This window comes from Epargyreus clarus, unplaced genomic scaffold (assembly GCF_041222505.1).
Source record: "Epargyreus clarus isolate Ecla_fem2 unplaced genomic scaffold, WU_Ecla_fem_2.2 ptg000009l, whole genome shotgun sequence".
Lineage (NCBI taxonomy): Eukaryota > Metazoa > Arthropoda > Insecta > Lepidoptera > Hesperiidae > Epargyreus > Epargyreus clarus.
Window position 1 is genome coordinate 5,734,184 of NW_027332217.1, and position 144,179 is coordinate 5,878,362.

General features: G+C 34.4%; 10 protein-coding genes and 1 pseudogene across 13 annotated transcripts; 5 read left to right on the plus strand and 6 right to left on the minus strand.

The window, feature by feature from the left end:
* LOC140745138 (acyl-CoA Delta(11) desaturase-like) overlaps positions 1–149 on the plus strand; it is an 895-nt pseudogene extending 746 nt beyond the window's left edge.
* Positions 150–5,875: 5,726 nt separating this feature from the next.
* LOC140745140 (acyl-CoA Delta(11) desaturase-like) lies at positions 5,876–11,219 on the minus strand. Its single transcript, XM_073076910.1, has 3 exons — positions 11,065–11,219; positions 8,913–9,249; positions 5,876–6,323 (listed from the first exon to the last, which is right to left on the minus strand). The coding sequence occupies exons 1-3, from the start codon at positions 11,081–11,083 to the stop codon at positions 5,876–5,878; spliced, it is 804 nt and encodes a 267-aa protein (XP_072933011.1). The 5' UTR covers positions 11,084–11,219.
* A 9,051-nt stretch (positions 11,220–20,270) lies between these two features.
* Positions 20,271–27,805, plus strand: LOC140744827 (acyl-CoA Delta(11) desaturase-like). 2 transcript variants are annotated; one of them, XM_073076515.1, is made up of 4 exons: positions 20,271–20,374; positions 25,321–25,542; positions 25,961–26,297; positions 26,610–27,805. In XM_073076515.1, exons 2-4 carry the CDS (start codon positions 25,353–25,355, stop codon positions 27,058–27,060), a joined length of 978 nt encoding a protein of 325 aa, XP_072932616.1. In that variant the 5' UTR covers positions 20,271–20,374; positions 25,321–25,352; the 3' UTR covers positions 27,061–27,805. The 2 variants fall into 2 exon arrangements, with proteins under 2 accessions (XP_072932616.1, XP_072932617.1); XM_073076516.1 differs by having other exon boundaries at positions 25,985–26,297.
* Positions 27,806–30,849: 3,044 nt separating this feature from the next.
* LOC140745141 (acyl-CoA Delta(11) desaturase-like) lies at positions 30,850–34,995 on the minus strand. Its single transcript, XM_073076911.1, has 4 exons — positions 34,979–34,995; positions 32,836–33,077; positions 32,138–32,474; positions 30,850–31,370 (listed from the first exon to the last, which is right to left on the minus strand). Exons 1-4 carry the CDS (start codon positions 34,993–34,995, stop codon positions 30,938–30,940), a joined length of 1,029 nt encoding a protein of 342 aa, XP_072933012.1. The 3' UTR covers positions 30,850–30,937.
* A 3,214-nt stretch (positions 34,996–38,209) lies between these two features.
* LOC140744828 (uncharacterized) lies at positions 38,210–47,732 on the plus strand. The gene is made up of 3 exons (XM_073076517.1): positions 38,210–38,370; positions 44,614–46,293; positions 46,633–47,732. Exons 1-3 carry the CDS (start codon positions 38,331–38,333, stop codon positions 46,785–46,787), a joined length of 1,875 nt encoding a protein of 624 aa, XP_072932618.1. The 5' UTR covers positions 38,210–38,330; the 3' UTR covers positions 46,788–47,732.
* Positions 47,733–48,497: 765 nt separating this feature from the next.
* On the minus strand, positions 48,498–56,049 carry Cdk8 (cyclin-dependent kinase 8). Of its 2 annotated transcripts, none has more exons than XM_073076519.1 (9): positions 55,951–56,049; positions 55,434–55,773; positions 54,168–54,419; positions 53,199–53,388; positions 52,509–52,722; positions 51,837–52,005; positions 50,421–50,537; positions 49,750–49,822; positions 48,498–48,689 (listed from the first exon to the last, which is right to left on the minus strand). In XM_073076519.1, the coding sequence occupies exons 2-9, from the start codon at positions 55,680–55,682 to the stop codon at positions 48,559–48,561; spliced, it is 1,395 nt and encodes a 464-aa protein (XP_072932620.1). In that variant the 5' UTR covers positions 55,683–55,773; positions 55,951–56,049; the 3' UTR covers positions 48,498–48,558. The 2 variants fall into 2 exon arrangements, with proteins under 2 accessions (XP_072932620.1, XP_072932621.1); XM_073076520.1 differs by having other exon boundaries at positions 55,434–55,786; positions 55,951–56,027.
* A 1,894-nt stretch (positions 56,050–57,943) lies between these two features.
* LOC140744831 (NEDD4-binding protein 2) lies at positions 57,944–79,389 on the plus strand. 2 transcript variants are annotated; one of them, XM_073076522.1, is made up of 8 exons: positions 57,944–58,225; positions 61,747–64,543; positions 64,946–65,204; positions 65,946–66,062; positions 66,478–66,584; positions 68,912–69,044; positions 69,357–69,589; positions 77,689–79,389. In XM_073076522.1, the coding sequence occupies exons 1-8, from the start codon at positions 58,105–58,107 to the stop codon at positions 77,723–77,725; spliced, it is 3,804 nt and encodes a 1,267-aa protein (XP_072932623.1). In that variant the 5' UTR covers positions 57,944–58,104; the 3' UTR covers positions 77,726–79,389. The 2 variants fall into 2 exon arrangements, with proteins under 2 accessions (XP_072932623.1, XP_072932622.1); XM_073076521.1 differs by lacking the exon at positions 77,689–79,389 and adding an exon at positions 70,199–73,736.
* Positions 79,390–87,496: 8,107 nt separating this feature from the next.
* CPFL4 (cuticular protein CPFL family 4) lies at positions 87,497–93,640 on the plus strand. The gene is made up of 4 exons (XM_073076912.1): positions 87,497–87,652; positions 87,734–88,558; positions 92,175–92,198; positions 93,002–93,640. The coding sequence occupies exons 1-4, from the start codon at positions 87,641–87,643 to the stop codon at positions 93,623–93,625; spliced, it is 1,485 nt and encodes a 494-aa protein (XP_072933013.1). The 5' UTR covers positions 87,497–87,640; the 3' UTR covers positions 93,626–93,640.
* Positions 93,641–96,589: 2,949 nt separating this feature from the next.
* LOC140745143 (uncharacterized) lies at positions 96,590–101,073 on the minus strand. The gene is made up of 4 exons (XM_073076914.1): positions 100,980–101,073; positions 100,189–100,787; positions 97,402–97,486; positions 96,590–97,136 (listed from the first exon to the last, which is right to left on the minus strand). Exons 1-4 carry the CDS (start codon positions 100,989–100,991, stop codon positions 96,648–96,650), a joined length of 1,185 nt encoding a protein of 394 aa, XP_072933015.1. The 5' UTR covers positions 100,992–101,073; the 3' UTR covers positions 96,590–96,647.
* Positions 101,074–102,676: 1,603 nt separating this feature from the next.
* Positions 102,677–103,949, minus strand: CPG22 (cuticular protein glycine-rich 22). Its single transcript, XM_073076525.1, has 2 exons — positions 103,938–103,949; positions 102,677–103,179 (listed from the first exon to the last, which is right to left on the minus strand). Exons 1-2 carry the CDS (start codon positions 103,947–103,949, stop codon positions 102,757–102,759), a joined length of 435 nt encoding a protein of 144 aa, XP_072932626.1. The 3' UTR covers positions 102,677–102,756.
* Positions 103,950–108,191: 4,242 nt separating this feature from the next.
* Positions 108,192–109,471, minus strand: CPFL3 (cuticular protein CPFL family 3). Its single transcript, XM_073076524.1, has 2 exons — positions 109,324–109,471; positions 108,192–108,929 (listed from the first exon to the last, which is right to left on the minus strand). The coding sequence occupies exons 1-2, from the start codon at positions 109,333–109,335 to the stop codon at positions 108,285–108,287; spliced, it is 657 nt and encodes a 218-aa protein (XP_072932625.1). The 5' UTR covers positions 109,336–109,471; the 3' UTR covers positions 108,192–108,284.
* Positions 109,472–144,179: the final 34,708 nt, after the last annotated feature.

A 144,179-nucleotide genomic window follows, 5' to 3' on the forward strand; every position in this document is an offset into this window, starting at 1 on the left:
TCTATTTCAATGAGTCCACTTTATTCCTAGACTTGTGTGCTTGGTTAGGTTTAGCGTCTGATTTCAAAACAGCCAGTAGAGAAATAGTTGTTAAAAAATCTCAAGCCATGGGAGATGGCACACGTTCTATGCACGTAAAACCACGTTAGTTCGAATGTTTAAATATTTTGTCATAAAATTAATAATGACGGGAATCTACCAACAAAAATGACAAAGTTTTTAAACGATCTTTGTATATGCGTTGTAAAATTAAATAAAAAGGAACATTTGTATTTTATTTTAATATTTTTGACTTATTTATAGTCGTAGTAGAATATGTGGGCGCGCCAGTAGGTAGATCTATATACAATGGTATTTCGATTCAACTAATTTAACCAATATTTATAAAAATATAGTTAAAATAATTAAATGAATAAGCGTTAATGCCACCATAGTTACAATAACACCCAAGCAAAATACCACACAGTTCAGAGCACCACCGTGCCGTGCCCACGGTTGTCCGTGGTTCTTCTGATCTCTTGACAGTTTTTTTTTTTTTTTGGTGCCCAGATGATAGGTGGAAAAAGGGCTGACCCTCAACGGAGAGGGAGGAGTAAAAATGCGTCCAAGCACATACAGGCCGCGACGGCCGGTGCCTGCGTCGAGTGGGGCTTGTGAAAGGACCTCCTGAAGGGAGGGCCATACCCACTAAAAAGTCTCCTTTAAAGGCTTCGTCCTAGGGGACCGTACAGCCGACATCGGATAGCGACCTCTCGTTGAGGAACTAGAGGTGCTAGCGGCGCTCCCTAGAGAGCGACCGCTGGATAGCTGACACAGAAGGTGTCAGCGTATCATGAATACGACTAAAATCGTCGGGAAGACGATTATCAATGGAAAGTTGTTCGCCCCTGTGGGCGGCCAGAAGATTCTCCACGTCCGTGGAGAGTTTGTTAGGAGCGTCGGTCAAGATATTTCTTGGCCGACGGCAATTATGACGTGTGGGAAGAGGGGCAGCGTAGTCTGCTGCACCCTTGATAAGGGGGTTAGGATGATTTTCTGAGCGGGTGAAGAACGCTTCAGAGAATTGTTTAAGGACTTGTTGCATTGGAGCGAGCTCCAGGTCGCGGTGAAGGTCGGCGTTCCTGACGTACCAGGGGGCATTAAGAGCCCGACGACAAAAGAGATTTTGTATAACCTGGAGTTTGTCTAGGATGGAGGGATTCGCGTGAGCGAAGACTGGAGAGGCGTAAGTTAACACCGGTCGAATGCAAACCTTATACAGCATTCGCTTATTCCTGGCTGACAACTTGCTGTGTCTACCAATCATGGAGTTGAGGCGGCTCATGTAAGAGCGGGCGGTATGGGTGACCTTAGTGACGTGGGGTCTAAAGGTGAGGCACGGGTCTAGGGTAACTCCTAGGTATTTTACTGTGGGCCTCCATGGAATGGGGGCCCCTAGTAATTTGACGGAAGGCAGGTCGAGTATGCGCCTGCGTTTGTGATCGAAGCGCATTGCAGAGCTTTTCTCCGCATTGACTTCGATGCGCCATTTCCTAAACCAATCTCCTAACTCGTTGACCGAGCGTTGGAGTTTGGCGAGGATAGATGACTCCTTTTGCCCTTGGATGTAAAGAGCGGTGTCATCGGCGAAGAGTGAAAGCTGCACACCATTTTTGGGGATGGGAATATCGTTGGAGTACGATATGAATAAAGTAGGAGCGAGCACTGAGCCTTGAGGGACTCCGGCTGTTATGGGACGTGGTGATGAGAGGACACCTTCGTGCCTGAAGCGGAAGGTTCTGTCCTGAAGGTAGGAAGCCACGATGCGGACTAGGCGATCAGGAAGACCAGATTGGTAAAGCTTGTATACCAGTCCTCCATGCCAGACTTTATCAAAAGCCTTGGCGACGTCGAAGAAGACTGCTAATGTCTTATTACGTCTTGGATAAAACCCGCTTGTGATGTACTCGACAATGCGGTGGACTTGTTGGGGGCACGAGTGCTGGTGCCGAAAGCCGAATTGGTGAGGAATGATAAGCGGGGGAGCATCTGTTGGAAAGAGGTGCCCTCTTATATGAACGAGGATCACCCGTTCGAAAACCTTGCCCATTGCATTGAGGAGGCTAATGGGGCGGTGGTTGGAGGGAATATGGCTCGGTTTCCCAGGTTTGGGAATACCGATGACTGTTGCTGTCTTCCAGGCTGTTGGAAAGAAGCTGAGATCGAGGCAGGCATTGAATATAATGACCAGAAGGGTCAATACCTGCTCAGGGAAGTGTTTAAGCGCCAGGTTGGAGATACGATCCGCACCTGGGGCTTTACGAGGTTATCTTGACAGTTGCGCGACCCTTTTTTATACCATGATACAGGTAGCCAATTGTTAATACGGAGCGGTAGTTCGAAATTAATATCATGTGATTTTAGAAACGGAATATTTATATATTAAATGAAGCATTCTCCCACAAATAAACGACGTAGAAGTGATTCTACGTAACTTATTATTTAATACCTTTGTAATATCTATAAAAAATCAATAAATTATGGTCAATTAAGGTATATGGATATAAGCACAGGTACTTAATGCATTATGAGCATTTAAATAGTCTATAAATTCAGGTTCTAGTATGGGGACCCTGTTTTTCAAACTGTTTTTTATTTTTAGTATTTGTTATAACGGCATTACCTCTATATTTCAAGAGAATGAACCTTATAACAGAAGGAATATAATAAAATAACGGAGAAGACACAGTCATAGGGTACCATTTTTTTAACTTATAAATACGGAACCTTAAAAAAACAACACAATATATATATAAAATAAGCACAGTAATATTAATTAGATAACATCATGAAACATTTATTACGTCTATAATTACATGTTTAGATATTATTTTACCTTATACTAGGAACCCTCCCAGGTTTCACGCGTTTAAAACAACTAACATTGCATGTAGATTATCTAAGGCTATTCCTACGTTACCTACATGCAATATGTATGTAATAAGCTGTCGTAGTCCATCAATAAATCAATATGCTATTCAATGTTTTGCCTACCTTTGACAATTACATCAAAATAGAAATTTATAAATTTCGATCTTTTTATAACAGGCAGTGAACTGATATCTATATGATACCAGCATGTTGCGTCGAGCTTGTAGATTACTATTAATCAATTATTAATCATCAATCATCGTCATACTTGGGCCAATTTACAAAAGGTCATAATAATTAATAACACATCTAAACCATCCTTATAAAATACTCCGTCCATTGGTTAAAATGCATGAATATTCTTCAGAATTTCTCTCATAGCCTCACAGTAGTATTCCCTATATCGTGGGTGCCATAGACACACACAAAGACGAGTACACACACCCAGATCCAGAACAGAAATCTAAATTCCTCATTTAGGTATCTGCCTGGTCGGGTATCGAACCCGGAACCCTCTGCGCATCGGACCGGTATGATGATCGCTCCGCTACGCTAGTTAATCTTTATAAAGTTTATCTTATATATAAAATTCTCGTGTCACAATGTTAGTTACCGTACTCCTCCGAAACGGCTTTACCAATTTTCACCAAATTTTACATGCATATTCAGTAGGTCTGAGAATCGGTTACTATCTATTTTTCATACCCCTAAGCGATAAGGGTTGTTCACCCTTAACATTTTTTTATTTATATGGCAACACAACGTTTTGCTGGGTCAGCTAGTACAAACATATGATAGTGACACAGTTGCAGAATCTCATAACGCATCATTTAGACTTTAGAGGATATTTTGTTCCACTTCAACTGGACTTCCATATAATTTAAATATTATACGTATCTGCAGACCAATAATATAACGTATAATATTTATAATAATATATTAATTTACTTGTTTTTCTTTCTTAATTAATTAGTTTTGTTCTGTAAGTCCGATTTTTGTTTTTATAGTAATACTTTTAGCGTTTCGTACCCAAAGGGTAAAAACGGAACCCTATTACTAAGACTTCGCTGGAACCGTAATAGATACCACTTGATTTTTTTACAGAAGATGCAAGGTGGCCGGTAAGTAAGTAATTTATTTATGTAAGCTCGTATCGTTTGGACTTTTACTTTTTAGGAGTGATGCTAAAAACATATAAGTACCTAGATTTCAAATCTTTTCGGTACCTGTTGGAATATCTGTTTTAGGACCTTTGCGATGGGAAGGTTAGTAAAAAAGAAAACACATTCCTACATATTATTTGTATTTAGACACGAACTTATCTTTAAACAGATGAGCATTAGGAATAACAGTAAGCACTTCCTTATTTAAACTAGTAGTCCATTGAAATGTCATATTTGGGTTGCATTTGTCAGAGGACGCATTTTTATTTATGTTTTATGTCGAGGGGGTTAGTGTGAAGCTAAATCCAGGTTTGTGGGGTCACAACTCTTGTCCGGCCGCCATCTTGAAAAAGGGGCGCCAATTTTTTCATGCTCTATCAGGCAAAGTATTCATCGCACAGAAAAAGCGTCAGGCTAACCCCCGTTGACATCTTAAAATAAAAATTGCGCCCCTGACTTTTGCACGCTCAGGACCAAAATGTGTCACACTGACTATAGATTATTAATACAATATTTCTAGTGCAATATTAAAAAAAATTAACAAAAAATACAATACATATTTCTGAAGTCGGCGCTCATATTAGACACGCTGTTTACATCGTTATCCAACTAAATATATTGAGCGCCGACTTCACAAATATGTACTAAACCAACATTTATTTCAATTATTTTTTACTTTGTAGTGACATAGAAGTCGGTTGTATTTTTTGTTAAAAGTTTTTTTTTTCACCCTTTTTAGTGATGACATACTAACATTTATATTAATACAATATAAAATTGCAAAAACGTGATCATGAATGAAGGTAAGGTCTGCATTTACATTGATTGGAACCGCCCGCTCAAAGGGCGCTGCCGCGCCCTGCTCGCTTAGTTTTTTATTATCTTATATGTTCCAACCTAACCTAACTAAATAGTCAATGATGAACTGACTTTGCAATTCCAATCGAACCTACACCAAATATCTTCAAACACAACTCAATTATTCCCATCGGTTGAGGAGTTACATATTTTGTCTCCGAGCCACATTATCAGACCCTTAAATAGTCAATGATGAACTAGCTTCGCAATTTCATTAGAACCTACACCAAATACCTTCAAACACAACTCAATTACTCCCATCGGTTGAGGAGTTACATATTTTGTCTCCGAGCCACATTATCAGACCCTTAAATAGTCAATGATGAACTGGCTTTGCAATTTCATTAGAACCTACACCAAATATCTTCAAACACAACTCAATTATTCCCATCGGTTGAGGAGTTACATATTTTGACTCCGAGCCACATTATCAGACCCTTAAATAGTTAATGATAAACTGGTTTTGCAATTTTATTAGAACCTACACCAAATATCGTCAAACAAAACTCAATTATACCCATCGGTTGAGGAATTACATATTTTGTCTCCAGAACCCACTCTGATCCTCATCATATTTAAATGGGACCAACTTGTAGCAATTGTCCACACACAAAATTAAAGGCATTAAAATAGGTTCATAAACGGCGAAGTTATGGCTGTTATATTTACATGGGTGGAGGAGTTCCCCTCATTTTCTCCAGAACCCATCGATGGATTCTAACCATATTTAAATGGGATGGAACCAATTTCCAGCTCGTCCCTACACAATAAAGAATTATTAAAATCGGTCCACTAACGGCGGAGTAATTCGTGTACATACATAAAAAAAAAAAAGATACCGGCCGAATTGATAACCACCTCCTTTTTGAAGTCGGTTAAAAATCGAAATATTAATTGCTATATAAAATTTACACCTACCGACTTATAAAATATCAACATTTCCCTTATATATTTTTATTCTTTTCAATGACTTTTGTAACATCTCCTGATGTTTTCGCCTTAGATATTATCATCTCTGGATTTGCCGTCTTCATGTCGTACACCCAACCAAATTTTGCAAATAAATCCAACACCACTGTAGTAAAATTAAGATTATTATTTCCTAATTCAGCAGCCCTGTAATCCCACGGAAAACTGTGGTGATAGTTGTGAAAACCTTCCCCGCCGGAAACAGTAGATACAAAGTAGTTCTCAGTCGGCATAATATTTTCATCGTATGGCTTGTATCCGTATAAGTGCGCAAAACTATTCACTGTCAACGATCCATGGAAAGTGAGCACGTATCGAAGCAAATTCAAATGCCAGGCGGTGTTTAGTGATTCTCCCCAACACAGGACCGGTATCACAGTAGGCATTACAAAACAGGCGAAACCAAACAGAAAGAACGCGTATCTGTAAATTGAATTAATATATTAAGTAAATTTAAAACTACGGTTTATTATAATTGTAATCGAATTTAATTATTGTGATTTTTTGTTCTATCTTCATCTTTGTTACTTCTTATTTGTTAGGATAATTATGATACGGATACACCATAGTCGTCACAATTTAATAGGCCCATTTTGACACATGCCATCGCTAGGTTCTAAGCATGTTGTTCCTGTAGTTCCGACTGTAGGAGGCGACTAAAAGGGGGCATCCGGGGTTGCGGGCGGCAAGAGTGGGAGCTCAAACCGTCCAGCAAGCGACCTCGGGAAGGACAGCGGTTTGTGTGGTCGCATATCGCTATAATGACCAAGGGATGTGAGAGGAGCGTAAATTGCTCCCCCCAGAGCAGAGCCCGATAGAAGGGCAACGCGTTAGGAGGACTCCGGTTGTGTTCCGTTGGAGATCCCGGAGTTCTCCACCAAACGCTGAGGACGGCCACCGGGGGGGTTTTAGTGCGGTAAAAATCCCACATAACCCGACGTCACTCCCATGGCGTCGGGTACCTTAAAGGTTTCCCCCTCGTCAACAAAAAAAAAAGGCTCTAAGCATGTGACATACAAATCGATAACCAAAGAAACCGATTTTTACGGCAAATCGATTACAACCCCACATCATATCGTATAGATTACTTAATATTTTGTGAACAGAATATTTATTTAATATTTTTCTAAATCATCTAAATATTTAATAAAGAAGTGTGTGTGTGTCAGCTACGACGCACGATTGGAGTTTACTCCTTACGAATGATAATTATGATATATATCGAATAGAAAAAAGGGTAGGTAAATGAACGCATCTGCTAAAATGATAAGAGAAACAAACATATATCTGTAATTATTCGGATTATTTATATTACTTCAATAATGCGTATTACATAAAGTATGTTACAAAATAATATAAAATAGCGCCATCTAGTGGCAAGTTTTATAAATTGTAAGTTTGCAAGTTTATCAATCTATGTATTTTGGTTCCAAATATTATAATGGTAACTTAATATAATTGTTTATATTAAAGTAAATTTTAATATAATATAATTATTTATATTTAAAACAATGTTAAACGTTTTATAACTTAAAACTTAATAATTATAATTTCTTTGCCATCTATAAAATATCCTTGTTGCAATTTACGGATGAAATTTATATGAGACTCAATAAACATGTTATTATATGTAATTTGGATTGTTTCTGAATGTTTTATAATTCTAGAATTCATTTAAAACGTATTGCTAATTTTATATAACTTATTTTGAACATAATTCATTAGCAATAATACTGTAATAAATATTAAATAATACTGTTTTGATTTTGCCCGTTTATCGTTGATAGATGGTGCTGATCAATAATGCATCCATTTTTATAAGTTAAATTAATATATCAGTAACTTACAAAAGCCTCTTTATGTTAAAAACTTATTTTGCTAATATTATATCTTATTCAATTGCTTACTGATTTTATATGTTACTCTTCTTTAAAAACGTTCATAAAAGATTGTTAATCATATTATGGCGCCAATGTTCATATTTTTCACAGTGTTTATAAATGATCAAACCTATAACTTAATTTATGCAAAAATGTAAACAAATTAGTTAATGACGTTTTAATGTTTTATATATTGCTAATTATTTTTATTGTAATAATTACTTTCATATGGGATTTGAACTTACTGTATTTTAAATTAATAAAAGCACTCTTGATTCATATTTTGGTTTCCGTTACGCCTCAACTTTTCGTGTTACACTTGATTTTACTCCTCATAAAATTTCCGTACCGGGCCTTATAACTCAAATCGTTTCTTAAGGAGTAAACTCCAAAAAGGAGAAAACAAAATAAATTCTAGTGTAAGAAATAAAGTCTTGATTATTTTATTGTTGTTATGATGAAAAAGGGATAAATAATTATTGGTAATTCTAAGTTTCGATTACTTGAAAGTTAACCGATTATGGTTTCTTCCGAATGCTTTGAAGCCGCAAGCTCTAGCCGTCACGTGGTCGTAAACTGCCTACTAAAAAGTTAGTTTAAGACATTAATGACATTAGGATGGCATGTGTCAAAATGGGCCTATTAAATTGATAACTACAATAATTTATGTCTCTTAACGTAATCACTTGTAGGTAATGCTTTACATGGTCACTATACTGAGAATACTCTAATTAATCGAACTACTCGTAGAACTAATTGGACACTATCAAAAGGGAGCCAGTTCCTCGGCGCGCGCGAGTCAACTTTACTCCCAAGTCACTCAGTATGCATTCGCCCCATACGACCGCCGCACCGAGACTGTCGAAGCTCCACCAAGTGCTTTAGGTGTAGCTTGTATTCTGAAGTACCCATTTGATGACGTCACAGGTGACCACTCCGACATACATGTAATATATTATGAGTAATGATATAAACTATTATGTTCATAAATATAAATTCATACAAGGACGCTACTACTGCTATATCTCTTTATGTTTATCTTTCCTGACCCATAACAAGCGGCTTAAATCTTAGCAATAATAAAAGACAACTTGTATAACTTATGGAGTAATTTGATCGATATAAATCTTACTTTTTTTGGAATTGTAGGACAGGATTATTCTCAATATCCGAGAGATCTAAGGTTTTTCCCCGTTCCTTTACAAGGTCGCTCTTTTTTACACATAGCCAGCCGATGTGTGAATAGAACAATCCTCTCCTAGCGTTGTGCGGGTCTGCATCTGTGTCGCTGTACTTGTGATGTAATCTGTGATCTCGAACCCAATTGACTACTGTTTGTTGAAACGCAATACAATTAAGAAACATCATAAAATATTCGAATGGCTTCTTCACTTTGTACGTCCTGTGTGTCCATAATCTATGCGCACCTCCTGTGATACTAAATCCACCCACAATGTGCATTAATAGATCTGTAACAAAACCATTCATTACATTCACAGTTATCTTGAAAGAAAAATAAAATAAAAATCGTTTTTAAATTTACATCTGTTTCTTGGTGAAACAGTCATGGATTAATTTAATATATTATAATATATACAGAGTGAAATGTTAAAATCGAAGGAAACATTCAAACTCATGATAATTCGTACTCGCAGGTCATTAAATAAAAAATTACGCCAAAAATATGATAGGTACCGAAAAAATCGTGAATAATCCATTAACATGTTACATTTGGATTGCAATCGTCAGAGGACGCAATTTTATTATTTGGATATCAAAGGGAGGTTACTGTAAATATAAATCGTAGTTTGTTGAAGAAATGAAAGAAAAATAGATAGGAATAATAAATTTAAATGAAAATTTGTTCCCAATTTTTTATTTATTTTCGTTGTTAACTTAAAGACATGATTTGTGTCCCACAAATTACGACTCAGGTTTGTTCTAAACCTCTCGCCCCGCCCCCCCCCCCCCCTTGGTATTAAAAAAAAATTGCGTTATCTGACATTTTCGTGATTAGGACAAAAAATTGTAACATTTAAATTAACTAAAAATGTCCTCCAGGAAAGGACAATATTATAAAGGGCGGCAATTTTTTCAGTGAGATTCACTTTACTTTTTTTTTCTATATAATTATAAAGGCTAAGGACTAAATAAAATATCTGTTGTATTTGATAAGAATACGCATGAAACGGTACATGCCATTATAAGTCAAGTTAAGACCATACACTTATTTTTTTTTTTCCGCTACGCATCTATGGTTAAGACAAATAAAACAAATAAGATTTCAGAAACGCTTTACAAAAATGTTATAATAAGTATAATAAGTTCAAAAATGTTATAGTTAGAAGAAGGTGGTGAAGAACCCTTTGTGGTTCGACTCCGGCGGCACCACCGCCACACCTATTTCTACCTAATAGCAGCAGTGTTAGGCGCTGCTGTGTTTCGTTTTGAAGGGTTCGGTAAGGGAAACATACTTTTCCGAGGCGTTCCAGCTTAGTCCTCAGGAGTAGCGGCGCATCTGTGGCCGACCTCAGGTAGGAATATGTAATCCTATCTGGGGTTGATTACACATTAATGTCAATGGGCGACAGTAGCCACTTACCGTCAGGTAAACTGCATGCTCGTCTGCTACTTCTATATTATAAAAAAAGAAGTTAAAAAACATTCTTAAATTCATGCTTTGAATTAAATAAGTGTAATAAAAATAATAAAAAGTCTAATAAAAAGTTGAAGTCCCAAAAATAAAATGAAACAAATTAGTACTCAGTACCTTAACCTTACACTATCCGGTATTTACTCCTACAAATGCCCCTTTTTTTAACAGACAATGACGGTTACTCAGAAATACTTATTGTTACACATTATGACGCATGTTTTTCGACTCATAATGTGCAAATTAGTCCTCCTACTTAGAGGCCCAGGCATATTGGGCACTTTATCATGTTTACTTATTATATATATATATATATATATATATATATATATATATATATATATATATATATATATATATATATATATATATATATATATATATATATAAACCTTCCGGTCAAAAAGTAATGCTCGCCACATATTTAATTGGCTGTAACGCTGTATTCGTGATTTAAAAAAATAACAAAAGGGGATTATGGCGGGAAACGGCAGATTTGACGATGTTCTTGGAGGTCTTGGAATTAATTAAAAATAACTAGCTGGATTCAAGTCTTTCATTGGAGATACCCCCAACAAATATAATATTTGTACAAGAATATATAGGTAAATAAATTATAAACAATACGTACCGAATATAATCGTTGCCATTTTAGCTGCGGTAAACAAATGGTACACCCCATATAGTGCGGAGCAGTGAAAATATAGTAATGTCAAAATGCTCCTGTATTTTAGTTCATGTTTCCTCTTCGCTACTAGTGTTACGCCAGTTTTTTTACAGTAACCATTTGCGTTTTTCGCAATGGAACTATATTCTGTAGTTTGTGTTTCACTTTCTTTAACTACATCTGAAGACATATTGTGTGTAGAGCCAATTGCCATTTTGCTGCAACATGTTATTTAAAATATACAATTAGTTAAAACTACTTTCCAATTATCCTGAGTATTCAGTATATGTGATTTTCCTTATCTGAAATGATGTATAGGCCATTTCCTATCAATTTATATATTTTCAACACCATTTCGTTGCTTAAATCCAAAACTACCATTATCAGAATTACACTTTACTAATGAAAACTAATCAAACTTTTTTTATCTAATTTCATTTTTTTTTAACGAAATATGTCATTTTACTTCTTTAGAAAGCTAGGAATATGTAAAATCGTCTGCAGAATAACTATTTTCTTTTAAAATGCCAGGAACTTGGATACTAAAAAAATCTAATTTCAAGTAGTTATTCAGCATCCACTTTACAGTGTTAGTTGCAGATGTGTCGATTTTTTTTATCATAATCGTTATAAGTACAGCAAAAGAATAGCAACTAGGAGCTCAGAATTAAAAAATAATAAATATCAAATTAGTAAAAAAAAATTAAAAAATAATTAAAAATGAAAAGTCACCTATTTAAACAACAGTAAGCTTTGGATACCACATTAGAGGGTTAAATCCGTCAGTAACGACCTGTAACCCTGTACATGTATGAGGTAAAATAGATTACTTACGTACAATATATAAAAATACACTACAATATAAAAATATAGAACGATTCTTTTGGTGATGTCATGAAAGTGATAAAAAATAAGCGTGTAAGTCGTTTGCTAAAGCTGTATTCTAAATACCTCTATATTTGGTGTCAATTTCAGAATCTCGGATTTCGAATTTGCTTTCCTTCTTGGCTGTCTCATTGAAACTGTTATTCTGTTTTGTAATATGCCGTGTATATATACCTGAATAATTAAGCTGTTCAGTATTTACATTTAATGGTGAATGGTTCTGTACTGGATAAATTATTTTATTAGTTTCATTACACATATAATTTAATTTAATTTTAACTATCTACTACTAAATTAAGCTTAGTGGTTTGAAGTCCTTTAAAGGTGGTACACTGCCACACTTATTTCTGCCTATTAACAGTAGTGTTAAGCGCTGCTGTGTTCGGGTTAGACGGGTGTAGTAAGGGAAACTTACGTTTCCGAGGTGTTCCAGCGTAATCCTCAGGAATACCGGCGGCTATAAAAAAGAACGTTTATACAATTCCATTATTTTAATATTTTATAGGCTATAGCTTGGTCTCAAAATGCGTGTGGTAGACCGATATGGTCAGTTTTATAATATGTATAATGAATGGGCATTTTATTATGTAATGCACAGTATTCTAGCTGTTGTGTCTGTACATTACAACATGTATGCTGAAAATCAGTATTTTAGGTGTTTTAGTTGAGGTTGTTTGGAAAATAATCGAAGTTCATGTCTTACAAATTGCTACGTGTATCTCATTAGAATTAAGAGATCGTGATTCGTCGCACCGGGATTTGATACGGTACGACGAGACATGTCCCAATCCGCACATTATTATGAGGCTATTCCCAAATACTAAAATTTTATAAAAGACCAATATGTCTTATGAATTGCAACTGAATATATGTCTTATAAGCCTACTTATTATTGGATGGGATAATAATAATAAATACCGATATATATGGCTTATCACTGCTTATTTGTAGATTGGCGGTCTGCAAAGGCTCAGCCGGCTCTTACGGCAAGGGAACCACACGGGAAGAGAGGGGGAAGCCCTTTTCTACCAAGCTGGGGCCTCACGGTGGGCTGCGCGGAAGCTTAAACGCTAGTGGGATAGTGGTCTTAGGGGCGTTTGAAGTCTAAAAATTCTGACGAGACTAGCTTGATCTAGTTCTTTCTAACTTTAGAACTGAAATGAGTTGGTAAATTAATTCCTACGAAAGTATGTACTTAATTTTCGTAATATTCATAGACATAATAAACATATTTTTTACATAATATTGTTTCCTACGACGTCAAATGTCAAATCATTTTACCTTCGACTCAACTTTCATGTGTAACAGATGTCATTTTTACCGCCATTTCCTAACACAATTGCATTTTTTATTGGTAGTTGTTGTGAAGTGGAAATAATTAAAAAATGCCTCTAAAAGGTTTAACTGATGAAAAAATCATCTTGCTTACAATATTATAACCATTCTTACTAATTTCAAGGAAAATTTATTCAAGTAATAATGCTATTTAGTAAGCCAGTTACCAGCCAATAATAAAAACGCGGACCATTAGTGTTTTATTATTCCTAATTCACTGCTTATACCTACGTCCGCAAAATATTATAAAAGTAACTCTTACGCCTACAAAATCCCATTTAAAAATAATAATTATAGTTTAAAAACTAAAAACCACGCTAACATCGCGCAAGGAAAATGGTTAATCCTAATTCCTGACGATCCTGATGAGGAGAATGAGATAAAATTATTAAAACCGTGTATTGTCATCGGTTCTCGATAATTGTTCAAAATTTTAAATTAATCGGCCCGTTGAAGAAGGGTTAATATCGAGTTTAAAGATTCCTTTACATATATATAGATACAACCCAAACTAATAAAAGCGTGGTAAATATAGGTCCACGCATTTAATGTAATGCACGGACGTCACAGCTGGACCTAAAATGCATTATAAATATATAATGCACGGACCCTTACCATGAGTTTTAGGTTTTGAAAAATATGTTTTGGTATTTGTTTACGTATTTGCCCATACAAATTCCAGTCAGCGCCCCTAGCGGATTGTATTAGTTCTGATAGTGTCAGTAACGTAACATTAAATGTCTAAATTGACCAAATGGCCCTTAATGTTTTGTCTCTCTTTTTTGCAAACATGTGAGGCAGACATAAAGACTTGAGCACCTACTTATCGTTACGTTTTCTCAGTCTACTGAAGCAAACGGAACAGAATAATGGATTGAGTAAACGTAACGTAAGATTGTGGAATATTTTGAAAACTCATGGTAAGGTTACAGGCAACGTGTTTGTCATAGGACTGTATCCAATTCTGACCGCAACGTAAACGTCGTGCACATGCTGCGATTTGAGGCGTATATTCAGACACGAAATGGATTCTGACGACAAAATATCACAGTTGGCTTTACTATTTCGAGGAATTACGTAAAGAAAAATAAGTCAAAAGTCAAATGATTGTACCTACTGATAAAAAAACGCAACGTTAACATTTATTTAAATTTATTTATGCACATAATAAAAGCGTGTTAAAAAATCTTAATAAATTGGAGAACTTGCAACAACATTTAGGTTTGCAGATACCTTTTTTCATTCTATATTGTATGATAATTTATAAGACTGTTGGAGGCAATAGCAAGAACTTAGGGTCAGTGGCGTATTGTAGGTTGGAGTCGCCCGGGGTGTAAGTAGAATTGGCTACTTGACACTTTTTGGGAAACTGTTTTAATGAATTCATATACGTATTATATATGCCTTTCATTGATAATTTTTTCGAAAAAAGGGCTATTTATTAATAAAAAAACATATTTTTATTACGGTAAACGGAACGTTACGCCAAAACAGGCGGTCAAGTGTCATTTCGTAGCCTGACGTCAACACATTGAAAATATAGAAATAAACTTCGACGCTACACATACTTCAGAGAATTCTATTTTAAGGGCCCATTCTGTAATTAATAGGACACAATTAAAATATTTCATGACTGTGTTATTATTGCTTGTGCATGTGCACTGATTAACTTACAGGACTGTATAATTAAAAATACATGATTTGCTAATATTAGCCTTTTATTTCTTTATTTGGTTTATATGGTTCTATTGAGTACACACAGTAGAACTTTTGTATATATTTATCGTCATATGTTACAGTTACAATAATTACTACAGATCACCTCAAAGCATTCACACCTAAGCTGAATTTGTGTGCTACTTGCGTTAATGCTTTTCTTAATTCCTAAAATTATTTTCTGTAACAACTGAATATATTTTTTTATCACTGTCATTTTCATAATTAAATCTGTAGTCCAATAACAGCAACTGTATGGTAGTTTTCCTTACTTCATCTTTTTGAGTAGTTTATGCCAGTAAAGAACTACTGTTTACACACTTTCGAAACTTTTGGTTCCTCACTTCTTCTTCAACTCCACATTAAAAATGCTACTGCATGTTTGTAGCATCCTTGGGAGGCAGGACAGTAATCCCATTAAATACTTTCCTTTTCATATACAATCATAGACACTGTGCATGACATTTGATGTACCTTGTGTTCAGGACAACTTTTACTTTTCATGAAACACAAGCTTGCCTTCTTCTTAAACTGCACATACCCTATAGCGTCGTCACTATAATGCTGTCGCGAGGATCTGAAATTATAAATATAACCAATAAATAACCTTAAAGCAGTTCACATAACAATATAAGTATAGTTTAAAAAAGCTTGATAATCTCTTAAACATAACCTTTCTTCTATCGGAAGTCGGCTAAGAAATGTTTTAACTGTCCGAAATGATTAAATGTAAAGAATATTTTACTTACGTTGTTTATTTGTGATTTCCATAGGTTATTTCGCGGAAGGTTTTGTATTAATTTTTATTTATTGCATTGTATATCTTCTTTAAGCAGATACACGCTATCAACTTTAATATAGTGTGGATTTATATCGGTTCACAACATAAATTCAACCAACTCTAACAGCAAACGATATAATTATTATTTGTCTTCTTTATTATGCGTGTGGTGACGTCACATGGCATTTCAAGCAGCACCGTCCCCGTTTTGGAATTTACAACCCACAGATAAAAAATCGAAAATTTATTTTTAGAAATAAAAATACTAATAGTGTATTAAAAATTAAACTAAATATTGCATAATTTATGTTTACTTATAAGCTATCATATCGATCATATTTCATATTTTATTGTTATTAGTGTCAAGTACCCAATTTGCCGTCTTCTCGTTGAAAAGGGTTGGCAAAAAAAAACGGTCCACCTTTAAAATAATATTTACTAGTCTCAGAAATTACTAGCCCAAGAGGGTCCTATAATTTAATTACTCCCTAACAATGCCACTTGTGATGAGTTTGAGAACTGAAAAGATTTTGGCGCCACCAGACAAGTGCCACCCAGGGCGGGCCCTCGACACCGCAACGCTATGCCTGTACTGGTTAATCATTCGCAATAACTAGCCAATATAGTGACAAAGTTTGGTAACCACGCAGGCTAGTATCCTTTTTTAGCATGTCTGCCCATTTGATTCGCGAGAAGCTTGGTAAGGCTACTGTAAATCCCAACATTCTTCTTGACTTCTATACACAATATTATTTGTTGGTCATAAAACTCTTTCATCATTCAGCTTCGGAGACAGTCCCGCCAAGGGTATTTCTAGCTTATAACAGCAGTTTAAAGCGCTCCTGTGTTCTAGTTTGTAAAGTATGACAAAGAAGAGAAACTTCTTCGTGGCGTTTCAACTAAGTGTTCAATGGTAGCAACGCTTCTGTAGTTCGCTGCAGGTGAAACTCCAATCTCCTTTGAGATTAGTAATAGATATTTAAGGTCAGTGACGACTACTCACTATCAAGATGCCGGCTGCTTCATCTTCATAATGAAAAAAATATGTAATCCGAACTTTATTCTTGAAAATTTAGCCCTAATTTTTCGAGTTTTATTTATATCTCAGAGAATCCTAAAACGAATTAAGAATTAAGGAAAGTAATATGATTAATTTCTATATAATACGTTTAGTTTATTTTCTACATCTATTTAATTTGCATGAAACAATTATTGAGACTTCACTTCGAAAAATAAACGTAGATTTTCATAGCAGCTTTATTAACAATTTCAATGGATTTTAAATTATCATACAATTTTATATATCTATTACATAAGAGTATATTTATAATCAAGTAGCTTCGGACAGTTAATTTGGTATAAATATGTATTTGTTTGTTGTGCTGAATTATTATATTTATATCAGCCCGTTGTATCAGGTTTATACATTGTATTAATCAACAATTATCGTGATACTTAGGTAAGCCAAATATTTACTTACTTTCCTGACGTAAACCTACCTCATGATTCAATCGCCTTTTTTTTAAAAGGGGAAAACTTCAAAAGGTTATTTTAGTCACTTCTTACGACAGGATGGGAATACCGTAGCGTTGTTGTGCGTCAAACCAACAAGCCCGAGGAGGCGCGCGCGGCGTTCCCACGCGCACTTCAAAGATGATGGATGGCGCAGATCCAGCTCCATCCCGCAACGACACGGGCCCAGACGCGGGAAAACGCCTTTGGGACCACGGACGAGTACTATTAGCGTACCCATAGTACCGACACAGGGCGTACAGAGGAACACCGTGGGATTTTAGCCGGTAGGAGTCCGGCATATTCTCTGCGCTGTCCCGTAGCTGAGAGGAACCCATAACGGGTTTCCTTACGATAAAAAAGGGGATACCATAGCCCTATTCTGATCCTAAGCATACCTACCTAAGTATACCTAATACTATGTTTAAATCAAAAGAACCATATTTCAAAACTGGTTGAAAGGTGTGAAGGTGATACAACCCTTTGTGGGTTGATTCCGGCGGCACCGACGCACCTGTTTCTTACTAATAACAGCTGTTTTAAACGATGTTGTGTTCAGGTTTGAAAGGTGTGGTAAGTGACACATACTTTTCCGAGGCGTTCCAGGTTAGTCCTCAGGTGTAGCGACACATCTGTAGCTGAACTCAAATAAGAATCTAATCTACAGAGGTTCAGTACAGATGCCCATGGGTGGCAGAAGCCACTGACTATCAGATCAACTACATGCTCTTCTATCTTCTTAATAATAAAAAAGTAACATTATCGTTCACCGATTCCAAAAAGGAGCTTCTGTATTCGACCATTATATACGTGTGTATGTCTATTAATGTGTCAGCGATCGGGTCATCTCGTAGGTCCAAATTAATTAAATTTATATTAATTACATGTCAACATAAAATTAATAACATCTATAATATTAATATACCTATTAGTAAATCTTATACTAGCAATTTGCCCCGGCTTCAAACGGGTAGCATACAGATATCATAGTAAAGAAAGACTTTCTTTACTATGCATGTATGCTCGTATAATACATTTTGCACATTATCTTTCTGTCCTAGTAAACTGATATCATCTTCATATTTAAGCTATTTATACATAACCTTTAAGAACCGTATCTTTTTGTTGACGAGGGGCAAACCTTTAAAAGGTACCCAGTCAAGGTGATCGATCTCGACGCTGCGATGAGGACTCCGGGATCTCCAAAAGAACGCAACTGGAGTCCTCTAAGCGTATTGCCCCGTCAGGTTCCACCCTAGTGAGCATAAAACACGCTTTCCAGTCGGTTCGAGCTTTTACCACCCCGTTTTAGTCGCCTCTTACGATAGGCAGGGGATACCGTAGCCCTATTTTGGTCCCGGAAAATCTTAGAGAACCGTACCTACACCATAACCTTCACCTTGGTGAAAAATCGTAACAATCTGTTCAGTACATTTTGGTCAACATCGTTCAAACAGACAGAAAGAGGCCGCGGAGGACTACGTTTTATAATATTACTAGCTTTTATTGAACTTGCTTTGAACAGAAAATTTGTATAAACGTTCGGTATGGATAACAATGCATAATTACTAATTAGTCAAACTCACGCGTGTGCATAAAAGTAATTAGTCAATTACTTTTATAGCAAAGTTACGACAGTAAGTTAATTACGACGTTACTGAAGAGCTTGTTTAAAATATCAATATTTTATTTATAAATTACCTAATTCCACTTTTGGTACGCTTGGTGGTGGGTCAGACTGATAGGTATTCAATATTAATTATAAAGGCATCCTTAAATACAGATATGCATCTTTGTAAAGAAACCAATTTGAATCTTGTGGACACAAACACACGGAAACTACATTTTTAAAATATATTATAAAGTATAATTATGTTTGTCTTCTATGCATTGATTGTATGATAATAGCTATAATCGTTTTAAATTAATAATACGCTGGAACCTTGCCACATTATCGCTAAAGTGACGTCACGCGAAACAATAGAGTATAGTGACCAAAAACGTCATTCAATTTAATATATTATTTATTTCTAAATTATTGATTTGTTCATAAAGTTATGTTAAAAATATAAATACTATTATAATAAGATTATAATATTAACAGTTCACGAATTCTGAATTCGTGAACTGTTTAGATAAGGATCCATATCAGCATGAATTCTCCTATTATTATCTCATAGGTTTATTGATACATACAAACTACGAGAAATCTTTTTGAAATGCTCACAATTTCAGACTTATGTCGGTCAATCATCTCAGTTGCAGGTTACATTATTTAACTACTAAAATTAATGATGTGCCGAGTCGGCCTTTTTTGTATTCGAGTACTTTAGTACTCATATAAAAAAGAATCGTGTCAATACTCGAGTCCAGAGTATTCACAGTGTACTCGAGTTAGCATGAAGTATTCGAGTACTTCGTAACACACAGTCCAATAGCACGAAGAGCAAAAAAAAGCCCACTCACTTAACAAAATTAAACAAGTTGTTACTTGTACAATTCCTGCTGTATTCACTCGTTTGACTATATAAGGTACATAACACTGGAGCCAGTGTAGGATTAGCGTCAGTATTCGTGTATCACTAGTACTAGTATTACTTATTAGTACTCGAATATGCGAGTTTACGTAAGTACTCGAGTACTGACTCGAGTCTACCTGCCTCGGCATATCTCTAACTGAAATAGCAAGTAATGATCAAGCAAAAAAACTTGTCAACAACAATACATATATCAAAACAACTGTAATAACAATAACAAAGTACGTCATTTCACAAATCAAATCTCAATATTTTATGTTTACTCGTCAGCCTATGGTGCTAACGGTACATGTGAAAATATGACGTCACCAAAGTGCCGGTGTTATAGGTACTGTGCAGATAGTGGGAAATCAGCTACGTTTTGTATTTTCGAAGCAAAGTACCTATCTACTCTACGTGTTACATAGTATACATATTACATAGTTACATGCAAATTAAAAAGACACACATAAATTTGGATTCATGAAGATATAAATGAAACCCTAACAATTAGGGGTAATTTTTACAGGTATGTTGCCTTATAATCGTAAATGTAATATTCAAAGTTGATTTATAATTGGTGTATTTTTTTAATATGGAAGTAGAAAACGAGCATGCAGTCCCTTGGTGGTAAGTCATAACTGCCACTCATGAACATAATTCTTAAAGTAACCCCAGGTGGCATTTGGTTTTGGAATATAGACGTGGAAACAAAACACCAAACTATTTTGATACAAAACTATTTATAAATTAATTGTTACTTTTATAAATATTTTTTATATAAAAAGTTTATCTTTTTTATTAAAAGTTTATATAGAATATTATTCCTTGAAAATCTCACTATCACTGAAAAAGTATTTAAATAAAATAAAAATAAAATCTTTTAAAATTGTAGTAAACATATTATAGTCAAAATTATTCCTGAATTCCCTGTATTAAATGTAATTTACCTGGAAAATAACTAGAAAACAGTTTTGAAAGAAAACCTGTACCCAAAATTTGGATAGCTACCTTTTTTTTCTCGAAGGGCAACCTTTAAAAGGTACCCGGTGCCGTGGGAGCGACACGGGATTATGTAGGACTTTTACCGCACTAACACCCCCCCGGTGGCCGTCCTCGGCGCTGCGTAGAGGACTCCGGGATCTCCAAAGGACTTTCTTATTAACTTTAATTATTTTATTACAACAAAAAGTTATAGACCAAATGTTATAGATAATTTATATTAATATAATATTAATTCCTACAAATTTTCCGTGCGACGAATAGTTTGCCTACAAGAGCGTGAAAACGATAGCACCCCTTTCTCAAGATGGCGGCCGAGGAGCAAGAGTTGCGCCACCCTTAATATCCAATGAGTAAAATTGCTTCCTCTGACTAAAACTAACCAGTGTATTTTTATTGTTATGGGGCACTTTTTCGTCGACGTATTAGTTTAAGGAGCAGCAAATTCTACTTCCGCCCAAAGCTACTCCACGGCGCCCCACTGACCATGAGTTCTTTTTATAGTGTACTTGATAATAGTAAACAAGAAAGAAATAAATACTTTTTTAAGGATTTAATGTACGGAACTTAATAGTAGAAACACGGATACACATATTGAACAAAACTACTTAGAATATTTATATGTGCCATAAGTAAAGCCAAATAAGTCAAAGTACGAGTCGATAAATTTAAATTAGAATTAGAACTTAATTTGTATCAACGTATCCTGAGTGTAAGTATTAATTATCTGCTTTTGTTTTATTAATTAAAGTGGATCGCCTGGGGGTTTACAATGTGAATTACACCAACATTGAATGAATTTAAACTGTTGATGCGGTATATAATTTTTAAGGCTATAAATTACGAGTATAATATTTACTCAAAAAAAATTGTGCTTTCATTTTTTTATTGCTTAAACACATAAAATAAAATGTCATATAATGGGCTTTAGTTTTTCGTTAGTAAATCAAAAAACTATTAAAATTTAAGTTATTTAAAAAAAAGATCCTGAAAGAAGGGGAAGTCTACAGTAAAATGTCTCTGATTTCCGTCTTCTGTCTAATATTTCTTTTATAGTGTTTATTGTCAATTTGCCAGTTACCTGTGTTCATTCAAACTTTAAAATGTTGATTAAGTTTTAAAAATAAATAATGATTTAAGTTTTAAAATAAATTACTTGACTATACTAACTATAGAATCTATACAAATAAATAAAATTTAAGTGTATGTTTGTAATGTCAAAATAACAACATTTTACTTATAGCATATAACATAAAAGGAAAATATAAAATATGGGAAAATATAAAATATTAGCTGACCCGGCAAACTTTGTACCGGCTCAAAATCTATTTATCAAATATATTTTATACAAAATATATTATAGCCTATGTTACTCGATAATGTAGCTTTCGAATGGTGAAAGAATTTTTAAAATTGGTCCAATAGTTTTTATAATATTAGTGTAGAAAAAGATATACGGTACTATTTATTATTTATATTTTAATTTGTTCCGGCTAATCTTCAAGATGGCTGTACTCATTTTGACGGGACTTTCACTGGCAATTAGCTGATGTTATAGACAGTAACATAGGCTACATTAATTTTGGAAAAAGAATTAGGGATAAGCGCAAAAAGTTAAATCCCATGAAAACTTCAGAGTATTTACACTTTTAATGCGGGTGAATCCGCGGGGCACAGCTCGTAAGTAATAAATATGTTCATTTGAGGTTTCAAAATAAATGTTGATTTGAAGTTTAATTGCTTTATATTATTAAATGTGCCACAGGATTTCTTTTGTGAAGTTTTGTGTTTTAGTTAAGTACCGTGTCGTGTATACACGAAAATAAACATACCTACTCGAACCGAACATATTCGGTACCAAAACCGAATAATTCGGCCGAATACAAATAGCAAAAAACATACCGAATACGCCGAATACCGAATACCAAACGAATATTCGGCGCATCCCTAATTACTATTATTTATAACTTAAATTTACCACCGAACATACTCGTAAATCTCCGCACACCCGTTAAGGCATCGTCGCGTCACTACTACACCGCATGCAATAGTTTGTTTTAAGTAATAAATATAAATTTAGAAAATGATAAAATTATTCTATCATCTGAACACTTGAAGGAATAAAGTCCTATTGATATATAAACTCTTAATAGATTTTGATTTATTAACGAAACACTTCAAAAAATGGGTAAACATTGTAAATTATAGGCAAAAAATGAAATCCCGCATCGACTATTGAAATTCTTTTGGTGAAGTTCGCAGTTTTAACGTTTTTAACGCTCTAAGAACTGGACTACTATGATTTAACGATAAAATAGTTCTCTTAAAATATATAACTTGCTTTTTAGAAGAAGATAGAATTATTTATGGTTGGACTCAGGAGGCATCACCGCCACACCTTTTCTTGCCAAATAACAGCAGTGTTTAGAACTATGGTAGTAGTATAGCTAATAGTTAGTAGTGATATACAGGGTGTCCCGTAAGTACCGCGATAAACTTGGGGAGAACATATCTCTCCTCTTCATCTTCTTTCATTAACACGCAGTTAGATCAGATCAGTTCCAAGATACCAAATTATGGAATTGTCATTCAAATTACATACAAATATGAAGTTTCCCTTCAACACGACAGTTAAAAGTAGGTAAAGTTGACTTGAAAAATTGTATTACTTTGTCTGCTACTTAGTTACTTAGTTTGATTTTTTTACAACTGAAGAAGGATATTTTTAAGTGTTTTAAAGTCAATGATATAATTTTGTACTATTTAACACGTTTTGAGTTGGTAGCAAGCGTAATTTAAATTAAAACTCTATCATTACGTTTTAGTTCCTTTCAGTCCCTCAAAGTCATGTAGCTCGTTCCAGTCATGCAAAAACAGCCTTAACTTTTTTCTTCAACTTTAAATAGTAAGTGTGGTACCTATTTGAAATGTGTATTAACTAGACAATTTTTTTTGGGCAATGTGCACTTCACATGTGTGTTCAGTACATTTTTTTTTCACGACGAATAGTCAAAGTTGAGGAAAAAATAGTAAAAAGTTCAAAATCTAAAAATAACCCAAATTTTTTCAAGGTTCCTTTACATCTTTTAACCAATTTACATTTAAAATAAGGTAGACCAACTATCTGATAGTATTTAACAAAAAAAGTAAACACTGCATCATCATATTTCTACACGCAGTTAACGAAAGAAGATGAAGAGGGCTGATTTTTTCAATAAATATAAAACAATCGATAGTGCAAAAACGGTGACACTTTTATTAAGGTTATTTTTTTTCTTAGAGAGGTCAGACCGTCACCTATGGTCTCCCCAAGTTTGTCATGGTACTTACGGAACACCCTGTATATTGATAATATTATTGATTATTAAATATTGACATTGACGTTCTTAAATGTGGACGTAGAATGTATTTCTCTTTTAAATGTAGACTTCTTGTATTACAATTATCTCGATAAATACAATTCGTTTTAAAAGATTCATGAGTTAAAGAAGGAAATACTTTCTTGAGGATTTAATTAACGGAACTTAACAGCGCTATCGTAGAAACACGCATAACCATATTGATAAAAACTATTTATATCAATATGTCAAAGTATGGGTCAATGAATTTAAATTCGTATTTGAACTTCACGTGTATTAACATGTCCTGCATGTAAGTATTGTGGGGAATACCTATTAAAAGAAATGATTCTTAATTAAAGAGTAAGGTCACTGTTTAACTAACGGTCTATTAGTATTCACCTATTGTACTTCTAATTTCATAATAATAATTAAATTCAGAAAAGGTGTCATGTTTTGTCATAATTAGCAATAATTTTACGGAGATTAATCTTATATCATAATGAATATTAGACGTTTCAATGTCGTAATGTATTTACAGGAAAAAAAGTAATATACACACAATACAATAAAAGTAACTAATTTACACACCCTAACTTTTTATTATTCGTACTTGTAAAATAAATGGACTGAACTGCTTCGAGAAGAGCATGGTCCAGCCGTGCCGCTTTTTTCCTCGACTTGGCGGGGGCACTGCCGTGCCTGCAGATGATTACAAAAGCAAATACCGACTGCTTAAATGTAATTAACTGAAAAGGAGAAAACAAATACCTTTTAAATAACTAAATTAGTAATATAAATAAAAATAGACATATACATTTAAGATTATAATGTGAGCGGGATATAGCAGATACGAGGTGTATTAACTTAATTCCTTAAGGCAAAACTAAGTCGCACACCTATGATAGCTCTCACGTAGGACTCTATTCATATTTCGTCTAGGTTACTGGTGCATGTTACCTTAACATCAGATGACCCTCCAAATACACCTGTTATCCTAGACAATGCCGAAAGTAAGCAGGTGCTGAAAATCGATTCCTTCGACACAAAGCTGCTGCTTATATGCATACATTACACGTTCAATGTTGCATCTTTGCAACAATGAAAGGCTTAATATCGAAATATATTTTTACAGAATAAAGTCAAGTCATCTTCTACCGAAACACAATGTCGCCTAAATCAGACGAGACTCTGCTGGAAAAAATTGATGAAATAGATAAATATCCTACAAAAGCTGCTGCTTGGAATTATCGAATTTCTTACAAAGGCGTTCTTGCCATGGGTTATTTTCATTTAGCTGCAATATACGGCCTGTACCTTTCTATCACATCTGCGAAGAGTGCGACTATTTTGTTTAGTAAGTATTAGTGGTACGAGTAAGTATTTATATTATTATTTTTGTATTCACTGCCATCTTCTGCACCACAGTTTGACATAAATTATACCTTATAAATGGAGCTTTCCCCGAGCTGCTAAACCAAAAACAATGTTAAGGTACTAAAGACCTAAACTGCTCTACGAAACACGGTAATGCGTATGAAATCTAATGCGGCCCGCTTCGACTTACGATCCGGACCGCGGCACTACAAAAGACTGAGAAAGACTGGAAGATATTTTTTAGTTGACCTATTTTCTGGTCGGCAATTCGATCGGTCGACTTTTTTCGTTGTTCTATTTACCGAGGGCAACTTGACCTCAACTTTCAACCTTCAACAACGGAGCCATACAAGTAAATACGACCTATCAAATAAATTACTAAGACTTTTTTTTTTCAGATATGATTACATTCATAGCTTCAGGTCTAGGCGTGACTGCAGGAGCACATAGACTGTGGTCGCACAGATCATACAAGGCGACTTTGCCTTTGCAAATCATACTGATGCTATTCCAGAGCATGTGCCTACAATACACAGTCATTAACTGGGTGAGGCAGCACAGACTGCACCACAAATACAGCGACACAGATGCAGATCCTCATAACGCATCCAGAGGATTCTTTTTCTCCCATTTGGGCTGGACGCTTGTTGAAGAACATGATGAAGTAACAAAGCGTATAACGCAAATAGATGTATCTGATGCTACAAGCAACCCTGTTCTACGGTTTCAGAAAGAGTAAGCAGAATGACTTACCTTTGCTAAAATACAACGAATTATGTGTTGTATTATGAATGTTTCCCTAAGATTCGACAAAATCATTCCTAAGTCTGTTTGTTTTTAACATAGTATTGAGGGATCTGATTATAGTATTATTGTTAGAAATAGTTTCCATTAAAATTAACAAAAGTATTAATAACTTAAGTAACGTGTTAAGTTAGTTCACGAAACATAAAAATAATACTAATACTTATATTTCATTTTTAATTTTAACATCACGACAGGCTACAAAATATAAGGTTACGATCTTGACTTTTCCAACATTTACAGGTACGCATATCCCGTCATCGGTATGATGTGTTTTGTTCTACCAACTGTAATACCTGTGATCTTTTGGGGTGAAACCATTAATGTCGCCTGGCATGTCAACATGCTTCGCTACGCTTTAACTCTACACGGGACATTTCTAATAAACAGTGCAGCGCACATTTATGGAAACAGGCCTTACGATACAAATATATCACCTACACAAAACACATTAGTTTCCTTAGCTATATGTGGAGAAGGCTTTCACAATTACCATCACACCTTTCCTTGGGATTACCGAGCAGCTGAATTAGGAAATACATTGTTGAATTTAAGCACTATGTTTATTAATCTCTGCGCGTGGTTCGGTTGGGCTTATGATTTGAAAACGGTAACTGATGATATGATTAAAGCCAGAGCACGAAAAACAGGAGACGGAACTCATATGACCACGTACATGGAAGTAAATAAATAAAAGAAGATTTAATATTGAAACAATTTATCTTACGAACTATAAAATCCAAGATGGTTAAACATTTTAAGGAAAAGGAAGCCAAACGGAGACAATTAATGGACCATAATTGAGATAAAAACGAAAGAAGTATTTAGTATGTGTATATTTTCATACATGGTTTTACTGTAGTTAAGGTGAAGGACAAAAAACTTATGTCTATCCTGGAATAGAAGCCCTAATCAAATGCCATAGACGGCGCTACAGCTTTATTATGTGTAATATTTAATGAAACCAGTGGCGTAGGCAGTATTTGTAGAGCGAAAATTAAATTTGCCGCTCCTTATGAGAAAGGGCCGGCGAAAGAAAAATGGTCATAAAGTAGATATATATAAACTTTGGCGATACGAACATAGGTCCTCCTATTTACAATTATATTATTTTTCGCATGAGTGACCCTATTCATGTTTATATATACAAATTAAAAATCATAAGTTTGTGCAGGCGATAACTAATAGATAACAATTGCAGAAAAAACTACCAAAACTACAACACATTTATCATCGCTTATAATATTTAATTTGTATATTAATATATTATTTTTTATATCCATGCTTATAAATTATAATAATTGTTAAATTATCATAAAAACAAAAATTATAGGTATTTTAATTATGGTAAAATTGTTATCATGTGGACCGCTATTCAAAACGTTAGTAACATTTAATTATTTGTTTTTCCCTTATCAGTTAAATAAATTAATTATTTATAACCAGCTATTTATTATTTCTTTTTTTTTTGTAGTGTGACATGTGTGTAACGTGTCACAGATGTTAAATCTGTGACACGTGTGACATTAAGTTCGTCTTGTGATCTTTTTGTAGTGTATTAGTAAGTATTCCTTCCCTAACTTGAAACACACTTCCCACTTTCCTCACTATCCTCCTTACCTTTTCCATGCATAGGTTGCCTGGAAGAGATCGGTGCTTAGCGATAAGGCCGCCTATTGCATACAATTAACCTATATAATTGTGTATTATTGTTATGTTCTATTGAAGTGTGCAATAAAGAATATCTATCTATCTACGCTTATAATTAGACACTAAACATAGATACAAGTACCTACTAGTACGAGTACTGGTATGGCGTGCGGTATTGGTACGCATCTGGCGACATCGTGTTAGCTGTCAGTTGATCTGGTACGTCACTCTTAGTGTGGACGCCGTGCGGGTAGGACAGTAGTGGATAGATTTGCATTATGTTTGTGCTAACCGAATCAGTACACTTTTCCTTTTTTATTCTAATTTTCATTTTTATAAAAATTTTGGATCTCTATAAAATAAAAAATGATAAATCTCACTTTGGTAGACAAAACTGGCTAAGATTTATTGTTGAGCGCAAGTAAAAAAAAGTTTTATTGATAATCAGTAAGATAAATGTTCAAAACTTTATGAAATAATCTATTGTATACTTAAATCATCATCATCAATCCATTACTATCCCACTGCTAGACACAGATTTATTTTAAAAATGAGAGACCCTCGGACCTCGGAGAGTTTCTTAACCATTAACATATCACTATGATACCTAAAAACAGGAAGTAAATTCTTGTCTTTAACCATACATTAGTATAGATATTTCACCGCCTTGTAATTGAAGGAAGCCACAAATGGCAAAATGGCTGACTGTTTGTCAGCTATTTTGCCATTAATTTACTCGGAACAATGCCGACATGTGCAGTAAAGTGGTGCAAAAACAACACGAAATCAAACAATAAGTGCGGAGAAATGTTTCATTCGTAAATGCTCTAAAAACTACATTTTTTAATATTTATCAAACACGAAAATAGCTGACACTGACAATTGTCAAAACTGCTTTCATTTTCTTGTTAGGAGCTCGGAACAATAACCTAAGCATTGTTCTTAGGTTAGGAGTGAGTAATCTTTACTAATCTTAAGTCTCTAACAATACCCTGATATTATTTTGAGATAATTGCAAACTTTTTTTATATGCACAATAATATGGCGGTGAAAATGGTATAACGCTCTGTGGTACGAATCCGGCGGGACCCTGGCCATAGATAACTATTTCTGCCTAATAACAGCCGTATTAAACGATACGGTGTTCTGTACCCTTACCATGAGTTTTCAAAACATCCTACAATTTTACGTTACATTTACTTAATCCAATATTCTGTTCCGTTTGAATGAATGAATGAATGAATGAATGAATGAATTTATTTATTTGTAAAAGCATGCGTTTATAAAGTAGTTCATACATAGTAATTGCGTTCGGCATACTCTACCGGTTGATCCGGTGTACAAATCTTTGTTTTATTCTTATAAATAAACATTAATTTACATACTTAGTTGTTCATTACAATTTACATATAAAATTTAAAATGTTATAAATATTTATTACAATATTACAATATTACAATATTACAATTGCTTCAGTACACTGAGTATTCGTAGCAATAAGCAAGTGCTCAAGTATTATTGTCTGCCTCACATGTTCGCAAAAGAGAGAGACAAAACATAAAGCGCCATTTTGTCAATTTAGACGTGTAATGTTACGTTACTGACACCATAGTTCTGATACAATCCGCTAGGGGCGCTGATTGGAAATTGTATGGGAAAATACGTAAAAAATGTCTAAAACAGTCATATTTGTCAAAACGAAAAAACTCATGGTAAGGGTACTGATTTGAAAGGGAGACATACTTTTCCGAGGCATTCTAGCTTAATCCTCATTGTAACCGTCGTTTGCTGTTTGAAAAAGAGATTAGAACGTTCATGATATAAATGTTATAAAATAAAATTGCATAGTTGATAGGTAGGTACATATTTGTATATTTAGACAAAAAGATAAGGTAAATGTAATATAATATTTGCTTGATTTAATAACATTTGCTTGACTTAGCCAAAAATATTGGAGAAAACTTGTTAGTTACTAGCTGCGCCCCGCGGTGTCACTCGCGGAAAAACAGGGGCAATGCTATTTCTATATATATATATATTAATTATTTTATAGAAAATTTTATTTATATTTTATATAAAATAATTAAAATATATATATATATAAAGTCCCGTCAAAATCGGTCCAGCCATTTTAGAGATTAGCCAAAACAAAAAAAATGCCATTTTGGTGTATGTACCCTATATATATTCATATGCATGTAGTAAAAAGTGGTTATTTCAATATTAAAAACAGACACTCCAATTTTATTTATATGTATACTCGTAGATCATAGATTAGTAAAGATTACTCACTCCTAACAAGAAAATGTACCCAGTTTTGAGAATTGAAATAGTTGCGTAAAAAAGTTTTGCCACGTCTCTGTGCTAAAATGTCCTTAAAATATTTGAAATAATTATTTATTTATTACGTAAATTACTTAATTATTACGTAAATTAGTTATTTATTCGTAAATTTTCTCTAAAGATGTTTTTATTTGTCAAGGATTCAAAAAAAGAACTTACTAAAATAAGCCGTTTGTGGCTTCATTCAATTTCAAGGCGGCAAAGTATCTTTACTAATCTATGGTATAGATGTATAGATTACCAATAACAATAAGTAATCAGTTGTGGAAAACCTTACCTCCCTAAATCTAGTCTGTCGCTAATATGAAGTTGAATATCAAACAATAAGCCTGGCAGGAATAACTTTAAATTTGTTGTAATCGATTACAATAATTACTTTATTATCATTACAATCAATATCCAATTATACAATATTGGAACATCAACATCATAAATAATTAAAGTAGTAATTAAATTAATGAAACAAATATTGTAATTTAACTCCATAGTAATCGCCGAATCAACAACGTTTCCGAAACCGTAATTCTAAATTTCATCTAATTGTATGTCGTTTCTCTTTTCGCGTAAGTCATTTCTTGTTATCCGACAAGCTTTGTAACATCTCCCGAAGCTTGCGCCTTAGCTATAATCATCTCTGGTTTTGCCGTCTTCATGTCATACACCCAACCAAACTTTGCAAAGAAGTCCAAAACCCTCGTAGTCACATTCAGAAAGTTGTTTCCTAATTCGGCAGTCCTATAATCCCATGGAAAACTGTGGTGATAGTTGTGAAAACCTTCCCCGCCAGAAAAAACGGATACAATGCGGTTCTCAGTCGGCAATATGTTTTTATCGTACGGCCTATACCCGAACATGTGCGTGAAACTATTCACTGATAACGATGCATGGAGATTAATCATGTATCGGAGCATATTCAAGTAATAGGCGTTGCTTAGCGTTTCTCCCCAACACAAGACCGGTATCAAAGTAGGCAATACGAAGCAGGCTAAGCCAAACAGAAAGAACGCGTATCTGCAAATAAAATTAATGCTCGAGTTAGTAAGAATTGGAATCAATATCAAATAACAAAGAAAGAATAAGTCTTGACTAAACAACAAACAAATCTTGACTACTTAAACAAAAACTAAGCCGACTTATGAATCAAAGGTAAATAATAATCATAACATAACATGAGAAATTCATAATTTAAAATTTTCCGTAATTAAACAAATGGAAAAATCAAATACATGTTTGATAAAAGAACAACTAACTCTATGTTATTAGTATATAATATAAATATAATATTCATTATGTATTTTTATTCGTGATCTGCTAACTTAGAAGCAGCAACGCAGTGTATGTGGATGTGTATGTGCTTGACACCTAGACTCTAGTCCCGATCGGGTGCATGAACCATTTAACATCACATGGACCGCATGTTCGTTTCATGCATCTCTAACATATATACAACTAGCTGTGCCCCGCGGTTATATCCGCGTTAAAAAGTAATTCCATGCGGGTGAAACTATAAGTAGCCTAAGTTACTCCTTATTACATCAGCTACCTGCCAATATAAGTCCCCTCAAAATCAGTCCAGCCATTTCAGAGATTAGCCGGAACAAACAGACAGACAGACAAATTTAAAAAATAATGTTATTTTGGTGTATGTAAATTCATAGGCATGTAGTAAAAAGCGGTTATATATAGCGGTAGATATAGATAATACTCGTACATTTAATTCGAGCAGTTACGAGAATTAACTAGTAGTAACTAATAATAATTACTCAAGGAAATCTTACTTTTTCTGAAATTGTAGGACAGGATTATTCTCAATATCCGAGAGGTCGATAGTTTTTCCCCGTTCCTTTACAATGTCGCTTTTCTTTACACATAGCCAGCCGATGTGTGAATAGAAAAACCCTCTCCTAGCGTTGTGCGGGTCTGCATCTGTGTCGCTGTACTTGTGATGTAATCTGTGATCCCTAACCCAATAGATGACTGCTTGTTGAAACCCAATACAATTACAAAGCATTAATAAATATTCAAATGGCCGCTTAACTTTGTAAGTCCTGTGTGTCCATAATCTGTGCGCACCTCCTGTGATACCAAATCCACCCAAATAGACCAATATTATATCTGAAACAAATGCTTGCAATAGATGAACACTTGAATTTTTTACAGAGTTGTATAAGGATGGCCACTAAAACAAAAATTACTAAAAAGAAAAAAAAAATGAAAAAAATGTTGGTAGTACGGAACCCACCGTGTGCAAGTTCGGCTACACTTGGCCATTTTTTTTCACCATTTATTTATATATGTTAAAGTTAAATGCCTGCAACAGGCATTTAACGCCTACAACGGGGTATTATCGCCTGCTTTGATAAACACTGAGCTGGTTGAGAAACTTAACTTTTAAAAATAAAATTCATATAAGCATTGATTATGAGCCATATGTACCAAAAATTAAAACAATTACTTAATTATGAACAATATGTACCAAAAATAATCGTTGCTATTTTCGCTGAGGTAAAGAATCGGCACAGTCCATTAAAAGCTGCGTAGTGGAAGTATAGCAATACCACTATGCTCGAGTATTTGAGTTCGTATTTCCTCGGCGCCGCTAGTGTAACACCAGTTTTATCACAGATACCGCTTGTGTTATCCGAAACGAAACCATACTCTTTACTCTTTGTTTCACTATCGTCTATTGTGTCTGAGGATCCTGTCATACTGTGTACCCTGAAAAACAGATACTAATGTCAATTGTTATTTTGATGCAATACGTAATCTGATCCGGTAATAGTATTTTTTATTGTATCCTACAGGAAACGTATATTTAATTTTCATTATAGTACATTTCATAGGAAGCCTGACAAATTTAGGCATACAGTAACGAACAAAATTATAAAAAAAACATATTCAGAAATCTATGTTAATACATAATATAATTTATGTATTTTATAAATACTAAAAGTTAAAAATAATGAAAGTTACAAAATGTTTTAAAGACAAGCTTTTATTTGTAAATAAAAATAATAAAATCATGGAATTAATAATGAACGAATAAATATTTGTATTGAGGTATAATATCCTCTTACAATAAATTATTTTAAAAGCTAGCGCGCAATCTACCAAATATAGTGAAAAACTTTACAGTTATCATTTGCACTGTGATACATATTGGCTCGTTTTTTGTAATTTATAGATTAGAGATCTACCTAAGTTACAGAGTTCATATACTCGTTCTGGTATTTTTTGTCATAAACATACTATATAAAAGTAAAGTACATTCAAGTGATTATCGTAATTAGCCAATAGAGTATTGCATTTTTAGAATGTTTTAATAGATGTTTCCTAATAACTTAATTGGAAATACCACTATACCTAACTTATAAGATATAAATAGATCTAAAATCTCGTGATGAATTCAGAGACAATTCATTAATCTGTTTACTTATAAGTAATTCATTTAAATTGCTACACACTTACAGGGTTCCATGCCACTGTATCAAAATTTGTAACACCTTTATATGTGATCACTGCATGATGCAATAAAGATTATGATTATTAAGAATGTGTATATCTTCTTTATTAAGAATGAAATGTCAGATTCTTATTTATTAAGAAGTGTATCTTGAACAGATACTTCTTAAACTACTTATATAAATAATAGCATTTTAGTAACGTAATTATGGTTTTCGTGTTTTTTTTAGGAAACCCTTTCATTTGACACCCATACAGATCTGTATTAAAACATTGGTTCGTCATCTTGAGGCGTAAGTTATATTTGGTTATGAATGACGTCACTACACCTATAGTGCATATTGCATAGTCATTCATACCAAACGTTCCATTTCAGCCCAGACGGTTGAGGTTAACTTATTTAAAATTCAGTTGCAAGATTTGACTCTCACATACTGTGCACATATAAATCAAATCAAAACATTTCATTCTTAACAAATTATCACTTTGTCTGAATTAAGTAAATATTATATATTATACCTATATACTTAATTACTTTCAATGTAACACATACACAAACTAAAGAATCAAGTTAAAAAAAATCTTGGTATAAAGCAATTGGAAGTAACACAAGACTTCTTTAAAATGGGTAGCACATTTCAAGAAAATGTCTAGTGATTACTAGAGAACAACTACTAGAGTATATTTTTTTCTTATAATGTAAAAATATATAATAATAATAGGATAAATAATTGATCATCTCTAATATGAAAAATCTTTAGATTATTTTGAAATCCTTATTAAAATATCAATAATCCTAACTTCACTTTTTCACATTGACGCTGCAAGTTAAAATAAAAGTTTGTAAAAAGGACATGAAAAATGTAAGGCTTGCAACTGACTTATTTCTTTGTATGACTAAATCAAATTCTTTAATCTTTAATATATTAATACTAGCTTTTATCCGCGGCTTCGCTCGCGATCATAGTTTTTATCTATCCCTCAGGACCGAACAATCATACTATTTTCACAATAATCTCTTCTGAAAATTCAATGATAATCTCTTATGTGGTTAAGGCGTGAAAGTGTTAAAAACAAAGAAAGAAATAAACTCACATTCTCATTTATAACATTAGTTAAATGATTATATTGATGTTAAAAATATTTCTAACACTTACCGATTTGTTACCGTCATTTTATAGACCATTAACAAGTAGACTATCAAAATTGTAATGGTCAAAAGTAGTTAGATTTTAACTTAATATAAGCGACCATTAAATATTTTTAAAAGTCAATAAAATTAGAGCGTCAATAAGTTGGTTCCGTATCATTTTATTAGCGCACAAAACTACAGTCCCTAATTATTCTATGCTATGTCTCAACACAATATGATGTATAATTTACATAATATAAATAAAAAATCTGTAATCAACCCCATATAAGATTATCGTCCTACCTTAGATAGCTCACGAATGCCGTCCCTTGAAAATTAATATGGAACGCGTCAGATCTTCAACACAGAACACGACAGCGCTTTTCAGTATTATTACGAGTATGTTAGGCAGTAAAAGATGCCTCCAACATTAAACCATAAAAAAAATCAATAAAAAATGGTGGAGTTAATATAATTAGACCAGGAAAATACAGTCGCCACGCACATTTATAGCGTGATGCATATCTGCATTTTGATGGATGGATATGGATGCTGGCTAACTTACTTATGAAATAGAAGGCGAGTATATAAGTCTCAGAAGTGGCAAGGATAGTAGTTCTATAAATAGAATTGGTTACAAATATCCATGGGCAGCACCCGATGATGCATGATACCTTTTTTTTCATGGAGAAACCCTGCATGGGTTCCGCAGCTAAGAAACTGCGGGAGCAGCGGAGAGGCATATCCTCTCCGCTGCTCCCGCAGTCTCTGCGGACTCCTACCGACTAAAACTTTGAAGGTGGTAGAACCCTTTGTGGTTCGACTCCGGCGGCACCACCGCCACACCTATTTCTACCTAATAACAGCAGTGTTAGGCGCAGCTGTGTTCCGGTTTGAAGGGTGTGGTAAGGGAGATAGACTTTTCCGAGGCGTTCCAGCTTAGTCCTCAGGGGTAGCGGCGCATCTGTGGCCGACCTCAGGTAGGAATATCTGGGGTTGATTACAGATGTCCATGGGCGGCAGTAGTCACTTACCATCAGGTGGACTGCATGCTCGTCTGCTACTCTCATATTATAAAAAAAAAAAAAAAAAATACTCCACGGTGTTCCTCTGGACTCGGTTCGAGATAGAGCTGGGGCTACTCCATCCGCTCGTCTTTGAGGTGCGCGCCGGAACACCGCGATCATGTTCTATCAGAACATGATGCATATCTGACGCGACGAAACCGAAACCAAAGTCGAAACTTGGTCGGTCACTAATAAGAATAAAATCAACTTATCGCCACGTCCCTACTTGTTCACATAGTTTGATATGCTTTTCTTTAACCCTAAAAACTAATAAGAAAAGAATTATAACAAATTTAAATACAATGCACATTGGCTTTGTAAGCCTATAATAACTAAAATATATTATGTTTTATTTTAATATTAATTAGTTCTTAATTACCATACCTACAGTATTCCTACAATTAACATAACAGTAAACGTGAGATTTTTATTGTTTATAGTAAAAACTATGGACTTTCTAATAATTTTTGATACGGTTTTTTAATTTGCCAGGCACGGTGAAAATAAAACTACACGAATTCCTATACGAAACCATGGTAAACCTACCATGGGCAAATAGGGCCCAAAACAGTGGCGTTGCGTAGGTTCGCGCTGCTAGTTGATTTTTTAGCGATTTACTAATTTACAAATCAACACGTTTTAGTATTCATCAAAAAAATAAAATAAAAACTTACTCATAATGTCATAATCTATAATTATTAACTTTTATTTTTATTTTTATCTTACAGGAAGAAAAACCTACATAAGTGCAATTACCTATACCATAGGAAGCCATAGGAATAAATCTCACCAAAAATATTTGCTTGTTACATTCTTTAGGCGTTCGAGTTTCAATGCAATTTGTATCACTTGGCTTCCAAAATTCGCACCTTTTTCATGTCCCAATCTAAATCGTACCAAACTTTTATTTCAAAAGCTTAGTAGTCAGTCAAAAAATGCATCGGGTTTTTCAAAATGAAAATATCGTGGTATATTAATAAATCTTTTATTTTTACACCTAGTTAATAACAAAGGATATCTATAAAACTGTCTTAATTAACTACACTACACATTAGTGTATACTTTTAGCTAAGTGTAGTATAGATTTTGGAGGAACCACTACCATAATATCAATTCTCCCTTAGCCAGCCCATTGGACTTTGGTCTTAACCTTAAAAACTGTCGCGGGCAATCATATTTCGATGATGATATAAGCACTCAGTCGATGCTAGTTATAGCGTAAATAACTTTACGCTGTCGTACCGAGTACCAACTAAATAGCATATATGCATTGGCGACTCCTCTGTTGTTGCAAATGTCCATAGGCGACGGTGACTGCTTTCCATCAGGTAGCCCGTCTGCCTTATCGATAGGTTAAATATAAAAAAAAATATCGCTTGTTTGAGGTTACTCTATATTATGTCTGTTTACTATCTATAGATACAACAAGTTATGTTACGAAAGGCACTCTAGGTAGAGTTTAGGCAAGTAGAGTAAAGAAATTGAGATGAGGTCATCTCAATTTCCTAAAGCACAGTGCTAGTTGGAAAATAGCGTATTAAATAAAAGGCCAACAATATAATATAGTCTACAAAATGGTCCTATAGCTTTTCTAACATCCCATCTCATTATATCAGTAAGTAGGTACCCTACTTACTGATATAATGAGAACACAAACAATTTGGAATTTGTCGCAAATCCGCTCATCTCTCGATCGATCTCTACCTTATGTACTAACTGTAATGCTCTCTAGTATTATTTTTTATTACACATTACGTAATTATTATTAATAATAAATTTATTTTGTGATAGATATAGGAGACTGTCTGTTCGTTCAAGTGATTTTGAACGGTCACTGCCGTGGTGATCTTTAACCAATGTACGATTCTCTATACAAAGCTAGAATAAATCAGGAATGCACACGGTCCCACAATACGGATTGACGAAAGAAGATTAGTTGTCAACCTAAGTCCGATATTTTCAAACCGCTGATAGTGCCTTCAAGCTTTAACCGCTACTCAATGATGACAACCGGGACCGACGCCTCGTTTCATTTAGTACTTACACATTACCGCTGCGAGTTTTCTTGCTGCCTTCTGGTTCATGCCCAATAAATTACGCGCCCGCACCGTCATAAGTATATTACAAATACTATCATATCCAATGCTTGGTGACACCAAGCTGTTACATGGCGCTCGCTTGTCCACGCGTGATGGAAGCGCTGCAAACGTCAAATCGAATGTTAGTCAGGGTTTCGTAATGTGGTCCGAGTAGCGAGAATTGCCTCCAGCTTACACAGTCTGTGGCGCAAACCGTTCGCGACCAGCCGGCATGGAGCACGCACCAATTCTCACGCTCGTTGTTATAACACGTAAGTTGTATTGTATTTTTAATATCCTACATGCCATGTGCCATGTCATTTGTCCACTCAACCGAATCATTTGACCCGTTTCAGATTTAGTTGCGTGAGATTAATTGTGTAGTACTTTCACGTTAAGTCCGGATTGTTGATGCTATGTAGGTTCTGGTGCCAACGGAAATCATTATTTACCTTTCTTGGGTACTTTTATGGCTTGTTTACATTTTAAGTATTAACGTTACTTGTTAGTTTTATAAAAGTTGAACTTCATTAGACTGTACAATGTACATTGCCAAGTCTTTATAAGATTAGTTAGTAAATACTATACCTACTAAGAACGGAAAAGTGTACAAAACGTCCCAACGTTGATCGAAGATATAAAAAATACAATTAAGTACAAAAGTAATGTTCTAAAATGTAACTAAGTATTTTGCAATATTAGTATGTTAAAGTCAATTCAATGCTAATTAAGCGGTACCTATTGTTTTTTTTATTTTGAATTATAAACATTTTCTAAAGTTACTAGCTGACCCGGCAAACGTTGTGTCGCGATATGATTAAAAAAATGTTAAGTATTAACTATTAAGTTATTTTCCTTTGGTACCTTTAGTTATACTAAAACCACTGAAAGATAAATGTTCTAAAATGTCATAATAAACTTATTAATTTAGTTTAAATACTTCAGTTACTTGTCTTATTTTCTTGTTGGATATTCGTTGTTTGAATTTTAAATTGACTTTCATTTCGTGATAATAATGCAATCAACAGCTGTTACCTATCTATCTGTGTACAGGGGGGTTACTACCATCTCTTAAAACAATATTATTTTAATCATACATTGAAATTTCGTACCAAGACCTTGTTAAAGATTGTCAGTCGAAATTATTCACTCTTTGTTTGCAGGAAGTTTAACTTTATAAGCAAAATATGACAATTGCAGTTGGTTATATACAATGGATAAGCAAAAAATGAATAAGGGTTTAAGTTTGTTCAACTGCGTATGACGGAATATTTTACTGCTTTAAGGTACGAAACAAAATAATGTTGATGCAACATTCAAATAAAACTCTCCTGAACTATGATCGTTTTTAAAAGATGGTAATATATTGGCCAAATGGGAGTCGAACTCACGCATGGAAGGTTCCGTACCACTAATTTTTTTTATTTTTTTTTTATTTTTAGTATTTGATATTATAGCAGCAATAGAAGTACAAACTAAATGCATTGTGATAATTTCAATCTACATTACCGTTCACTAGAAAAAGAGAAAAAAACGAAAGATTGTGATTTCTGTAATGCGAATCCTTATTATTTTCAAACTATTTTTAGTATTTGTTGTTATAGCAACCAACGTTATACTCTGTAATAATATGAAGTGTCTATCGATTACAATACAAAACATAGATCTATGTGACGGACAGATAGCGAAGACTTAGTGCCTAATAGGGTTAAGTTACATTTTTTATTAAACCAAAAAAAACCCGTCCATAGCTACCTATAAAAAAATGATAGTTGACAATCAAAAGACAAAAATGTTTCGCTATTTTTCTATTTATCTGGATATCCATAGATTAGATCAAACGAATAGTTTGTATGAATAGTTCACATGAAACATCCAGATACATACCTAGTTTAGAAAGACCAAACCAGTCATAGGATAATTGAATTGAAATGAAACACTAATGATAGCCAAGTTTTTATCGCTGAGCATGTCCATTCGGAATGATGATGTTACACTCCAACTCTCTTCGTATAACGATTATACAACTCAGAGAAAACTGGGGAAAACTGCGTGTAATCAATTATATCAGTAGTGTTGGTATTAAGGAAATTGTATAATTAAGTATTAGCCAGAAATGATTTAATCCATAGTAAAAGTTTTTTAGCCGTGTTTCCAGCAAGTATCGGTAATAGATAAAATAAAAAAAATCTTATCATTCGCAATCTATGGATTGACCAATAAAAATATAATAAGTTATAATGAATTACAGGCTTATTGAAAATTGTAGGCCTGTAATTGTTGTATGTATAAATAATAATAAAATACATTGCATTATATTATTAGGAACTCATGTACAAATTGCATGCTTCCATTCGTAGGTAGGTACTGTTTTATGCAATACGTTGTCTGTCAGTCAGTAACTATACCTATTACCGATATGTAAATATTAACTTCTATTTCTTACTTCAATGTAAGAACCAAGACTTACCTACGTGGATTAGAATGATTAGATATGTTAATTTGGCTAGCGATTTGATCAAGGTATGTAATGAATGCCATTGTCTAAGCTCTATGGTTTGTATAAACATTCTTATGCGCAAGTCTGCGCGGAGACACGTTAGTGATTCATTTGATAGATATGCTTACAATTGCAGTTATAGACATGTTAATCTATCTATTTATACCTGCAAAGTTTTAATGGATATTAAAATTTGGTCTTTGAACATTAGTAGGTACTAAATTTAATATGAATCTATAGGCGCGGTAGAGAAGCGTAAGCAGCGCAACTGTACAGTCTGTGTCATAAAAAGAAGAAAGAAGTGCTGTCCAGGGCCACAAGATTATATTACGATAACGCAGTTACACAAAAATAAAAAGGGATTTTATTCATTTTATTTTCATTTTATTTTCATTTTATTTTATTTTCATACCGAAATAGCAAAATAAAAAGGGATTTTATTTTGTGACAGTAATTTGTAGTTTTTACGCCCCCAAAAAATGCTGCCCAGAGCGTCCCTCCGCTCCCAGCACATTGTCTCTCTAGATAAACCGTAGATAGTTGTTCACTTCGATTGTTACCATTAAACAGTAATTAATAAGGTTTTTAGAGACCTTATGGGCGCTTTGAAAACATACGGTTTACCCACGGACACGAACTTTGTTCCACCAACCTACATTGGAGCAGCATAATGAAATGTTCTAGACATGCCCCAGTAAGACATAAAAGGGATAAAAATTGCACAGCCCAAAATGAAATCCTGGTTTTTATTGTAGTAGGTACTATTCTGATGTGTTATTTAAATGTCTATAAACATCGCAATCAAACGACAACATGGATTCAGACACCTAGTACCTATATTTCCGAGTCTCACTTTGAAATAGATCACTAACCTTGTTTATTTAACAAAACCTGCGATTTCATGGATTTAATGTCAGTGAATTCAGTCCATTTAGCGGAAGCCAGTTACACATATTTAATCAGATTTGCATATCAATCAACACAACCTTTGATACTTGTTTTCTTTGTTTCTATTAAGTTTTGCCAGTCCATCAATTACAGATTTCCGCGGAGTTGCGGATATGTGGCAAAATGTACCTATTTGTTAACACATACAAGTGTTGTACCAGTATATAAATGAAGAACTTATATGAAATAGACAAATACTTTCATTACTTTATTGTTAAGTGTTGACTGTCGAAGCACTAAGAAGGTAGGACATAGAAGCATACCTAACTATTTTCATAGACCTATGATCCGCAGATCTACCTAAGTAAAGTCGCAACTCTCAATACACAAAATTAAATGTCTTTCATATCTGCTACTTGTATTGAGAATAGGTAATATTAATAATAAAATGAATAAAGTAATATTATAAAATGACCACTTCATATTAAATATAATTAAAAATGCAGTTTGTTAGCAAAAATTAATCGGTTTCGGCAAAGACACGCCTCTGTTGCGTACCACGAATCGTATAGAAAGCAATTAGGATGGTCAATACTAGTTTACAAATATAATAAAATAGCATGAGCTAACCTAGGGACATGTTAGGGGTTTGATGGTGGTAGAAACCTTTGTGGTTCGACTCCGGCGGCACCACCGCCACACCTATTTCTACCTAATAACAGCAGTGTTAGGCGCTGTTGTGTTCCGTTTTGAAGGATGTGGTAAGGGAGACATACTTTTCCGAGGCATTCCAGCTTAGTCCTCAGGAGTAGCAGGTGGACTACATGCTCGTCTGCTACTCCTAAATTATATATAAAAAAAGCTAATATTAAATGTTGACATTATAATTAACAACAGATGAGAAGTTTTAATCCGTTACTTATCCACGCCATTCACATCTCATCACATCATCCGTGCAGAAGATAATACGAACGTAAACATAACGTTATTTTATAGTCATATCGTAGACATAAAACTTTTTTAAATTAAAATGGACACTGCCTTGATGTAGCTAAGTAAGTAGGACCACGAGTTAAAACGCCTAGTATCTACTATCTACCTATAAATCGCAAGTACCTACTGCTGCAGTAAAACAGGTGCGGCCGTTATGCCGCGGCAGCTAACTGTACCTAATTAATACTCATTACAGACTTTACAAGTATACGTATATTTATAGGTCAACACCGACCCCAAAACCTTGTTATGAACTTGACAACCTACGCTTACTTCATCTATTACCTATCATTAACTACGGGTATATAAGATAGGTAGGTATTTCATCTATCACCTATCGTTAACATACGAGTATTTTCTTTTTAAAAATAAAATTATTTAACCAATACTCTACTTTTCCAGCGTTATACCCATTGGTAGATCCGACACTATTGAGTTAACGTTACAGATAACTTTCATATGTAAGTTTTCCTTAAAACGTTCTCCTTCGCCTAATTTAAAAATTTAAAAATCAGGGAACTAATATCCAGTTCGAATTGATGAATGATAAAATTATTACTTTGTGGTTACCACAAAAGGCAAATTTACTAATGAGATAATAATAAATATGTATATTGGTTATTATGCAGTTTTATTGTAGCAAATATAATTCTATAATGTGTGTCCGTGTATTGTGATGTTGTCTGACAGTTATTTATTAATAAGTACGTACAAGAAAATTGTCACAAAAGTAGGTATATCATTATTCATCTAATTTTGTTAAAACACTTCTCCAACACATAAGTAAACAATAAACAACAACGTTGAAATAAAGTACTAGAAAATCTGTTGCGTTATCATAAACTTGGATTTGTGGAAATCAAACCAAAACTTGGTTACGTTGCGATAAGGTTGAAGACCACCGATTCTTAATTACGTAGGAAGTTGCGTTCGCTGTCTTTCACACCTATATTTTTTACATGTGCCTGTACTGCCTGCCTATCTATAGATGGTTGCGTCAGTTTCGTATCCACCTAACTACTACATACTTATTAGAATATAGACGGAATGCATAAAAAATACGACGAAAAAACTACGTAGGTACGATACACCATGATTTCATCCAAAAACTATGTTATGCTTCTTGTTAATGTGGTTGTTTTCACTACTGAAGGTCGTGTCCTTGAAAGCCCTTTACAACTTCATGTGTTAGCTTCTTCCTATGTGTTCGGTTGTGAGCTATTCTCAAGGCAGTCGCAATAGGGAGTCCGATGAGCGTAGCTATTTGTTTACACCATTGGATAGGAGATAGGCTGCGAGGTCTCTTCCCTTCCAGCTTACCTAACACAAGTAATTTGTGAGATCAACTGACTGATCTGATTGTCTACGATGTAATTAAACCAGTGGAGGAATCTCTGATAGCAGGTGGTCTGATAGCTTGTGTAAGTGATTTTAAATTAAACGCCATGTTAGTTTTCTTGATTGTTTCCACTGTGAGCTTTTTGTATGATGTCAAATTAGTTAATAAGTGCGTTATTTGTGTACAGGGACAACGCAAATCAGAATTGGACTTGCTTCAATTTTTTTTCGAGATGTCATCTTCTTTTTTGGTCTGAGGGCTTATGTATTATCTCTGTCACTACCCGAGGGAGTTGACCTTACGAGGAAGACCGATCGCAAAAAAGTAAGCCTTGAAAACCAGTTTGAGTCTGCGAGATGTGACGCTCCCGCAAATAAGAATAAACAACAACATCCGTGGGATTCTTAAAGCCATAACATGTTTCTCAAAATGGCGACTCTGGACTGTTTAATTTGGATTTTTATATAAATGTAAAGACATCCATGTTATCCCTTTTATTAGTTGTACTCCATACTTAAATCTGTGATTCTGTCTTGCAATAACAGTGTCTACAGCAGCTGCCGATGTTTTTGTCTGTTGAGGGTGTGGTATAAGTAGCAGAACAAAAGTTAGCAGCGCACCCGTGGCCAGTTAGCAAACAGTAGATGAATCTTATTTGGAGTTAATTACAGATGTTCATGGCATGATGCCGTTCAGCCAGATGGAGTGCATGTCGTTTTCTTACTCCAATTCAGTAGAAATAAAACCGTAAGGCATAAACAACGCTAGTTAATAGGTACCGTTTTCTTTTTACAGTGTTACAACTATGTCGAGCGCAATCATCTAGTTCAACGCCAGAGTGGTACGCGGCCAATGATATAAATGACACAAACTTTTCTCCAAAACCAATAACGGAGTTGTTTTCAACGGAAACATCGTTTTCACCAGAGAATCCAATTGTTGTGTTGCCGCCGACATCGCCAACAATATTAAACCGGGGGGTGGTTTCGTCACCCACACCGATCACGCAGTACAGCGACCCGCCTAATGTGATCCCATTATCAACAGAGCTGCCATCGTCTCCACCATTATTAAGTTATTCGAGACCAACGTCAAGAGAAACACAATCACCGTCAACGCAAAGCACTACAACTGAAATAACTTCAACAACATCACAACCTACAGTCACGGAGTCGACGTTAACATCTAGAAACACACAAGCGCAACCACTACCAAACCAAACACCAAGCCAAATTCCAAATGTAGTCCCTCAAAATGTACAGCAAAATAATCAACCTCAGCTTGTACAAAACCGAATTGGACCACAACTGCCACCACAAAACATTCAGTTCTTGTTGCCTGCTCAAGTAGGTAATAGAAATTTCATCCCAGGACAGCAAATACCTCCCAACATGGGCCAACCAAATTTTATCGTGCTTTATCAACCAGCTCCTCAAAATATCCAAAATATGACCCCAGTTAATCCTCAAGTACCTCAACAATTTCCAGCATCCTCAATAACATCACGACCTGTACAAAGAATTGTTACACGACCTCCTATTAATAATATGGTTGGAAACATGGCTGTTATGCAACGGGCACAAATCCCCACGCAGATCTTTCCACAACCAGCTAACACTTTCCCCCCGACCCAATCAAATAATCAACAACTAAATAACCAGCCTACAATCAATCAATTACCAAACAACCCTCCTGCTAACAACCAACAGGTAAATAACCAACTAAATAATCAGACACCAATTAACCAACAACCAAATAATCAGCAACCAAACAACAGATACCAAACCAACCCAGCCCTCAACAGTTTAACACCAAATAACCAATACTCAGTCACTCAACCTCCTAATAATCTACCCCCAAACAACCAATACCTAACCGGCCAGACTCTCAATAATCTACCTCCAAATAACCAATACTCAATTAACCAACCACCAAACAATCTGCAACCAAATAACCGATTCCCAATAAACCAACCACCCAATAATGTACAGCCAAATAACCAAATTCCAAATAACGTTATGACATTTTCACCATATATGCCCACTAGTTTAAGTACACGTCCACCTCGTCAAAGAAACCGCGTGAACAATGGAAGACTGAATAATCGTGGACCGAATCGTACGCAGGCACAAAATATGTTCCCATGCCAAGGAGCGAACAGTACTGTAGTGCAACCGCCCGCTACAGTTACAAACGCTCAAAATCCTGTCATCACAATTAGACTTACGCCATCACAAGGACCACGAGGTGTACCCCAAAATAAGCCTACTCCAACTGTAAAGCCTACAACACTAAGACCAAAACAGAATTCTCAAGTGAACATCAGAAACTACGAAAGATGTCTGAATTCCTGCAGGGATAAAAAGGACCGGATTTGTGCAAGTCCACAAAGAGACATTCAAATTAATCCGGAAACCTTAAAAGGTTTTCCATCCATGTGCCACATGGCATGTCACAACACATTTAGAGCAAATCGTAAGTATTTTACCCTAATCAAAACTCTGCTAGTGTTTCAGGTCAATTTACGTAATTTTAATTCAAAGTATAGTCCCCGCCAAACTGCTAGTCCGCTCTGAAGTTGTTGCGAGTAGGTATAGTCATACAATTCTCTATGGCGACGCGATTCATTTCTATATTCAGAGCGGACTAGTAGTTTTACCTGGACTATACATGTCTAATAATTTATTATCTGGATCGTGTTACAAAACAGACATTAAACGAATCTTTAATCTTTACGGACGAGTATGTATTTAATAAAATTATATTAAACCATCTTATTTTTTACATTAATAATCAGAAACGTGCTAATTTCAGCAATTTATGGAAAGATCGCAAATGGCCGCTGTGGGAAGCTGCGCACGCGCATTCAAACAATTGACAAAACTAAAATAAGGAGGGATGAACTAAAAAAATCTCAGTACACAATCATAAGCAACGTTCCAGGTACAGTTGTTGAACTAGCGCAGTAGGACACTGTATTGATTGTTAATTAAGAATAATCTAGGGTTTAAGGGCGCTCGCTCACTAGCCTGTAAGTTATAGTTCAAATTCGAGCGTTACATCCATGAGTGAACAGAACATTACAGTACGCAACCTATAAACATGCATTGCAGTAATAAAAGAATCCGATGCATTCAGTAATTGAGTCGGTTAGCTCGTCAATATCGTAACTTAATACTCAAAATCAAATCGTAGATTGTTTTTGCAGGCGCATGTGAGGGAGGGCCCTATTGAATAAGTTATACTATTGTATACGTTACGTAATATTTTTTACTATTGCTGCGAAACTAGTCGGTCACGGTTGAAAATATTTTACGAGCATGAGGTAACGATCGAACAAAAGTATGTATCTACACTATTCTGTAAATAGATCATTTATTACGTTAATTGAGACAGGCGTTGTTTCACAATAGCGTTATTGTATATTGCTAATGATTTTGTTAAATTCACCTGTATCATAGAATAAACACAATTCATTAAATATAAAAAAATAAATTTAGTAAATTGTAAGCCAGTTTGTAATTTTTCTGTTTTGCAAATATGTATCCTTACAACACATATTTTGTATTATAATATTAATGTCTGATTTATATAACATATATTTTGTCGTTTTTTTTTTTTAATGTATTTTTAACATATATCAGAGTTCGAAATTCTATCTTGCTTGACGGAAATCATAATAAAATTATAAATAAAGGTTAGGCTAATCAATAAAGTTTAAAGTTTAATGATAGTTCTATATATATTTAATGTAAATAGTGTATAAGAAATGTATGAAATTGAATGTTTTGTAGCCATTAATAAACTTATTCCGTCCCTACTTTAAATTATTACACGCAGTATTTCACTACTTTACATTTTAATTTCTTACTTTTGTAAAACAAGAGCTTTAAATTAAAGAACATATTTTGTTACTTTTCTTTATTTTCCTACAAATCATATTTACAATAACTTTATTACTTAGATATCTATTATTATTTCAGTCTGAATGTTAATACGACTTTTTATTAATAATAATCATCATCATAAATGTATTCTACCCATCGATGATTCTAGTACGCCTGATGACGTCATAAAAATAGTAGTGGTCGCTCTGTTTATTAAATAAAATGTCTTAATTATTTACTGCCATATAAATGAAAATCACATATTAAAGAATAAAATACAGCGGCATTAATCTGTCTTTAACATTATCAACTATTATAATTTAAAAAAAACAGACTTCTTAGAAATATAGCCGACGTCTCTCACAATTTCGTTAGGCCGTTTGTACTGTAGGACATGTAAAAGTGGTGGCCTAATTGTTTAAAAGTCGTCCTCTCAATGGGAGGATCAAGGTTCGAATCCCAGGCACGCCTCTCTGTAAGGTGTAAGTACACATGGAGAGGTGACGTATACGCCGCAGTTTCGAAAAAAAGGGTTCTCAAGGGCAGGTAAAGTGTGTGTCTGCCAAAGCGCACTTGGCCATAACTTATTATGGGCAAATAAATACCAGTGCCGGTTATTTAATATCAAAATAACAAAAGGGAAAGTTACAGTCTGTCATCGAAAACAAAGTTTACTCTCTTAAGAATTGAAATATGGAGAACTTAATATCTTCTCAGAATCTTATATTTCACCATTCAAGAAAATGAAAGCTCTTATATACAAATAACTTCAACGAAATAAAGAGAGCGACATAACCAAAGGTCATCCAATATATTACAGAACTCGAATCAGATCAAAATAACAATATGTTTATTAGAATCTTTGTTGGAAATTCCCCTGTTGTTGATTACCGCCACCCTGTTGTTGCCCACCGAACATCATTTGTTGTTGTTGATGAAACTCTTGTTGACCTCCACCTGTCGCATTGTTCCCTTGCGTTGGGCCTGAAACACAAATTTTACATATTATGCATTACTAGCTGACCCGTTTATAAATGTTAAGGGTGAACAACCCTTATCACTTAGGGGTATGAAAAATAGATAGTAGCCGATTCTCAGACCTACTGAATATGCATATAAAATTTGGTGAAAATCGGTAAAGCCGTTTCGGAGGAGTACGGTTACTAACATTGTGACACGAGAATTTTATATATAAGATATTCATAAGGAGTATATTACTAGCAAACTTTATCGAGACGATTTTAGATGTCAGTTATAAAAAAAGACTTAAGATTCTTCTCAACGCACCGAAAGAATCTTATTACTTCAAAAAGGTAGCATTTACATTGCCTCCTCACTCGGTCTGTCTGTATAGTGTGTGCAAAAACCGCCAATCTGAATGACATTCTCTTGTAACATGTTATACATACAGTTCAATCCTTGTCAACATTAGGTGAATACTTTTGAAGGTTTCCCCTTCGGTAAAAAAAAAATGAAAAGGTGGGTAGATGTAAATATTCCACCAGTTGTCTTAACAATGTCACTTCGTGCGACCAGTAGTCGTCTCGCGCTCGTCGAGAACACAGACGTATGTCGTGCCCTCTTGCTCCTGTTTTCCACGTGGACTATCAATGCTACCGCGTGTGCATTTTGAAGTGCACAGAAACTACTCCTCAGGCAGATCAGGCCGTGCTTACTTCCTTGAACCCCATGACCGACAGAAAAGATTCGAGCCCACCCCCACAGATCGAGTTGGAGGGCAAGGTGGTCTTATTTACTCATCTACTGGGACGAGGATTGGCTCATACCTCTTACAATCATACACCATACAGTTCATATATTGTTAGGAACTCATGGCTGTGCCCTCAAACCTACAATTTTTGTGAGCCTGTCGAGCCGGACCGTACACATTCATCCACTGTATCAGCACTTATTCATTATCACTGTAATCTACAAATAATTGTAAGCAACTTTAAATTTAACAAGTGCCCTACAGAAGTGTTACCCCTAAAGGTTGAAACGGGTCAAATAATATATTTGTTTAAAAAATTTAAATGTTATTTACCTGGCATCCTCATTCTTTTAGCGTTGTTCCCACCATGATCGTGACTGTTAGCTTGAACTTGATTTTGTTGAGTCTGAAAGTAATATTAAATTTATCTAATGATATTACTGTTCTTTCCTTAGGATTTACTAACTGAGCCCTGGATTTTCTATATTTTAAAAGGAATTGAAACAGTATGACACAAAAAAATTGTTTATATCCTTCCCTCTATATGTCTGTCTTATATCTATATTTTAAACCCAGAAACATGCAGATTAAAATACTATATTTTTGTGATAGCATTTTTTATTATAATATTGAAGTTACAAACAACTTATGGCCAGCTAAGGGTATGTGGTCACAAACACCCATAAAAATCTGTAAAAAACTTTATATAGAAATGGGGTCCCAGAATTCAATCACAGATGCTTTGTGACTCATGATGACTGGACCAGATTCTTTCCCGAGGTCGGTAACAGATGCGCCGCTACCCCTGAGGACTAAGCTGGAACACCTCGGAAAAGTATGTCTCCCTTACCACACCCTTCAAACCAAACACAGCAGCACTTGACATTGCTGTTATTAGGCAAAAATGGGTGTGGCGGTGGTGCCGCCGGAGTCGAACCACAGAGAGTATACCTTCATATGTTATTTAATATTAAATAAACAATGTAATTGTAAGAAATCCTTACATTAGGCTGTTGTTGCTGTTGATTTTGACGTGCCTTCGAGTCACTTTTGTCCTCCTGATCATCATCTGTCAAGAATTCTCTCTTCGGATAAGGTATGGGGCAGCCAGCAAACACATCCTATAAAAATAATGTGCGGATTTTAAAATAGACAAATTATTATATACTAAAGAAAATATACACCAGTAATACAGAACCAAGTAATATAGAAAATTTAAGCAGTGAAGCAGTATGTTTAAATGTAAAATCTAAATCCATGTGCACTACGCTTTTCAAACCATAATAAGTAGCCTAAATACTGCTATTATTATGTTGTACAGTAATGTACATTATGACAATTATGAAACCAAAGTAAACAAGAATGGGTATGTGGTTTTCAATGAAAGCTCACACTTTTTGGAGCTTCCCTTTATGTTTATAAGATTAAAAATTAAAATAATTTTTAATCTTATAAACAACATACTGGTGGTAATGTAACCAGCTAGAAATGTCAATCGCAATATACAAATCAAATCAATTTTTTGTATCCAAAAAAGGTTCTTTACAGAGCACTTTTTGAATGTCAATACAACTACCAACACTTCACAAGGTGTTTCGTATTGGAGAAGAAGCGGCGAAAGGAATTATAACACACATCTTTTAAAAAAAAATGTTTTATATCACGGCGTGCGTAAATTGACGTTTTACGCACGCTTCGCGTGCGCAAAACCCCCATTTCCGACCCCGTAATATAAAATTTTATACAACACGCGGACGAAAAATGTTTTTCTGACTCGTGTGATTGCAGTCCTCGCCTGCGGCTCGGCCTGCAAACTCACACTTGTCAGAAAAAAATTTTTCGTCCTCGTATTGTAATGTACTATTATATCACGGCGTGCGTAAATTGACGTTTTACGCACGCTTCGCGTGCGCAAAACCCCCATTTCCGACCCCGTAATATAAAATTTTATACAACACGCGGACGAAAAATGTTTTTCTGACTCGTGTGATTGCAGTCCTCGCCTGCGGCTCGGCCTGCAAACTCACACTTGTCAGAAAAAAATTTTTCGTCCTCGTATTGTAATGTACTATTTTACGATGTCAAACTTAACCTAATGGTACATGTGGAGCTGGAACTGCTTCAGACCACACTGTTTTGTCAATTAAATAATCACTTAGTTTATAGTACGCTATTTTACATAGCGTTTGTTCAACAACATGTTTGATTTTTATCTGTGAGATTCAAAATGAGGCCTAGTATTTTATTGTAGTAGCGAATACAGTTACCCATGAAAGATCTAGCCACCTTATATATCTATGTTTCTAATTGCTAATTTATTTCTATTTCTAGTATTAAAGTTATGGTGGTTACTATTTTTTTTCAAACATACCAGTGTGTTTTCTAATATACATAATATTTTCAAAGAAAGATAGTAATACCTGTGTTGGCAAAGGATCTTCTGAGAAATAAGGATCTTGCATGGCTTGCTCCGATGTTATTCTTCTATTTGGATCCATTAATAAGAGCCTTTGTAGGAGACTAAACGCCTTGCTGTCTGGTTTTATCTTATGTCTATCCATATACTTGCTTAATGAGCAGTTTTGATAGCTGAAATGATCACAAAATGCATTTAATTAATTGACTTGTATATATCACACAAAAGTAACTAATGTTACAAGTATAAAATTCATACTAATCTCATTCAGAGATATGTGACAGTAATGCAGTCTGCGATCATATTTTTATAAACTGATTTAGCAAAGTACCAGATAATCCACCTGTTATTAGACTGCTTCCTTTGAATATTAATAATCAACCCTAAACCGGGATAGGGTCACACTTGCGATTGGGCACAAATGAATAACTATCTGTTGACAACTAAATAGAAACACATAATAATTGCCATACTGTTTTAATTTTCAGTGGTTAATGCTGCTTTGTTCCAGTTTACACTAGTTAAGACTGCTGTGTGCTACTTCATACTGGATAACACTGCTCTTATACATCAGAAACAGATGTGATTCTGCAGCAGTCGAACCATGATAGGTTCTACCACATTTTCACACATTTCTTGTCAATATCTCAGTTAATTATGATTTGTAAAAACTTACTTTGATCTCTTAAAATCTTTTACTAATGTTGCATGTTCTGGCATTTTTCTAATGTCTTCCCAATCTTTCTCCTGAGGGAAGCCCATGACATTGAATATCCTGTCCAGCTGATCATGGTGATATGGATTACTGGTTTTTATATCTTCTTGACGACAATGGAATATTGGCTCTGATGTTAATAATTCAGCAAATATACAACCTATAGCCCAGATATCTGAAACATACAAGAAAAACTTGCATACGTTACATGATGACACAGTTCAATAATAAACAAAATATCTTTATTTTTGCTTTAGATTAGAGCAAAAATTTAGATGAATATGTAGCTAGATTAAAATAGCCATATTGTTTTAAGTTGCTATAAGGTAATATATGACCATTTATATTGGAGAATCACATACCTTATCTTATAAAGGTTGTTACGAGTACAGCAAAGGAATATTAAATTATGACTAACTAGCTGACCCCGCAAACTTTGTTTTGTCAGCTAGTTATAAAATATAGCCTATGTTACTCGTGGATAATGTAGTTTCGAATGGTAAAAGAATTTTTAAAATCGGTGTGGTAGTTTTGGAGCCTATTCATTACAACCAAACAAACAAACAAAGTTTTCCTCTTTATAATATTAGTGTAGACAAACATTTATTTATATCGTATCATTAAAATGTGGAAGGAATCAGCAAAAATTACCTATAGCTTTAGTATAATGCCTTGCACCAAGCAGTAACTCTGGAGCTCTGTACCAAAATGTAACTACCACTGGGTCCAAATCTGCTAGTGGCTTTAGGGGTGCATTGAACAGTCTGGCAAACCCCATGTCTGCAATCTTTACCCTACCCCTTTCTGGTCCCTCACCCATCACTAGAATGTTGGCTGGTTTCTGAAACGTTCCCAATGCTGTAATATGATGTAAATGTTTACTTAGCAATCATAAGCAAACACTATAAAACAATCACTGAACCTGAGAATTCTGGTAGGGATAATGAGACTATTTAAATTATTGCATTGTTATCGGTCTTTGATAAGTATGCAAAGTTACAAATTATTCCAAAGTATTAAAAGATGACAATTACAGGTCCAATTTTAGGTTACATACAAATATACACACACACAAATCTAATAAAAGTGTGTTAAAATAGATATATAAGTTCTCATTTGGTATTACAGAAATATTGTTCTCTATTCCATCAAAATCAGTAATAATGAAATCAGTACTGTAATTTTTGAGGTTACCTCTGATATTTTATATAAACAATGTTAATATCGCAATATTAGCATAAGAGTATGTTAAAGCTTTGATCATTCTGCAGCGTCTGCTTTCAATTGATTACCTACCATAACACTATTACATTAAATAGAATACAAGGGATACAATTCATGTTGGACTATTTTATAAAAAATATTGTTGTTGTCTTTATTGCTGAACATTTTCATGTGAAAATGATGGTTTTCAAACCATCACTTAGATCTTCTAGGCTAGTCTCGTTGGATACCCTTGAATAAGTATGTCTTGTTCCCACACACTTCAAAGAAGAATACAGCAGCGCTTTATACTGCTGTAATTAGGCAGAAATAGGTGTGACCACTGCCACCATGTTCGAACCACAGGGTCTTTGGTGATAAACTATTAGAATATAGGACTCTCAACTAAACACATACCAGATCTCTATGTAGCACCCAATTTGAATGCAAGTAGTGTATCCCATCTAAGATCTGATACAACAGACTCTTCACCATGCCTTTGGGAACCATCACTGATTTTTTGTTTGCTTTAGCTGCCCTGTGGAACTTGATGATGTGCCAGAGATCATGTTCTGCATAGTCAAATAGTAGCCACACTTTACGATCAGTATGAGACAGGAACACTCTGATCAAATTGATGACATTTGGGTGCTTAAGTTCTCGAAGCAGCTGAAATAAAATTACAAGGATGCATTAGTCCTTGCATATATCTACCTGTTTCTTACCAGTAACTGTAAAATGTAAGACTTTAAAATGTGGTGGCAAAAAGATTAGCAATCTGAGATATACAGATGACGCCATACTATTTGCAGTATCAGAGGATGAGATGGCAAATTTGTTTCGGAGAGTGGAGATAGAGAGCAAGCTGGTGGGGCTGTCAATTAACAAAGACCAAAGTCACGTTGGTCGATAGAGCTGAGCAGCTTTCACAGACTGGCAACAGAATTTGTTTATCTTGGATCCACAATTAGCCACCAGGTAGGATGCGAAAAGGAGATATGCCGACGTTCATCGAAGCAGAAACATATCCAGTGCCACCAAAATGAGGATAGCACAGACTTTGATCTTCTCGATGTTATAGTACACATCTGAGTCCTGGACGATCTAAGCTGTAGACAGCCAAATAGCACAAAGACACCCAAACAACCTTAAAAGGCTGGTTGTGGTGGGCAAGGTAGGGAAGAAGACCTAGAGGCCGATCACCTAGCATCGGCTAGGTGATCGGCCGACTCCATAAAATAAATTATGGGACTTCCAGTAACAACTGAAGACATATCACCCACAGCTTACCCGAACAAGCACGATTAAAATTTGACTGGAATGTGAAGTTTTACTGGCGGAAATCTTAAGGAAAGTCATAGAAAATATGATAAAACGGACGCAAATTTGTATCAACGCTGGTGAAAGATACTTGACAGATATCGTATTTTAATTAGCAAAAAAAAAGTTATAGGTCCTGATAAAGATTTCTCAAACTCACTTTTTTTTATTGAGTACAAAAGTTATTCAAAAGCAAAATAGGATGATTAATTTTGTGCCACCCTATACATGTATGCCAGCCTAAGATCGAATTGACAGCATGTCCTGATATGGTGAAACTGCACCACATGTATAAATAATTATAACGTAAATACTATTAGGTACGCGTCGCAACGTGATGTTTTATGTTCGAGGGGTACTCACCGCAATTTCTCGACAAGCTGACATCGATAGACCAGTACCTTCTATCTGTTTCAGTGCGTAGTCTTTAGTATCCGATCCATCTTTCCTTCTGGCTTTATACACATGACCGTACGTACCCCGGCCAACTTTACAACCCTCGTAGTCAAACAAATCTTCCACTTTTGAGCGTTCATTTTGTGTTTTGATCTTAAAATCGTAGTCCATCATAACCGGTGCCATTGTTTTGTTATTTTGAAAATTGTCAGCCATTGCGTTTTAAATTCTTATATATTCCAGTACTAAATTATTTATTTAACACTTTCCAATTTCTTTCTCTAAGCTGCTGGTGAAAACTTAACGCCTAAAGTGTAAAACTGTAAATATAATTATTATTCATTTAATGCAACGCTTTTAAAGTTTTAGTGCCTTATAATAATTAAAATAGTATCGAATGCTAAAAATAGTAGTAAATGCTATAGGTGATGACAAATAATAATTAAATACAATAAAATTATAATGAATTAAAGTATGTAATTACTGCAGAATGCAGATCTTGTAGCTAAATTATTATCTTTATCTGAAACTGAAACTTTTTTGACATATTGATTCAAATACAAATTCAAAGATTAAAAAGATTACAGAATTGACAGCATTAAACAGACAGTGTGACCACTTTAAAATCCTATGATCTACCTACTAAAAAAGTTGCCAAAACCTACCAAAATCTACTAAGCCCTGTATTAAGTTCTACTAAAATCCGACTACTAACCCTTTATTCATAAATTTTCAATAGTGCTTTATGCCTTTGTCAGGTAAAATATTGTATAGTTTTTGTTATTTATTATTATATCAATGGCGGGAATTATTTTCTTGACAAGAACGAGCAAAACCATGTATATTTTTAGCTGAAGGTGGTAAAAACCATAGTGGTACGACTCCGGCGGCACCACCAGTTTCTGCCTAATAACAGCAGTATTATGCGCTGCTGTATTCCGAATTTGAAGGGTGGGGTAAGTGGTGTGGTGTATCTGTGGCCGACTTCAGAGGCTCAAGTAAGAATATAATCCTATCTGAGGTTAATTGCAGTTGTCCATAGGCGGCAGTAGCCACTTACCATCAGGTGGACTGCATGATCGTCTGCTACACCTATATTAAAAAATATCTGATAAGTAATAGTTTCTTTTTTTTATTTTGTATTTTACACACTTTCCTACGTTTTATTTTTTATCACGCTCAGTTCTCAAATAATCGCACGTGGGTAGTATTTAGAACAAGGTTTGTATGCATTTTAATCTTATCAAATAAAATTCCTTTTTGCGCAGATTACCGGTGAATTACCAGACATCGTCCAAAGACCGAAACATATAAACAGTGTAAGAAATTTAGATCCTATTCATAGAGATATGGAGGATAAGCAAGGAGAATCATAATTACCGGTGAATTACCTGACATCGTCCAAATACCGAAATATATAAAAGTATTTAGATCCTATCCATAGAAATAAAGAGGGTAAGCAAAGAGAACCTCTTATAAGGGATTTCTGAAAAAAAATCATTTAAAAGCAGTAAATAACAGCTCTAACACCTTCGAAAATTATCCCAGTAATGTAGAAAGCGTGAGGCGTATGTAATGAACCAGAGTAACTTAAAATACATAATGTATAAAATACGTAATGCGAGGAAACTCACAAAATAGTAACAAAATAGTGCTTTTCGAAAATTTATAAAGCACCCCACGCTTTTTTCACAATTATACTATTTACTGTTCCTTAATTAATTCCTAGATTGAAAATTATTTTCTACTTTTTAGTTGATTTTAGCATAAAAGCGTGTTTTTTAGTTTTTTGAATTATATTTATTATCATATTGTTCCAATAGCTCAGTCCCTTATATAATATTTGTCTATATAGTAATATGTATGTAAAATGAAAAATGAGCATGTGTGTCAACGCACGCGGTTCACTCACTTTTTTGTTTTGTTTAGTGGGCAGGTAACTATCTATAATTTTAATATATCATTGGTTTGCGGCACATCCCAAACCATAGATAAATACTAATATAATAGAGATGTCAAACGTTGGGACAACATTATACTCATGGTAGGTTTTAAGGGACGTGCTGCCAACTTAGAGGATTTCTCCCACAATTTATGGGTAAAACATAACAAAATTATAAATGTCGGTAACAAGTTGTTATTTACTTTATAGTTATACAATATTTTTATTTGTTTAGATGATGTTTCTTAACATATTTTAACTACATCGCGTTATAAGACTATGTCAGCAACTTAGAGTAATTAATAATAATTCATCTGAGGACAGTGTTTAATTTTAATAATAACATATAATATTTATGAAACTTTTGTATATTTCATGTAGATGAAAATTGCTTTAGTCTTAATTTCCTCGCACTATTTCACATTAATTGAGCTGTTTAACTGGCGCATTTATTAAGTTACTTACGTCTCAATTTCATTTATAAATTGATTGAGTAGTGGCAACATTTTTGTCTGATTGTCAATTTCTATCATTTCATTTCGCAGTCAGCTCGCAGTAATGGATTTCGTAATCAACATCAAAACAATCAGTGTGTTTAAAATTGTGTTTAGTTTAGTTTATACGAGAATAATGCTAAAAAAATTCTCGTGAACTATTTTATAATATAAGTTACACCGTTTTGTTTACTTTTTGATCATGGCGTGCTGTAAAGAAGAGATGGAATACAACGATGCTACGGAAACATTGGCTAACACATTCGGTTCACTTTTAAGTCGCGATGTGATTTATACAATCGTGGAGAGCTGTTCAGGAGATCGTAAGTATATTGATTACTTTATGTTAAGGCACAATTTCACTGCAGAATACATTTATTGTGGTAAAGTGTATAAGTATAGGATATGCGACTGCGCCATGTTTATTGATTGATTGTGCATCCATAACTTGCAATATTGCGCCGTAACTTACAAGCATGTAGGTCTACAATGCGTCGATGCGATGTTTATAGCTAGCTGTGTTTGTATTTTTACTCTATTCAATAATTTGTTGGGGGAAGGGGTGCTTGGGAGCGTCCTTTGATGTTAAAATAGCATTGTGTTTGATTTCATAGAAAGGGTCCATTTTCCATTGTGATTGATCCTCATTGTTAGTTTTTCAATGCCGTCAATATTAACGTAATGTGATACTGTTTAAAGTAATTGATAATTACTTTTTTAGATGTATGTTTGAGTTTTGTAAATATGTTCTTTGTTATTTTTAGGATGTTTTTTGTATGTTAATTGTATTGACAAAACTTTCAGATCAAATGTAATCTTAAATTCCTTTTGCATTGCACTTAAAATATAAATTAATAGTGAGATTGCAAACTTTGTACCCATGGCAAGAGGGGCAGTTAGAGAGGTGCCCCAAGGGATTCATAAATCATTTTACATGTTAGGTTTTTAATTTGGAATGCTTAAGGAGGCAACACCAAGAAATGCAAAAAGCAGTCCTCCAAACATCACCTGCCTCCTGTGTGTTATCGTTGTTATTGGTGATGCCCTTGACAATAAGTCGAGTGAATGGGAAACTGTTTATTGGGCTTTCTATTATAGATACATGTCACTGCATAACAAAAAGTAAAACTAACTTATTAAAAACTCATAATTATTATTATTGGTTAAAATAAAATGCCTTTATTTTTAGTGAAAAGAGAGGAAGTGTATAAAATATATACTACTATATAATAATAACGAATAGTAACTCTAATGATTGGTGTACACAAAAATAATGAAAATAGAAGCTGACGTGTCCAACACGGCTTTTTGTACTCAAGGTCAAATAGACAAAAAAATTCTGCTTGTCAAATGTCTCAGAACCACCACACAAACCCAAAACCCAGACATCTGTTTGGGTTGAATCAAAAGGGCCAGTCAAAATCAAAACTACATTTTAGAGCAAAACTGAAACCTTGGTCAGGGACTCATATAGCTAATTCATCTTCATCTGCCCTCACTCATATTATCTGCCTCAATCATATTATAAGACACCATTGTTTGGGTTCTATACTCGTCGAATGATAAAAATGGAATCCTGTTACTTAACCTCCATAGTCTATCCGCTCATCACAAGGCTCTACATTCTGAACCGTAATAGATAGACACTTCAAATTTTTACAGAGTATGTATAACGGTGGCCAGCTATAATGATAAATACGACAAAAAAAAGTTGAAATTATTTCGATATTTTCATTTTAACTATTGAACCGGGTAATGGGTAGACAGTTCAAATTATCACAATACATGTACTTCAAATACTAAAAATAAAAATAAATAAGTTTTGGTGGTACGGAATCACCTGGGTGCAAGTTTGTCTTTCACTTGGTGCTTGCACTTAGCGCTTAGAACTTTCATTTCTTTGAAAGTGTGGCCTGTGTAATCTTACAAGAATTATAGTGAACATTAGTTAAATAATCACATTATTACTTGTTTATTTTGTTAATTATATGCCAAAAAAATCTTGTATAAAAAAGTTCTATAAACTTCTTTGTTGGATGTACTTTTAATATCTTATCAATATTAGTGAACATTAGTTAATGGGGAAAATTAAGTGAGTAAGCACTTAACAACTATCTTTAACAAACAATCATGCAATGACAAGAATTAATCAACTTAATCAAATTAAGTGGTCTTTGTGCAGATGACTGCTTGAGAAATATCACTGTATTTTAATTCATATTAAACTTGATTTCTTTAGCATTTTGACTTGATTTTATGTCAAGCTTTAGTAAGTAATTGTAATAGGGTTGTTTAAAGTATAACATATTACTGAAAACCCTCTTCATTAAATTATATAGACAAATTTCATGATGGGTGGTAAACTGGTGTTGTAGTTTTATGATTTTATATGTATGTCACAGCTAGCTACTTTAATAAGGGGTTACTGCCATATTTCCAAAAAAATGGATTAATAACATTTAACTGCTTGCCCTAGTAATTTAAATTTAGCATTGGATAACAACAATATACAGTGTAAACTCCATGTAACGTCACTCGATTTAACGACAAACTCTCTAAAGCGTTGAAAACAATTGGCTTAGTTGGTTTAGCTTGTATTCCATACTATGATACACTCTACATAGCATTACACCCACTCTCAATAACGACCACAATTGAGTAATAAAAAGTGAGAAAAACTGAGGATCAAGAACAAGGAGATGAAGAAGATGAGACGGATGAGCTTGAGTCTCCACAAAGCATTAAAAAAACTCTGAAAGCAGCAAAATTATTGGAAAATTACTTCCTTTGTCACCAAGATGCCTCAATATCAGAAGATATGAATAGAATAATTAAAAAATACAACAAAATTACTGGTGCAGCAAAAGACGTCAGACAAAAATAACAGACTACACGCAATGTTATCGCCATCACCCAGGGTCGACTGACAGAGAATGCCATTAGGCATTAAGTTTACCCTTTGTAACCCTTAGTTTAAGGTGTACAAAAATAAATAAATAAATAAAATAAATAAATAGCATTCAAATAAGATTATTTTTTATGTACATAACTACTACCACTAGACTGAAATAAACTTTTTCTTTTTCTAATTCTGATTTTTCTTCTCTCCATTTAATGACCACTCTCTATAACGCTATAAAATGCACAGTCCCTTCAGTGCCGTTATATAGAGTTTACACTGTATTATGTTAGTAGTATCAACAATACATTGCATAAATACAGACTTAAACCTACAAATGAGCCTAAACACATGATTAAAGTTATGCTATTATTAATTAAAAAAAATAATTGTTGATTATTAATGTGACCTGAATAAGAAATTAGAATAATTGTTAAAAATAATAAATATTTGACCCAAGATTTACTTACTTGTGTCCCATTGTTATTGTAGTCATATTTATACACACTTTGTAAGAATTTCAGGTCTATCTATTAGGATTAAGACAGGGAAAAGTTGACTGTTTTTATTCTTACATGCCTATTTGTCATTTTTCTTAAAATGTGGTAGAACTTTTTGTGGTTAGATTCCAGGGGCACTCCATTTCTACTTTATAACAGCAGTATTTTTTTACATTTACTGCACCCTTCGGTCTCCACTTAGGAGTAGCTAACTTCTGTGGCCAACTTTATGTAGGACTCTAATTCTATCAGGGCTCATGTCATGTGTGTCCCATGGGCGGCGATTTTTTTAATAAATAAATGTTTATTATTTTGTCAAAAGTAATCGAAAGGATTTGATGCTTGTGCTAGCGAATTTGATTTTTTTTTAACTTTCAAAATAATTGGATATGGGTTTTTGTGTTTTAAGTGTATCTATATTTAATCATGTACACTTTTTTTTCAGTAAATCATGCAGCAAATGCCATTATGTCAATAACAAGTGAAGAAAATGCAGGACGATCTCCAGTTCAACATTCACCCACACAAACACACCACAAACAGAGTTCGAGAAGTCATGGTCGGCCAGTTACCAAAAAATCGCCTAAAAGTAATAAGCAGTCACAATCAACATCAAAAGGAAATAATGCATCTACCAGTAATGCAAATCAAACAAATTCAAACCTGTACTCATCATACGCTAATGCCTCATCATCAAATAATAAGGGTGCAATTCCAAAGCAAACACACAAATACCCTCAAATTCTGCCTAAAAGAGCCCCCAATGGTTTTAATCTCTGGACTGACCAAGTAAGGCGAATTGTAACATATCATAATCAAGGTACAAGGACACTGATCATCATGAGGGGAGCTCCGGGTAGCGGAAAGTCATATTTGGCCCGACAAATTTTGGAAATAACAATAGGTTCAAAAGTTGAACAACAACATATATTCAGTACAGATGATTATTTTATGATGGGGGGAAATTACAGATATGATAAAACTAGGCTACAAGATGCTCATATATGGAATCAAAGAAAGGTTTTTGATGCATTAGACAAGGGTATTAGTCCTGTAATAATAGATAATACAAATGTTGAATATTGGGAAATTGAGCCATATGCAAGAACTGGAGTTTATAATGGCTATTTGTTAGAAGTAGTAGAACCTAACACCACTTGGGCAAGAAATTTGTACCAACTCGCATCCAGAAATTTACACGGAGTTCCGGCCCCTAATATTAAAAGAATGTTAGATAACATATCTACAATTCCTATATCATCTGCTACCTTAATAAGTAACTTAAAGTTAGCTTATCCTGAAAATATGAAACCACCTGTTTTAAGATGTTTACCCAAATTTCAGTCCACTGACAAGGATAGTAATCCGAGTCAAGTAAAAGAAGTACTGAAAAGTGAATCAACCGAACAATTTCCACAGGTACAGAAAACAAATATTCCTAATGAAAAATCTGAGACTAATACACAGGTGAATTTGAAAGATCAGAAAAAAGATCCCAGTGTAGTAATGGACACAACTACTCAATCCCTCAATGTAGAAAAGGAGGACAATGTTTTTATTCAAGCCATTAAGAATAATAAATCGAATGAATTGAAAAGTACTGACCTAGGAGAAAAAAATATGAAGATGAATGAGGAAAAACTTCTTACGAAAAAAGTAGAAAATCTGGCCATAGATAGGGAAGAAAATATAAACCACTATGGTGAAGTTAAAGTAAGTACTGTAAAAATTCCACAAAGCAATAGTGCAAACTCCATTGACAACAGTAATAGTCTCTTCCAACAATCTAAATCTACAGAGAATGTTGATGATGCAGTGCTTTTGAAGGAAAGTACTAACTTCCAAACAACAAAAAGTATCGATTTAAAGGGAGAAGAAGTAAAATTTAGGAACCAGTTGGAGGAATTTGAAAAAGTTGAAAATGCATGGGATAACGGCGAGGCTTGGGAAGAAGATAGTAAAGCAGTATCTACGGCAACTGAACCTAAAATTAGTTATGATGCCAAACCACCTCGGAAGAGGAAACCTTTGGACAAAGACAATTCCTTATCAAGTTTCACTAGTGAGAATGATTGGAAAAAATTAAGCATGTATATGCCGTCGTGGTCTGATAATAATACACTGTGTTTAGAACCTTCTAAACACGTTGTTGAGACTAAATCAATAGGAACATGTGTGGAAGTTGGAGATACTGAAATTTCAAGGAATCAATACAAAATTATTTCTACTATAGCAAGAGATATAAACATTAACTATATACCTTATTATAATGAAAAAATACCTGAAAACCGTATGCTTGATAAAAGTAGCATGACTAATGAACCCACATCTATAGTAGGGGCTTACAGATGTAAAAATGAAGAAAAACATTTTATTCGCTTTAGGAATATGTTTAAAAATTTGAATAAGGAAGACCTTAAAGATATTTTCGACAAATGTTGTGGTGATGTCAATTGGGCAGTAAGCATTGTTTTAGATGACATGGCGAATAAGGAAATTAAAAGCATTTCAGTAGATGAACGTTCAGATACCGAAGACGAAACTGATGAACCGTGCGAATGCACAGCACATTATGATATTATTCCAGATAACACACCATCCATTACATCAGGAACACAGGATGAACAAGTTTTAGATAGTATGCCTAGTACTTCTAGTGGTAATGATTCATTTAATTTAATCAGAAAACAAAAGAAAGAGTTCCCATTATCTGATACGTCGCTAGCCCTGAAACGCCAAATAGAACAAAACATTGTTATATCTGATCAATTTTATTCCCAAGAATGTTTAAAAGTAAGAAAAATGCGCCGTGGAGAATTAGATGGTGATGTCAGTACTAGCCAAATAACATATACAGCAAATGACATGCAAAACATAAACTACTCGGATAATACAGAACTAATTCCTATCAACAGATTAAATAGTGATATTGCTGATAAGGACAGTGCTCTAAGTACATTAGACTTACCTGACACTGAATATGAAAGCGATGAAGACTTATGTTTGAATGAAGTAGAAAAAACTGTAAACATTAATTTAGGACGGGAATTCTTAAATCAGTTGGACACACTGTTTGGAAGGGGAGATATGGTTTATTCCGATAATATAGAACCAAGAGTCAATATGCCACTTTCTATACTGAATGAAATAAATGCTTTGTGGATGGAGTCATTAATGCACCAATTGGAGGCTGAATCAAAGTGCCACGAGGAGATGATTAAACAGGATGAACAATTGGCAAGGTCAGTGGTATTTCTAAAATTTATATTTTTTATTATTTAATACAATATTATACCAAATATTGTAAATACATATAATAAATACATTTTGAAGTTGGTAGAACCCATTGTGGTTCGACTCCGGCGGCACCACCGCTACACCTATTACTGCCTTGCGCTGCTGTGTTCCGTTTTGAAGGGTGTGGTAAGGGAGACATACTTTTCCGAGGCGTTCCAGCTTAGTCCTGAGGGGTAGCGGCGCATCTGTGGCCGACCTCAGGTAGGAATATCTAATCCTATCTGGGGGTAGTAGCCACTTACCATCAGGTGGACTGCATGCTCGTCTGCTACCTATATTTAAAAAAAACATGTATATTTGTAAAAGGTGATTAATGATAATATTCTGTTCTTGTTTCTGGATAACAGGGAAATTGCAATGAAACAAGCAGAGGTAAGTCAAATGGGAAAAGAACCGGAGGTTCCTGATTTTAAAGAAATTATGGATATGGAATTTGCATTATCATTATATCACAAGGATTGTAATGAATGGAAAAACGAAAAACCAAAGGACTTAGCTACAATGCTATCTACACAGAAGTTACATAATCTGTTTCCTGAAATACCCCCAGCTGATTTAGATGAAATACATAATGCACATAATTATGACTTTCAGAAAACTGTGAAGGTAAATAGAATTTTACGTACTTTCTATAGTCTTACGTCAATCACATACACACGTTACGGCGTCGAACCATGACAATTTTTGACGTCGTTTTGCTATGCGATGCCTAGTCGTGAAAATCTACGACGTAAAAAAACGACACGACTACCGAACTTGTCATGTATAGCTGCCGTATCGTGTATGTCTTAGCCCTTACGATGGCTGCCTATTGGTTACATAGGTTTAACTTGCATTTCTAATACTGAAGGATAGAAAAGAAGTCATGCCCTTATATGTCCAAAGCTGGGCAGATTTAATTTTATTATAATTATTTTTCATATAGTATTTGCTTAATCGTGTCACTCATAATAAAGAGAATCTTAGTATTCTTAGTATCTTACCGGTCTAGCCATGCCCTTACAAAAATCAATACTTGGAGCTCATCTACTAGTTAATTTAAATGGAATATCAACTACGCCATAACCTAGTTTCTGGGTATAAATTTGTTCAGTCTGTTGCAAGAAGGAAATCATTGTGCATTAAAGATATCGTACGTTAGTTACTTGGAACTATTTTTGGGTGAAAATTTTCCCAAAAAAAACTAGACAGAATTTCAAAGAGCATTTTTATTTTTTCTCTATTAGATACATAAGCGTTTAAGCTTGGAAATATCAGTTACTTTTTTCGGTTTTGCCTTTCGTTGCCATAATTATAGAGGCAAGATGGCAAATGAGTAATAGTTGGACATACCACAATTATTTTCAGGTCGTGTTGAGAGCAACTAATAGGAATGATATAGTCGAGGAAGAAAATGGCGTTAATAAGTTTGTGATGTCAGAAGAATTAAGACGACAAGAGAAATTTTTGGCAGAAGAAAAGGAAGTATGTTAATTATGATGATTTTTTACTTATATAATAATTAGTTTAATAGACCATATACTATTATTACAAAAAATAAATAAAGATAATACAATAAAGATTTATATATCCATATCATTATATTTTACGTTGGATGTTGGATACCCGCTGTGGCAACATTTTATGTGCTTCCATGCTTTAGAAGGCATTTTAAGCCTTAGGATGGGGTTTTTATTGTAGTATAGTAATTAGCAAACCTCGCCTGCCTTTATATTTTGAAAACATTTGGCTCGGATAACCCACTAACTGCCCTCCAACAATATAAAAAAAATCATTTCTTTTCCAGGCGTCCTCTTGGGGGAGAGATCTGCACCCACCATACCATAAAAACCTGACATCAGTATGATTAACATTGTTTTAATACACATTTATTTTGCAGAAACTTAGTGACATGATGAAATGGCCAGCGTTACCGAGTAAAATATCATTGGATATAGTGGGAAAATATCGTCAAATAGCAACAGCACATTTCGAAAAGCGACTTATGTAAGTAATGTATAACTGTATAATTATGTCGGCGTGTATAGTCCGCGCCAAACTGCTAGTCCGCTAGAAACGAGTCGCATCGCAACAGCAAATTGTAGATATTAGCGGGACGAAGACAGCGCGGGCCCCCCTCCTCGGAACCCATCGTTGCCTGATATCGCCTGCGGGAACATAGCGTAGTTAGTCTGCCCTTACGTTACGGAGTATATGCTTACTAAACCTGCGCAACAACTTCAGAGCGGACTAGAAGTTTGGCGCGAACTATACTGCAGTTTTCATCATATTATCAAAATATGTCAAAATACGATAGAACTTGTTTATCATGATGCCATACAAGTATGAGTAAGGGGCATGGAAAACTTGTATAGATCTCTCTGCCTAGCTTTTCAAAATGCATGTTGAATTGTAAATTTCACTTTTTGACTTTGAACGTATTTTAAAAATATTATTTATATGAGTTACCTAGACTATAAACTTCATGTTTATTGTACATTTACAAAAAATACATTTTCGATATGATATGATACTATCTTGACATGTTTTTTAGAACGAGAATTCTTTTTAATTGTACTTTTAATAATCTGATTTAAATAGCTACAATACATTACTTTTATGTATATTTTTATGTTCTCCAAATAAAAGGAAATAAGAGTAATATTATTTTTGAATGGATTTTCTTGTTGAGCACTTAAGTATTGTATAGTTTTCAAGTAGTCTGCAATATTAGCAAATATTTGCTCATAATACTTTGAGCATTTTATATTACTTTTTAAGGCATATTAAATTCACGTAAGTCATAAGGTATATGTTACATAATAAATGTGAAATAAATGTCGCATTATGCACGTGGGACTGAAACACATGTGCAATACCGCATAATAATGCGGTAGGATATAATGATGTCTTGAATAAATAATATATTTCGATCATGATACTGAGTCATGTGGCTACCATGCATTTAATGGGTTTAGCATTGACCTTACCTTACCATGCTTCTTTGCCATAAATAAATAATCTACCCTTTACGGACTTGGCTGTATATCTTCGATTATTCTTCGTCGTGTTCACAAATGTGTGAGAAGTCTTCTTGTATAAAGCCTACTTAGTGTTTTTAAAATCAAATATTATGTTTGTTATATTTTAGAGTTTGCGTTCTTTACATTTTTATATTCTTCCTCAAAAGGTATGCAAAATTGTGTCATTTTGTAAAATTCATTTAATTCGTTCGACACAAATAGCGCCAGAGGTTTTTTCAATATACTTTTCAACAAATTCCAGGGTCTGCTTATTGAAAACTTTTCACTGGGTATTTCATTGATTTTATTGGGCAAGCTTATTGAAAACTTTTGCATTGAGGCACTAATGTGTTGATAATAATACGACTATGAGATTTAAAGACTATAGAGCCAGTAATGGGGGAACACCTGGGGAAATTCCGCCGCTTCAGCTATTTCTAGCGGGAAGAGATTTGCGTGAAAAGGAAGGGTGTGGACGCCGACTGACGGTTTCGTTCTCAGGAGTAGCACTTGTTAACTGTTATGGCTCATTTTCATTGGTCGATAACTCGGTCGATAAACATGCGGGGCGTCCCCGAATACGGTATAACAACTAGTGAAAGTGCGTCGTCAATATATAGTCGATATACAGCATGCGGGTGCTCCCCGCAAGCGGCCTCAACAACCAATGAAATTCGTCGGTTGTGCGGTGAGGAATATCAAACATCCCGCATGCGGGCGTCATCGACTAATGAAAACGGTTACCGCATGCGTAACATATGGCATGCTTAAACAGAAATCTCCCGTACCCCGAACGCGGGCTCTAACGACCAATGAAAATGAGCCATTACAGTCGTGAGTTTTGCACAATGAAACGCAGAGATGATTTTTACACACACCGTATATTGCACGGGCAGCGTAACGTCCTACACCGTCTCTCAAATGTCCTTTAATAATCCTCTACCCTATTTATATAATTTTATCATTGAGAGTCAAATATCGACTAATTACATTTAAAATTACTAAAAAATAAATAAGAATGCTAATTACAATTACAAAATAAAAAAAGAATGCTAATTAATAATTATAGTAATAATCACAATGTAAATATGTAATAATGTAAAAATCGAGTATAATAAGCCTTATCCGTTGTAGGTCTATTGAGTAGTTGGTAACAAACTCGTTGGTAACAGACTGCAGATAGAACTCCTATATGGGTTGATTACAGAAGTTCATGAGCGGCAGTAACCAGTAACCATCAGTTGGACTGCATACTCGTTTGCAATCGTGTAAAAACACCAAATATTCACATCACCATTCAATGTTTTACAGAAGTTACGTGAAGGCTGCCGACTTCTTGAACCAGGGCATGCTGACAGTTGCCAATTACTACTCCGATATCGCTACTTTCCACACAATGAAGTACGAGCAAGCCCAGAGTGTTGCCGCTGCCACACTTATGCAAGTAAGTTGAAATTATATCACATATTACAAATATTACATAACTGCAACAAATCTATTAACCTGAATGATGCTGATATGAATTCGATCCTGTAGTTGCTACTTATGATATACACAGGATACAATGTTTCTATTTATACTATCACCGATGTTTAAAAACAATGTTGAGGGCATTTAATATGGATTTTGTTGAACCCTGGAGGATACATAATATGTTTAAGTTAACCAAAAAAACTAGCTTTGCAATTTATAAATGGTTGTTTTTTTGTGCCAATTTAATTTTAATGTGTGATTTGTATCTGAAACTATTTTACAGTTCCATGCTTCAAAATGCGTGAATGCTTCCACCTTGGATCTGCATTACCTTCGAGTGAACGAGGCCAAAGAAGCTCTCGATATGTTCCTGGACTCCCATATACAAAATCTCAGAGAGAAAAACATAAGGAAGAAGCTTGCATTGTTTTTCATTACCGGGAGAGGCCTACACAGCCAAGGAGGTCCTAAAATCAAACCGGCTGTGAGGAAGCGACTTATGGAGCGCGGCTTGATGTACGTATACAAGGAAAATATTGTTATGTATTTCTGAAATTAATAGTCCCCTAGAAACATTTTTTTAGATTAACAAAAGACAGTTTTCAACTTATTCCTCACAACTTAGTGCTATAGTTCTGGAGTAAATTTTCTTATGCGAAACCACCGGGATTGGGATTTTAAACATTCATAGTTCTGTAGATACATCCTAGTCATTACAAGATCACAGTTTTCAATTCATTTCAAATTTAGTACTAGATAGTATGACATTCTTGAAATTAAATTGTATAATACTAATGCCTTATCACACATAAACATTACTATCGATACATTGGCACTACAAGTATATTTGACCCGCTAATTATCATGTTGCAAATGTCATGTAACTGCTAATCGCATTTTTGGTATTAAATTGGCACCGTTTAATTTTTGTTAAAGAATTGTGATGTGAAATGTTATACTTAAAAGAATACATTTTTTAATATTAATTCTATCGTTTAAAGTGGCAAATCTGAATGTAAATAATCTAGAAGGACGTTGAGTGGTGTCATTTTAATTTCAAAGGTGCGTTTACTCTGTATAATCTTACATTTTACTGCTTTTACATTAGCTTTTCATTATTTACAGCTGTAGCGAACGCAATCCAGGGCTGCTTACTGCTAAAGTTTGTGCTGGGGACGTATTGTCGTACCAGATTGCCTAGCATCAGCTTCCAGGGGCAACCCTGGCGTCAGTGCAAACTTGCGTAGTTTCCGGCTCCTTCCGCCGACAACCGCGCAATGCGTTAGATTATTATAATACGCTCCAAAGGACAATATTTCGTGTAGCTGATACATTCGTAACTGTAACCAAGTATACAGTTATGCTCCATTATGCTAATGGTGTTCCCGTTTACGTCGACGCTGTGCATCTCCTCACGAGAGATCTGAGCACCAACAGTGTACGTGTGTACAAATTTTTCGTTGACTCGTCTCATATGGAGTAGTTCGGTGTTTAGTGTTAAGATGTAAATAGTGAAGATCGGTGTTTTAAGATTATCTATACGGTTACGTTGAATGCTGGATAATTTTATTTTTTTACTTTGCGATAATAAACCACTTTAGATTTTATAATGTAAATAACAACTCGCCTAATATTGTACGTTTGGGTCCAAAAAACTCACTTATGTGTTTTACCTGATACCTATACAATTGTTTTATACATTTGGCACCTGTACACACGTACACTATTTTAAATATTCACGTATATTCCCGTAATAATTACATTTAAGTGAGCTTTTTACCCCTTAGCGTGATGCCGCAAATGAGATCGTCATTGAAATGTTGGTAACGTCTGATTGGAACATAAACTGTTTATAATAACAATTAACGAATAATTCGCCTTATAGGTATATGACCTTTTTATTATAACTTATAACGAAGAACAATACCCCTAATACATTTTTCGGAGATTTACTTTTTAATATGAAAACGACTAAAGGTTCAAATTTGCACTTTTTAATACAATTATTAACATCGACGAGACTTGTCTTGTGATATATGATAAATGGCATTTATGAGACTGATAAGTATCTTTGTAAGATGACGATGCGGTATGCGAACCGGTGAAGATTCACTGAGTGATATCTAATATGCTTTTGTACTGTTTGGTATGTTTGTATGAAAATCACTACTCTCTATTTTTACTTCACGCGATTCCTTCTGTAAAATAAGATTCCTACCAATTTTAGAGCTGTCTATACTTTCTAAGTATTCTACGTCTTCATTTTATGTACATGGAGTCCCAATGTCTACATTTAAGTACTTGTAATAAATGTTTAATTTTAAGAAATATCAGTACAATGTTTTAATTTAGTACAATCAACATCAAAAGCCTTAATGATTACTTTGGTGCATTATTTAAGCAATTATACCCTGTAATAAGTATTTTATTTGTATTTATAAATTAATACGTATTTTATACAAATATACGAATGGGTTACAATGTTGAATAGTTTGAGGAATATCTCGATTTCATCGTGGGAGGGTCGATAAAAATAACCAGTAGTATTTTCATATGTAAGAAGAATGATTCTTAGTACAATCATTACTAACGCAGTGTTTTGACACAGTGAATACCGTTTAGTCTTTTCCACTAAAATTATCCATGTTACGGATTCAGCGATATATAGAAATGACGATGGTATATTTGAGGCGTGAGTGCTGGTTTTTAGCACTGAAATTAAATGAACACAAAAAAATCTGACACTAATACTTTCCCCGTAATTTCCAACCTTTTAATTTAATTTAGGAGAACAATCTAAAAGATTGAATTCATTGATATTTTCGAGATGTGCGCGTCATAAGTAAGTTGATAACACTGGGGTTTTTGTATATTGGAATTGGTTCATTTTGCCGAATTCCGCTCATAGTAGAAAACCTCTGGCGTCATGCAAATGTAATTGTAAAATTTACTCTTGATATTGTATAAAAATATTTACCACCATGCTGTCAAGTTCGAATTTAATGTTGACGACATATGAAAAAGAAAGTAAATATTGATAAGAAAAGTTTATCATCCACTTTTAATGTTGACTGTACATACATGTCTATGTTGCTCAAAGTTTTAGTTGCTCAAGACAATAAATACAAAAGTAGTTATAACTTTGTGTTATTTTTGTTAACAATAATATAATTTTAATTTAATATAATTCCGACACATACCACCTCGCTTTTTTATATCTAAATAATAGCTTTTTAAGGTCGATCCATATGTAACTGATTTTTAGTGTGATATTTCTGCGCAATAATATATACTACGATATAAATGTTATTGTATCAATCAGAAACTTGCAGTATTATTATAAGAACATTATTTTTTAATTCAATGCAGTTACGTTCCTAATCAATGAACTGTCATTGTTTATATTTTAACTTTACTATGACTAAAGGTTTTGATTGATACATTTGGAACTCGGAATATGAAGCGACCTTTGTAAATATGTACATATTGAAGTAGATTTAGACTAAGTTCGGTGTCTGTGATTATAAAATGGTATTATTTGTACCCAAAAATGAGAAAAAAATATATGTTTAATGTAAGCTCTAGAAATATATTCTTATCAACTTTTATTGTTCTATTATAATTATAACAAATTTAGTAGTGCTAAATTATTTCAAATGATATTGATATACTTTTGGAGGATAAAAGTGTATAATTAACCATGTGTGGTTCACTCAGTGACACAAATGTGATCGCCCGGGTCTGCGGTAATGGTGCTATATCTATATAGCAGGGGTAATTGAAGGATAAAAGTGATTGGAATTAACGTGTGTGATAATGAATGTGTCTAACAACGATAAATTGGATATTGAACGATAAACTGATTAATAGGCGTTCACAGTGTGTGCATTAAAAGATTCGAGCTTTGGAATCGAATTTTACCAAATACTTACTGATCGGGTAAAACTCGATAGCTACTGAATAAGCTTACATCACCCTTATAAGTAAGACGACTTGCCAAATACGTGAAAAAGGGTCCAAATGCAAGGCTTGGACTTTATTCAGGGACCCTGAAATGGTTTCCAATCTTTTCTCTAGTCGCCAATAATTCAAGTAAAGGGCTCCTTCACACTAGCGTTTTTTCAGTATAGACGTTTAATGGACGTCTGCGGAACGCCATGTACAATGTCGCGTATACGCGGCATTAGCGTAGGGTCATGTAAATTCGAGTCCAAACACGAGACGTATAACCGCACCCGCTAATAAGTTCAGTAGCATAAATCACTTCATTTCATTTCATTTCAATATCGATTTTGTACATCGAAAAGAAAAATAATTTTGATTTCTTCTTTGTTGTGTACCTGTATCCACGGAACGCTTACACTGAAGAAACGCCAGCGTGATAATAAGAAATGAAGGATTCTCTTTGCTACTAAATGCTATGAATATTAGACAAGAATACATTATTCGTTATATTTTAATAACGATACACGATAATACGGCTTAAACGCCTTTGACGAATCAACTCGAGTCAAATTATATTTTACTAAATGTCTATGCCTACTATGGATACTAGAGCGGAGCGTGTGATTTCTATATCCGTCTGCTGCTTTATTAAAATACAACATCGGCTATAGATAATGTTTAAAAGGGGAGTGAGTAGTGAAAATATATTAATAAAAAATATATATTAAGTAATATTATAAGTCGATTGCGTTCAAAATTAATGAAAGTGGATATAAAATAAAATGAAAATTATATTATAACAACTGAAAATAAATTAATTCTCAACATGTTACTTGATACACTATAAAAATATATAAAAAACTCAAAACAATGAATCATATGTTGGTAATATGGCATAACTGGATTATCTATAAAAATGCATATTGATAAAAAACAGATGTACATAGAAATCATGCAGTAAGATGTTAGATTTTAATTATTATATCTATTCTATATATTTACGAATTCCTAAGCTGATATTTTTCGATGTCTTAAATTATTCGGTAGAAATATTTCATGTGCTTTATATGTCAGTTACTCCGTTATTACTAATTTATCTTATTCGTCATAAGACGGCAACAGCTAAGTTTAGGGTTAAGTCTTAATACCCTTACGTGAAGGGCTTTTTTGTTGAGTAGTTTTACCCTTATTTGGGATAACTAGTTGTAATGTCGAGCATTTTGCCGATTTGTAAAACAATGATGGAACAGCGCATACGCAAATCAAATTATTGCTGTCTTAACAACAGCTCAAGAAAATAACATTAGTATATTATAAAAATTCATAAACTTTTATGGATCTTTATATTAATATAATATTGTTAATATACATACCATATAAAAATCCATACACATTTATGGATTTTTATATGATAAGTCTATGAAAATCTGTAGATTATTATGATTCGAGAAAACCATATAAGATACAGATTTAGTTTTATGTCTGCATATGGAATTAAATTTTATGTATGTTATTTTGTGTATTATCAAAATTATTTATCGTTGATTTTGTCAGAATTCGAACTTATTCGGACTACGTATTGTGTTTGTTATTAAATGTAAAAAAAAAACTATTTGTTATTTAATTTTATGTTCAAGAAATTATGTCTTGTTTTTTATTTCAATGATAAACTAGTTATAACTTGTCGTACAATTGTTTCAGTAACTTTAGATAAGATTAATCGTTTCGTTAGAGATTGGGTGTGTGTGGGTATTGTTTAGTCGAGAGCAATGGTATTTATATTTTTTAAGAGGGGAATTTCCGACAATCTATCATAAGCAATGTATTAAGTACAGATGTATACATTGGCATAGCGTGGTTATCGTGACGGAAAATACTCTATTTTAGGAATACACCCTTGTCCATTCGTGGAATATAAGTAAAAAAGGTTGTAGCTAAATCAACCATGAGGGCCATATAATATTCAATTAAGTTAACATTTATCTTTATGAATATATTAACTTAACAATAAATTTATTGGGGTTGATTATGATTGGCAGCCACGGATTCCTATTTTCCAACATTTTCAACTTACTGAGTTTGTTACCTCCTGTGGTCGTTTTGCATGTAGCGAGGCACATATCACCCGAGCAATGGCTGTTTTATTACCAAGCCGTAGAAATATTTGCATATCTTCAAACCATACTGATCTTTTTAATATGAAACGTGTTATCTTATTAATTCCACTATAAATCACTATCCAGTCTCTAAAGAAACGATTTGCTGTAGTGGTATCTTTAATCATAGTCTTAAGATGTAGTTTTTGTGTCTAATTGATGTTTATAAATGTTCCATACGAATAAATGTACACCCAACAAGCTTTATATAATACGTACAATACGAAAAAACGTCATTAGTTATACGCTTGTTGTCAACAGCACAATTTACAAAATTATATGTTAGCAATAAATTTAACAATAATTCAGAACAAATATTGTTAATTTAGGTGTATACATACATATCTTTGCGACAACTTTTTTCTTATGTTTACGGAAACTTCACTACAAATACTGCCTAAATTTTAAATTATCAATTATTAAAGTACAACACAAGTTCCGAACTATAGAATATTAATGGGCCACGATGTAAAAATACAGTGTGTACTGAAACTTACTCTTATACACTTATTGATTTCTTTTCGATAAAAAATATTTTAAAATATACCTCCTTAATAATAAGGTTAAACCAATTACTATTTTTAGTGTTATACCTTTTCAAAATTGTCGTGGAATATTTTGTCTACTGATTTTATTGATGGTAATCGAAAGATACTGACGTGACTACTGTTGCTATGCGTTTGCACAAATAAGCGGGCACCAGCGACGTGAAACATTAGCTAAACAATTTAAGTATAGCATGTAATCTGTTTTATCTACCTTTTTCTAAAAGTCCTGTCGATTGATTCAGCCAAATTAGACCGTTATACAATTTGCAAAAAGGGGTTTTTCCCAATATAAAGTTTTTATATCCTGTAAAAAGCATAATATGACAATTGGTATATAAATATTATTTTTATACCAATATAATAAATATTTTGAAATATCTAGATAGTTTGCTACGTATTGATTCTCCTCTATTCTCCATCCAAACTTATAACATTTTGTCCATATTGGACCACGTCCAAAGTGTATATTACTTTACTTGAAATCAAGCTGTTCTCATGTTGAGAAATAGTATAAAAATAAAGATTTTTAATTAAAGTTATTTTGTTCACGAACAAAATATAGTTTCATGTGCCTTGCTTATTTTAGAAATAAACTTTAAACCTCTCGAGTCCGTTAATTACACCATACGTCCAATGTTTATTACATAATTAGTATTATAGTACACATGTGAACGTTTCGTGGTCACCTCATTGATCTTTGTCGATTTAAGAAGTAGATTTAATGTAAGATTATTGTGTAACTTATGTACGGTGTCGTCGATTCTTATGTATGGATCGTTCGTAGTACGATATTAAGTGTCTAAATGTAACTCGATGTTCCTTTGGACAGTCAAATTACCCACACTTAATAGCATGGTAAGTATATTCATAGGTGATACCATCAACATCAAAAGTGTTTTAATTTACGTTGAAACGGCCTAATTGACACTAGGAGATTGTTCAATTTTTTTTAATTTATAAAAATGTTAATATGTACCGTATATAAAATTAAATAGTACCTTTTACGATTCACTTTTGTGGAAATATACAATAGTAAAATAGTATACACGCTTTTGATGTTGATTGTACTTCAATTTTTTCGACTTTCTCAATGTTCAGTAGTGCTTATACTAAGTAGTTGTATACGGATTTATATGTAATGTAGTGAAGCTTATGAAGGGGTTATGCATGAAACCCTTCAATTAAGCGATGGAAGACAAGATTATTAATGTAGTCATTCGAGTTATTGATTTGTGATGTCTTTGCTGTATAATGCAGGCAAAACAATTAGAGATTTCTTAAATGATATAATAAAAGGTATACTAAACATCTGGTATAAGTTCGGGAAGATATCATCAATAAAGATAGTTTTGATTGCTAGCGAATGGTCCGAACCATTCGGTGTGTAGTCCTCTACCATCGGTGTGTAGTACTTGTAACAATATATAAATCTAATAATAAAATGTTCATTAAAATTTTAGACTATAGTACAAATTTATAAAAAATTGTTTCGCATGCATTAAACAGCAAATTGCTCAGCTAAAGCACAATAATTAAAGTAAGCTTGTTTCATCATTATGCACGACATGGCACGATAAAAGACGATGACATTTTGGAATTTCATATATTCTTTTTCACGGAATCAGACCGTAAAGTAAGAATCAATATGTAATAAAGACTGTCTATCGTTCTAAATTAAACTTCGAACCCATGAAATTTTAATAGGCCTATGACACGAGTGGCAAATCCATTGATATATAAGATGAACGTTCGTACGATGCGCGTTGGGGTTGTGATCGTATACCAAGTCGTGCATAATGTAAAAACGCCATTAAACTTACAGTAAATTGTAACCGTATCTTATATTACCTATTTAAAAATAGTAAGTATAATCAAAATGTATTATTCCTAAGCCAGGCTGCTACGTTAGTACGCTTTATAGTTGCTTCCACTTTATAATTTATTTAGTTTCAGTTTTGTTTTCCAGATGTTCGGTCCCGAAAATTAAAAGGCAGGATGGTTAAGCACCATAAGATAGTTTTAAATTCTGATTATAAAGCCTGTATAATACTGTCATTTGCGGTTTTAGTAAAATTGTTAAAAAGCCAAACGCGGTTCTTCTTATCTTACGGCAATGAAATGAAAAGTAGGAGGGAAAAATAAATGTGTGAGGAAAGCTTATTAAAAATTGGAATTATAATGACTGTATCATACGGACCTTATAGATTGGTGGTTAGATTTAAGATGGAAGGATTTAAGATTTTTAGTCAAACCAAAGAAGATTGTTGTTAACATTTTAATTTATATCCTTAAACATAAAAGAAATAATTGTTAAGTTTAGCAACGATACCATATCTACTTTGTACGGGTGTGTTGCCATATTTCAGAATATTAACATCTATTATAATGCAATATGTCGGTTAATAAAAAAATGTCGTGTAGAAACGTCTTCAAAAGACAAGTTTTAATACTAACATTATAATTTTTCATCAGGCAAAGCATTCCAATTTAGTTCTATAGGTACTATGCCCAACCTCCGGTTAGATTCCAATTTTAATCAGGTTCAGTTATGGACCTTAGTGACATTATATGACATAATTACTTTCACAATTCCTAACAAATTGCTACTTTCATTACAAAAATATTCTCTCTATTTTATAACCTTCCATTCTTTCCATCTAAAGCCTAATTCTTTAGATTATTTGTGTTGCTTTTATATTATTTGAGGTATTAAAATGATATAAATTGGAATCAAGGATTTTATGTCTCGTTTTTACGTCGGAGGTAATTAAGACAAGAAAAAGTTACTATTAAGTTTTTGTGATTGGACGCTGACAGCCCGTTATATTTCTCTGCGTATGGGCAATAATTCTAGACACTATCCATCACTAAATAATAAAGCAAACAATAATAAGCAGTATTTTCATTTCCGACGCATATTCTGGACGTAAAATTCTGATTGGAGTGTAAAACATTTCAATGTTTTAAAATTAAGTTTTGAGGATAAATGTTTGAATATGGATACATGATTTGAAAATTTAAGAATTTAAGAAAATAAATATTTTAAAGTATTCAATACGACAAGTGAGGTGTAATCATGTTGAACTGGATTAACTGGAACAACACTCTCTATTGACTGAATAAACTCACTGAAAATTTAAGATGATTAAAGGTGAAAGTAATAAGGTTATACATAAATATAATTAAAATGATGATCAACGAACAAATGATGTGTAGGTATGTGTGAATTATTCATGTGTATTCAGTTTATAGAGGGTTTTGTCGAGGTTCTTAAGGTTTTACACAAGTACCTCATTCACCCTCTTCGCTAACCTTGTACTTTTTGGACTTTTAAAAGTTTCAATAACATTTTAATCCTCATTCTTTCCTAATATAATGGTAATAACGGCTAAAAAAATGTGTGATTGAAAATAAAATATGGTGCTTGTGGAAAATGCCTGTATAGATTGCGTAAGATTTTTTTATGGATCATAATCCAAGATTTTGAAAGTTATACTTCTTAGTTTATTTACGGGTTACCTTTTAGGTTTAAAAGTTTGAGATTAATTTATTGTAAAGTTTTAATTTTTGAATGAAGTATTTTGTATTGCTCACCTACTTGTATGTGTCAAATTTGATGTCGTAGTAGTGTCAATTAAAGGACAAATAAAATATTAAGTGTGTAGAATAGTTTTTTATTTAATATCCTAATAGCTGTCCCCAAAATACTTCATCATATTCTAAAGGATACATAATGAGGGATGAATAGTCAGGGAAGCTATTCTCAAACCTCGACTACATAATTTTGCAAAGTTTCATATAAATCAGTTACACATGTAAATTATTTAAGGCAGAAATAAGTATGACGGTGTGATTGGTTATTTCAGATATTAGGTTACATATAATATTGCATAAGAGAAATGGAAGAATTTATGTATGCAGATCAGGACAGTTATTACCTACACATGATCTTATCGCAGTGGATAAAACAGGTGATATTTAACCGACGACTGGTCGGTACAACTTTTTAAGGCTATCTCTCATGACATTAAAGTGCTACGATATTGGGGTTCCGCATTACGCGCTGTAATTTTATTACTTTACCTGTAAGTATGTGCGTAAGTATGTAAGTGTACGTACCGACACAGCAATATCAACTTATGGTTCATGGACGCTGGCTGGTCTAAATCATAGAATTAGAAATATTTATTTCATAGTTCAACACGTTTTACGTTACCATACAATTATTTTCCTTCATCGTTAAGTAAGTGATAGTAATTGTAAAACTAACATATTGTAAATTTACATCAAAAGGTCTAAGTACTAAATGCGCCGTTAAATTATTATCCGAAAGGAACATCCCGATAACATATAGTTATTTTCCTAATGTTCTATTTACATTTTTTTTAATTTTTCCATTCCTTTTATGTCAGTGCAACTATATAAAAATATTAAATTAAAAACAAAGATGAAATAGAATAAAAAATCCCATTTAATTATTTATAAATTTTTGAGTGGAAAGTTTTCTCTATTCTATTTATTTTTATGATGTTAAAATAATACAAAGTATAGTAATAAATGTGGTCTTACATAATTTTAAAAGAAAAGTATATACTTACTTACTTAATTAAATCAGATGTTTTTCTACCAAATGAAATTAGTTTGGTAGCATAACGTTTAAATGTCGTGTTTAATAGAGTCCAGAGTTTATAGATAGATAGGTATAATAAGTGATAAGTCCCTTGTGCCTGATTAGTTAACCGTACATAATTTGGTTATAGACTTAGTTTAGCTGTTGTTTGCTTGCTTCACACTTTTTGGTCAAAGACCTTTGTAACTATACGCACAGGCGATTCAGATCCAGTTAACGATATAGGTTTTCGCCGTCTAAAACTTGCGTAAAAGTAGAGCAAGGAGTGTCTGTTCGTGTATTGGAAATCAACAAAACATTACTAAACTTTATACCTGCAGGGTTCTACCGGTTATTACCATTTACCTGTGTAGTGTAGGATAATTATGTTTTTTATAATAATCATCGAAATAAACATTGCAGTTCATTTCATTTCATTTTCATTTTAAAGTGTGATATACTTTTAATAGGGCGCGTGTATCCTTAGCCACATTGGTTTTGAATACTAGTTCACGTATTCTACTTAACCCTTAACATCACGGGCGGGGTCTGGGGAGACCCCACGCGCCTTTGTTTTGCCCGTATCTGTTTTTTAAAACAAGCTTTGTTCTTGTAATTTCGGCTAATCTCAGTGCTCTGTAGAAGCTTTCGATAGGCCAAATTTCGTCGCACTTTCCCAAAGGTAAATAGTTATTTTAGACACATGGGGAATATGGGGATACCTGGAGACCCCACCCGTGATGTTACGTCACAAAAAAATATTCGCTCATATTTATATTTTCGTTATTTTCTATATAATTATCAATAATATAATTATCATCGTTAAAAATGAGTCGTTTACATCAAGTACACATTATATTACAAATTCTAAAGTACTATAGTGGTAGTGAAAAATAAAATATGGTTTCGCAAGCTAATATTATTATGGAAGATGTATGTGACATATATAACCAGAATAATATACGTAGTGACCATGTTTTTGTGTTTGAAAATTATTCTTTATTTCAAGAGGAAACACTAAGAAACAGTTTTTACGAAAACAGCATGTTCAATTAGAGTAAATCTGCTCATTCATCTCACATTCGATAAGATCAAAGACGAGATTGGTTTCCTGGAATAGTCCTGCAATGCTGCTGCAGTAAGAAATGAGGCTGCAGGTAAAACTTAGGACCTATATTTAGCCAAAGGATGGTGTGTTATCCTACTTTTCCAAAGACATAAGCGATATTATCTGCAAATTATACATAGAACAGTTTTTGTGTAGTGCAAATGGAGCTGGTTATAATGTTCGAATAATCAAGGGAAGATACTATATTTGTCAGATCCAATGTTCAAAAATTAATGTTATTTGTCGAACCTTGCAAAAATAAAACAATTTCCAAACCTCATTCAATGGCAATTACTTACAGCTTACCATGTCAACCGATAGAATAACATAGAACCTCACTGTGGTATAGCAATATAGCACACGTGTTGTTTTTCTTCTTTTTATTATTATTATTATTTATTTTTGCACAAAGTCTACTGGTTTGGTTCCTATTACATTAGAAAATAATAATAATTTAGTCGAATGTTGGCTTTTTTGTTCAATTTAGTTAATTGTACGTAGGTATATAAAATACTCCAACAAACGAGATATTATTTTGTAAAACGTCCGCTACCATCGAAAAACTAACTTTGTAATAAATAATTACCACATTATACAAATAATAAAACATCCCTTAATGTATCCTACATTTGTATTTCGATAATTTTCAAAACATATTGGAAATAGATACAAAACACTCATGGGGTAGTTCTGGACCCCACGCGTGACGTTACGTTATTGGAAATTGCACGTGTACTTAAGGGTTAATAACAACAGTGTTATAGGCTGCTGTGTTTTTATTTAAGGGTGTTGTAAGGATATACATACGTACCAACTAACCTAGACGAGATATTCTAAAATACTCATCAATAATAGCAACGCGTAAGTATTGCAACATTGAGTAGAACTCGTATTCTTAGTCAACATATTATTTGCCGTTTAGGATTATTTGCAGATATCAATGGAGGTAATGGTTATTTGCTCTAATATATATAGGTTTGTTGATAGCAGACTACGGTCCCTACCTAGATATTTTCCATATCATAGAAAAACTAAGGGTTTTCAAATAGACTATAAAGGTGCCTTTCCACCAGACACGTGCCACGTAGGTAAGCTATGGATGTGTGTCAAATCCACCAATAGAATTATTTGTTTTTTTTAAAGAAATTTCATTGAATGAAAATATTTTTTTTTTTTTTTTTTTATAATATAAGAGTAGCAGACGAGCATGCAGTCCACCTGATGGTAAGTGGCTACTGCCGCCCATGGACATCTGTAATCAAACCCAGATAGGATTAGATATTCCTACCTGAGGTCGGCCACAGATGCGCCGCTACCCCTGAGGACTAAGCTGGAACGCCTCGGAAAAGTCTGTCTCCCTTACCACACCCTTCAAACCGGAACACAGCAGCGTTTAACACTGCTGTTATTAGGTAGAAAAAGGTGTGGCGGTGGTGCCGCCGGAGTCGAACCACAAAGGGTTCTACCACCTTCAAATCTATTGTTGGATTTGACACACACAGGTACATAACTTACTCTTAGCTAACTCGCACATCTCAGACGGAGAGGTACCCTAACGAAGCAGCACATTCCTAAAACATTAACACCAATGTAGAAATATTCTGCTTGCTTATAAGTATATACTTGATGAATGTTATGACACGATAAATATAATTATGGCTCAAAGAAACAGTTTAAGAGAACGGAAAGGTTCGCGAGATTATAGACAACTGGTAGTGTTTTGTGAGCATTTTCGTAATTTATACCGATTCTTATATAATCCAATTGGTCTACCATAAAGGTGAACTTGTTTATAAACGTAAATATATATAAAATAAATGTATATAAGACAAGAATAAGTAATTAAAAGTAAACAGAGCGATACCTACGTAATGCCCTTGATACGTCAACTTTTGTTTTGCCAATTTTAATCCGGACAGGTATAACATATTGCATGAAATGAAGTGTAGGTAATATCAGAATATCAGTTGTAATGTCATGCTGCATAATTACCGCCCCCGACTCTACTTCCCTATTAATGTACCTACCTACTTCGTTTTAATAAGGAGATTATGCAGTAATTTATTTTTTAAAATATAGATAGTGGTATGGGTGCTAATGGCATGATTGGATCGCTTAATCTAAATACATATAACTCAAAGGTGACTGACTGACATAGTGATCTATCAACGCACAGCCCAAACCACTGGACGGATGGGGCTGAAATTTGGCATGCACGTAGATGTTATGACGTAGGCATCCGCTAAGAAAGGATTTTGATCAATTCTACCCCCCCAAGAGGATAAAATAGGGGATGAAAATATTACTTCGTAACGCGAGCGAAGCCGCGGGAAAAAGCTCGTATCAAATAAATTAAAAAAATATATAATTGAAGGAAACTCTACTACTATATAAAATATAATTTATTACGTCACTACATTAAATATAACTACTGTTTCGTATTGAAATACTACATTACCAGGTCTTATTCATTCGTTTTTTAAACCACCAGTTTAACAAGGTACCTCAGTCATTTAGGTTTTTTATAATATAGGAGTAACAGACGAGCTTGCAGTTTACCTGATGGTAAGTGGTTACTGCCGTCAGGGGATATTTAAAATCAAGCCCACATAACATTAGATCCTACCTGGCTACGGTTTTCGTCGATGAGATGCGTCGCTACCTTTAAGGATTAAGTTGAAACGCCTCAGATAAGTTGTTTTCCTTACCTCACCCTTCAATAGAAATTAAAAATACTTCTACTATTAAACGTGGAACTCACCATATACGGTATCTCACCTATGGGAAAACTACACGATGCTTATACACAGATCAGCGGAGATTTGGGTTAGACAGTGACGTAGTTAAAAGGTGGCAAGGCTGGTAAAATGTCAGGCCCACGACCTTAGGGGCGATGTTCCGAACCATGATAAGAACTTTGTCATGTACCTAATGTCAATTTAAGAATTTATACAAACATTTAATAAAAATGGCTTTTTAACGTTAAATTTCTTTTCTGTATTTATAACATAGAAGAAGCAAACGAGAATGTAGTCCACCTGATGGTAAGTGATAATTCCAGAGACACTGGAAGTTACACCAGATATAATAAGATTCCTACCTGAAGATTTTTTTTGTGAATAGGCACGCGTTTGCCGCAATGTTAGATGCTACCCCTGAGGACTAAGCCCGTCGGTTGGTTTGCGTCGTTTAAGTTTGTCTTCTTAACTCATGTAGGTACATATACCATAGATTAGTAAAGATACTTCGCCGCCTTGAAATTGAATGAAGCCACAAATGGCTTATTATCGTAAGTTCTTTTTTTGAATTCTTGACAAATAAAAACATTTTTAGAGGCAATTTACGTATAAATAACTAATACTGCGTAATTTACATGAATTTACATAATAAATAAATAATTATTTCAAATATTTTAGGTATATTTTAGCACGGAGACGTGGCAAAACTTTTTTACGCAACTATTTCAATTCTCAAAACTGGGTACATTTTCTAGTTAGGAATGAGTAATCTTTACTAATTTATGACATATACTTAAAATTATCCTTTCTGTCCCATATTTACTCATTGGTAAATATTTAATCTGCGATCGACTTTATTAGTAGATAAACATAAATAGTACAATTGATGAGGTAAAAATATACTGTAAGTGTATTTTTGATTTCTTTATAGGTGGTGACTACGCAAATTTAACCCTATGAAGTTGTTACAAGGCCATATTTTAGCGCCCTATATGAAAAATGTTTACAGATCCCGCCGTAAGTAGACATATATTTTTTAAGTAGCTAACCAACATTGTATTTATTCTTATCCTAATTCACCTATTTACAAGCTTTTTACAAGGTTTTATTATAATATTAAAGAAGCAAACAAAATTATATAAAAAGTCAACCGACATCAACAACCATCTATCAAATGTAAGAACGAATTTACTTTAAAATGTGTAGGGCGGTGGTAGGTATCACGGCGAATAGTGTCTCTACCACCTTTCATTCATCAGAATCTCGGAATGAGAAGGATTAGGCCATAGTCCATCGCGCTGGCCAAGTGCGTATTGGTAGACTTCACATACCTTTGACATTTTTCTTTTTTATAAATCGCTCAGGTATACAGGTTTTCTCACGATGTTTTCCTTCACCGTTTAGCAAGTGATAATTAATTTCTAACTAATTAATTAATTTAATTAGTGGTAATTAATACGCACATAACTTTGAAAAATCAGAGGTGCGTGCCTGGGAATTGAACCTTGGACCCCTCGATCGAGAGGCCGAGTTTCTTAGCCACTAGGATATCACCTTTCATGTATATGTAACCAACTCCAAATAATCCTAGAATCGATTATAGGTGCGTTACAGTCCCTGTTGAGTAAATTGGAACGCCTCAGGATAATACATCATGAGACATCTAATGTAGAGATAGTAGCCTTACCATACTTTGAATAAGAACTTTTATTATTGTTATAAGAAAAATAGCTGTGCCGGTGGCGCTAAAATGTTAGTTACTCCATCTCTCAAATATTAACATTTCGAAGAGCCTGACATTTCTAACACTGATTTCAATTCTTACTCATTCATATCAAGTGCGCCGTCTGTGTTTCCTCTGAAGTGCGGAACGATGTTGTAACTAGGTTACTAGCGGTCCCCCAATATATAAGGAATGACCGTGTTCAGTTGCTTAACTAGACAAATAAGTTTTAATATACGTGTGCGACTTGAACGTTTTATGACTACTAACTTATAACATAACAGTAATTGTAACACTAAATAAAATTACGAACCAAAGTACTTACTTATTTATCTCTACCAAACGCTTTTTAAAATGATGAAACGTTATTTTATCTTCATAAGTCTTTCACAATCTTTTTTGTTCTATAGAGACGGAGGTAATTTAAATATAGGGACCTATTCTGAAAGCTTAGATAGACAATACAGCTAATTTGCACATATGACAGTCAAGATTAATTACATCTATCAACAAGGAAACGTTATTGATATAACAAAAGTGTCTATAGTATTCATTTTGTAAGGTTAAACTACTTGCATGATTGAATCGCTTGTTTGACTAAAATAGACACTGGTACCACCTACCTACGTATGTACTACTCTTGACATTATTCTTCTTTTGGCGATTTAGGAGATTGGAGATAGGTACTGATCAGACTTTATTGTAAGCAAGTAACGGAAGTTCCACGTCATGAACACATGATAAAGTTTGCTTATCTGTTCATACATTGCTAAGTAAATTCCATATTTTTTAAATTCTAATCTTCAATGACTTCAATTTGATACAAATTATGCTGATATACCCATATACAATATAGAGATCCATAAAACATACATTTGTACACGTTAAAACATATTTTACTATTGTTTTGTAAATTGAATACACGTCAACGTTTATCCTCAAATAATTTAATAACATAATTAAACCTCAAATAGATATGTGTTGGTTGTAGTAGTTTCGAAATTTAGTGACAACACTATGATTCAGTGGAAACCCTGAACCAAAAAGAGAAAGTAACACAATGGCATACAGGAGTCAAAGATAATAACGGTTTTCCGTCCCACGAACCTCTGTTTAAAACAACATTGACGACTCGTTTGGTATCTTTTTTATTTTTCTTACAATCATGTTTGAATAATTTTGGTCCTGATACATAGCTACTGATACACGATACATATTAACCAACATTGTAAAAGTTATGTTTCCATTATAGTCATTAATACCATTTGTTGAGACGAGATTACCTATTTTTATAATTGTATAATATTAATAGTTTATTAGATAAGCGGTGGATACGATTTTATGTATATTGCAGTTCCTGTGTTACTCATTTCCTTTCTGAAATGACTTGCCTTCCTTGACGTAAATAACGCACCTACGACTAAAAGCGTAGATCAATGAGAGAATCTTTTAGCCACATGTTGGCTAATAACTTTGAAAAATACGTCTATTTCATGTCTATTCTCAAGGCTTCCGCGCTTTGTACACCATCAACGTAATTTCAAAACGGAACAACGAAATCGAAAGGCTATCACTGAGTCACAGGCGGTACAGGCACTCCGGCAGCTCATGTTACGTACTCGTAAGCTCGCTTACCTTGACAATGAAAGTGAATTGAATAGTCTGCACTGGTATCTTTAGTATAAAAACCAAAGCACTCCCTACCGAAATTATTCAGTTGCCAACATTAACAGAATAAACATGTACGCCAAGGTGTGTACTAGGAAATGAATTTTGCATTAATTTTCTATCGACTCTTAAGCCATCAAATTAATTTATCTGTTTATTTTTCAGTTGACCGTTGTACTGTGCGCTTTGGGCATGGCCCACGCTAGCGGCCTGTTGGCGGCTGCTCCTGTTGCGTACAGCAGCCACGCCGTCGCCGCTCCCGCCGTGGCCGTCACTAGGACCATCACCCCGGCCGTGTCCTCCTACTCTTCCTACTCGACCCAGACTGCCCACGGTTCCCCCGTCGCAACCTACGCCGCCGCTCCCGCCTACGCCAGGACCTACGCTGCTCCTGCCATCGCCACCACTTACTCCGCTCCCGCGTACGCCACCAGCTACGCCGCCGCTGCTCCCGTGATCTCCAGGACCATTGCCCCCGCCTCGACCTCTTACTCTTCCTACTCCACCCAGACCGCCCACGGTTCCCCCGTCGCGACCTACGCTGCCGCTCCTGCCGTATCCGTCCACGCTGCTCCCGCTGTGTCCGTACACGCCGCTCCCGCTGTAGCCGTACACGCCGCTCCCGCCGTGGCCGTATCTAGGACCATTACCCCTGCCGTGTCCTCTTACTCTTCCTACTCGACCCAGACCGCGCACGGTGCTAGGGCTTACGCCGCCCCCGCCGTTGCCGCGTACGCTGCTCCCGCAGTAGCCTCCTACTCGACCTACGGCGCTCCCGCTGTCGCCTCCTACTCGACCTACGGCGCTCCCGCTGTCGCCTCCTACTCGAGCTACGCCGCTCCCGCTGTCGCCTCTTACTCGACCTACGCGGCTCCCGCCATCTCCACCTACGCGGCGCACGCGCCCGTCCTTCGGTCATCTGTGGCGTACTCCGCTGCCCCCGCTGTCTCCCACATCTCGTACAGCGGACATGGTGCTAACTACGGTTGGTAAACGGAATCCCCAATAAAAATACTTGTAAATAGATGAATATAAAATAAATCGACTTGCCATAAAGTATAATCGAAATTTTATTTGTTTCATTCAATCCTGTCATTCAATTTTGATTGTTATTATATTTGTTAAGATTCTTATGTCATAACATAAATATCACAACAGTAAAAACTTCAATGTTCAATTATTAAATAAGGAGTATATTAAAAACATTAGGTAGGTACTCACGACAAAATAAGTTGCATAATTATCTACACATTGTCGTATTCATGCCAACTTTTATGAGGAATTCATTAGGATGTTGATCCTTTGCTGAAAGTAAGAGTTGAAATCCTTGAAATGTTGCTGAGTTTATATATCTACAAAGAGCAAAATGCTAGGAGCTTTGGGTTAATAATAGCAAAGCAATACCGGAACGCAATATGTGAAGGAACCTTCCATCAAACAAATAAAAATTTCATTAGAACAACATCGGAACAAAAACAAATATTTGTCTTTCGTATAAGTACATTCATTAACAGGGCATTTTCCTTAATACGTTTATGTAGCCGTAACAATAACGTAAAACTGGTTAAACTTTTTGTAATTCGATACGTACCAGTACCCTTACCATGAGTTTTTACGTTTTGACAAATATGACTGTCTTGGTATTTGTTTACGTATTGGCCCATACAATTTCCAATCACGCCCCTAGCGGATTGTATCAGAACTATAGTGTCAGTAAAGTAACATCAAATGTCTAATTTGACAAAATCGCGCTTTATGTTTTGTCTCTGTTTTTTGCGAATATGTGAGGCATAAAAAAAGACTTGATCACTTAATTATTGTTACGTTTACTCAGTTTACTAAAGCAAACGGAACAGAATAATGGATTGAGTAAACGTAACGTAAAATTGTGGGATGTTTTGTAAACTCATGTCAAGGGTACAGTGCCACATGTATTGTGTTTTGGTTAGAAGGGTGTGGTGTAAATGTAGAGTTACTATTTCTTTTACAAGATTGAAGCAGAAATGAGCATGCAGTCCACCCGATGTTAAGCGGCCACTGCTACCCATAGACAATATATTCTCCTATCTGAAAAAAAACAATCTACTATGACCACATGTGGATTTCTCTATTAACAGACAAGACCCAAAGTTTATAAAAACTTTATAAAAAGATCCTAAAGTTATAATCGATATTTTATTTAACATTCTTTTTAATATAATAATGACATTTAACTATTTATAACTTTTTGATCGTTATTCTTGTATTGTTATTCGATATGTTTTCTTAATATGTTTTGCATGTACATAGTTTGTACCTATAACTAAGGTAACACTTACCAAGATTATTACTGTATAGCTGCCCCAAAACAATGTTATATTGTAAATTTGTTGGTACAACTAATAAATAAATAAACCTTTATTTAGTAAAAAGCAGGTCCATATTGTTTGTGAGGTAATTCTAAATAAAACACCCTTTAAGTGGCATGAATCCAACCTTCGTAGTCCCAGTCATGTAGTGTAGCGGCGGTTTGGTTACGAAATAGGTATGATCTGAACTATGTCCCTTCTTGTAACTACCGGAAACATACCTATCTTATAGAAATCCAAAACTACACATGGTCGTACATAGTTACCGTTACCTCTGAGAACTAATAGGCGCTGCTGTGTTCCGTTTTGAAGGGTGTGGTAAGGGAGACAGACTTTTCAGAGGCGTTCCAGCTTAGTTCTCAGGGGTAGCGGCGCATTTGTGGCCGACCTCAGGTAGGAATATCTAATCCTATCTGGGGTTGATTACAGATGTCCATGGGCGGCAGTAGCCATTTAACATCAGGTGGACTGCATGCTCGTCTACTTAATTATAAAAAAAATATATATTTGAAGACTTGATTAAAGAAATCAGTGTCTATGTGGTTCCGGTATCAGAATAGAACTACGGTATCTTCTGCCTGTCGTAAAAGTGACTAAAAGAGGGAATTTCGGGGTTGTGGTGGACTGGAGTGGGAGCTCCAATCGCCCAGCTAGCGACCCCGGGAAGAGCGATGGTATGTGTGGCCGCATACCGTCGTACACTTCACATGGAGTGGCGAGCTTTATGATCACTTGTGCAGAGCCCGACGGGGTAACGTCCTTAGCGGAATCCGGTTGCGTTTTTTTGGAGGTCCCGAAGATCTTTTGAAAGTTTCTCCATCGTCATAAAAATATATGCCTACTAATAGGAATTAGGTAGTTTGACTTCCTTAGGGAAAGTTTTCAAAGATTCTTCTTTTTTGTTATTTATATTAGGTCCCTATAATAAACGGACTTGTGCATTCATTTGTATTTATTAGTGATAAAAAAGTTTACATCAACACTCGATGTTTAGTGGTGTAGTTAAAGTAAGCAAAAAGTCAGTCTTTAAAATTTTGCAGCCGCGGTGCAAAGATACTTATGTTTAACGCACGTATATCCATAGATACTAATGTATGCCGTAGATATATAAACCGTTTGTTTTTGTTGAGGCCATTCCTAATAAAACTCGCTTAATAAGGGATTTCAATCTTCCCTTTGTAAGCTCATATCGCGTAATTGGGCGGTTTGTTATGGAAACAGATATGATTACTTTCGAATGCTGTCCCTTATTGACAATATTATTCACTGCTGTGTACGCAAGTGTAGGCGCGTAGAATAATTGTACCTTTACTTCGGTTGCTTTAATATTTTTGTTTTTTTTTTTTTAATATCGGAATAGCAGACGAGTATGCATCTAGTTGTACGTAGATATTGCCGTTCATGGACATCTGTAATCAACCCCAGATAAGATTTGATTCGTACCTGAGCTCGATCATTGCGCCGTAACCCCTGAGGACTAAGCTGGAATGCCTCTAAAAAGTACATACTCGTATGTATCCCGTACACTATTCAAACTACAACATAGCAGAGTTTAACACTGTTGTTATTAGGAAAATAGGTGTGGCGATGGTGCAGGCGGAGTCGAACTACTGAGAGTTCTACCACCTTTAAAAATGTTTGTTTTTACGTACCACGATAATAATTAGATTATATAGATGGCTATAGGTGCAGCCAAGTGCTGGTATGAAGAATGTGGTAAGGCAGACACATTTAAGACAGTGCGTTCTAACTTGTTCAGAGGTCGGAGATAACCTATATAAATATAAGATTTCGACATAAAGTTCTTAAAAGCCTGAAGTATACCAATACACCTTAAATAGCATAATAGATACTAGAATAAAGGATAACCATCCTTTAAATAATTCCGTGCTAAATAATGGGACTGTAATATTGATGATTGTATTACAATTTCTGTCAGTACTCGTTATGTATGCTCTCGATTCCGATCAAATGGCACATTCTGATGAAGGTAGGACATACAATAATTCAAGTTTATTATCGATTAAGTCCGAGTTTCACCCTGACATTGTTACAATTGGGCAGAGAGTTCAAATAAAGATCAATATTTGAACCTTTTGAAAATAACACTTACTGCGTAGCATTGAAGGTTATATTTACAGCAATGCAAATTCGCAGTGAGTGTTGCTCAAAGTTTCTTCGATGATTCGATACCAGTTTGTGCCAGCTTGTATAAAAGCAACTGTAAGTGCTCTTGAAATTATTCTTTCGTCATAATCCAAGAACCAAACATGTACTCTAAGGTAGGTACAAAACGTTATGGGAATTGTGGTTTAGGTACATAATATAAGTAAAAAGTTCACTTGCAATTTTTTTATTTATCTAAACAGCACTTGATTGGAGATTTTCTTTATCATTGAAATTACGAACTAAAATTAAAATGGCGAAATTAATAATCGTTTGATAGAACATTTATGTCGTATATTTATGTCATGTAATAATATTTTACGTACATGCTTTTCGAGACACTGATAAGGTACGTGACCTTATCAGTCTCTCGAAAAGTCTTAATATGTCCATTGCTTCTGATGCTCGCTTAATCGGTTAGAAATTTGGCAAATGCTCAATTTCGAACAGGCTTTTTTACCCTTTTAAAACGAAGATCTGATATAATAAACCTTAGGTTGAAAATAGATACACACATACACATATACTTACTTGTACGAAACAAGTTGTTGTAGATCGATAAACGGCCCATAACAATTGGCCTAAATCTTTAACATACGTTAATTGCAACTGTGGCAGCCTTACCTTACGTCTACGCCCTTGACTTTTTAACGGCAAGCCGCATGTGCGAATGTGTTCTTTGAAATACTGAATAAGCTGCCCATGTAAGTACACAGGATGAGGAAAAATCCTTGAAAGAAATCACTTATCAGAGAACATAAAAAAGACGTAAGACATGCTGTTTAGTAGTATTTGTATAAATGAATATCTATTGAGTATTTGAGGGGTCGTGGATTTCAATCATTGATGCATACATCAATTCCATCTCACATAGTATGAACCATTGTTTTTAACATATCGTGTTTTTTTTCTATTTCAGGTTGTAATCTTCTTGTGCGCGGCTGGCATCGCCTCCGCCGGTAACCTTTTGGCTGCCGCGCCCGTCACCACCTACGCTGCCGCGCCCGTCCTGGCCAAGGCCATCTCCCCGGCCGTCTCCTACCAGAGCATCTCCACCCACTCCGCTCCCGCCGTCGCCACATACGCCGCTGCGCCCGCCTTCTCCGCGTACCACGCCGCTCCTGTCGCCACTTACACCAAGACCATCGCCGCGCCCGCTGTGACAACGTACGCCGCTGCGCCCGCCTACTCTACCTACCACGCCGCTCCTGTCGCCACTTATGCCAAGACCATCGCCGCACCTGCTATTACTACGTATGCCGCCGCGCCCGCCTACTCTACCTACCACGCTGCGCCCATCACTACATACGCTAAGGCCTTCTCTCCCGCCGTGTCTTACTCATCCGTTGCTCATGCCGCCCCTCTGGCGTACGCCAGCCCCGTGGTTGCCAAGACAATCGCCGCTCCGTTGACCACATACGCCGCCGCCCCCGCGCTCTCGTACGCGTCCGCGCCTGTGCTCAAGTCCGCCATCACCTACTCTGCTGCCCCCGCCGTCTCTCACGTTTCTTACGCTGGACTCGGCGCTACCTACGGCTGGTAATCCTGGAAATTTCGAAATACTGCTTCTTATTTGTGCTGAGTAAATGACCTTATTGAATTTCACATACATATCTACTTATTAGAAACGAGTAATTCGAGTCAATATTTAATATTTATTACATTAATATTTATAGTTTCTGTGTCATTTATAATGTTAGTTCACTAGTCACAACTAAAAACGGCTGTAAAAAAAGTACGTTTAGCAAACTGGTAACTACTTGTTAATCGCTTTTAAATATTGTTGATAGTTTAATAAACTTTTTAATAACAAAGTAATAAGTTTGTTTCGATTACCTATCATTGTACCTATCATGATACTCTATCATAATTATTTTTCATAACATTTGTAAATAGCAAAAATTTAAAGAACTATTTCTTTTATTATCTATAATGCCTATGTACCTATAACTCATGCATAAAAACAATAATTATATATTTGGTATGTTTAATAAATGATAAATAACCATATGATCTGCATAGTCCGATCTTAAGAAATATCTCAGAGGCAAAAATGTAGATAGAATTTTTTGTGATTGAGAATAAATATTGTTTTATTTGGCTAAAATTGAAAAGAAAGAAAAGTCCATGTTAAATGAAAAAACTGTCTGCCACAAGTGCTATCAAGAATGAGATAATACACTTATCTAGAATAAAGTACCGCATAAAAGTTGACCATTTGAAAATTTACAACAAAAGTAGCATAAGCTAAAAAGACGCGATAGGACAACTTCTGTAAAAGTGTCTTTGTTGGCTATTGTGGCGTAACTTTTCATATAAGATAGCATTAGGTTCAGAACACATGCGAATCTTTGAAAGAATGAAGACACTCAGAGTTTCCATTATGTTAGAAATTGCTAAATGTCCAGTGAAAAATGTTCTGGATTAGAAAGTATAATGTAAACAACTTGTTTGCGTGTAAGGAATATACATATGAAATGAAATATATTTATTTTGCATAGGCCAACGGTGGCACTTACAAATTGTCAATTACAATATTTTTCTTAAACTACTACCGGATCGGAACGCGACCACATATAGGTATATTTTAGGGGTGCGCCTACGTAAGGTTGCCTTTCCACCAGACATGTACGATGTAGCGATAAGCTCAAGGATGTGTCTTGAATCCATCGGTAGGATGCTATGAAGTAATGGGATCGGAGCTACGAATTTGAGCTCAGAATCGACGATATTTGTATATGAAGAGCTAAAGATTGCAATCTGTATAGCTATGTATAGTATGAATCAAGATTATACTAGTTCTGACTAACTAGACTAGTCTAAATTTAAAGTATTAAAAAGAGTTGAAGTACGCTAAGCGTAGCTTCGTTCTCATTCACCGCTTGCTACCTCGTATGTATGGCTGTTGAAAAAGCACCCAAAATATAGGATTAATGAGGATGGAGAAATTGAAACATAATAATGTTCTATACTTACCTAGCGATACCCAGTTTAATTAGGGTATAAGAACTTATACAATTTAGTATAAATTCCCCCTTGACCTTTACCCAGGCGATACAGGCCTTTAAAATCATTCATTGAAACAGAATTCTATAATCATAAATCTTATATATAAAAATTCTCGTATCACATTGTTAGTTACCGTACTCCTCCGAAACGGGTTTACCGATTTTCACCATATGCATATTCAGTGGGTCTGAGAATCGACTATTAAGTATTTTTCATACCCGTAACTGATAAGGGTTGTTCACCCACAACATTTTTTTTATATGACAAAACAACGTTTGCCGGGTCATCTAGTACTTACCTTTATATTTGCTTGCTTATATTTGCTTAACGCACAACAGGTCAGGCTTAACATTATTATTTTCATTTTAGTTTAAATAAAAGCATCTTATTTATTTATTTTTTCATTTTTTTAGTATTTATGGAATACATAAATCATATAGATTATGTAAATATAGGAGACATGCACTGCATCAATAAATGTATTAATGCTCAATTGTTTCAAGAAACAGAGCCTACCTCTATTTTAGGAGACTTTGTATGAAGAGGCATATAAGAAGGGAGTTGTCTTGAACTTATAATATTCGATTAGTCGGCAAACTAATTCATCACACCAACAGATTGCTTGAAAACAAACTAGCCGCATTAAATTTGTCCTTGTAGTTCCGGGACCAGAATAAGACTATAATATCCCCTGCCTGTCGTAAGAGGCGACTAAAAGGGGGCTTCTGGGGTTGCGGGTGGCAAGAGTGGGAGCTCGAACCGACATAACCCCGAGTCGCTCCCGCAGCGCCGGTTACCTTTTGAAGGTTTCCCCCTCGTTATAAAAAAAGCCCCATTAAATTACTGAGTTGTTATAGTCACATTCAGCACCAACATCAGACCCTGGATGTCATCTAGGACCAAAGTCATTGTTAAAACGAAACAAACTTTGCCACCTTCAAACTCCTTGATATCAGTTCCTGGATATTATCGACATGACATGATAGCTTCAGTTCTAATTTCTGCTACTTCACAGTTAACTTGGTAGCTCTATAATTAGTTATTATACGTTGAATGTTTAAAAAATCACATAGATTTTGGGTGATTTGGATTTTGCGTATTTTGTATATTTTCACATAATTCCTCCTTCCATCTCCATCCTTATACTTCCTTATACTTGTTCACTCCATCCTTTTATACTTGTTATTATTTTTTGTTATTGTTATTTACACACAAAAGTGTTTGAAATAATTTAATGTGAATATCAATTTCTGCAGTTGCATGAATATACGAGATCATACGTTTAATGAAAGCTCTATTGTTTGCGGTCCAACATATTTAGTACCGTGAATTGCGTGCGGTTCGCTTCTATCGTTTGACACGATTATACAGCTCATAAACCTACGCCTATTTAACCGGGTATGTTTGGTTTAGGTTGTTAATGGCCTTAATGGAATTCCAATAACCAAATTCATTGCCTTAATGTTTAGGGATAGTAAAAAAAATAAACTGTTATTAATCTATTATCAACAAAACATTTTATTTATGAATTGACTATGTACATTTCGTTCGTTGGTTTACCAGCCATAGGTGGCACCGAGTCCGGCGTATGAGACATGTGAGACGGCGGGAGCAGCGGAGTAGGTAACAGCGGACTTAAGTACGGGTGCAGATGCGTACGAGAGAGCGGGGGCGGCGGAGTATGTCGTCAATGGAGCGGCGATGGTCTTGTACGCCACTGGGGCGGTGTGCGCAACGGATGAGTACGATACAGCAGGGGAGATGGTCTTCGCGTAGGTGGCGAAGGGCGCAGAGTGGTAGGTGGAGTATGCGGGAGCGGCTATGGTCTTAGCGTAAGTGGCGACAGGCGCAGCGTGGTAGGTAGAGTAGGCGGGCGCAGCGGCATACGTGGTCACAGCGGGCGCGGCGATGGTCTTGGTGTAAGTGGCGACGGGAGCACCGTGGTAGGCGGAGAAGGCGGGCGCGGCGGCGTAGGTGGCGACGGGCGCCGCGTGCAGCAGGTTACCGGCGGAGGCGATGCCAGCCGCGCAGAGGAAGATTATTACCTGAAAAGCGATAAAAATAATGATCACCTTAAAATTATATTATCAAATTATAATTAAGGAATGTGATTATTCTAAAACTGCGAAAAATAGTAAATACATCACACACTATTACTTTCAAAGTCAATCTAATTAAATTACTTTCACCAAATATCTTCACCCTACTAGCAGAAATTCACTTAGAAGGAACATTTATATTGGATCTTACAACGTCCCTGATAAGATTAAAAAAAATATACGTTTTAAATATTGGGTTCACATATCGCACCTTGGAGTACATGTTTGTATTGTCCGTTGTTGTGTTCGGAATAAATTTCGGAGCACCCGCTTTGCTTTTATATGGTCGAGCGGAACTGGTATCAACGCGGTGTGCTCATTGCAGATCGCTCCGAGCACTTTCTGTTTCAATGTCAAGGTGAGACTACGCACAGTATCGGCTCGCTTGATATATGGTGTTATGGCAAGATGCTATCAATGATATTAATGATATCGTGACATTGGTTACAACATTTGATATTTAGCGAGTGGTTAATGAGACATGAAGAATTTCAATGTTCGTTTTTAATTAGAGTTATATAGATAGTATTAGAAGCATTAGGTGTCGTTAGCAATATTGGTAGTAATATTACAGAGCGAGAGATAGCGGTTTTCTTAATCTTGTATTTATTATTTTCGGCTTTGATTTGGCTCGATCGTATAAAATCTCCAGCATATTTAAAGTTAGTTGCAGTTAGTTATAACATAACCGGTCATTTTGAGTTTCTCAAAATATTATACGTATCTTGTCAAAATGAAAAATTATAATGTTTTTCTTACTATTTACGAATATAATTTTAAAGAGTTTACGCTACTGCCAATTAAAAGAATTGTCAACCAAATTGCTTTATCTGGTGTAGAGGACTCTTTTTAAAATAAGGAGTCATTGTTAGTCAACGTTCGTAACTTTGGCTAGATTTGACAATTTGAACAAAAATCTCAATCCTGTACTTATACAATGTTTTCTAGATTCTACTATGCTATGATATAGAACAGAACGGTGCAGTTCTTACGACGAATTAGGTATCTAACTTATGATAAAATTATTTATTGTAAAAGAATATTAAAATTACAAATACTTATTTATATCTTATTAATTGTTTAAAATTATTATTTACAATTTAGTACAATTGTTTATATTTTTTATATAAATTTATGTTACTTTTTAATTTTTTAATAGGTACACATTTTATGCCGTGGATACCATCTACGTCAAGAGTCATTCCTTGGTCGAGAAACGACCCTAAACACGATTGGTTTACTTTGTTACAGAGTTAATATAGCCATGCTCCAGTTCTATCATCAGTCCAGCGAAAAATCTCAAAAATATTGTATTGTCATTTGATCTACATGCATGCAAAATTTCAGTTTACTCGGAGACTGGTAAATGAGTCAAATTTAACATCATTATACATTGCAAGTTCAATGAAAGCTTGTAATAAAAATCCATAATATTATCACTTGCTTCACTCACTACTTAGCACTTTTGCTTATTACTTACTTTGCACGTAAGTATGACTCATTTTGTGGAAATAATTAGTGAAATACAATTACGTATACAAATGATTGCAAGCTTATTAATATAATTGGTCTTTTGTAAGTCGGTATATATTCTCAGCATATGTGAATTCTTGTATGGCCCTTGTATGACCTTCGTTTCAACCCTTAAATATCTGTTAGTGTGGTAGAAAAAAAAGTTTTCAGATTTATTTCTTCTTCTTATAACTAGCAAACTTATTTGTAATACGTAGTACATTGTGTGGGCACTTTTAATAGTGTAAGTTGGACAAAGTTCAGGATATAATAACAAAAGAAATGACTCGTATTGGAAATCTTTTCAGCTTGTTCGTTCATAGGTACGTGCTTTAGTCGTGTTCAGAAGAATTGCGACTAACTTTTAAAAGTTTTAAGCCGCGGTTTCTTGCTAAGAGTTATGTCAATATAGAACTTATGTGTCTGCTATTCACCGATATAAAATATTCTATTGTTTCTCAATAGGAATTCTTGTATCTGAGTCGTGCATAGAACATTAAGTTTTGTCTTTAATAACATAGGTATTTGAACGTGTTGCATGCAGATATTTTATTCTAATCTATATTTTTGGTATTTCAAAAGTTTGTGTAACCTACATGAGCTCAGTTGAATAATGGACGAAATGTTTAATACAGTTGGCTATTTGTAATTGATTTTATCAAAGACCTTAAGCGGATTTGACTACTGTCCACCACAACGTGTTTTGCCACTTTATTTTTATAAAGAAATCCACGATTTACCGAAAAGGATGTCCTTCATATTTAGTATGGAGTCTAGACTCTATGTTAATATCAAGATTGTATACTAATATCTAATAGACTTGAGAAAATCCACAAATCAAGTGAGAGAAAATTTTCACACGGCTTCATTCGTAGTGCAATAATAATCCATTCATCGATCCTTCAGTCTTTAAGAGTCCACCGTTGGACATAGCATGAATCCAGCAGTCATACATCAATGATATTATTTATTTATTTATTTATGATTTTATTGCATTATTTGCCATACGTTTTCCATTTTAAATCTTACTTGTATGCTTGTAGTTACTTGTATCAATCATTTTGTGAGACAATCTTTAAAGAGATATTTCTATAAAGAGAACATATTTTATTTTATTACTTAAATCCATTATTGCGCTTTTTGTGCTTTCTTGAGATTACTCTTTTTATTGAAAATGACTATCTTCAGAAAAAATGCGTAAAAGATCTAGCTGAAGAGTTTGCTATCATGTGCTATTAAATAGAAGTTGTTTGTCGTCTTTTTTTGATGTTGTAATGTTTGGGAACTATTATTAATGTTAATGTTCATTAATAATAGTTCCGAAACATCATAAACGTCGTAGGTACTGGTTTATTGATCCATCCATTCGTGGCAAAATAATACACTTTGAAGTTAGTTTCCTTTTCGTTTATTACGGTTCATCGTTTTTAACAATAATTTATTTCAACAACATATTTTTAAGATTGTCTATTTACACTTGGTTTACCAGCCATAAGTAGCGCCGAGTCCAGCATACGAGACGTGAGAGACGGCAGGAGCGGCGGAGTAGGCGATGGCGGACTTGAGCACGGGCGCGGACGCGTACGAGAGCGCGGGGGCGGCGGCGATGGTCTTGGTCACCACGGGGCTGGCGTACGCCACGGGGGCGGCGTGTGATACAGACGAGTACGACACAGCAGGGGAGATGGTCTTGGCGTAGGTGGCGACAGGAGCGGCATGGTAGGTAGAGTAGGCGGGCGCGGCAGAGTATGTAGAGAAAGCAGGCGCGGCGATGGTCTTGGCGTAAGTGGCGACAGGAGCAGCGTGGTAGGTAGAGTAGGCGGGCGCTGCGGCGTACGTGGTCACAGCGGGTGCAGCGATGGTCTTGGTGTAAGTGGCAACGGGAGCACCGTGGTAGGCGGAGAAGGCGGGCGCAGCGGCGTATGTGGCGACGGCGGGAGCGGAGTGGGTTGAGATGCTCTGGTAGGAGACGGCTGGGGAGATGGTCTTGGTCAGGACGGGCGCTGCAGCGTAGGTTGCGACGGGCGCCGCGTGCAGCAGGTTACCGGCGGAGGCGATGCCGGCGGCGCACAGGAAGATTATGACCTGAAAGCGATAGGATATCCAAATTTAGGTATAATTAACATAAAAGAAAACAACACAATATTTCACTATAACGTTCAGGTAATCCACTCGAAATATTCTCGCATTTCACTTAGGAACTATATTATCGTAAAACGGATCTTGCATGTACGAAAATAAGTTTACATTTACTTAGGCTTATAGCAAGATGCGTACCTTGGAGTACATGTTTGTATGGTCCGTTGTTGTGTTCGGAATAAATTTCGGAGCACCCGCGAATGCTTTTATATGGTCGAGCGGAACTGGTATCAGCACGGTGTGCTCATTGCAGATCGCTCCGAGCACTTTCTGTTTCAATGTCAAGGTGAGACTACGCCCTGTGTCGACTCGTACATACTCGATGTTACGGTGTATTACCACAGATGTTCTCACTTTTATTTTTGAAGTACACACATATATTGAGAGGGTTTTTACTTCTTATGCTTACAGTTTTGTTTGTTATTTTGACAAAAGTATTATGAATATTTTTGAGATTGGAGAAACATCTTCATGGTACGACTGCGGGGGCACCATCGCTACATAGATAGGTAGGTTTTTTTTATAGAAGTAGTATTAAAAGCAGCTTTGTCCTTTTGATTTATGCAAAACTTTATAATGTAGTCCTCCGAGGTGCACCGCATCTGTGACTCGACTTCACCAAGATCTCCATGGATACCTGTGAGGACCTTATTTTATAAGACTGATGTTGCAAACGAGCATGCAATCTGTTTCATGGTATGTGAACTATTCCATAGACATCTGTAATCAATTCAGAGGTTCTACTTAAAACGAATCAAAGATGCGCTACCACTGCTGAAGACTAAGATAGTTGTGTTTTTTTTATAATATAGGAGTAGCAGACGAGCATGCAGTCCACCCTTCAAAACGAAACACAGCAGCGCCTAACACTGCTCTTATGAGGCAGAAATAGGTGTGGCGGTGGTGCCGCCGGAGTCGAACCACCTTTACAATTTGTGTCATGTGACATGTTACAAATTATGTGAGTCAGTCAGATGGACTACATGCTTGTTTCTACTTACTCTAGCTACTAAATATAGACGTATCCATTCATTTCATTTTATTTTGTTTCTTCAAAACATACAGCGTGAAGATACTGCCATATTTGAGAATACGCAGTAATATGGCGTGTGAACTGTACTAAGTCCAGTAAGGGTAATGGGTTAACATGGTGGAAATTATCAACTAACTTTATAATATCTGTAAATAGACATAACCAATAAGGAGGTATTCATGTAACTAATTATTCAAAACCAGCTTAAAGTGAGAGGCACATTGCAATATCAATTTTACGTTTGTCCAAGAGAGTTTACTTTACTAGTTAATATTTGAGTAGGCTGTATGTCAATGTACAGCTACTTACTAAACTTCCGGTGGGTATTAATATTATATGAGGCTCGTAACCTTTGATACCTGATTCAGTTAATGAATTTACTCGTATGCTTGGGTTTATGTAGTGTTGCGTATTCGATATGTTACTAATAAGTATATCGATTTGACAGATAGCAAAATGAGATTAGAAATTCGTGTATAAATTATGTATGAATTAAGTTAATGACTAATTAATAAAGTTAATGTAACTTGCTCCATATTTCAATTAAATAATTTATATTTATGCTTGTGACGTGGTATTTATGTATTGATAGATCTATGTTAGGATAATAATAACATTTATCTTCACCTTCTTCAATACAAGAAGTCTTCTGCGTTTAGCAATTAAAAGTAATTGGTGGACAAATAAGATAGTCAAAAATTCTAATGACGTCATGATCACATGTTGATATAATTATAAGACACAAAACAAAAAAAGAAAACAATGTAAATTTTATTTACAATTTATTATTTTTATAGACGTTATACACATATAATAAATATATTACAATGCGCACAATAGGGTTTGGCACAATTTACAACACAATTTTCAAAAAATCCGGTTTTACCAAGCGTATTTGCTTCCATAACCGCCATAACCGTAGCCGCCATAACTGCCATACGATACGGCAGGGGTGTAAGCATGGCTGACGTAAGGTGTGTATGACGAATAAGCAATAGGAGTGTAGGACTTCACCAATGGAGCTTGGTGAATACTGACTTGCGAGACACTCGACACCGCCGGAGTATACGCAGGCGTGTACACAGGAGCTATGGTCTTCACGATCGGTGTCGCGTAACTGGTGTAGGGGGCAATGGCATAACCTGATCCGTAGCCGTGTGACCCATAGCCGACGGATCCGTAGCCATGTGATCCGTAGCCAAGGGATCCGTAGCCATATGATCCGAGACCGCCAGCGTATCCGACCGCGGAACTTCCGTACAAACCGGCTTGAGCTGCCGCCACCAGAGCAAGAATAGCTGCAATCTGGAAGAAGCATTTTCTTATTTTTTTACTGAAATTAAAGTGGTTAACGAAACCGGTCTGTAAGATGCAAGATGACATGTTGGTGTGGAGGTTACTGCCGCATTCATGTCCAAAATGGGATTGGAGTACTAAATGAGGTCAGTCTCAGATGTGTTATTGGCGATTAAGTTGAAACGCCTCATGTAAGTAGGTTTTAGCCTATTCACATCCGTAAAAGCGAAGATAATGTTCCAATTGATAAGTGCGTTTAAATGTTTGATTTTTTCTTTACTCGTATTATGAAATAGTTAACTGAAATGTGAGCGATCAATTATGATTATTCTATAACTTAATAGCTTACGTAATATTTCGTAACGAGATAACAATAGAAATAGGTGTTTATAATTATTAAAACAAGGGTTTTCTTCTTGGTTTTGTAACTATTTTATAACTTTGATGAATCACAAATGAGTCTATTGTTTATGTACCTAACTTCAATATACTTATATACTTCAAGTATAAAAATAGAAGATGACGATAGATTCTGATACAAATAAATAAAAAAAAAGGTTAGCTTAGGCATTAAGAATCTCCATCTTCGGAACAAATGTTTTATCTTTGTATTTCACATATTTTTTTCGAGGGTTAAGACCATAAGCTGCAGATGGAAGCAATAAAAAAGTTTGATTTAATTTATATACCGTAGACACAATAAAATATCTTTATAATACAAGAAATAAGTAAATTGGTAAGCGAATATTCTTAAATTAATTCCTTACCTTAGCGATCATTGTTGTCTGTTATAATATGTGTTACACTATAATACATTTTGTGTAAACGGCATTTGTTTATATACGCAAAACTCGGAAATAAAGCGGCCTCGGTGCCGAGGTTCTATTATTTTTACACTAAATTGGTGTAACTAAAGTCATAATTATAATATAACAATCGTTACATGAAGTCTCATGCCTTAGCCTTTACTTAACAAGTTAATGATTAAGACGAAGGTCTAAGGCAATACTGCTTCGTCATCATAAACTAATTTTAGTTTTTAACTTATTGAAATATTAAGGGTTGTTGAAGACAGACGTTTAAGTGCTCTAACACTGTGTTAGGCACTTTTTGTATAGTAATTTCACACATAATGAAGCCCACGCAATAGACATTCGAGTGCAAATGCAGAACGTTTGACGGGTTCCCGCCTTTAGTCTGAAAAATTCTTCAGACTATTTAGGTCTTTATCAATAACAAATACTCCCAAAGCTGGCACTTCAAATAACATTGTATGGTTATTTTATTCTTCAGTCTCAATGGTTTCGTTCATCTTGATATTTTCGCTCAATATTACTTGATACTAATCATCTCTAAGTTCTTTTTCTGAAATGAATTTCAAAATATAAGTACTGTCTAAGTATTAATATATATCTACCATTATAGCTTCACTGTAATTCAACGCGCTTTCATGTTACTCTTAGTAATTAAGAATTACTTAGTTTTTAAACCTAAAGAAAAGTGCAGGTAAAATTTATTTAATTCTGAGCTACTAATGGAAATGGTTTGCCCAAAACACTAATTCTCAATCTTTTATTATTTTATCACCTAACTTAAAAGTACTGTATTTTGAAAACCTATAATATTTATGTATACTTTTTATATTTCTAATGTCATTATTGTTTTTTGAAGAGTCGTTAAGTTATTAGAAATAATAAGGTATTACGTATCTGAGGCCTAATAAGGATCACGTGGGCTCTCGTCCTGATTAATATCCTTAATTCCTCAGTATGTTTAGCACAGTCAAGAGTTATGACTATACCATAATGTCCATAACCTATTTGTATTCTGTAAGTAGGTTAACGTAAGAAGAAGGTTGAGGTAACATAAGGACGTAATAAATTTACAAACATATTTTTGTAAGTACGACATAAATGTTTGCCCGACATTTCGACAATTATTACGAAGTAAGTGACCTAAAAGAAAAAGGTTGAGTGCCGCTGACCTAAAGACTTACACATAAAGGTGTGAGAGTTGAAACTCTTCCTCAAAGTGTGGACGGTCGTTAATTCTCGAGGATTATGTCGTTTCATTTTATTCTATGAGTATTCAGTAGGGATTTATCTAACAAATTCTTGGTAATTTAAGAATTAAAATTATGACAGTAACTTTATTTGTGCTTTATATTTTTGTATTAGGATTTGATTCCGGTAGGAAGTGATTTTGAGGTCTAGTATCAATTTAGATACATTTACAATATTATGTTGTTTATAAGATTAATCTAAAAAACGAGCATGTAGTCTACCTGATGGTAGATGGTTACTGCTGCCCACCATGGACATCGTAACCGACTCTATATAGAACAGGGGTGTTACTTGTGTGTATCGGAGATTATCCACGCATTCGTAATCAACTGACGAGTCTCCTAAGGACAAAAATACTCGTCTCATATGGATCTTAGTTGGCCTCCACACCATTTCACCGAAACTGTCAGAAAATGTATAATTGGATTATGTGAAAACCGGGAGAAAATAATTTTAAGGGCTAAGCTTTTAAAGGTTTGTGAGTATAAAATCCAAATTATACGAGTAGCCTTGCATTTAATGACTTTTCCTTTAAGATCTGTGAATTCCATATTATTTTAAATCATAACTTCGAGCACTTCCGTCAATGTGGTAGTAATACATAGTAATACCATATTATTATGAAAATTACAACTTATGTAAAATATACTAAATAATAATGTGGTGCACATTCTACATAGTCATTAGGTAAATTGATATTTATATTAAGTTACTGTAATATTTTGTAGCCTGGTGAAGCCATGCAGTAATCATATAATTTAGTCCTTAGGGAAAATACTAGTCAGTCCTGTACCCTTACCATGAGTTTTCAACACATCCCACAATTTTACTTTACGTTTACTCAATCCATTATTCTGTTCCGTTTGCTTCAGTAGACTGAGTAAACGTAACAATAAGTAAATGATCAAGTCTTTTTGTCTGCCTCAGATGTACGCAAAAAAGAGAGACAAAACATAAAGCGCCATTTTGTCAATTTAGACATTTAATGTTACATTACTGACACTATAGTTCTGATACAATTCGCTAGGGGCGCTGATTGTAATTTGTAGGAATGGGCAAATACGAAAACAAATACCATAACAGTAATATTTGTCAAAACGTAAAAACTCATGGCAAGGGTACTGGTTTAGTTACAAGTCTATTCCTATTTGAATTTGAGTTGGTTTGCTATAATTGTTCTAGTAACTAAGGGGAAGTATTTACATTGCAATACATAATAATGCACGTGATATGTAACTTACATTTATAACACATATAGAAACAAAAAATCATATGATATTGAACGTTGTTTGCAATTTCACACCTTTTTCTAATTATTTAAAATATATCTCCTATGGATAAATACTTTAGACCTATAGTATTATGAAGCTAGTAGGTGGCAAGTAAATGATACATATTATATTAATATAATATATACAGATATTACGCACTAATATAATTTTTATTACAAACTATATAAAAGTCAGGTGAAGCCGAGGCGTTTGAAATACATATAATAAATATGATTTTTTATTAACTGAAAAATATTTACAATTATAATTAAACTTATAGAAAATTAAATATAATAAAATAAACTATAAGTAAATATAAAACAACTTATTTACAAAATTTACATATATACAAAAATGAAATACAAAAATATAAAAACAAATAAGTTGGTGGCAAGTAAGTTCTTATAATAAAGAACATACATACTTTAAAATGAAAATTACCCTTCGGCAAAAGTAATCAAGCTTACTTTTACGCTTAACCAAGCACACAGCCTTTCATTTTTTTGAAGGATACACTATAAATAGGTTTACTTGGTTTTTGTACAAGGCTGCACGAAACCACAAAATCCTTATCCTTTTGGGTTCAGTTTGTGGTAGGCATTAAGGAAAAGAAACTGCAGGTTGTGCTAAGGTAATTAGGTATGCCCGTTTTGGAAAATCCATCATTGAGGCGGTAAGTATATTTCTAATTTATATTTTTGTTGGACCTACAGTACAGTGATTCATTACCTCATAATTTCGACACGACTGCTTCACGGCGACTGATTTTATCAATGTGATGCTTATCGCAGATATTAACACATAATTACTCTCAGTAATAAAAACGAGTGATTTTGAAACTCTACACCTTTTGTTTGTAGCCATTTAAATGTTGCCACTGTGGAAATTTGGATGCGAGAATATAAGTAATCTTTTTTTATGTAACTAATCTATTTTATGCGTAGAATAGATTTTAAATTAAAATTTTATAAATTTTAAATGTCCGTAAAAATATAGTCAAAAATATAGTTTTCTTTGCAAATGTTTTACTAAGTATTATCTATGTATATTAACGATTTGGAGAAAAATAAAAACCTATATTCCAAAGTTAATTTTTTTTATTATTATTTTCAGGAATGATAAATCCTCGAAATTTATTCATATGAAAATTCTACAACCCTATTTACATAAGTGTGATTAAATTAATTTAACTTACATATAAACCGATACAGATAATTCTTAATAAAAGATTTCCATGAATATTTAGAAAATAGAGCGATATATTTTATCTGGAATGGGCAATTCATGTACTAACATAAATCAAGTTACAAACCCTATAAATTTCAAATACAATAAGTCATACAGGTGCAGGTGGTTTATAAATACTATTTGACTAGATTTGACCTATTAGCACAGTTTTAATTATTTTTTCTAGAAGGTACTATAAAGCTGTCTGTGTTGTAGAATTGTCTTTTATTAGAAATTTTTCATTCATTGAACAAAATATCCAATTACGGAAATTACGGACAAGGAAATAAAGAGGAATATTATAGCCTGGAAAGATACTTAACAATGTTACTAAGTATTTATTAGGCACTTCAATTTGCGTTTAGACTTGGGAAATCCAAATTTAAAATTAAGTAATAAGCAGTGTGCAATGTCCATAATGATGTGATTCAAATTTATGAAAACGAATTAAAACAAGAGATTTATATTTTTTTGTAAAAATTTATTCGCGTTGTAAAAAAATAAATATATACATGTTCTGTACAACTAATGTAATTGGCAGTCAAATTAGTGTTTACCAGCCGTGGCCGCCGTAGGCGTGGCCGTAGCCGCCGTAGGAGTAGGCTGGGGCAGAGTATGCTACGGACTTCAGGACGGGAGCAGCAGCGTATGTGGCGACGGGAGCGGCGTGTGCGGCGTAGGCAACGGGCGCGGAGTACGACACTGGTGCGGCGTGTGCGGCGTAGGTGACGGGCGCGGAGTACGACACTGGTGCGGCGTGCGCGGCGTAGGCCAAAGGAGCAGAGTATGATACGGCTGGTGCAGCGTGAGCGTAGGTAGCCACAGCAGGTGCGGCAGCGTAGGTCGCGACGGGAGCAGCGTACGCTGCCTTAGCGTACACCGGCGTGGCGTGAGCGGTGTGAGTAGAGTATGATGTGACGGATGAGACAGCAGGAGCCACTGCTTTCACGACCGGGGCGGCGTAAGATACGGGAGCGGAGTAAGCTACAGCGGGAGCGACCGCTTTCACGACCGGCGCGGCATAGGACACGGGAGCGGAGTACGCTACGGCGGGAGCAGCGTAGCTCTTGTAGAACGCGGGAGCAGCGGCGTACGCAGCCACGGGAGCAGCGTAGGAAGCACCATAAGTTGCACCGTATGATGCTCCATACAGGCCACCGGCGTGAGCCGCTGCCACAGCGCAGAGGAATACAATAATCTGTAAAAAAATAAAAGAAATATTAAAATCAATAAAAAAAATGTTTTTATATAGGTACAATTTAGATGATAAACTTTAATTCAAAGTAAAATCTTAAAACAATAAATTGAGTAAGAAATATATGGTTTGATTTTACTGAAAACGAAATGTGCATACAATATCAACATGTAATTATAACTGCTCCAAAAAAGAATCTTATATTCCTAAAATATAACTATGGCCACTAGTAAACCCTAAAAATATGATCCAATTTGTGCTTAATAATCTCACCCCTACACAATCATAATTTGCACTTATGTATCGACATATGGTAGGCCTCATTACGTTGCTCTACTTTAGTTCGTTGCTCGTTTTATTTATTCACGTTATTTTCCACAATATATTAAATCCGTACCTTGGCTGCCATTTTGCTATATTAAGTCCACTGCGGCAAGTGATACGGTTGAGGTGGGCGCGCGTTCTTTTATACTGATCTCGTTTGTACCCCCGGTCGCAGCACGTGCAAATGTAGATCTTGTCTTAGATTCCCGGACTTCAGATCTAACGTGATTTGCACTGATTTTTATCAAGATTAGCAAGGCGATTTTTAATGTATGAATCAGTGTATCCTGTTAAGGATAATTAACATTTTAGCACTAATATTGGTGTGAATTATATGCAATATGACTTGTTTTTATATCAGCAGTACTCCTTATAGTACAAGTAATAAAATATAAGAACAGCAGAAAAGTTCAAATAGACACACAATTAAGTATTGCAGATGTAATTTACACCTCGCAACGTCTTTTGTGCAACTTTCAAACGTATTATTTTATGATTATTTAACTAATTGGTTTCTGTGCGTCATCATTTTCATTAGACATTATTGCAAAAAATGCACGCCTGTAGGTAATTAATTTTCGTAAATTCTCTGGGTTTCAGTTAAAATAAAAAGTGGTGAATAAAATACAGTACAAATTATAATAAATATTTTGATTTTATTTTTTTTCACTGTGCCTAAAACTTTCAATTGTTAACAGAAAACTCTTGTATTGCTAATGAAAGTAATTTATTATTTACTGACATCCTCGTAATATCCTACAAGTATTCTTTGGATAATTCTCAGGCATATAGATTTTGTTTTCGCGGTTCAGAAAGGACATAAAATATTATCTCAAAAATTTGTCCTTTGGCATGATATTGACATGTCGAAATTGTCATGATTTGGTCATCTCTACATATTGTTTAAATATGAAGTATTTCATAAGTGGACACAGGGATTAAATAATCAAATGTCCGTATATGTAACATGGAAACGTAAATCAGTGATATATTTGCTTATCGTTTACTTTCTAAATGTTTCCATGCACCCACCTCAATTTTGCAAACGCGGAGTAAACAGGGTTGAATCCCTTTGAACCCAAAGATAATAATATTACTATATTCGGAATTTACTTAAATTCATGAATAATATTTTTTACATAATTAGAGTACAGGATTAGAGGATAAGTTTACATATTTAGAGGTGGTATTTCCTCTTCGACTGTGGGAATCTCCATCACAACTATTACTGATCTATTGCAGCAGTGATAGCCTAGTGGTTAAGAAACTCGGCCTCTCGATTGAGGGGTCCGAGGTTCAAATCTCAGGCACGCATCTCTAAATTTTCAAAGTTATATGCGTATTAGAAATTAATTATCACTTGCTAAACAGTGAAGGAAAACATCGTGAGGAAACCTGCATACCTGAGAGCTTTGTAAAAAAAAATCTCAAAGGTATGTGAAGTCTACCAATACGCACTTGGCCAGCGCGGTGGACTATGGCCAAATCCTTCTCATTATGAGAGGAGACTCGGGCCCAGCAGTGGGACAGTAATGGGTTGTTGATGATGATGATGATGATGCAGCAGTTACTGTGTTTTGAAAAGCAGAAGTGATGATGCAGCAGTTAAAAGTGTCGTAAAGCAGAAGAGTTACAGACATGAAATGTTGCAATTAAGTCCTTACTCTTGAGAGGTACGAAATTTTATGCGAATGACCGAGATATTAGTCAGTCATTTATCATTTTTGGAGTTGATGGCAAAGAACCACGAGCAGTAGCATAACCTAATATTTTTACTTATAACCTTATATTACTTTCTATAAGAACTAAGTAGCGAGTGGTATAATTGAGAAATCCCTGTCTTGTACCCTGACAACCCTAAGCACACGCTATATGCTATAATTGAGTGCGTTAGACAAGCCTCATTCGAGTTGTGCAAGCTCCATGTGGCGCTTTGTCTAAGGGCGGGACGTGAATTGATTCTTAGGGCTTGTTCATAATGGGGTTGATTTTGTTATTTGTTTTTTAAAGATTTACTTTACTACTAGTAGGTACTTTGAAGTCAGGAAATTGGGTTGTATGTAAACTATTAATATGTAATGTGGCGATCAGGTGTACGAAATTTTGTAAGCAAATTGTAAGTTTCTAGTTAATTGGCAACTTGTAAGTAGTGAGTATTCTTTCAAAATCCTTATTTGGAGGCTAGATTTTTTTTATTATTTTTTTTTCTTATATTCTGATTTCATGTCGAAATATTTGTGGATTTCTAGAAATCCACAAATAATATTTCTGTAAATATTTTAGTCTTAAAATTCTTCCTCAAATTATAGGAAGTAATTCGTTTCGTATAGTGAGCATAAACAAAAATAGGTAAAAAATATCCAGACTGGAATCTAATATCTAAATTAATTCTGATTGGGGATCGAATCCCAAATCCACGTATTAGGGCGTTCCAGGGACGACAGTACCTTGTATTTCATGATAATTGAAAAACCGTGTGTTTACGTATGTATGCACATAAAAATTTATATTTCTTCATCATATTAAAAAAGAGGACGTTTATCAATGTGTATACACACAAGAAGTGAATCTTACAAAATAAAAACATATTACGAAATGTTTGGTACGTGTCGTATCGAACCGGAGGGGACCGAACCGTACCGTAACATATCATGTCATATCATATCACTGGTCCCTAAAAAATAGAACATTAAAAATTACTCTATAAACTTGCGACATTTATTAGACAACTGTATGGTTTATTTTAGATGTCGGTGTCGTAAAAAATCGCCCTCATTATTTTTCCCAAATTCGACAAAAGAAGTAATCCTTACTAATATTATAAATCCGAAAGTAACTCTGTCTGTCTGTCTGTCTGTCTGGTTGTCTCTTCTTCACGCCTAAACCACTGAACCGATTTTAATGATTTTTTGTACAAAGATAGTCTGAGAGCCGAGAAAGGATATAGGATAGTTTTTATCCCGGGAATCCCACGGGAACTAGGGATGGCGGTTTAAGATCGATTAATCGGAGAATCGATCTTTTGGACCAAATAGTCGATTATTTTAATTGATATTAGTAAGGATTGCATCGTAAACTATCCATTTGATTAAGTGATTATCTTTAGCAAAGTCCTTGTCCATGGGCCCACGAAGGTTTCATAGTTGGTACGACCAATTTTCGCCAGATGGCGCCACTTTCAATCCAATGAAGGTACAAATTTTCAGTTGTATGTATGTTAGTATGTCATATTATTTTCTTTGAAACGCGGGCAAAGCCGCGGGTAATAACTAGTAATTAATAAATCAGTTGTCCACTCAGTAGTTGTTGTGAACGCGCGCTAACACGTTCCGCAATACATGTGGACAGGTCACTCGTGCAGCCTCGCCTTCCCGCGAGCACCGCAGTTTACATCGTAAACACTATAATGTCTCCATAGATACTGTACGTTTACAAGCTACTTTGTAGCCACACGGTCGAATAAGATTTGCGCTCCGGTAATGATTTTAGATAAGAGTCAGGTTTTATCGGTAATGACCAGTCATATCCTTTGACTTTTAAGTAAATACTGGTATTACGAATAAAAATCCTCTTACAACGCACTAATATTTTACATGTATACATTTGGAAGGTAGAACGATTTGTGGTGAATGTGGTAGAATTCTATGTGGTTCGACTTTGGAGGGATGATCGCCATCATTGCCTTATAACACAAATGTTAAGCGCTGCTGTGTTTCACTTTGCAGGGTGTGGTAAGGGAGTCATACTTATCCGAGGCGTTCCATATTAGTACTCAGGGGTAATGAGGATAACCAACCCAGGTAAGAATTTAATCTAGCTGGGATTGGTTAAAGATGTCAATGGCCTCCAGTAACCTCTTACCATCAGGTGGACTGCATGCTCATTAATATTCATTATTATAAAATAAAAAATATTATACATATAACTTTAGGTATTATGTATGAAGCTGGTAGGTAGATGGTACTGACCATCTAGAGACCAGCTCGACATCGGTAAACTGATCTCAACGAAACAGCATAGTATCCATGAAAGCACCGAACGACATTTACACATGAATTAAAGTAACAGGATGTTGCGGAAAAGCGTTGGAGATTTTCGCATTGAAAATGTCACATTTCTACTATTAGTTAGTTTATACTATTGCAAAATTGGTTTATTTTAGATTTAAAATGCACAGAATAGCATAATGCTATAAGCAGCTGCGGTAAAAAACGTTTTTAATTAAATAGAAAACAATTTTCTCTATCATCGTTGCAACAATTTATCCATTCTATGTCATTACAAGTAATGTATTTCTTATCTTGTTTCAACACAAAATCCTACGATATATTTAATATACATATTTTATTTCATTCATAAAGTCATTAACATTATTCTAGTTAGCAATGTGGTCAAATACGAGAATATATTTACCTACGGATATGCAGCATGTCAGGTGCGTATCGTGGCAGATAGAATAGTACTTTCCTTTATTATGTGCATTGTGTATTACCGTATTAAAAAAGCGCATGTTCAAAACGAAGTGTTTTGTCTGATTTATTTTGTCAATTGCTGTAGATATAAATAGGGCTAAATAAACTTGTTCTTATAATATTCAATTTATATGAAAATTTGCCTCTTTTGCGTGTAAATAAATCATCATCAACCCATTACTGTCCCACTGCTGGGCACGGGTCTCCTCTCATAATGAGAAGGATTAGATCATAGTCCACCGCGCTGGCCAGGTGCGTATTGGTATACTTCACATACCTTTGAGATTTTTTTATAAATCTCTCAGGTATGCAGGTTTCCTCACGATGTTTTCCTTCACCGTTTAGCAAGTGATAATTAATTTCTAATACGCACATAACTTTGAAAAATCAGAGGTGCTCGCCTGGGATATGAACCTCGGACCCCTCGATCGTGAGGCCGAGTTTCTCACTATCACTACCCTCTGTGTAAATAAATAATCACTATAATGAGTGTCTTGACCGTAGATATTATGGTGGTATTTTATGAAGCATGTAACTTCGACTGCTATGTTAGAACTAACATGCACCTGGGCTTTATATTAGAACAACTAACGTGTGTAACCTATTGGGAACAGGACACGGATTTTTGTTAAAATGTATACTATGCTATACCATAATTTAGATGGACCATGATTTATTTAACTTCGTTGAATATTTCAAACGGCCTTTGAAAATTTCTTAATGGCTATAAATTAAGGCACTTATTTGCCTTGATTTGGTAATGAAAGAGACCGAATGTGTTAGAGACGAAATTTTTATGAGTAACTTTTATATTTCTCACGTAAATATATAAAATTGATTTGACAATTATACTAAAAATCTTATTTACAACACCTATCTTATAATTATACAGGTAACTAAAAGCCGAAGAAACCAAGGAGCACCAAAATAGGTAGCTAGCTGAAGTTGAAGAGCATCAGAAATCTCTCGGCGTGACAAAATGGAGGGTAAAAGCCAATAATAGATCGGACTGGGAACATATTTTGGCTGAGACCAACTGTTCCCGTGGCTGTAGCACCTTAGTTGATGGTAAGTGTGTAAGTACAAAAATTGCGTCAAATACCTTTATAAAAATTCCCTAAGAACATGGGAATAAAATGAGAGTTATGTAATATCCTTCATAATTCAATATCTACTCGTGTAACGCATTAATATAATTTAAAGTGAATGACTCGTAATTATAAATTGAGCCAATTATATTTTTTATGTGTGCAAGTATTTTAATTTGTAATATAGTCAATATAACTCTATCAAATGTCAGGGTTTTTGATAAGATGTCCTACTTTTTGGTAAAAGAAAATTAGCTTTTCGGGTGTTTCGTTTAGTTTTAGTTTTAATTTACATATTATATTTTATACAAATAACATTGGTTACGAAAATACAGTATAATTAATACTTAATGTTAAAACCACTACATTCCTACTTCAGATCAACTCCAGCTAAAATAAAAAGTTATTGAGCCATTTAATTATCGTTTCACGGTAATAAATTCCGAACATAGTGTTTTTTCTACGTAATTAATCACTTAATTAATTATTATACTATTTTATAATACGCGTTTGTAATATAGTAAAAACGTTTGGCAATCTCCATCTCCATTCCCACGGTACACTTTCGACATTTGAAGGATGTTACACATATGATAATCTCGTTTACTATTCCAGTAATTACCACGAGTGTCAAGCGACGTTACTTAAGGGCCTGACAATATATAATATTTTATATATATTTATATATATATATATACAGGGTGAATTTTTAAAACGGGCCTTCAGGGCCAAATCCGAAACTATAAGGATTAGCGAAAAATGCTGAAAGGAGTTACGAGGCCGATTTTGATAAAAACTAAAACTGCATCATTACTTTTTTAAAATAACTTTTTCCCTAGCCGGGAATCGAACGAGTTCGTTTTGAAAAAAATGCACTTTCTATATTACTCCACTATCTGATAGTGTTGCTTATAAGGATCAAAATCTGGAAAGTAATGATAAATGACAAACTAAAGGAAAAGCCTCAATTTTAAGAAAATACATATTTTTTCATATTCATTTGGCAGTTAAGTTTCCGCCATTCATCAATTTAAACATTTCGTGTATTCATTTTTTTTTTTGGCTCAATGTTTCTAATCATTCGAAATGGAAGTTTTGTTTCCCAATAATTTCTATTTTTATGCCCGACTTAGCTAAGGTTATTTTTAGGACCATTAAAATAGATTTACTTGCTATGGGCGGAGTTTCGTTTAATACAGATGTAAAGTTGACAATTTGCGAGAATTATTTTTAGAGTCAAATCCGAGGGATTACTAAAAAAGAGATATAGAAAATTATATTTAACGTTGAAACGAAGTTGAAAAACAACAAACAATAAGAATTTACTATTTAATCAGTTATCTATTTTCATTAAAAAATAAATCCCAAAAACGGCGGTTACTTATTTGCCAAACTATTACTTTCTCATACTAAGCCGTATGTCATAGTCATAACATCGAATAATTAGTTGATTAACCAACAAATTCTTCAATGGTATGACTTATGTCTGTTTCTAAAGAATTATACATAAATCATATGTTATGTATAATCCTTAAGGATTAGTATGCCAATGTATGGAAAAATGCGTATTTTCTTCAAAATTTTCCTTTTCCTTTAATTTGTCACATAACATTACTTCCCAGAATTTGATCCTTATAAGCGACACTATCAGATAGTGGAATAATATAGAGGTGTCATTTTTTTCAAAATGAACTCGTTCGATTCCCGGCTAAGGAAAAAAATATTTTAAAAAACTAATGATGCAGTTTTAGTTTTTATCAAAATCGGCCTCGTAACTCCTTTCAGCATTTTTCGCTAATCCTTATAGTTTCGGATTTGGCCCTGAAGGCCCGTTTTAAAAATTCACCCTGTATATATATATAGGTTAAGGTTTATTAACTAAAAATATTTACAATTAAAATTAAAATTTAATTATTTTATTATAAAAAATTGTCACCATCACTGTCTTTGAGCAAGGTTCTCAAGACGCTGGCAGCATTTCCTCTCTGAATTGCTATACCAATTGTTTGCGCGAAATGCATGCCAGCTCTCGGGTCAAAAAGGGCCTTAATTTTCATTTGTCACTTTATGTTCCCGCTCTTTAAGGAAAATAATTTTGAAAGAATTTCTAATGTATACAAGTTTTGTCTTTTTTATATTCGCATATTATATTAAAAAGTATGTTGTGTTCGCCCAGCGAAAAAATCCCACTTCAAATTAAAAATAAATAAATAAATAAATGTTTTGATACTTGTAAATAACAGTAAAGTAGTACTTATAGTAATTTAGTAGATATATATTAATCGTAATTTCGTATTCCCTATAGATATATATATAATGTAATATATATGTAATGTAAAAGTTGTTACTACGCCTCCTTTCCTGAAAAATAAGGATACGGATATCATCTTGCCATCTAAGGTAAAGTCACCTAATGCCGAGGGGTTCTGAAATTGGCACCAAATTCCGTGGTATTTACAAAAACGGCTTTTATAAACTATTTACAAAATCATTTTTACTGAAAGGTATGTTATTTAATAGATAATTTATCTCTCTATCGTCATATGGCTACCGTAATAGTATTATGTGTATGGTTTTTTAAATAATCGCATAGTTTTGCATTAGTGCCTCCATCAAACGCATGCTTCATACATTTTGGGCCTCTGGCACGTGAATGTCACGATTTCTCAAATAGTGATTTTTTCAATAAATATGCATGTGTGGGATAGTGTTTCAATGAAAACATTATATTGATTATATATGGAATCGATAACATTTAAATATTTTGCTTATTTCTTAACAGATAATAGTAAAAATAAGTTTAAAAATACAGCGGCATTAGGTGCCAAATATTTTGGGCTGTCCCTAAAACCGAGGTATACCACGGAATAGCAATTTCATAGACTTGTATTTAATTTCAATTTTTGTAGTTGTTTTTATGAATAAGCACGTCTTGCTTCGAATTTGATAAATTTAATACTCAATTAATATCGAAATCATTTTCCGAGGTACAGCATTGTACTGCATTACCTAATTATATAATATCAAAGATGACCTATTTATGTACTTTCCTAATTTCTTTTATGGGACAACTAAGGAGAGAAAATGAAGTTTATCCAGATATCAATGGAATATTGAATAAGTATTGTATATTATTATATACATATTTCAATAAAGCATCTTTCTGCCTCTAAATTGTGTAAAAGTCTGTTATTATTTAATAATCGGAATTTGGAAACGTGATTTTTAGTTATGAAACGCTATTCCGATGTATATAAATCGGAATTAGGTTATATTGGCACATTAATCCGCGGCATAGCCGCAAAATACTATACAGGGTGTTTAAAGTTTTCATCGGTTTTTAAGAACACATATATCGTTTGTATCAGTAATTCACTTAATCCTAATTAATGAAGAATTAACATTGTCATACGATTTTAATAGCTATTTAAATAAGAACTAGAACATTTTACGACGTTTTCATTTGATTAAATTACTCAAAACGAAATAATTCTATAAACCTGATGACGATATTCCATATTATTATTATTTCTGGTGTACGATAATAAACCCTAGTATAAAGTACACGAAGAAGAATGTCCAAAATTGTATTGCAGATACACGAATCTACTGTAGTTTAAAAAATACATGATATACCTACATTAGTAAAATTAACCAGTCAAGAAACTATACTGTAAAAAAGTTTTATTTCGGCAGCTTCCCTTTAATCATAGCTAAGAACACTTTTGATAAAGCTACTCTTTTAATAATAATAAAAAAAAAATAAAAATTTAAACTAAATTCAATAAATAACATTTATTTTTATACACCATGTAGCAGTCGTTCTATCTCTTTCACTCCCTTATTTTGTATACTCGGAATTAGGAGCCAAATACATCGGAATAAGGATTTTTACATCGGAATTAGGGTTTTCTGACTTGGTTCATATTTATTTTAAATACACATTTAAATCAATATTTAATCTAAAATGTCGAGTCTATTTCAAGAGTACAGATAATGAAGCTTCTGATAAAATTATCTAATTCCTTATTAAGCCGTAGTAAATGCTTAATATCTGACGCTCTTTCTAGTTTTGGTGAAAATACCGCGGAAATAGGTGACTTTACCTTATAATTTGATTTTACGAACATTATAGTTACTCATCTGATATAGAGTTCTTGGTTCGAACCAATTCGATATCCGGTGGGTAGATATCTCATAAAAGGACCATTAAGTTGTCAGTTTTGAACTGAGGCTTGAATGTTCAGTACTTTCAGAGTACGACAGATTGAAACACATTAAAATGACTACTAAAGAATGCAATATTTTTTATTAAAACAAAAATTGAATGAAAATCTGATGAAATATAAAAATGTAGTAGTTCACCTATTAGCACGAACGGCCTTGATGGTTATGGGCGGCTCGGCGAAAGCGTCAGTTTACATTGTACATATAAGGCTTCTGTAATTTAGTAAAGCGCGTAATTGGTTCTAAGAATGTTATTTCTGTCTAGACATAACCTTAATACACTATATATGATGTAAAATCAATAAATGTTTGTTCATTCATTTGTTAGATTAACATAGAATCATGTCGCTTCGGAAATAATTGAACTGGTTCCATTTAATGACTGAAATAGTCAAGGGATCGTGTTTTATGTAAAATATTTCTTAAGAAGCGTTAAATAACAAGATGAGGATAACATATATTATTATATGTAAAGGAGAAAAAAAAAAATCTAATGGGTATGATTTATTATAATGACGTAATAAATTAAGTAATTACAAAATAACAAATAAATTAAACTTAACAGTAATTCGCGCAAAACATGACACTCTTACATTACCAAGTATAAGATGTGCCTAGACCAGTAAAAGTCATATGGGACACTGAAGGTGCTTCTGAGTATGTGATAGTTGTTTTGACAGCCTGACCTCCTTGAGAAGCGTAGGTGGTCACTGGGGTAATTGTTTTAGTTACAATAGGAGACGAATATTTTGTTACAATTGGAGCAGCATTATGTGTAGTGTAAGTTACAGGAGAAATAGATTTGGTAAGTACAGAATTAGTATGTGAAGAAGTAGTGTACGCTGAAGGGCTGTAGAGATAAGAGGTTTGGATTGGAGATGAGTAAACAGTAGGTACAGAATGAGTCAGAAACGCATTGTTGGTAATACGGGTGTCGTAATTCTTCACAGATGAGAATGCTGTATCCAAAGACTTGCTATATGTAGTTTGTTGGGATCCATCTAACCCGTTCGTATTAGACTCGTGTGTAGATTCTACAGATTCGTAAATTGGTGCAGGTGAATCATATTTGATTTGTGCGCTGGTCCGCTGGTAAAGTGGAGTACCTATAGGGCCTATGGCAGGAGCATTGTTGATTGAAGAGTAGACTGATGAGACGGATGTAGCTGGAGAGAAGTGGGTGCCAACGATTCCAGCTTTGGCCAGAGCCAGAGAGCACAGAAGGAGCAATACCTGTACAAAAACAGTAAAAATCTACATAAGTAAAACCATGGAAAGTCAACAAGCAAGAAATTGAAAAAGAGTTTGAATGGGATGTGATGAATTTTAAAATTTTCGCAAACGCGTCTAAGTATTATTGGGGTTAAAAGTAGCTCAATTTGAAAATCAAGATAGAAGCTTTTGCAGAAGGTAAATCTTCTATCTCTGAGCGAAACTTCCATTAAATTTATTAAAAACGAGTAAAACTTTCTTGGATGTTTTATATATTTTTACATAACGATATAAAGCTTAAATTATATAAAAGTTAGTGAAGATGATTAAAATAGATTATTCCAAAGTAATACATACTACTTTTTAAATGACTAAGTATTACACCTTTAGATAGTGTGATAACAAAATTTATGTATTTTATTTACCTTTTGAACCATCTTGTCAGTTATTTCCCAATCCAAAATATGAAGTGACAATATATGTACGGGTCAGAGCCTTTTATACAATGGATGTGCACGAATTAATCCTGCTTGCGGTCCAACCCATTCCAGTCTCACGCATCATAATGAAACCAGTATGAGACCTTAAATTCCGGTGCCTTAAAGTGGTTTAAAATTATCCCCAAAAATAAGCCCGCCTGTTATGGCAATGTTTTTAAGAATTCGAAAAGCAAGTTAATTTTGTATTTGACCGTGACAGTTTACATTCAGATTGTCAGTATTCATTACGTGGGACCAAGTTTACGCGTTTTTCCGATAAAAATATTACAGGATATAAGTAAAATGCCAAGAATTTTGGAAGTATCAGCGTTTAAAAGTCATGTTGAACTTGACTTCACTTATCTAATTTTAAACTATGTATGTAAGTTACCTATGTACAAATATTTACATCCATCGGTTTAACTGACAGTAAATGAGTTTCAGAGATTTTTCATTTATTTTTACAGGCATAGAAAGTGTCAAAGAGGTATCGTATAAGTTTTGTCCAATACAATGTGTATTAACGTATTTCTTTCTACAGTAAACAGCACAGACACGGGTACTGTCTGTCGAAATATTGCATAAAGTCAGTTAAAAATCATTTTGTCTGCTACGACCAGTGCTTGACATGTTTAATGTCTGTAAGAAGAAAGGAGGGCTCAGTGCTTTAATAATTATAATATATGATACATAAATAAATACTAAGACACACCATAATGAATTCATAGCAATACAATTCAAGGTCAAATTATCTTATCTATCTTATCTTATTAAGATATCGGAACGCCTCATGTATTAAAATCTGCATCGCATTCTTCAAACCAGTTACCATACATATTAGTAGATACAACTATTATAAGACAAGTGATATTGATAAGTAACTTGATCCGCTTGACACAGTGGTCACCGTACCGGTTTGCCATGCAGAGGGTTCCGAGTTCAATCCAAGGCAAGGCGGTCATCACAAATTCGTTACATGTTTGTGTTATAAAGTTCTGTCAATAAGTTAGGGTTAATTTGTTTATTAGCAACATAGATTAGTAAAGATTACTCGCTGCTAACAAGAAAATGTAACCTTTTGACAATTGTCACTGTCAATTATTTTCGTGTGGACGACCCGCGTGGCGGAGCAGTCACCATGCCGGTCTGACGCGCAGAGGGTCCCGGGTTCGATCCCCGGCCAGACAGATTTCTAATGATTAATTTAGATTTCTGTTTCTGGGTCTGGGTGTTTGTGTATTTGTCTCTGTGTGTGTCCATAGCATCCACGATACAGGGAATCCTAGTGTGGGGCTGTGAGTGTAAAAAGCGTTTAAAGCGTGTTTGAAAAATATTAAAAAAATGTAGTTTTTAGATCATTTACGAATGAAACCTTATTTCTTCGCACTTTTTCTTCGATTTGGTGTCTTAACTGCGCATGTCGGCATTTTTCCGCTTAAATTCCGCGTAAATACCTGACAGCCATTAAACGCCTGACAGAATTGTCAGCTGTTTAAGTCATTTAATGGCTTCCTTCAAGGCGGTGAGATATCTATACTTATTTATGATTAGCAATGAAAAAGGCTCATAGGGTGTCTTTTACTCCAGTAAAATGCGAGGTAGCAAAGTGCAAGATCAAATAAGCAATGTGCAAGATCGAAGCTAAGCTTCGAAGTTAAGCTAAGCTAAGCAGAGTGTGTAATGTGCTCTGTTCGCAATTTTGCACCTGTAGCTCCCATCCTTAGCTCGCGTCCCTCCATACAAAACAACCCTTAGCTCTTACGCTAAGCTACGCTCCATAAAAATACGTTAGCCCCCAGACCCAAACTACGCTTAACAAATTAATAAAAGCTATCCCAATTTAACATACACCCATAGCTTAGCTATCTCGTACATCTCTGGTGGTAAGGCAATCTTAACCTAATGATTTAATAGGCCTCTACACGGATCTTTTGATTAAGAATTTTAACAAGATAAAGATCAATTAATGAAAACTAAACTCAAAATACACGCGTTTTGTAACTTCCGCTTGTGGCCGATACGAAATTCATTCATATTCAACGCTGCAAGTGCGCCCACAAAAACTATATTTTGTTCTGTAACTCTATAATAAATTGCTGATAGATAAATATTACATACAGCTTATATTAATGTCTGTCGAATAAAGTTCTCACGAGCCCGACAGGATGTAAATTGAATTAATAATGCCAGTACTTACGATACGTGTTATAATTACTATTGAGCTATAAAAATACAATTATTGTTAGAAAAAATACAGGCACAGAGCACGCTTTGATTTTTTGCTACAAATTACATCTAGTTCAAGGTTAATAGTTCGGAGTCAAGTTCATTTACATTGTGTTACACAAAATTTTTAATATTGTGTTGTTAATTAATAATAATAAGTACCTATTAGAGGTGGAAGAGCCAGTATGGTACGACATTGCTAGCCTGAAGCAGTTCTGCGTTTTGGTGGAAAGGTATGAGGACTTGAAGGAAGGACTTGAGGAAGGGAAGGGAAGAGACGCGCTGGACGCTGGAAATAGTCGTGGCTGAGAAATATCAGAGAGTGGTCAGGAATCAACTCTGTCGAACAACTCTTTCGCGTGGCCATGGATAGAGAGAGGTTCAAGAAACTAACGGGCAACCTTCAATAGTGAAGAGGCACATGAAAAAGAAGAAGAATGAGGACTTACATATGAGGCCAACATTATAATCCTCAGGACTCGCAACACATTTTTGATCGGCTTTAGATAGAACCTGTTGTAGAGTTGGTCCCAAAATATGTCCAATATCATAGAACCTTCGAAACTATAATTGCTTATTCTTATTATATCAAATTACTTTCATATATAGGTTACAAAATCATACCTGAAGTATTAAAATAATAATAATGGGACAGTAATGAACAGGAATAAATAACAAGGTTATAAACAGATTATATACAGTCTTCTGTTATTTTAGAAACTACCTTACATACCTCGTACTTATTAAAAAAATCACGCACTGGAAAGTATAGGTACCTTTTGATAGATAGCATTAAGAGAAACATTTAGGATTATTTAGTGCATAATTTCTTCTGTAATAAACTTCATAGCAAATAAATTTACTAGAGTTTAAAAAAAGCATAAAATATTACGTCATCATAAGTGTAAATCATAAAATCCACGCACCCAGTATTCTTTAATGCATTTCATGCATACATACGAGTGAGTTAAGGAGCTTTACGCTACGAGCTTCGTAACTAGATGATGCACCGAGCAAGTCTCACTACTTCAGGATTCTTCAGATTATAGCATTTTGAATTTGTCGGTGTAGAGTATATTTGAGTACAGTTTTATTAGTTTCGAACTCTAGTCATAATATTTTGGAACAAACTTTTGCTTTTACTACCAGAAATAACATCAGTTTTATTATCTACGATTATACAGTAATAAAAATATCATTATCTATATTATGAATTAATTTGTAAATTTAATCTTTGATTAAACTTTGCAATTTATAATAAATAAAGTTGTGTAATTATAATATTCTGTTAAAGTAAATGTTTTGTGTTTAAGAAAAAGTTTTTAAAATAAGCTTACAGTGCGCAAGTTACCTAAGTAAATGAAATTCCAGCTTTCCAGATTTGATTTGCGCTACAAGCTTTTAAAATCACTTTACAATCCGACTTAACATACATTCATGTACGCATATTAAAAGTTAAATAAAAGTTTGTAAAAAGTTTAAATCGTATCATTTTCAGTGATATAAACCTTTGTGTGATTGAACAATCGCATTAAAATATCACGTCGCCAGTATGTCTGTTCAATATCAAAGAGCACCTTGTAATGGCGCGTACACACCGAGTTAATGAACGCAAATTAATACTGTTAATGACTCAATTACTGGTTTTAACTGGTGTGAACGAGATACGTTTACCTTATTATTTCTTTGTAGCTTCGAAATGCCGCTCTCCCACTTTTTATAGTGGTTGATACCATTGTTTCAACCAGTAACTCCATATGAAAATTGTAGCAGCTTATTATATTTCTCAAATATCACTTTTTTTTTCATCGGAATTTGTTGATTAGGTTTCATGTGAGAAGTGAAAAGAAGTGAAAAGAAGTGAAAGTGAAAGTTAAAAGAAGTGAAAAGAAGTGAAAAGAAAACAGTTTTTTTGGATTATGTTAACAGTTTTTTACTCAGTGTGGGAGCGCCCTTATTGACCTGCTTTAATTATAATCGTATTAAATAAGTTCGCGTTGATAAATTACTCATGTTGATCTATTACTCCTATTAGATCAATTGATTACTTTAATCGTTCATGTTATTTAATGACCATATTAAGAAATAATTAGGGCGTTTAAAATCGAATCACATAAAAATGTAATTGGAATTAAGCTCGAGTTAAAATAGTCACAGTAAGTCCCTGATCTTACTGCTTAATCCTTAGTTGTGATGAGACTATTTCGTCGAGAATGAGTTTATTTCATTAGGATTTGAATACCACAATGAGACGTTAGCGCTAAGATGAGTCACTTTGTAATTTTGGTAAGTAATGTCAAGTGCTGATTTGGTTTGAAGGTTGTGGTAATGTAGACACTTATTAGGCTTTCCATGATTCTATTTGAGATCTTTGGAGGCCAATCCTATTTGAGGTTACTTAAAGATGTCTAAGAACGCCAGTGACTATTAACCATTAGGTATAGTATGCTAATAGAAATAAAAAAAAAACATAAAAGAAAACTTTTTTATTCTTAATAATATTTGTATTTATTTTGTATTTATATGATACCGACAAATCGGAACAGCATTAAAAACTGCTTTTCCACTGACCTGTTTCCAAGAAACAAGCTCGACAAAACGATATTAATTATTCCGTACATGAACCTTCCATAACATGTTTATATTGCGTAAGTTCTCAGTATCTCGCTATCTGTTGCATTCACAGTCTCGCCGTATGTTAGCACCGGTTAGCATATTAGCGAGTGAGCGAGTGTGTGGGTGTAACCTAAATTGTGAATTTGTAACGAACGAGATTGGCATCGTATCCGTCAGGTGATTCATGGAACAATGCTTGTGTCTATTTAATTTGATACGCGTGAATAATATATGATTATGTGTAGATTATAGAACGTGTTTTGTATGGCACTAAGTCAGATAAGGCTTGAAAATTACGAATAAAGCTAGTCCAATTTAACGCTACCTAATATTTTTTTTATTTTACATATTTCAACTAGGTAATAGTTACAGAAGTTTAACAAAAACATTTAAATATGAGCATAAGGAATAATAAAATTAAACATTTTTTTTATTAAATCGTTTTAAATTTATATGTTTTGAATATTTGACTAACTAATAAATTTCTACTTTTATATGATGTTGTGATATTTTTATGAAAATTATACATTTTAAGACTAACCACTTTCTTCAAAGCGCTCGTGACGTAATTACCTCCATGCAACCTTAGCCCCGTGATAAAGCAATGAAAGTTTAATGTGATGTCGACCTTCAACGGCGCATCAATAATACATGGGATGGTAAGTGGCAACCCCTGTCGAACCACTGATCATGTGGAAACTGTTCTTTTTTCTCAAGGATTGACTATCCCACCCATCATATTGCGAATCTATTTACTCTCGATTTTTTTGCACCGTAAGTCATTTATACACATTATAAACACTTATTTGTCATTGAAGTGTCTGAAATTTAATTGTAAAAATGATTGATTAAAAAACACAGGCCATTAAACTTACTAACAATTGAAAACTAATTCCGAATGATTTAACATTATTAAAAAATATATAAGTATGTATCTTGTCTAAATATTTAATTTGGTCACTGTCTCAATGCGTAATTTCATAAATATGCGGCAAAATTTGCGCTAAGATAAAATTAGGGAATAAGTTGAACGAAATAGGCTTTTATAACTTGGCAGACACTAGAAAAATATTGAAATTGAGTTGAACCACTCTTGAAATTGCGGGCAAACTTTCCTTGCAACTTGGATATCTTATTTAAAATTTAAAAAGCTATTGCGGATTTCAACCAACTTTTTAGGATCTCCTTAAAGTGATCAGACTATTCAAATCTGAATAAAATGTTCAAACAATTTCGGAATTTTTACGTAGATATTTTATTTTACGAATCTAGAAACTCAACTAATATTAAATAACTATGTCCGTTAGCAGTTGTAAGGAAGACATTAAAAATTAATTACCACTGGCTCAAAGGAAAAAATCGCGATTATGTTTACACACCTGAGAATTCTAAAAAAGTTCTCAAGGTTTTGTAAAGTTTAGCAACCACACTCGGCCAGCGCCGTAGAATATGGCCTAAAACCCTTTCACTGGTAAAGGAGATCCGTGTCCAGTGGGAAAGTAATGACTTAACGACAAGGTGGTTCGACTCCGGCGGCACCACCGCCACATCTATTTCTGCCTCATAACAGCAGTGCTAAGCGCTGCTGTGTTCTGGTTTGAAGGGTGTGGTAAGGGAGACATACTTTTCCGAGGCGGTTCAGCTTCGTCCTCAGGGGTAGCGGCGCATCTGTGTCCGACCTCAGGTAGGAATCTAATCCTATCTGGGGTAGATTACAGATGCTCATGGGCGGCAGTAGCCACTTACCATCAGGTGGACTGCATGCTCGTCTGCTACTCCCATATTATAAAATAAAATAAAAAACTTTCAATCGTTAAAACTTAGTCCTGAGTGCTGAGTGTTGAGAACGCATGTTATCGTCTTCAGATAGGCCTTCTGCACTATTAGGGCATTACTACATACTTATTACACACATGTATCTGCGGCCGCAGTACCCCTACATGATATTAGGCGGGCTGGACCCACGCTACTTCTTTCACCAATTCAAATTCCTAGTAAATTAGGTTCTCTGAAATTATAACTAGGAAACACCAAACACACGACCCGTAGTGTGAACCTATTTCATAACAAAACATTCTATAAAGGCTAGTAGGTACTCGGATAGGTAATTACTGCTTACCGTCATGAAGGATACTGTCATTCAATGTCCGATAGAAAGTGTTATCTATTCGATATGTCACCGAGCAAGACGCGAGCTCTTAAAATATTAATCATACCTATAACTTGATTAGCAAGTTGAGAAATACTCGGTGTTCGTCTTGCTAATTAAGATAATTGGATATCTGATTAGAACAAATAATGCAATGGCTTCAACAATCTCTGCAACAAATCGTTACACTAATACTTTTAAGATAACGACTCTGAAGCAACATTATTTTTTATAGAAATATGATCGACGGCGCACTGCCACTAAAGATTGATTTATGAATTTATTTTTCTGTCCTAATAATTATTAGTGTCTACGGCCGTGCTTGCCTCACCCTTTTATCAATAGTTGGAAATCAGGGGATATATTTCTGAAATAAATTATATAAAGGAAACGATACCACTTTGCAACAAATTGAGATCAAGATGTAGGTATACACATTTCTAGGACATACGCTGTTATCCTTTCTATAAAAGACGAAAGCGCATGCCAGGAGTAAAAACACTGTTTTACTATACTTTAAACCGTAAAATTGGTTTAAAATAAAGTGTTAGACATACATGCGCATACATGCGCATGTTAGAAATAAACAAAATTTGTAAACAAAATGTAAAATTAGCAACTCCCGAAACTTACAGAATCATTTAAAAAGCAAAATATAATAAGTATGTAACTATAATAACTGTGCACACTAAATATTTACAACGATATTAATATTGTTCGCGTAATAGTAATGGTAGTAGTAATAGTATAATATAACTCACTCCGAACAAGAAATTGTCATCTATTTTCGTGTTTGAAAGATATAAAAAAATGTAGTTTTTAGATAATATTCGAATGAAACGATATTTCTACGCACTTTTTCTTCGATTTCGTGTTTTTGCACCACTGAAATGCGCATGTCGGCATTGTTCCGCGTAAATTACACCATGACAGCCATTAAATAGCTGGCAGAAATGTCAGCCGTTTAAGTCATTTAATGGATTCCTTCAATTACAAGGCGGTGAAATATCTATACTTATCTATGAGTACTAGTAATACACAAAAAGGTAGACAGTAAACACCTTTGGGAACGCTATGAAGAACTCTCCGATATAGCTTCGCTCGCGATGTGTTTATTCATCGCCCTTACTTTTAATTCTTTCAAGTGACTACTGCTCTAATGTTTAACCTAAATAGTTAAGCTGTTAATTATTTCACTGCTATTATATTCCTATTCAGAAACCTCCAAGGTCTATGAGTTACCTTGAGTGACATTGCGTATAGCAGACATACGAGTGATTGTTTGCAATTTTCTCAAGTAATTGGCCATTTAAACTATAATTTTATAAAGTTTAAAGAACTCTTCGTAGTTCTATTTTATAGCAGCTTATAATATAGCTAGCTATTTGATTATTTAGGTTGAAAATTTGAACATTAAGAGCTTGAATCAAGTTGCGTTCTGGTCTGGTATTACTAATCTAATATATTTTACGGCATAATTTACATAATAATGAACATATTGATTGATCTGTATGTAATGTTAGGTTTTATTGTAAGCCATAATAATGAGTAACATATCATGTACACACCTACACATTTATGTCTTAAAGTATTAAAGTAAAAAATTGCAAGCGTTGGCGTTTGCTAATTTCCCTGCCTTAGTTTTAAACCACCACTTTGCAAAGTTGCCAGTTTCTGCAATAATACTTTATAACACACCCATGTACAGTCAGCTTCATTAGTAGATGAGCAGATCAAAATACAAAAAGTACCTATACATCCAAGCGTCAAAATTAGATGAACACTAATGCATCAAAAGTAGCTTGATGTACATAATAGCTAAGACCACTAATATGATACGTCATTGTTTCATATATTTTTGAAACTTTACGTTTTTAAACTAATTATGGTGCTAGTTGTGTGTAACTACTTATGCAGGTTTAGGTGTAAAGGTATTTTTCGAACCTTTATATGTTCATCTACTTTCGGAGCTGGCTGTACATAAGAGTAAAGACAATGAACCATCCTATGTGGTAGTTCTCTACTAGCCGTGCATATGAAGTTTAAGTTTATGTAAAGCTTTAATAGTAGGTACTTTATTTGACAGCAAATTTTGGCAACTTAAACACCTGCGACTGCAGGAATGTAATCTAGGCATTTTATGATAAGTAAAATCTAAAAGGGACCTTATTTACGTCCGTAATAGTCCGTATGTATATTAGGTAGTTCAGTATAATTTTGTATTACTTTAAAAATATTACGTTTTAATTTAATGCTAAGTTGAAAACATACTTTGTAAAAGAAAATGACTTTGTATAATTTTGTCATTTTAATAAGTGTTATAAATGGCACTATTATAAATGTGAATTATGAATACATAGCATGAAATTTTCATAATACTCTTAAACCAATAGATATATTCCGATTTTTTGTTGGAATTTTTATTTAAATACCTAAAATAAACTGACGAAGAAGAGCGTTGGTACCTTTGTTATAAATGGTGGCCCGTCAGCAATAACTGCCGTCGACTGCTGGCGCTCATCGCAAACAGTCGCTGGTAGTATACCTCCCGAAGAAGTAATTTCAAACAGTAATGTGAAGTACAATCAATTCTTTAACCAATAAAAGGAAATGTCACGTTTAAAGATGATCTCAATGACAGACTAGTTAAAAAATAAAACTAATTGCACGACAATTATTTTAGAAATCATACGCACAACGTCTTATCTTAGACAAAGGCAACGCTTCATCTCTTGGCATGGTCTGAGTGGTGTGTTTGCCAACACCTCGTGCCCCCTTGCCGCAATAAACGCCACCTCGGTTGGCCCTTCGCCAAACGTAGTAAGTTTCGAGTAATGTAATGTAAGTTGCTTGTAAGTGTTAACACATGGTTCGTTGTTCATAGGCTTAATACTGCCTTATTAGTAGGGATTGTGTTGCCGTTCGTTTCGGGTGTGGTAACAAAGCAAGAGAGGTTCTATTAAGTAGTTTGCCAAAGCAGCTATGCATGTGATTGATTTAACGAAGGAATCAATTTATTACTCATTACAGATGCAATTGGGCAACAGCGACCACGTATCAAAGAAGTAATAGCGTAGTGGTTGTAACACGGCCTCTCAATCGGGGTGACAGAGGTTTAAAGCCCAGGCACATATCTGGCTTTTCAAAGTTATGTGTGTATTAAAAAAGAATCACTTGCTTCAACGGCGAAGGAAAAATCGTGAGGAATTCTGTACGTCTGAAAGCCCTTTAAAATAAATTCTCAAAAGTGTTAGGTTAGGTTATATAGGTTTGAAATCTACCAAGTCGCACTTGGCCAGCGTGCTGGACTATGGGCTAAAACTCTCCCACTTGGGACAGTAATGGGTTGACATCGATGAAGACAACTTAAGGTCCACGTCCGATTGCATTCGGATTTATGCTACATAAAAGAGATCCATATTCAACTAAAATTCATACATTGCCACATGTCTTACATAGATAGGTACATATAGGTACTGCTTGGCACGGTTCTTTGCAGATGGAGAGAATTAAACATTGCTCTATCTCGCATCTCCAGTTACGAGTTAATGGCAAAGTCGCTTATAGAGACTTGATCGTCCAAATCCTTCGAGGTTTAAAGATCACCAATGATGCCAATTGGGAGCAAGTATGAAACAATCTAGTTTCTTAAGTTTAACCTCTTCTGACGCAAAAAGTTAATTTAATAGTCCGAGCGATGTCTATAATATGTGTACCTCCTTACATCAGATTTTTATCAAATTTTTACTTATAATGGACGGATCGTCTTTTTTAATCTTGACAAAGATGTGATAATAATACCCAATGAAGTTATAAGAGTCGAATCATGGTTATACTTAGTGGTTTTATAATAACTAGGTATTTTCTGCAAGGTTTACATTGTTCGTGATATTTCCAAATAAGGAAGTATTCATTCATTCGTAAAAATTGACGTCAATGATTCTTAATATTCCTTAAGAACAATAGAGTCTGTTGTAATGAAAACATGTTGTATAATAATGCAAATTGTACTGATGAGTACATTACTTGCATTAATTGCAAATTTCTCGGATGACGATACGGAAAGGAATATAGTATTTAAAAGTTATGCATAAATTATAAAAACTGTTCCATTAGCGCTTATATGTCTAATTGTCTAATCTCTTATAATTTGACGATATAAACAATAATACTTGAAGACGTGGATTACTTATTTTACTTTATTACAGGATGGAATATGATCCCAATTTCTATCCATATTTCAGAAATAAAAATCAAAATTCTATCCAATACTGCAAGTTTGATTAAAATCCTCTTCAAACTTAATTAATGTTGTAAGAGACATGAATCCGTGTACATGGGGCTTTCATAGCCGCATCAAAGAACTTTCAGGAGATGATATATCTTGGCAAAGTACATTCGTTGGCGCTGTAAACTTGGCGAGGTATGTGGTACCTCTTACACACTTGCGGGCTTAAATTTATATGCACCATAAAATTAGTTACATACTCACTCATAAATTTTGGAAATGTTGAACTGTGCTTTATGTTTCACTTAGTGGAACCTTTGCAAGTAAAAAGCTTCGTAGCATACACTTATATTTCATGTTAAACTTGATATATAGACCGAATTTTAAAATTTCTTTGCTAAGACTAGCAGATAAAGACGTAGGTACTATTCGGATATACAAAAGTTTTAATATTTTCTCTAAAAATCTTGATTTTCAAGATATAGGTAACAAGACCGAATATACAAAAAATATTTACGTAAGTTATAAACTTGAGTTTTGGGCACAATTTTGTGAAGAAACCCATATGCTTGAGAGTTTTGCATAATATTAATTCATATAAGTTCAATTTTATAATTAAAAACACGTTAATGAGAATATAAGCTGTGCAACATCTGAATCATAAATGTTTTAGGGCCTACATTTTGTTACAGTCTCATTTATACTTTTTGGTCAGGGATAAACTTTTTATGACTTTTAAAGTTCACGATAAGCAAAGGTACCTTTGACCCTCATTTTCAAAATGACACTCTCGTCGTAAGTACTGTAACGATCATGAAATTACAACCGAGTTGTAACATGACGTCATATGTATGCCACGGTCGTTTTATTCAAAACAAAATTGTCCTACATTTTTGAAACAAAATGTTTCGAATTGTAACATGTTAAGTGTCTGTTATTAACAAAAGTCTTTAATAAACCAATTAGAGCCCATTACAGTTATTAAGAGGCCGTGTATAAAATGTTAATAAGCCTAAGATTAAGCTTTTATGGTAATTATAATGTAATGAGATTCAAAACATATGGTTAATAAGTACGTAGTTACCTGATACTATCTACAGGCTTATCACACCATGTCATGTATCGTAAAACTGCCAAAACATTAATCTGTTTCGGGTTTGAAAACGAGTTTGAATGAATGAAGTCTTTCTGTAGACTTAGTTGCACTATTTGTTTAATAAATAAATGACGTCATTAATAGCCCTTATTATCGATATTGGGAAGGGGTTTTCCTTACTGAACGAGATGGGTTAACTTCCAAGCTAAAGGAAATAATAATTAACTTCTAACACGTACTTAACTTCAACAAAAAAGATTCGGCTGAGGCGTCTGGGATTCGAAGCCTGGGCGCCTTATGATGGTGTTCTTCAAGAGTAAAACGATGACGTGTTATAAAAAACAAAGATTATAGATTTTCTAATCAAAATTAAGTTTTACTTTTTATAAGTTTAATTCTAGAAGCAGTATCTATTAAAGTATTGTGTGCATTAATTATCTTGTAGATAAGTTTGTATGCAACAAAATAATTGTCATACATAGTCAAGTTGGCTAAGACCTTTAGACGCGATCTATATAAATTAAGTCGGTCAAACCAAACACACTATATGCCAACATACAATGTACATACTCAGATATAAGTCTGATATGCAGGCAAGTTTATTATTCTGTTTGTTTGATCCTTATGTATGTACCTATTTATTATCATCAACCCATTCCTGTCCCACTGCTGGGCACGAGTGTACTCTCAGAATGAGGATTTGGCTATAGTTCACCGCGCTGGCCAATTGCGAATTGGTAGACTTCACATACCTTTCAAATTTTTTCTTTTTAAGATTTCTCAGGTATGCAGGTTTCGTCACGATGTTTTCCTTCACCGTTTAAGCAAGTGATAATTAATTTCTAATACGCACATAACTAAATCAGAGGTGCCTGGGATTTGTACCTGAAACCCCTCGATCAAGAGGCTGTGTGTCTTAACCAATAGGCTATCACTGCTTATATGTCGTATGCATATAATAATATGGTGCATTCTTATCAAGTTGCCCAATAGCAGGTGCTCTGAATAAGCTCTAAAGGTCCTAGTGACATTTGCGAGGCCTTCGACCAGCATGTCGGTCACTGTGACACGTTTAATTAACGAAAATGAACTGATTGGAGTTGATGTTCTAGAAGTTTGAAGCTTGGGTATGATCTAGTTAGCTGTAAAGGCTAGTAGGCCATGTTGTGGTATTGTTGACAATAATGAATTTTATTTTGTTGATTAGTGATAACTGGAAAGATGGAAGTTTGATGGGTGACGGCAAGTCACCCAACTTCATACTCCCTCATTTGGAGGGCACTTAAACATCCGGTTCCTGTTAGCCTAGTTATTTTTGAACGAGGACTTAATATCCTATCGGAAGCCTTAGAGTCCGGTTACTTATAGGAAGAAGAGATTATTTTTTCGCTTGTGGCATTTACACATTAACTTGATTCGAGTTAGAAGCTAGGCATATATATTATAATGTCGACATATAATGGGCCTATCTATCTTTCTCAATACATATACCTAGGACCTTTCTGGCTGATTTTGTATTGCAGATAATACTATGCGCACGTGCAGCTCATAAGAATAATGTTTATCAGAAATTTAAATTTTAAATGTCCCACGATACGAATACACCGTATGCTCGAAAATACGTTACAGTTATCAAATTTCGTAATCAAAGACATAATTCAATTTCATTCACATTCTGTTCTCTTCAGAATAAAGGTATTTCATGTTAATTCGTAATTACATTGTATCATAAATGACAATTTTGCCTCATAATTAAGAACAAAATTACATGAGCTTAAAATGCTGTCGCCAATGAACTTATTACATTTACGATTATGACGATTTTCACGAGTTATAATAATTTGTTATGAGGAATAATATTATACGTCATAATATATACGAAAGGTGATCATGAGCATAAATTAAACCTTTCTAATCCTTCTACATTAGTACCGCCGCTTTATAATGCCCTGACAAACCTAGAATGAATTATTTATTCGTCATCAATCCAGTCTGTCTCCTGTCTTATTTCTAGGCTGGAAACGACAGAACATGTGAAAAATATGCAAAACTCTCAGATACTGAAAGGAGCGTTTGAACGTGGTGGTAGAAACCTTCATAATCAGAATATGACGATATCTTCGAAGCATCTGTTACAGCTTGAATCAATAGTGTTCAGTGTTGCTGTGTTTCAAATGCATGGTAAGGGAGACACTTATGCAAGGTATTCCGTCGTTAATTTCAGGGCCTGTAGTCAATTTAATTTGATTCCAGATGCGCTACGAATTTCAGTCAGTCTCAGCTGGTTGCAGTATTTTATTGGATCATCGCTTATCAATTATTATCCCACTGCTGGGCACGGGTCTCCTCTCAGAAAGAGAAGGACTAGACTATAGTCCACCGGGCAGGCCAAGTGCGTGTTGGTAGAGATCACATACATTTGATTTTTTTTTTGATAAATCTCTCAGATATGCAAAAACTACTTCAGTAAACGATAGTTACTTTTTGATATTCATGCCTGCTTTGAATATGAACCCGGATCACTTGCGTAGGAAGCCTTAAAAAACTGTATAATATTTTTATGACATTCAATATTTTTTGTAATCAATCAATTAGCACTCCCTTTTCGAGACAAAGCATATTTGCAAGATTTTATGGCATTGTTTTATGAGAGCAATTATATTATTAGTGTGAGCGTAATTGTTATTGGCTATGAATTTTTGCAATGTCATTGTCTACGTGTTAAGATATAAAGATTAAATATGAGTAATTCTATTTCGTTTTTTGGTATTGGTCCAGTATAATACCGCTGTCTTTTTCATATACCTTTATCGTCATAGACGGAAACTCAGGTGTTGAAACAACCAGGACAGACGGTTCCATACTTCGCGAATTCATTTATTCTGGTCACCAATAAGCGTAGCCAAGCGTAATGACTGCGGTTATGTCTTCCCGTTTTGGGGGTGGCCTGTGTCCAGCAGCCTTGTAGGCTGATATAGAAGCCATATTAACCGAATAGAGTGGCTTTTTATTAATAAGACCACTACTAGTATCAGTAACGTTTTTGTTATTGTTTTCGTTAGTATGATATTTTGGAGGATAAACTCCTACTCCTACTCATACTCCTATATGATTCCCTATAGTACTCGTATGTGCCAATAAAAGAGAAACACCTTGAAATGAATTTAAACAATTCGTCGGTATTTTAAGTATATTATTGACCTATTTACATTTATTCCACATATTAAAGATTCAAAACACAAGTGTGTTTGGCCGTTTGCAAGATTATAACACGAAAAACTTAAAAGTCACTGAAAATACTTTAATAATAAATATAAAATACGTCAGTCTCATAATTAGTTGTGAGAATTAACTAAAATTGTACTAAGTAGAACTATTATGCACTCGCATTATTATTATATGCGAGAGTATAAGTGAGGACACAGATTTCATTTCTACGCGCAATGTTACGAGTGAGCTTAGCGATGCCATATAAAAGATGTTGTTGAACTTCACACACGGCTCACCTTGAACCATATTCGTGTAACGCTCCGTCACGGCGAGTGGCGAATGGCGAATATTAATCGCTTGTCGTGTCGATGTTGCTGTTGATACAGTGTGACAACAGTGTGACAGCTTGGGACACGTGACGAAACTGTGCTTGTGACACGAGACGAAACGGGAAGTCATATGGCGTCTTTTGGTAGGCGAAAGTGCACAATGCTTCGTTTAGAATTCCAGCTGAAACTAATGTTATATTTGTTTGTTTATTTAAAGATCAATGAAAGAAATATTTAATTATAAAAATATCAAGTCCAAACTTGACTATGTATATATTAAATTAAATTCCTAGGAGGAGGCTACTGAAGAGTCGCTTATGGTCACCTAGGGCTTCCTGGTGAATAAAATGGCATCAACCATATTTTTAAACTTTCCCTCCTAACATTGTTTTTTATTTTTCTTATTTCAATTACAAAAAGAGCTTTATAAAGCGATCATATTGTTTATTTTTAAGCACCTGTATTAATTTTTATAACAGTTTAAATTACATTTTAGAATGTAGAGGCCAAAATGTTCGGTAAAATATATTATGTTATTTGTATAACAAAATTATAATAGGCGGTGATTTTCCTTAAAAGTACATGTTATTTCTTTCCTATTTTGTGTCCTGTTAAGTGGATTATCAAATTACTCAATCGAAGCTTTGACAGGCGGCCATTTTAGCGCTCATATAACCTTATGTGTTATGATGTTATTAGATTACTGACAAATCATTCGAATGCCATGATGTAAGTGCCTTATTGGAATCTAATTACTTGAATACCTTGTGTTCATTAAAGTGCCCGCCTACATCCTTTCTTCGGTCAAGTATTTTTATCTTTAGATAATATATTTGCGAATGCTGATAATCAGATACCTGCGTACATTTGATCTACATTTTCTGCATAAATCCGTTACTGGCATTTCCATCAATTTCTGCATGAATATTTATAAGTATTCCGTTTAAATAACTGAAGACATCATTCTACTTAAGGTTAGGTTGGTAGCGTATATGTGTGCAACTTATTCGATTTCAAATGGTAATAACAGGAAGCCCTATACATCTTTGATTATGTATGATATTTGAATATACAGTTAGCTTAAATTCTACAATCGTTAAACGCCCGTTTTAATAATCGATCCATCCAATATTTGCCTAAAGATAAAAAAATTACAATTTGTAGTAGGGAAACATTGTCAAATATTGATCTTTGGTAGGCCAAACATTGGATAGTTTAATTATTAACAATATATTGCCAGATTACAAAAAAACGTGTCCACATTTGATTCTACGTATCCAAACAAACTAGGGTATATTCTAGTCCTTTAAATGCTAGTGCTTTAGGTTTTATCAAATGCGCTCAATCTTTTATATCTTCAAATTCATATAATATATCTCATTAATTCAACGTAAACGTACATGACATGTGTATTAAATCTTTAGAATAAACACGCTTACGACATGTAATAGACTGTCGCGCAGTGATTTATGGTACGAGCGGCGACCGACATGCCATTCAGGTCGCACCTGGGAAATTAAATATGTTTAATTATTATATTAATAATAAATAATTTGTCACTCATAGAAAATATAATAGTCCAAAATAAAGCTTGGTGCCAACAACAAAATTCAATTAGGCCTCTATATTTTTATTCGTTACGAATGTCCTTGGGCGACAGTAACCACTGGTGTGTTGCCTGACTGCTTCTATTATACAAATTTGCCTTTTTAAGGGTAGGATGTGGTGAACAGACGTAAAGGCTTAAAACACGTGTGGTTGGTTCAGCTCCGCTCCAAACTGGATGTTGGAGTTCATATGCTACCCAGGCATAATGATCTATCGTGGCGGGAAGCGGAGGCGAGTATGTATTCCAAGTTTATTAAAAAAAATGAAACTCAGTCATAAAAAAAACATATGTAGTATGTACACTGTGCAGTCAAGGAACATAATATCGTACAAAATATTTATAGTACATATACATATGTCCCGATGTATGAGTATATGGATATGCAGGCGGAACTCTCACGACTTGCTGCAACAGTTCTAACCTAAAAATGTTTACTATGAGGGAAATTGCTCGAAAAGGCTAATTAACATGTATTTAAAGTTACGAGATTTATTTCTAATTGCACGTATTAGTGAATGATTTACGAGTTGGCAACCCACATGTTTACTTAATTCGTGTCTATATGAGTCAGCATTGCTGGTGAATAAATTAGAAACTTTAATTTCAAAATAAATGGTTTCGATGGATGTTTGACGTCCAAAGAAACCCAAAAACGTTTTAAGGTATATCATATCTTTTAATTTTTTGGTAAATATTGTTTCTGACTTTTAAATGCATTTTCTTATAATTTTTAATCAATTTCCTCAATATTAAAAACAATTTACCGGTCAATCTGTTTACATATACAGGGTTCAACTGGGTCTTCAGGGCCAAATCCGAAACTATGAGGACTGGCGAACAATGCTGAAAAGAGTTACGAAGGCAATTTTGATAAAAGCAAACAGATTTTTAGAATAAATGCTTGCCTTCAAATTCTTTAAAGTGTTAGATTATCCCCAAAATACTGAAAAAGTCCCGGAAAAGCTAGCATTACAAGAAAAAGTAAAATTGGTTACATAATTAGTTGAACAAGTCAGCAGGTAATAAAATAAATGGATGTCTCTTGTAAAAGTATTCAGAAAAACGAGAACGCGGTGATTAGCATAAATTACGGCGAAGAAATTGCTTAATCAAAGTTTTCAAAACTTCAGTACCAACGGTTTCTTATTTCAGACGGAATTAAGAAGTTAGAAATATTGAAGGTTTTATTAACAAATTTTACAAATAGCCCGTAAATTTTTATGCGTTACAGTATGTAAATTGACTAATGTTGAGTTTAGTAGCCAGTATAGACTAAGGACCTAATTTAAAGTATCTCCAACTATCTCTTCATAGGACCGGAGCCCTACTGGCCGCTTCAATTGCGTATGTATATAAGATATTATCATACTAAAACAGAATACCGTACCATTTTAATGGTATTGGTAACCGGCAGATATAGGTGCGGTGGTGACGCTTTCTTAGCAACTGCAAAGAGCTCTACTACCTTTTGTGTACAGTGGACGCATGTGGCACATATCTTCATCTTTTTGCTTTATTAACGAGTAGCAGTGATTCTCGTTAGTAACTTATCCGGTCAGTGGAAAGGCCTTTAAACAGTTACCAAAAGATTACGATCTTCTGATGAATTCCTGCTTCATGTGCCGTCGAAACACGGAAACGTTCATGATAAATAGTTTTAATGGATAAATATATTTGGGCGTTGCGATTTAAATTAAATTCTTGACCTTCAAAAATAAGTAATATTTATATTTTAGAGCAAAACAAGTTTATAACAAAATAAATGTGAGAATTCGAGTACATACAAATCAGACATTAATCATGATTGTGATAATAAATTGATTGTGACTAAGTTGATAATTAATTGATAGATTCTAATGTTACAAGTAGTAATAACGATATCAGCTACATATTAGGCTGTGGTTGTACTCAAATACCGTTTTTTAGATCCTGAATATTATCTTTAAAACCAAATTAAATTCATAAGCGTACAAGTTATTGTCATGTCACTATAGTTAAATCTTATCAAGAAACAAGGAGTGCGGAAACTATACTACTATAAATTACTGTGTGTATTTATACTACACTAGTATAAATTACTGTATGATTTCAGCAGATTTCAGCGTATTTTTCCTGAATGTTTTACCTGAACATTTTTGTTTTTATCACAAAAATATTCGTTAAACATTTTCGATTTAGTTGTTATTGGTATTTATTTTTACAATTGTGATAAAAATAAACAGAAATGTTGAATATTAAGTATCCTTTAAAATACTGTCAAGGAAGTTACATTTTATTTCATTGAAGCGTCAAGAAAAAAATGACTTCGTGAAGCGCTCAGTGATTGCGATTCAAAAGGAGTTCTCAATCTGAAGCGGAGCGTAAGAGTACTTCAACTTTATTGTAGGCCCGTGTACCTGATACTAAATCCTAATCCTGTTCTGTTGTACCTAAGTACACTCCACTTTCTTTAGTGAGAGAACGCCTTTGATATACATAACACCTTATGATTTTATACTAATAAAATAAAACTATTTCTTGTTCCAATTTAAAAATTTTATTATTCCCGCGCAAAATACAACTCAAACGTCAAGAGCGTTCTTTTTCTTTTTTATGCTAACTCATATAATCGTACCAGCTAGTGTCTAGATAAATGGGCACATATTACTATAAAAATAACACAAAATAATTACTTAAAATAATACTATAACTTGAATATATTTCTAACAATACAAGTATTTGAATGTGGTAGAATCCGTCACGGTTCGATAACAAAGTCATCAACGCTATCTCTATTTCTATCAGATAACTACAGTGTTAAAACCTGGTGTGTTCTTGTATGCTTAGAAAATAGTATAAATAATGTTTATTGGTAATAAATAAGTATTACCAATAAACGGGGTTATGTGGGATTCTGACCGTACTAAAACCCCCCCGGTGGCCGTCCTCGGCGCTGCATAGAGGACTCCGGGATCTCCAATGGAACGCAACCGGAGTCCACTTGGCGCGTTGACCCGTCGGGCTCCGCCCAGGTGAGCTTGAAACTTACCACACCATCTGGTATTCACGACGGTATGCGACCACACATACCGCCGTCCATCCCGAGGTTGCTGGCCGGGCGGTTCGATATCCCACTCTTGCCGTCCGCAACCCCGGAAGCCCCTTATAGTCGCCTCTTACGACAGGCAGGGGATACCGTAGCTCTGGTCCCGGAACTACAGGGACAAAGTAATAAGTATCCTGGTTGAGTTTCAACATGTATCCTATACAAAATATAGGTCTCCGTATCCAAAAAAGCCGTTCGTGAATATCTAAGTATGGATTACAAAAGGACAGGCGTTTCAAAACGTGCAAAGTGCTAATAAAGAGGTCCATTTTTGCGTGACTCACTATGTAGTAAGTACTGCCCTCGATGTTCGGTGTGATTGCGTGAATTTTGACCGGAATTAGTCATTACTTGAGTTATGTTTAACGGCCATAAGGAAAACTGGAGAATATTTTTTCTATATAGCATCTACATTCTACAGCTAAATATACATTTTATTTTGTTAGTAAGTATCGTGTGTTTTATTGTATGTTTTTACATGACATTTTATTTATTTGACTCATAATATATGACCATGATTTTTTTAAATAAGACGTAAAAGGAACTGTAAATTATAGTAACCAAATAAAATCAAACTAGCAATTATTACTTATTTAGTCTTTACATCTTTACATACGAAATTTAAATCATAGCTTAAGATCATACAATTTGCAAACATTTAGCATGTATTGCGAAAAGAGACTAATGAAATTAAATAACAACCCCTCAGCCCCCTCACCTCTCTCCGAATTCGATCAGTGTGGATATATATGTTTGTCTCTTTCTACGTTACGCCTCAACTTTTCGTGTTACACTTGATTTTACTCCTCATAAAATTTCCGTACCGGGCCTTATAACTCAAATCGTTTCTTAAGGAGTAAACTCCAAAAAGTATTAACGAAATCCCTAAATGACATTACTATTTCTTCAACGATCCATTTGTCTTATCTGTGGTTTCGTCAAAGAGTGTGTAATAAATCAGAACGGACATCGGCGGCCGAATGTATGTCGAAACAAAATGTGATCAGAAATTGCAATAGGCGAGTGGCTAGGTTACTTAGGACTTCAGCAACTCGATAAATAGATCAAACTTTATTATAACAACCATTAATGTAAGGCGGTAGTTTAATTTATGTAGCTGTTCTTATGTTGGTTGCTATTTGGTTAATATTTTAGGCTCTATAAAGAAATATTGGAAGAGCACCAAGCAGCAAAGATATAAAGGTCGATAACAAATATCAATATTAGTTTAAGAACGGTAATGTAACAAAAACATAAGTTACGATAAATTGCATTTAAATGTTCACCATGTCGTTCCAATCGTAATTGTCATGTAACGTAATCGTACAATGTAATCGTTACATCTGAAATAGAAATAGTTGTTTGAAAAACTGTAAAAAATATTTTTTTTATGCTTGTCAGTCAATGTTACACTTTTGTTGGTGAGACTATGATTATTTTAAATTTTACTTTCCTTAAAGATCTTCTCTTTAAATGTCTTTTCCTGAAATGCTTTGAACGATGCAAATGTATAATTTCATTGCAAATCTTTCATCACCAGAATAAATCAATTCACATACATTCGTCAAAGATTTATAATATACCAAATGTTATCAGTTGCAATTTTAAGTATGTGTCAATTATTAATTGCCCATAAAATTGCAAGAGTGCAAAGTGAATTCCGATGTTACATTACACGGAATACTAAAATTGTTCGGTTGCAATAGCCCGAATTAGATTTGGCCTGAAATATGTTAAGACTGAACAAGTTATTTTTAAGTGAGGTGCCTATTAAGTATATGTGGCCTCTAAAGCGTAATCTAGTAGATTTCCTTTCTGTAATAACTTAATGGAGGCATTGCGAATTTGTGTAATGTAAATGTAAAATATATTTGTAACGTTGAAGGAGTGTTTTAAATGCTATTAGTACCAGTAGCAAATAAACGGCTTTTCCTCATTATCATTAGATATTGACCAAGCTTCAGTAAATTTGAAGATAGTTAATTTGCATAATTATTATATCTTTGTTTTATAGTAGCACTCATATTGTGTTGTGTTTGTGAGAGTATATTTTAATTATTATTGTTTTAAAAGAGTAATGTTAAGTATGTATCGCGGTAGTAATTACTCATTCTCAACATTACTTAGTTTCTTCCTTTGTACAAAAAAATATGTGTTACATTATTTTCGATGTACTGTTACCAGATAGAGGTCGGATGATTGTAATGTGGACTGTGGAATAATATTGTAGATATTAATATTTTTAATCAAAACAAAATACAACATTGTCGTTGAATGTTAATATATGCAGCGAACAATGTATTAGACGTATGTTATTAGTTATTCATGAATTTATTTAGTGCAGTTGTTTCACCCAATTAAAGCTTGTGAAGTGGCAATTAAATACCTTGATAATATTGCGAGAGTATATTTAAGATTAAGCATTGAGATAACCACAGTGAACCATAAAATCATACATATTATGAGAATTTACTGATCTGATACTGATCATTCCTATTACGAAGGTGGTAGAACACTTTGTGGTTCGACTCCGGCGGCACCACACCTCTTTGTACCTAATAACAGTAGTGTAAGGCGCTGCTGTGTTCCGTTTTGAAGGGCGTGGTAAGGGAGACATACTTTTCCGAGGCGTTCCAGCTTAGTCCTCACGAGTAGCGACGCATCTGTGGCCGACCTCAGGTAGGAATATCTAGTCCTATCTGCGGTAGATTTCAGATGTCCATGGGCGGCAGTAGCCACTTACCATCAGGTGGACTGCATGCTCGTCTGCTACTCCTATATTATAAAAAATACCAGTAAAATAGCATTATACTTATATTGGTTAGGTATTTAAAAAATATTATCATTTGATTTAATCATAAACCAAGCCGCAATTTATTAGCGCGATGGACTATTGGCCTCAG

What these genes read in the sequence shown, in the direction of transcription:
- LOC140745140 (XM_073076910.1), bottom strand. An exon ending in GTCCTACAATTCCAAAAAAA is followed by an intron (nt 6,324 to 8,912) that starts GTAAGATTTATA and finishes TTCAATTTACAG; the next exon opens with ATACGCGTTCTTTCTGTTTG.
- LOC140744827 (XM_073076515.1), top strand. Translation starts at nt 25,353, where the DNA reads ATGTCGCCTAAATCAGACGAGACTCTGCTGGAAAAAATTGATGAAATA. An exon ending in GAGTGCGACTATTTTGTTTA is followed by an intron (nt 25,543 to 25,960) that starts GTAAGTATTAGT and finishes TTTTTTTTTCAG; the next exon opens with ATATGATTACATTCATAGCT. An exon ending in GTTCTACGGTTTCAGAAAGA is followed by an intron (nt 26,298 to 26,609) that starts GTAAGCAGAATG and finishes CAACATTTACAG; the next exon opens with GTACGCATATCCCGTCATCG.
- LOC140745141 (XM_073076911.1), bottom strand. An exon ending in AATAGCAACGATTATTTTTG is followed by an intron (nt 32,475 to 32,835) that starts GTACATATTGTT and finishes CATTTGTTTCAG; the next exon opens with ATATAATATTGGTCTATTTG. An exon ending in GTCCTACAATTTCAGAAAAA is followed by an intron (nt 31,371 to 32,137) that starts GTAAGATTTCCT and finishes TTTTATTTGCAG; the next exon opens with ATACGCGTTCTTTCTGTTTG.
- LOC140744828 (XM_073076517.1), top strand. Translation starts at nt 38,331, where the DNA reads ATGGAGCACGCACCAATTCTCACGCTCGTTGTTATAACAC. An exon ending in CACGCTCGTTGTTATAACAC is followed by an intron (nt 38,371 to 44,613) that starts GTAAGTTGTATT and finishes TTCTTTTTACAG; the next exon opens with TGTTACAACTATGTCGAGCG. An exon ending in CAACACATTTAGAGCAAATC is followed by an intron (nt 46,294 to 46,632) that starts GTAAGTATTTTA and finishes TGCTAATTTCAG; the next exon opens with CAATTTATGGAAAGATCGCA.
- Cdk8 (XM_073076519.1), bottom strand. Translation starts at nt 55,682, where the DNA reads ATGGCTGACAATTTTCAAAATAACAAAACAATGGCACCGGTTATGATG. An exon ending in CAGCTTGTCGAGAAATTGCG is followed by an intron (nt 54,420 to 55,433) that starts GTGAGTACCCCT and finishes ATTTTATTTCAG; the next exon opens with CTGCTTCGAGAACTTAAGCA. An exon ending in TAAAAGAATGAGGATGCCAG is followed by an intron (nt 48,690 to 49,749) that starts GTAAATAACATT and finishes TTTGTGTTTCAG; the next exon opens with GCCCAACGCAAGGGAACAAT.
- LOC140744831 (XM_073076521.1), top strand. Translation starts at nt 58,105, where the DNA reads ATGGCGTGCTGTAAAGAAGAGATGGAATACAACGATGCTACGGAAACA. An exon ending in CAGGATGAACAATTGGCAAG is followed by an intron (nt 64,544 to 64,945) that starts GTCAGTGGTATT and finishes TCTGGATAACAG; the next exon opens with GGAAATTGCAATGAAACAAG. An exon ending in TTTTGGCAGAAGAAAAGGAA is followed by an intron (nt 66,063 to 66,477) that starts GTATGTTAATTA and finishes TTTATTTTGCAG; the next exon opens with AAACTTAGTGACATGATGAA.
- CPFL4 (XM_073076912.1), top strand. An exon ending in ATGGTGCTAACTACGGTTGG is followed by an intron (nt 88,559 to 92,174) that starts TAAACGGAATCC and finishes TTCGTCATAATC; the next exon opens with CAAGAACCAAACATGTACTC. An exon ending in AACCAAACATGTACTCTAAG is followed by an intron (nt 92,199 to 93,001) that starts GTAGGTACAAAA and finishes TTTCTATTTCAG; the next exon opens with GTTGTAATCTTCTTGTGCGC.
- LOC140745143 (XM_073076914.1), bottom strand. An exon ending in CTCGGCGCTACTTATGGCTG is followed by an intron (nt 97,487 to 100,188) that starts GTAAACCAAGTG and finishes CGTTGATACCAG; the next exon opens with TTCCGCTCGACCATATAAAA. An exon ending in ATACAAACATGTACTCCAAG is followed by an intron (nt 97,137 to 97,401) that starts GTGCGATATGTG and finishes ATCGCTTTTCAG; the next exon opens with GTAATAATCTTCCTCTGCGC.